Here is a 144,179-nt window from a genome sequence, read left to right as displayed (position 1 = left end):
CCTCTCTCTATCTCCTCTGTCCTATCCTCCTGCTACTACATCATCTAAATGGAGCCATGAAGAGTGGCCCCCATAGCTAACACCCAGCTTTCCAAGGAGGTGGCCACTCCCTGGCCATCGTGGTGATAACTTCCTTGTGATGTAGTCAGGGCACCCCATGCCACCTTCACGCTTCAGTGAGCCCCAAGGGTTTTCCTGTTTCCATCCACCATGGACTGGGGGTACAGACATACATGACCACCCCTAGCTTTTTTACCTGGGATGTGGAGAATGAACTTGGCAAATTCTAGTCTGAGAGGTCCTCACGTTAAAGTGGCAAGCACACTTAATCCATGAGCCATCTCACCATCCCTGATGCTACTTTTCAAGTTTCATTTTGTTTTTCTGTTGATGTGATGCAGAGATAAGGTTAAGTTTGAATATTAATTGTGTTTACAGAAAGCTGGTTAAATTTAGTTTGTCATTATCGTGATGTCTCTGAAAGTTTCTTAGATTTTCTACATTCACAATCTGGTCATCTGGTCACAAGGCTGTTTAACTGCTTTCAACACCATTAGTATCCTCCCTAGAGTCCCTTGCACCAGCCCACCAGCTAGAACCCACCACAGTGAAAAGGGATATAACGCAGCTAAACTTTCTTGCTACACCCCTTTCATCAGTGTGATGTTGAAATTCAGCATTTTGGTTTTGTTTCTGAGCATTATCAACTGAATATATTTCCTTCTGCTATATTTTGTTGCAAGTTTTTAACAGCACACCTATTAATTTTTGCCAACTTTTTTTTTCGTAACTCATTGACATGAACATCTGCTTTATTCTTTATTAATATAGTAGAATATATTAAACAATTGTTTAAATGTCCAACCTATTTATAGCATGACATTATATGAAAATAATCATCCCTGTGTTCATGAAGAATCTTGGTCCATAGAATTGTATGTGTGTGTTTTCTTCTGTAAGGCTTTTGGTTCCTATATTGTTTGTCATTGTTACTACAACAAAATACCTGTGACAATCATGTTAAGAAGATAGAAGGCTCATCTTGGCTTACAGTCCATGGTTCGTTGGTCCTGCTAGTTCAAACTAATGACAAACAGCTCATTGTGGTAAGAACAGGAAAATGCTTTCCACTTGACAGCAGGAAATTGAAAGAAAGGAAAAGACTAGTATCCCACCATCCCCTTGTAAGATATGGCCCCAATAGCTTAAGACATCCCAATGTATCCTCCCTCTTAAAGTTCCCAAACCTCCCAGTCATGCCACCCTGGGGACCAAGCACTGAGATATTGAGAAGCACTTCCGATCCAACCTAGAGCAACCCTCAACTTGTCAGTGAGCTGAGAGGTGCCCAGGCCTGTATTGTATGCAATGTAGTCTTATAACTTGTATTTCTGTCGTTATTTTGAAGCTGGTGTTACAATTCACCAGTGTGATGACATCTTATATGGAATGTTTCTGTATTATTAAGATGTTTACAGGCTGGAGAGATGGCTTAGTGGTTAAGGCTCTTGCCTGAGAAGCCTAAGGACTCATGTTTAACTCTTCAGGTCCCACATAAGCCAGACTCACAGTGATGCAAGTTCAAGGTCACATATGCACAAGGGGGCATATGCATCTGGAGTTTGATTGCAGTAGCTGGAGGTCCTGGCATGCCAATTTTCTCTCTTTATTGCATAAAAAGAAAGGCCGTCTGTTGGGCTTACCTCAACAAAAAAATGTTTACTTGTGAATTCAATTAATTGTTTTAGTAGACACAGGGCTTTTCAAAATTTTTATATCTTCTTGTGTTGGTTTTGTTAATTTTTATCTTTCAATCAACTCACTCATTTCATTTGAATTATATGGCTAATTTTGTTGGCCTAAAGTTCTTTCAAATGTTGCTTTTCTGCCTTACAGTGTACCTTGTCATTTTCCCTGGTAGCCAGGCATGGGACAGGTAGAAGGAGCTGAGATCAGAGGTCCTGTAGTGGTCTGCTGAGGATGGAGTCACTGGCTCTCAGTTCTGTGATTGGTTCTCAGTCTTCCATGAACCCGAGCTCTAGACTCAAGTTCACATATGCCTCTCAGCACCCATTTCCAAGGAGCCAAAGCTCATCAAGTTTTCCTGTGTATCCCGACATGTTTGTTGGGGTGTGTGTCGTGTGTATGTGTGTATTGGTATATGTGTGTGTTGGTGTGTGTGTGTGTATAACCCAGAGGTCAATGTTTGTATTAACTCTCTACCTTTTTCCTGTTTTTTTTTTTTTTTGAGACATTATCTCACTGAACCAACATCACACTGAGGAGCTAACTACCTAGTGAACCCCAGGGACCCCCTTGTCTCTTCCACTGAATGTCAGGATTACAGGTACAGGCCACCATACACAGCATTTATGTGGGAGCTAATGATTTCAATTCAGGTCTTCATGTTTGGACAGCAAGCAGCTAGCCCCAAGGCAATCCTCACAGCTCTTCCTCTGAGATTTTATGGCACAGACACAAACACAGGGAGGCTTCAGCAACTTGACAATTACAGGGTTATTAAATTTATTTATTTGGAAGCAGGAAGATATAGAAGCTGGTGGGGGGCTGTGGTGGAGAATGGTTGTGTCAGGGCATCCAGCCACTGCAAACAAGCTCTAGATGCATGCAACACTGTGCATCTCTCTTATGGTGGGTATTGGGGAATCAAAGCTGAGTCATTAGGCTTTGCAGACAACTGCCTTAACCACTGAGCAATATCTCCAGCCCCTAGAGTTTTTTGTTTTTTTTTTTTAATTCCGCTGCCTTGCCTCTGATTCCTAGAGTAATTCCCATGTCTCTGCTCTCTGCCCAGTTGTTTCTGTTCTGGATGGTGCTGGGATCATTGTGCCCCCTCTACAATTTCTAAGGTAGATCAGCTTTTTCCTTGCCCTGGGGATGGAGGGGCAACTTCCAGCTGATTTCAGGCTGGACTGGAAACCACTGTCATCAGTTCTTTATTTCTCCCTCTTTCCAAGTCCATCTTTGGGTTGACTGATTATGGCTTGGCGTTGTTCCCATCTCAGCCCTGCCTCTGTAAGTGTTTTGTAGGTTTTTGGAGCTTACCATACACATGTGAGCAAATCCTGCCCTGGCTTCAAGTCATACTGTGACACTCTGCATATAATTTAGCAAGCTTACAATATCTTTTTTTTAAAAAAAAAACATTTTTTTAAATTAATTAATTAATTTATTTGAGAGCGACAGACACAGAGAGAAAGACAGATAGAGGGAGAGAGAGAGAATGGGCGCGCCAGGGCTTCCAGCCTCTGCAAACGAACTCCAGACGCGTGCGCCCCCTTGTGCATCTGGCTAACGTGGGACCTGGGGAACCGAGCCTCGAACCGGGGTCCTTAGACATCACAGGCAAGCGCTTAACCGCTACGCCATCTCTCCAGCCCAGCTTACAATATCTTTATATGGCTCCCTCAGATTCTATGTACTAATGCCATATTTTACTTCCATAGAATTCCACAGAAGACTTATTCTTCTCCCTGCCTCTGCTTTTGTTTGTTTGAATGTTTACAGACAAGTTCTCACTCTGTAGCCTGGGATAGCTAGCCTTGAACCTATGATTCAACTGTCTTTGATTCCCTCCCCCTACCACTAATTTCTGAGATTATAGATTTGTACCACTGTACCCAGCCCTGTAGTTTTCTTTCTTTTTTAAAAAAAGTTTTTGTTAATATTTTATTTTTACTTATTTACTTGAGAGAGAAAGAGGGAGGGGGGGAGAGAGAGAGAGGATGAATGGGCACACAAGGGCATCCATCCACTGCCAACAAACCCCAGATGCATGTGCCACCTGTGCATCTGGCCTTAATCCATTGCTCCAGCCCCTCTATAGTTTTCTTTAAATGTGAAATTATCTATTTTGTTGTTGTTGTTGGTTTTTCGAGGTAGGGTCTCACTCTGGTCCAGGCTGACCTGGAATTCACTATGTAGTCTCAGGGTGGCCTTGAACTCATGGTGATCCTCTTACCTCTGCCTCCCAAGTGCTGGGATTAAAGGCATGCACCACCACACCTGGCTTAAATTATCTTTTAAAGTGAGCATAAACACAATTACATTTGTGTATTTTACATATTTACTATTTCTAGTAGTGTTTTCTTACTGCCAGAAAAGGGTGGACATGTCTTGTTGATTCACTGACCAAACCAAAAATCCTCTCACCTTTGGTTATCTTTCCTTCAGTATCCCTTTAATATTCCTTTGTTTTGAAGAATGTATTCGTATGAGTCAAACATTTCATGATAAAATGTTTTTTCTTTCATAATTTTTGTATTTATTTTTATAAATATTTATTATGTGTTTATTTATATGTTGAGAGAAAGGAAGAGAGGAGAAAGAATCTGGGCACCCAAGGGCCTGTTGCTACTGCCAACCATCTTATGATGCATGTGCCACTTTGTACACCTGGCTCTATGTGGGCATTGGGGAATTGAACCTGGGCTGGCAGCCTGTGTAAGCAAGTGTCTTCAACTGCTGAGCCATATCCACAGCCCTGTATTTATCTTGTGAGACAAGGTCTCACACTGTAGCTCCGACTAGCCTGAAGCTCACTATGTAACCCAGGCTTGCCTCAAACTTGTGGCAATCCTCCTGCCTCAGCCTCTTGAGTGCTGACATAATAGCTGTAAACCACAACATTATATTTTTAAGAATGCCATCTTGTTGGCAGGGGAGATGACTCAGTGGTTATAGGGGCTTGCTTACAAAGCCTACCTGTTTGGGTTCAATTTCCAGCACCCTATGTAAGGCTGGTCAGGCATTTATTTACAGCAGGAAAAAGACCCTGGTGCACATGCACACATACACAAGCAAGTAATTAAATGAATATGTACTTCTTTAAAAATTTCCATTTTCTTGCTTGATATTTAGAATGTGTTTTTTGTTTGTTTGTTTGTTTAAGAGAGAAAGAGAGAGAAAATTGGCATGTCAGGGACTCAGCCACTATACCTGAAGTCCAGATGCTTGTGCCACCTAGCACACATGTTCAACCTTGTGCTTGCATCATTTTTTGTGTGTCTGCCTTACCTGGAACCTGGAGAGAGGTTGAACCTGGGTCCTTAGGCTTTACAGGCAAACTCCTTACCCACTAAGCCATCTCTCCAGCCCCTAGAATACCTCTTCATGCTATATCTATAAGAAATCTTATCTTTGGTTTTTATACAAAGCATGCCTTTTCTTCTAATATTTTTCATACTTTTTATCTATTACTTTCATTCAGTAATTATTTAACTGGGTAATGATGTATCAGTGTGGTTTTCTTTACGTTATCTTGACATTTCATTCTGTTGGTTTTTGTTTGGGGGGGTTGTTTATTTTGTTTTTGAGAGAGGATCTTACCCTAGCCCAGGCTGGTTTCAAACTAACAGTGACCCTCCTGTCTCAGCCTCCTGTGTGCTGGTATTATATATGTGAACCACTGTGTTTAGTTCTGATATGATCCCTTAAGCTTCTTGGACTTTTTTTTTTTACTATAGCTGTATCAAATTGGGAGATTATTAGCCATTATTCATTCAAATATATATTGACATTTGTCTATCCTCTGTGTTGGTATCTAGAATAGACCATTTATTTGTCAGACTTTTCACTTTCCTTCTGGACACAGCTAAAAGTTCCATTGAGTGCTTTTTAGAATCCATTTTGATCATTATTTTTACATTTTACTTTAAGATTTTGAATGTCATTGTTACCTGAACATATTTATCCCTATTACTCTTTAAAGACCTTGTCTCTTAAGTCTCTTACCTTTGTGATTTCGGTGACTTGCTCCTATTTAAATAAGTTTTTCTCCAAGGAATTAATTACATTGTTCTTTCCATGTCTAGTAATTATTCCCTTGGTGCTAGACATCATGAACATCATGTGGCTCCATTTGGTTATTCTTCAGAATCCAGTGTGTTTTGCTCTGGCTATTGTTAAATTTCTTGTGGGTTATGATGTAGACTTTCTGTGTTCTTAGTATCTCTGCAATCTAAGCAGCCATTCCATGCTATTAAAAGCAGGACTCTGGTCTTCCCTGAGTATAGCAGGGGTTAAACAACACACCTCCACTCTGCTTGGTCTGAGCACAGGATTCCAGACTTCTCACCTGTGTTCAAAGAATGACTTATCTTTCATCTCCTTGCTGGCTCTTTAGCAAGTGCTATGGACTTACCATCCAGTTATAGCTCCTGAAAACCTTTATGCTGATTCTAGAGTCCCTTTTCCAACATGACCCTCTCCTTATCAGTACTGGACCCCAAAACCTCTGGCCTTTGTTCCCCCTAACTCCCTCCTCAGCTGAACCTTTCCTTGAGGTGACAGCTTCTGTTTACTTGGGCTCCCCTCCCTGCAGGGAGAGTTGTGTGTGTCCCTTCTCTCGGGGACCACAGTCCTGCATTTCAAGCTGTCTGCTGTTCTATCTAATTTTCTAATTTTAGTGATGGAAGTACAGGACTAGGACTGTTTATTCTGCCATGATAGAAGCAGAGATCTACCTCCCTGATGAGGCTGGAGCCAGTAAAGATAGCCAAAGCTTTCATTCACTGTGGAGCCTCCCATCTGTAATTACCTGGAGGACACTTCCTGCCCTGTTATTATCTCTGAGTCACCACGTCCAAAGTGAACTCCATATCTTTGCCATCAGCTCTGCCTTCCAGTCGCTCAGTGTCTGACAAGCTCACATCTTGGTTGCCTTTAAACATCAACGTAATTGTCCATCTGCAATTTTTAATCCATTCAGCTTTGAAGTACGCCCATTCTGCTTCTTTGAAGATCTTTTCAATCTACTTCCTTCTCTCAATTTCTTCTGCAACTCTACTGGGACAAGTTTCCATCAACTGAATAATAGCTTTCTAAATGGGAAAAGGTGGAGGACACTGACCAGTAGCATAGACAAGAACATAGGAATATCTCTCAAGGATGAGCAGGGCTCTGCAAACATGTCTGGTCCACCATACACCCTGTAGCCTCCCCTCACCCCAGCCTTTCTCCCCTCCAAAATCTCAACATACTCCCTCTTCTACTCTCACTTTTTTCTTTCTTTCTGTTTATGTCATGGGAAACTTTTCCCTTGGGGAGATGTGAACACATGTCTTCATCACAAATAAGGCTCAGATAGCAGACAAAAGTACGATTACACTAATACAAGTTCAATGAACAATTGAGTTTATTGGGGTTACTTATAGAACATAGAGAGGGGTTATTTATAGGAATCAGGAGTCTCCAAAGCAACCACTTTAATGGGGATTCCTGCATCAAGATTACTCCTCAGATATTCCTCCCTGAGCCTCGGGATGAAAGCTTGCATAGAGAGCATGAAGACCCCAGAGTAGCCTCACCACAGAGAAGTCTTATCCCACCCTGAATGACGAATTCCCTGTGGGCACTTCCAAAAGCTCCTTGTCCCAGTCAATCAGCATGAGACCCCAAAGCAGCACTTCGATGGGGCTCACTATGTGGGGATTACCCTGCAAATGCTCCTCCCTCAGCCTCAGGGTGGGGGCTTACTTACAGAGCATGAGACTCCAAAGAAGCCATCTTGAAGGAGTCCGTTTTTCCTTGATCTTTTTGCCCTCTATATATTCTTATCCACCCCCCTCCTAGGCCACAGACCCGCAGGGTTATTGTATACAGCTGGCACAGGGGGCACCTCAGACCTCAGGTGGGAGTCTGATGATCCTCCCCATGCCTTCTCCTTGACTTGTCCCAACTGCTTTTGATAAAGCCAACAGCAGCTGTTCATTGCTTTCAATACAGAGGAATTTTACCATAAAACACTTTCTTTTTGTTTTTCAAAATACACACTGTTAAAAAATTTATTTGAGGGAGTGTATGTGTATGGGCAAGCCAAGGCCTCTTGCCACTGAAAACTAACTTCAGATGCATGTGCCACTTTGTGTGTCTGACTTTACTTGGGTAATAGGGAATTCAATTTAACCCTGAGCAATCTCCCCAGGCCTTTCCCCGCCCCTTTTGACATGCATGTGTGCATATTTGTGTGTGTGAGTGCATGCACATGCATGCCATGACACACATGTGATCAGAAGACAATTTGAGTCTTGATCCTTCTCTTCCACCTTGTCTGAGGCTGGGTCTTATCCACGGTTGTGTTTACCAGGTCAGCTGGCCTGTGAGCTCCCAGGAGGATTCTCCTGTGTCTGCCTCACATCTCACATCTCACATCTCATAGTCACGCTGGGATTATAGACACTTGCTACAGCATCCAACTTCCTGTGGGTTCTGAGGATCCAAACTCAGGTACTCACGCTTGTGCAACAAACTCTCGATCCGCTGAGCTTTCTCCCCAGCCCTGACCCAGGTTTCTTACCCTTTGACCATAATCACACTTTGTCTCCAAATCTTTGAGATGAAGCATTGCTTCCTAAAGAAACCCCCCCTCTTCTTATTTTCCACTCATGGGTCTAGGCAGCCTCTCCCATGGTCCTTTCACGTGGAGCACGTCTCCTGTCATGTGACCTGGTAAGTGTCTGCCTCCCGTACTGGATAGACTGTGCTCTGAGCTCTCGTGGTGCTGGTGAAGGCACCACCTCATCAACAGTGCCTGTCACATGCAGGAAGTGGGGATCCATTGGTGTTGACTTGGCCATGCCTGGATGAAGAATGAGGGCAATGTTCACATCAGGTAAACTTGCCACTGGTAGTGGATTCAAAACAGCACCAGAGGCTCATGGGAATTCAGTAAGCATTGAGAAGGGGACAGGGGAGATGGCTCAGCAGGCAAGAGAGCCTGAAGCTCAAGCACAAGAACCTGAGTTCTGCCTCTAGCGCCCACATTACAAGCCAGGAAGATCTCAACATGCCTGTACCCCTAGCATTGAGAAGGGTAGAGATCACTGGGGCTTCCTGGGTAGAGAGTGTATCCAAGAACCAGGTGGCTCTAGGCTAAAGTGAGAGACCTTGTTTCAGGGAAATAAGGAAGAGGAGTTAAAGAGGACAGCCAATGTCCTCCTTCGGTCCCTGTACCTGTGCATAGGGGTTGTGCACATTTGTACACATGCATGCATACACACACCACAGAGAGAGAGAGCTCTGAATTCATTTTTTTTTTTTTTGAGGTAGAGTCTTGCTTTAGCCCAGGCTGACCTAGAATTTACAGTATAGTCTCAGACTGGCCTTAAACTTACAGTGATCCTCCTTCCTCTGTCTCCTGAGTACTGGAATTAAAGGCATGTGCTATGTCTCACAGAGGGAGACAGAGAATTTGTGCTCCAGGGCCTCCAGCTATGGCAAATGAACTCCAGAAACATGTGCCACTTTGTGCATCTGGTTTTATGTGGGTACTGGGGAATGGAACTCTGGTTCAAATTTTGGTTTTTAGGCAACTGCCTTAACCATTGAGCAATTTCAATAGTCTGATTTCAATCTTTTATTTGGTGCAACATCCTCTTGTTGCTTCTTGTGTGCACACAGCTGCTGTGTGGAAGCCACTGACCAGGAACTCACACCAGGACAGCACATTCACCTCTAAAGTGTTTCCTTGCTGAAAGTTACACCAGAATCTTCTTCCAGGTTCCTTCCCTCTGTGAGCCTTGGCCTGGCTTCTGTACGCGTGTAGACAAATGCTTCACACTGAGGGTTGTCAGCATCTGAACACTGCACCCCGAACACCAAAAGCAGCTGCATGTTCAAAGGCAGGTGTCGGGTCTCTTGCTCACACAGATCTTTCAGCACTCCTGGTAGGTAGAGAATGCCTTTGCTCATGACTGTTGTGGAGATGAGGAGACAGAGCTCATGAAGGCAGCTTTCTTAAAAATACAGATGGACACCTAAGGAGCCCAGGTCTTTATGTGGCCCCCACACGAGCACAGAGCACCAGCTGCACCACAGGCCTGCGCACAGCAGCACAAAGTCCCCCAGGAAGGTGGCACTCTAGTGACCTAGGCTTCACAGAAGGGCACAGCTCCCATCACTGGATTGGGTTTCAACACGAGGGTCTGGAAAAGACAAAGACCTCCGACCCACAGCAATGCAGGAGGCTGGGAGAGAAGGGCAGGTAGGGAAGAGTGAGCCTGCCGCTGCGTTTGTGTATGCAGGCGTGCTCGAGCAAGCACATCTGTGCAGGACGCTTTCCTCAAGTGCTCTCTATCTCCATTTTACCTTGTGAGACAAGGTCTCTCACGGAACCTAGAACTGCGCATTTTGTCTAAACTAGCAGCCAGCAAGCCCCAGGAATTCTTCTGTCTCCGCCCCTGCCCCCAGGGCTAGTATTACACACCACTACACACACTGCAGTCTAGGTGATGTTGCTGCTGCCACCCCGAAGACAGTGCCTGGATGTCTGGATTCGTGGGTGCTCCCTGTGCCTTCCTCAGACTGGGAAGCCCTGAAATCTGCTTAGGTCCCATGTGTCTTCACTTGCCAGACCCCATTCATGTCTGCATCTCTTCTTTTTCTCCATGGCCTCCTCCCTGTCAGTCTGAGAGAGGAAGAACTCTGGACTTGAGTCCAGTTGGGCAGAGGGTAAGATCTGAGGCAAGAGTGAGAATGTCTGGGATGATGGGGCTCCAGGAATCGGTTTTTATTTCCCCCATGAACATGCCATAAGAATTTCCCAAAGTGAGAGTAGCATTAATACCATCCATACCCTTATAGTAATGCTACTCTCACTTTGGGTAGGGAATCTTCTCTTTTCAAATGGCAGTGACCTTGGGATGACTCAGAAAGTATCATGGTGCTGGAAAGAAGTGACTGGAGTACTGAATAACATCTCAATCACACCTTCCAAGGCTCAGGGTCTAATGCGGAAGAGGTAGCAGAAAGAATGTAAGAGACAAAGGAAGGATAGGACTCCTTACAACATGCTCCCTCCAGACATAAAATGGCCTGGATATCCAAGACCTCACAGTGCCCAACACTATCTACATAAGACTATCATAAGAGGAGGAAAAGATCATGACATCAAAATGAAAGAAAGACTGATTGAGATGGGGAGGGGATATGATGGAGAATGGAATTTCAAAGGGGAAAGTGGGGGGAGGGAGGGTATTACCATAGGATATTTTTTATAATCATGGAAAATGTTAATAAAAATTGAGAAAAAAATAATTGTAACAGTAATAAAATATAATAATAATAATAATATTAATAAAAAGAATTTCCACTTCTACCCAACCCCCATCCCATCAATGGTACATTTCCACTGGGCCCTGGCACACACTTTTAGCCAGACAACATGTCCCAAAAGAGACATCAGCCTTCCTGGCAAGTCCCACAGGTGGTCATAGAAACAGCCCAGTGTCCCATGTTTCCCTTACTCCTTCTCTCAGCCACCAATATGCTACCAGTGACCTCTTCTCATGGTAGCTGTTTTCTCTCATCTACTCTCCTGACTCTTGTGGGCCCTGGGGTAACTTCCCTTCCCAGGCACTGCCCAAAGATCCCAACATCACAGCCATCTGCTATCTCCCTGGGTCCATTGCCCCCCAAGTCCACATAGGAAAGCCAAATCTCAAAGCCAGCTCCTGAGTCCCTGGAAACACCCCAGCTAGGAGAGAAAGTGTGGCCACAGGGAAGGCGTCAGTGCAGCAGCATGAGGGGTGCTCTGGTCAAAGCCTCCCTAGAACACACAGCAGAATTTTCTGGTCAGGCAGGAATTCTCCACTGAGGAAACAGAACAACTGCTTTCTTGGGGAAAAAAAAATCCCTGGGAAACAGCAAAGGTGAATTAAAAAATATTTTATTTATTTACTTATTTGAGAGGGGGGGCAGATACAGGAAGGGAGAGAGGGAGGGAAGGAAAGAATGGGCTCACCAGGGGCTCCAGCTACTACAAAAGAATTCCAGTTGCATGCGCTACTTTCTGCATCTGGTTTGTGTGGCTAGCGGGGAATCAAAACTGGGTCATTAGGCTTTGCAGTCAAGTGCTTTAACCATTAAGCCATCTCTCCAGCCAAAAGGTGATTTATTGCACCGCCTTAATTCCTTTCTACTCAGTTGGCCTGTCAGTGTAGAAGACCCAGGTCCACATGACCATCTCAAGGAAGCCAGGTCCTGTGTCATCAGTGTGAGTTTCCAGGGACTGTAGGGAGGTGAGCCAGACAACAGACTCAGATCATCCATGTCTGCCTGAAGCCCACAACCAAGCAAGGAAGGCCCCACCTTGGCAATCGTATGTAGTCTCAGGGTGGCCACGAACTCACAGTGATCCTCCTACCTTTGCCTCCCGAGTGCTGGGAGTAAAGGTGTGTACCACCACGCCCGGAAGAGAAGCTTATTTTTTTCAGATGGCAGTGACCATTGGGATGTCCCAAAAGGCAACATAGTGCTGAGAAGGGCCAGAGGAGTGTCCAACACTGAAACATTTCTATCAAACCCTCCAAGGTTCAGGGTCCATTTCGAAAGAGGTGATGGAAAGAATGTCAGAGCCAAAGGAAGGGTACCACTCCTTACAATGCAACTGTCAAGACAGAAATTGGCCTCAATATCCATGACCTTGCAGTGCCTAGCAATACCTTCACAAGACACTAATAATAGGAGAAAAAGATGATGAAATAAAATTAAGAGAGACTAATGGAGAGAAGGAAGGGATATGAGAGAGAACAGAGTTTTGAAGGGGAAAGTGGGGGAGGGGAAGAAAATATCATAGCTTATTGTCTGTAAGAATAGAAGCTGTCTATGTGACATATTTATGTGTGTGTGTGTGTTTGTGTGTCATTTATAGGCACATTGCATAAAAGTGTATTGTTACACTTGTACATTTGAACAAAACCGAACACATTGCATACAAGTGTACACTTTCACATACTTGTACATTTGCACAAAAGTGTGCAGTTTTACACCCTTGTACATTTGCACAAAATGTGTACATTTTTAGCAGAGCATGCTGTTGCACACCTTTACTCCCAGCACTCGGGAGGCAGAGGTAGGAGGATTGCTGTGAGTTCGAAGCCACCCTGAGATACACAGTTAATTCCGGGTCAGCCTGGGCTAGAGTGAGACCCTACCTCAAATAAGTGTACATTTTTCACACAAGTGTACAATTTACATACTTGTACATTTTTACACAAATGCATAATTTATACATTTGTATGTTTGCACACATGTGGATACATTCTACACATTTATGCAGTCATACATTTGCATGCAATTGTACACTTTTACACACTCATAGATTTGCATGAAAATGTAAGATTTTATACACTCTTACACACACACTCATGGACACATTTCACACAATTATATGCTTTTAAACACTCTTAAATTTGCTCACAGCTGTACACATTACACACAAGTTTATAGTCTTACACAGTTGTTCGTTTTCAAGCTCAACATATTGTGCAAAATTGTACTTTTACAGACATATACTTTTGCACACAAGTGTGCACATTACACACATATACATTTGTAAACTTGTGGACGTGATGAAAGAATATATACCTTTGCACACTTTTACATATGCACAGAGCTATACACATTGGCACACAAGTAGAGCAGAGGCTGGACATCACTTCTTCCCACCACAGTTGGTAAAAAGCAGGAAGAGAGTGAGCTAAGTTCTGGCAAGGGGGAGCTGGCTATAACCCCCAAATTCCATCCCAGCAACACACCTCCTCCAGCAAGGCCACCTCCCAAACTACCACCAAATTTGGGTTGAGTATTCAAAACACATGGGAAACATATCACACTCAAGCTACCACACCAATAATAAAAGTCCACCCATAGATGTAATTGTAGCATCACCATCTCTGACATTCTCTGATGATCAAATGATGATTCTGTTTTGTAGAATAAACAGTGGGAGGAAAAGGGGTGGATGAGGTGCCCTGGAGGCCGCTCGAACATATCTGAGAAGGGTTAGGCCTGTTGGGCTGTCATCTCCCATCTTTCTGCTTGGTTCACTTTTATTTCCCATTTACTGGCCATAAGCTTCACCCCATACCGGCCACAGTCCTAGGGACATGACTGGGACCAGTGGGTTGCCTCTGTCACAAGCCCTCCAAGCCACCTTGAACCTGAGTTTCAATGTAGCAGACAGCAGAGCTCAATGTCACTTTCTGCTTCCTGTCTCTCCTAGTACCAGATCCTGCCAAACTGGTTTCCTGTGTCACAAGTTCCAGGATAAGATGTTCATCTCCTCTTTGAAAATAGCATTGGAACCATTGAAACAAGTCTCTATGGCTCAGATAAATCAAAAAGGTGGAATGGGAGCTCAGGGCTATATTTCATTTAGAGACCTACTCTCCTGGAAAGCACCCAGCACTTCCCAATTGAAATACAGCTTCCTCCTTAATTCCATTCCACAAAGCCCTCTGCCCACTGTCAGTTTGACTTAAGTGGCAATTCAATCCAAACATAGATAAAGATTTCAATAGCTCTCATTATTTTTCTGCATAATGTTATCATGTGAAAGGACTTAGGCTGAGGGATGTTCCCATACCAGCCCTTACTCAAAACCTAGCAAGGGTCTAGGCTTAGGTAATCAAGTATCTACTCCCTTTGTGGAGGAATTGTGCCATTTATCCTCCACAGAGAAGAAAGCTTAGCCCAATGCCCACAAAATTGTTTCATTATTGAAGCTCTTCCATGACCCACAGAAACTCCGCACAAGTGCTCCCTTGCTGACTTGAGAGGGAAGCACCATTACGGGTGACTCTAACAAGATAGAGGGGAAGAATTTTTGTAGCCCTTGGTGTGTCTGATGCCCCTGATGTTGGTAAATCCCACGACACAGGCTGAAATTAATGGGACCAGGCCATCAAAGCTGGTTTGTGGCCCTAAGAAGGTCTACTCTGAATCCATGACCAATTTGAGTGTTATTAACAAAATCTCATTGTCTTGTGCATTTTCAGAAGCTATTGTTTGTGCAGAATGGTTCTCAGCAACTGTGCTCTGTGTGACTGTCTATAAGCCTATCAGCAGGATGTCTGCAGATTGGCTCCAAAGAAAAAGAGGGAGCCAAGCCCTGTCTCCAGCACCATGGAGAGCTCTAGCCATGCTCCCGTTGGATGTTGGATTTGAGGCTGTGCAGCTCCACACAGCATGTGCCTCTCCTGAGCCCCGATGTCCCCTTGCCTTTACCTCCAGTTTCAGTACCTTCAGCCCTGCTCCCAGAATTGGCTCATGTCTGGAGAAGCCCAGCCTTGGAGAACAAGGATTCTGATGCTACATTCACCATGTTGAAGAGCTGGGAAACACAAGGAGGGCTTTGGAAGACATGGGATATCAAGAACTAGGTCAGGAGAGATGAGAGGGGCCCCTTTCAAGGCTAGACCCTCCTAGAAAAGGTCAGTGGGTGGATTAAGGCTAGAAAGGGCCCACCATTCCCAGGCGAGCTGCCAAGTGACTCTGCCCTCCAGCTCGGTCTCCTTCCCCCAGCCGGACAGTACACTCTCATTGCAGCAATTTCCATGCTGAGAAGGAAGTAGACAAGAACCATCTCAAATGCATGGACACTTTGGGCAGAAGGGAGTGAGAAATAAGGCTCAAAGCAGCAAATTCTGGGTGATCAAAGGAGGCAGACGTCGATACTTGCAGCTGTTCTCTACAAGAGGTGGAACTCAGCTCCCCTCTGCTGTCCCCGGGTTTCCTTCCAGCTTCTAATGAAGGCTGTGGTGGCCTCACTTCTCTCTGACAATCTGAAATGTAATGAAAGCACCATTCTGAGCATAGTTGCCTCGGAAGAAACTGCTTTCCCTTCCAAAGGCCAGCTGGTTCTCCAACTAGAAAGCCGGCCTCTCTGTAGTTAAGTATGGGGCCATCACCATACCCAGAGTTTCCTGAGCCAGCTTCAGCATGCATGCATGCGGGGGGGGGGGGCATAGCAGTTGCCCTCTCATTTCTGGGACAAAACACCTGACCAGAAGCAGCTGATGGAATAACAGGTTTATTTCCAGCTTACAGTTTTGAGAATAAGTTCCGTCATGGCAAGGGAAACATGGCATAACCAGGAAGCTGGCTCACATCATCAAATATCACCAGGGAGGAAGTGGCATGAGTACTGGGCTTTGCATTTGGCTATATTACCCTAAAGGCCACTCCCAGCAACATACCTCCTCCAACAAGGCTCCACTTCCCAAAGGCTCCACAACTTTCCCAAACTGCCACCAGATAAGGACCAAGTATTCAAAACACATGAGTCTATGAAGGACATTTTTCACCTTCAACCACCACAGGGGAGTTGAAAGGACTTCAGCCCTTTTTTATGGACTCCCCTGTCTTAGTTCTCTCACTTTTTTTTCTAATAAATGGAGAGCAGATAAAGTGAGGGTGAGCTTCAGGGGTACAGGTGACTCTCATTCTCAACACAGTATTCAGGTTAAACTGTATCCCTGACATGTTGAAGTTCTCACCCTGTGCATGATCTTATTTGGAGTTGGATAACTGAAGAGAGAAGTTAAGGTGGAGTTTACTGGAATACCACTGTGTCATGGAAAGAGGAACTTTGGATACAGATGCAAACAAGGGAAGTTTTGTGTGAAGATGAAGGCAGTATCACCACAAGCCAAGAAACCAGAGGTTAGGAGAGAGGCTAGATAAATTCTCCCCAATCTCTCAGGGGTCACCCATCCCTACGGGCACCTGATCTGAGACTTCTAGCTTCCAGAAGGGTGAGGTTGTATAACTGTTGTGCTCCAAGCCACCAAGTGTGTGGTATATGGTCACAGTACCCCCAGTGAAGTAAAAAAAAAAAAAAATACAGGTTCCAGGGCACAATAATACAAGGGGAGTGAGTGGCTTACTCTTCTTGTTTGCTGTGGTAAAACACTTTACAACAACAGTGTAAGGAAGAGTTTCTTTAGGCTGACCATACGTAGTATAGACCATCATGGCAAGAAGGTGATGGCAAGAGAGATTATTAGCTGTGGTAGTGGGAACGTGAGGTAACTGGTCACACTGCATCTATACTCAGGAAGCAGAGATGGATGCTGGTGCTCAGCTAACTTTGCCCTGTTCCCCCTTTAAGTCAGTCTGGGATCCCTTGACCTCAATGGGTTTCTCCCAGGCCATGACCAATGATATTTGGAGCAGTGACATTTCTGAGGTGGGGGCAGTGTTTATGGGAGGGTGCTTCTAAACGGATGCCAAAAGCACCCCTCTGCCCTGTTGTGAAAGGAAGATATCTCCAGATAATGCCCAAGGTCTCTTTGTACAGGGAGAAGGATTCAGAATACAAAGTTGCTCTCAAGGACCTCTGAACTCACTGGCCTGTCACTGAGTCATGGTACCACTTCAGAACCTGGCTTCTTGGCTCTGGAGTTAACACTATCTTTAAGCCTGGGTGATGCTTACCTGCAAAGTGTGCTACAAATGTGGCCAAGCCAGAGGCAGATGGACAGTAAGCACCCATACACCAGCGAGCTCTAGCATTTCAGGCTCTCTCTCGGATCACTACAGACAGGCTCATTGGTCTTTATAACAGGTTCACAGGCATCAGTGACTTCCAACCCATCAAACCACTTTTCCCTGGAGAAGAGGGATGTAGTGACTCCCTCATACCCAGAAGCTATGTTTCTCTGACCTCTGTCTGATTGGCAGGGACACATGCTAACAAGGTAGTGTAATATACCATGTTCCTGAATTCTCAGTCCACTTCCCTTCACCACAGGGAAGTGTCCTGGGCCATGGCCGGGGGCCAGTGTTTACAAAGTGCCTGTCTATTTGGAAGTCCATCACGAGGGATGCTGCCAAGTTTATTCAGCCATATTTGGGCACTGTGTTTATTTTCTTGGCATTAGTTCAAAGGCAAGTGCTCTCCACACTAGCAAATGAATCCTAGAAGCCCAGGCTCCTCTCTCACTGGTGAGCAAATTGAGTTTACTTTAATGGTATCCAGGCTGTTGATTTGTTTAAGTCACTTGAATGACCAGAGTGGTATTGTTTTTTCTGTTTGTTAAAGACAGTTATGCATCGCATCCGTCAATATGTCTGAGGGCATTGAGCCCCACACTGACTCCAGAGAGGCTCCTTGGGGAGCAGTGGTCATTTCGGCCATCTGCCAGCTCGGTCTTATAAACAAATGGGACTCCTGGGTGTGTAGGGGAAGCAAAATGGATGTGCCACTCAAAACCCACAGCCATGGCCACGGAAGCTGGTCAACGGGGCACTTAGGTGCTGGGCAGGGCACCAGGTAGTTTATTCCTCTATTCTGTGGTGGGCTGGGGAGAGTGAGGACTGGGCTGATTACCACTGAGAGGTAACGATGAAGAAGGAACATCATTTGCCAGTCACTTTGGAAGGCTCTAACCTGCTTCCCATGGTCAGTGTAGCTGTATCCTCACGATCAACTCCCTTCCGAGTGTAGATGGATGAAACCTCTCTCTCAGCTCCATGGTCCTCAAGTTTAGACCTTTCCAACACTGCCCATCTGCTCTGCTGCACTGCAGAATTTCTGACCATGGTGTGATGCCCTTCTCCCTACATCTGTCTTCCTGCTGCTGCACCCAGGCCTTGACAATAGCTTTGTTTCAGAAACAAGAGCTGAGAGAGGAGGATTGCAAGTTCAAGGCAGGCTGAGTTACACAAAAACAAAGGTGACCATATGGTGGGAGACACATCTTCAGGATTATGAACCTGAAGCTGGAGTTCTGTGCTTGCTCTGGCATGACACTCCACACCGAGATTCTTCAACAACTTGGGACCTACTTCATGACTTCATCTACCTCATGTGATTTCAAAAGCAAAAAGCTTTAGGGAGAAAAGTCGTCTTGAAAACATAGATACCATGTTCCTATGGTCCTTCTCAGTAATAGCATTAAAAATCAGCAATAGGTCTGGGGAGATGTCTCAGAAGTTAAAGGCACCTGCCAGCCTGGGTTCCATGCCCCAGTATCTATAAAGCCAGACATACAAAGTAGCACATGTGTCTGGAGTTCATTTGCAATGGCTAGAGGCTCTGGCACACCCAATCTCTCTCTCTCTCAATTATAAATTAATAAATAAGCAAGAAAACAGATAACCTTTAAATCAGCTCATGGCTTGAACTCATGGTGATTTTTTCCTTTTTTTTCTCATTATGTTTTTTTTTTTTTTAACTAGGAATGGCAGAGTGAGACATATTCACCAGAAAGTTGACATCTATATGTGTATGTGTGTGCTTTGACTTTACAATGTTGTGCCAAATACATAGTCTTGAAATACAGAAAGAATTTTTTTTTTAAATCGTGAAGAAAATTTACCTGTAAAGAAATGACACCCAGCCACCTGCCCCACCCACTTCCACCTAAATATAGCCTGGTAATTCTATTTATTAACACAACTATAATATGTACTCAAAGAAAAACACAAAATTAAACTCTAATTTAACGTTTCAAGATGATAAGCTATAAATAGGTCTGAAGAAACAGCGTGGTATGGCTTTGCAGGAACATGTAAACACAAGGACTTCGTTATTCTTTCAGAAAAAGAACAAGTGCTCCACATAAAAATATAAATAAACAGTTAACAGTTTATTGTATCAGAAAATAATTTAGGAAAATCAAAATAAACCTGGTTTCGCTATACATAAGGAAGGGGAGGAGGTAAGGTTCCAAGCAGACAACTTAAAACCCTTGAACGAACAGCGCCTGATGCTCATTGCTGCTTCATTCTGCTCTTGTCATTCAGACTCACGGCCTGTGAGGTTCCTGTCCCATGGGCTAGCTGGGAGGTGGAAGTCACGAAATGGATCCTGGTTATGAATGTATATAATGAGACTTGGTGAGCTGAGCTTAAGTGTTATTCAAACTGTCATGAACTGTTCTGCTCCTTAGGGCTCTCATACGAGAACAGACACCCAAGTAAAAATACCCAGCCAGTGGTTTGGATGCTTCTGTGAGCATCCTGTTTATGCCACCTCGATGCTCAGATGTGCCCAATGGCCAGCACTTGATGACAATGTGGAATCCAATCACTCAAGCAATCGGCCTCTGGTCGAATTTGGTCATTGAGACACTGTCATCATCAATACTTGATTTGGTGTGTGGCAGTTAGTATGGCCACTAGACTCTCTTCTGAAAAGAATATGCCTGGGAGCCAGAACCTGTGTACTTACCCAACTGTTAAATCAGAGGATGTTACGTCCCCTCTCCACACACTCAGCACTGCTCCAACAGTTTTTACCAAATGAACCCATAATTGAAAGATTTTGGCAGTTCCTCTGCTACTTGTGTTTTGTTATCTTTTCACAGCAAATATATAATCATTTAAAAAAAACATAAAAGACTTAAAAATAGTATCAAAACAACATCTTCCAACATCTCGTTTAACACGTTCTGGACCTAACAATCAAGGAGACATCCTCCCCATAGCCCAGGTGTGGAGTAATTGGGTATCGACCATCCAGCCATCAGGGATAAGTTAAATAAACTTAATGTACAGCTCACTCAAATCTCTTGGGTTGCTGGTTTACTTTCCTTTTAAATCTTTTGAACCATGGTGCCCAAGGCTCCAACACTCACCATCTTGTTTCCCCAAAGAAGTAAGGTAAGAGAATGAATGATCCCCACAGATTTTACAGAGGAGGAACACCCAAGCCTGGCCACTTTTCCCTAGAATCTCAGCATTTCCCTCCAGAACTTCTCAGGTTTCCACTGGGCTGTTTCAGATGTTACCTGCTGTGGTCTTTGTCTTCCTAACCAACCAGAGGGACACACAGCAGATTCAAGACTCTTGTGGGTTGAGAGAGATCCTTGTTAAGGATCAGAATTACCCATGACTAAACAATTAACTAGCCTCACCAGGGCCCTTTCACTCTCTGGCTTCAGAGAAACAAACACAATGCAAGTGAAAGCAATACCAGCCACCCCACCCCCAAATAACAGAATATGTTTGTGGCAGTTAAATTCAAGAAAGGTGTGACCCAATGCCTCATCTCTCAGTGTTCCTTCCTTATGCCCAAGGCTCATAACTGGGAACTTCAAGCTTTATATCTAGAAGTGAGGTTATTTCTAAGAACACCATTGAGAACATGCCTTCCCAGAACTTTTGAGGGCCTATTGACTTGTGGTATGCTCAAGAGAAAGCACCCGCATTGCTCAGTAGACCTCAAGTTGTAGTTGGTCCCACATCGCACTATCAGACATCCACATGCATGGGAGAGAAATCCTGCAGAGTCAAACTCCCACCTCCTAGAACTGGAGGCAGATGGTGGGCTCAGTCCCTGGGCTGCCATGTGCTAGGAAACCTTGTCAAGCAAGCAATGCCGCTGGCTCGCAGTTCAAGTCTGTGCAGTGGTCAGCAGCTGAGACGTCAGCAGAACTCTGTGAGTCCCCAAAGGTTGGACATCAGGGTTGAGTGCCACATTGATTCAGCATCCTCCCTTTTGACGTGGGTTTTGTGAAGGTGATGGAACCGACAGAGTGATAGTATATGATGCTAGCCCCTGCAGGTCCCTGCATGACTTGCTCTAATTATATTGGGGATCTTCCAGGTGCTACCTATCATGGATGAGTAGTGGCTACATGTCTCCATGGAGCATAATGGTGTCCAAAATACAGAACGTAGGAAAAGCATGGTATTCTTGCCTCCCTCATGGCCAATGGCATCTCTAGTTCTCTGACATCAGTAACTCCCCACTCGGTAAGGCTGGTGTTAACTCACACTTGCCAACCTCAGAGCCTTAGACATCGCCATCAAAGAATTTTATTGTGGAATTTCATGAATCTGACAAAAGTGAATCAGGTGATCAGCTGAGTTACGGCCCCATTAGAAGGATGTTTCCAGGAGCTGTAATTTAGTGTTGCTGATATTCTGAGTGTTGAATTCCACACAGAAATTTGGGTCTCCAGGGGATCCTGTTTTAAGAGAAGGCCCACCTGCAGCAAAACTAATTACCTTTTATAAGAGAGGATTCCTGCTACCCCGTGCTCTCTGCATCCATGCCTGACACCCATATCTCTGTGGATGTCAGGCTATGGAATTCAAGATATTAACAAGAACTAATTCGGTACCACAGGGATGTCTCAACAACTCTCCTGGCTTAGTATATATATTAACCCAATTAATTAAATATTATCTAGGGCTCATGTTTGCTTCTCATTCCAACCCCTAGGAGCAATCATTACCAATTACCTATTCAGCCTCTCCTTCCCCACTATCAGTAGTCTGAACTCTCTCACCCTAAGGGGTGGTTGGCCCTGTTTTCATCCCTTAAGCCATGACTTATATAGAGGGCATTTATCAAGTGGAGAAGGTGATGGGGATACTGGAAGGATTTATTTTCCACTATTAGCACCAACATAGACATATACCCAAACCTAGGGAACTGTTCTCTGTGTGTTTGCAGGTGTGACATGTGGCCCTGTCACCAGCAGCGGGAAGCCCCCCTGCCATGCTGCTTGTGCCTTGCCCACCAGTACCGTGAAAAGCCTGGATGGGCATCACCCCTCTCCCAGCTCCTGCGCATTCTACATAGGGGGCCAAGGTGCACACAGCTTTCTCAAACACCTGCAATCAGAATGAGTATAAAAGAAAGGGTGTCAGAGCTTTCCTGTCCCCGCCTGGTCTAGTGGGGCCCTTCCTATTTCCAGTGGGGGTAGGTGCTCTGGAAACATGCCAGCACTCCTGGTTCCTCGTTACCAAGAGCAGTGAACAGCGAGGCTGATTTAGTCCAGGCTCCCTGGCCACACAGGGTAAACTCAGCAGTCCGGTCACTGCATTCTTGGTAGCTGTGATCGTTTTAGCATGGCGTGAAGACCTGAGCAGTAACCTACCCTTCCAAAGGTTTTGGGATCGAGGTGGTCGATCAGCTGGTGTTTCTCTGCTAAGCTTCTCTCTACTCCCTGCTGGCACCAGAACACATGTTTTAAACTCAGAAATCATACAAAATGCACAGGACTGTGCTTTGTGCTCTGGAAGGAAGGGTTGGTGGGCTGGCGGTATATCCCATGACACCTCAGGATCCCTGAAAACCTCCAAGTAACTGACAAGGGCCAGAGAAAAGCAAGAACATGCCTCCAGTGCAGGCAGCCCATAGATGGAAAGTAAGAGAGACGAGTAATCAGGGATTCTGAGGTGATGACAGTTGAGCCCAGGGAAGTGGGCTGTACTATTTACACTGGCTCACAAACAAACAATCAAAAAACAGCATGGCAGAGGAAGCTGACAAACTGCGCCAAAGAAGCCATTCCCAAATTACATGAATCACGGCATGTTTTGGAATGACAGTTTACATAAAAGCTGATGTTGTGTGAAAAGAAAGGTGCCGAACATGCTCATGTTGGGGTGGGGGATGGTTAGGAATGGCAGCTGCCTTCAGGGACCAGTAAGGAAGGTGCCCTCATCCAGGGGCTGAGTCTCTGTCCTAAGTGCCTTCGTCGCCATCGAACCTGATGGAGGCAGGGTGAGTGTGGGGAGGGGTGAGGACAGAGATGGAGCTCAGGGAAAGAGCGAGTCGGCTGTCAGGATGAGAACACTCTGCAAACCCACCCTTGCTGGATTGAGCGAGTCTAGGGGTGGAAGGGCAGGTGAACTGTTGGTAAAGATTAGGGCATCTTGTCCCAGGCCCAGAATGACCAGAATGACACGTCTACCTAAGAGGAGAAATAAGGCTTGCTTGTACCATTCAACTCAAGACCATCCTCAGTAAGCAAGAAATGGCTTCTCAAGAGATGAAGGATGGCAGGGGAGAGAGATTACACCCATCCTCCCAATTCTCTCCTGTTGCTCTGTTCCATGGTCCCTTCACCCTTAATCTCTCTCTCTCTCTTTCTCTAATTCTGCATGCTCATATGTCAATAATCTGTGTTCACCCACAGCAGAAGGTATGTCCTGCGAAGGCAGGACTATGTCCCTCTTGCTTCTAGCACAATGGCCAACATGCAGAGGCTTGGAAAGTACACGTTGAATGAGCAGATGAGTAAGTGATTGGCCAATCCCAGTGAGGGAGGAAGCATCTTTTCTCTTCTGACTACATATGTGAGTGGTGTCTTAAGGAAGCCATAAGATCTGTCAGGAATGGCTTCAGACATTAGGTGCCTTGGTATCCTTTCCACCATGATCTGAGGGATGTGGCTGTGGAAGAGAAGGAAGGCAGTGCAGTGGACCACCATGGCTGTGCATTGGTAACAGGATGATATGCAGCAGATGGACAAAGCAAAGGTGTATCCTGACACCAGTTTGAAATGACCACTGAGACACTATAGCCTGAATGTGGAAGAGTGGCAACCCTAGCCTCAGCCCTCTCTCCCCATTCTGCCTCCTGAAAGGCAGAGTTGACCTAGCTGCCCTAGCTTTAGAAGATACTGACCACCCAGGAGAAGCAGCAGAAGGATGAAATCTCTCTCTCTCTCATCTAGAGATTGCCCAGCATGGTGTGTTCACTTTCTCATTTGGTGGATGAACTGAGCACTCACGCACAAAATGCCTAAAGGCAGACCACCTACAAGGAGGGCTCTGCTTGACGTCAGAGTGGGGTTGGGAGAGAGCTGTGCATACTTGAGATGAAAGAAAACCATTAGAAGGCAAGATCACAGGGCTGACATCCCAAGGGCCAAGCTTAGAGGTGATGAAGTCTCTAAGTGCAAGTGCTCAGGAAAAGGCAAGGAGGAGCCAGACTCAACAGTGGTAAGGACCAGAATGACAAGGGTGGAACTCAGGACACTCTCCTTTCTCTGCAAAGAGAGCCCTCCAAATGGGAGCACCGATAGCCCTGCCCAGCCAGGTGTTGCCATGTGCCCACAGTGTGCATGGGAACTGCTGATTCAGTTGAGAGTGGGCAGAAGATGCATGGCTGTCTTGGACTTGGTGGAAAGCTGAGCCCAGTGGGAAAGGACCAGTAGGTTTTCTTAGTTGTGTTGGGCAATGTTGTTCATCACGCTCCAAACTCAGAAACAAAACCAATTGCATCCTTGTGTTAGCCATGTAGAACCGATAACAACTGTGCAGAGATTAGAAGTGATTCAGCCTAGAAAAGGACTTGAGTAGACAGCTACATGGCTCCCAAGAGTCAAAGCCAGTTACTTCGAGAGCTCTAAGGGTTGCTCTCTGAGCGATGCACGGTGGGCATGGGGCTTCCTGGGTAGCCTACGACTATGAACAACAAATGCCTGGAGATCTTGCCACCATCTCACTTTCCTTTGAACATTTATTGAGGAAAAATAGCTAGAATCGAATGCTAGGAGCTGAACTTGGGAGACCAGGTATCTTCTAGCGGACTCTCACTTGCAGAGGTGAAGGAACTGGGGGAAGGGCACTTGGGCCTTGCACACGGCTGTCCTCAGACATGCAGAACTCCAGGGCTCCCATCCTCACCCAGGTCCTGAGCTGGCAGCCAGCACTTCCCTGTATCACTTCTTCCACAAATGTGTTTCCCATTGAAGGGTGCAGAGGCAAGTAACCACTTAATAAGACAAAGAATTTCACATTCGGTCTGCCCCTATCACAGCCTTGGTATGTCTGGACAGGCATCCACATGGACCTGACTCTCTGGTTGGACCCCGTGGTCCTGCCCTGAATATATCAAAGGGGTTGCCTTCAGCTGGCAGGGGTTTTGATGTTTGAACTTTCCTTTCCAAGACTCAATGTCTTTGGGACTGAAGAGTTCAGGGCACGCAGATGCAGCCTGTGTTCTGGGAATGGGCCTAGCTGCTGTCAAGATGAGAGTAGATATGTCTTTCCTGACTGGGCTTCTTCTTGAGCTCAGAATGTCGCACAGCAGAGCAGCAGTCCTCAACACCTGCTGGGTGCTATCAGCCCATACCTTGCCTTCATGCTGGGCTGAGCTCACCTAGAGTAAAGGAGGGCCCAGCACCCACCACCAGCTGCAGGTTTGAGGTGATGAGATGGATGAGGGGGGTAATGTAGCATGTACAGTCCAGTGTAGTAGAGGGGAATACCAGGAGCCTGGAGACATCAAATGCCAGTGGCAGATGTTGGTGTTGTCTTGGTAACTGCCAGAGCTTGTGGGGAGGGGTAGGATAAAACAAAGCCTGAGACTATGTAGTGAATTCCAGGTCAGCAAAGAGTAGGGAGAGATCCTACCTCAAGAAACTAAAAGGAGGAAGAGGAGAAAAAAACCTTTTTTGTGTATTTTTTGAGCAATATCATGGGTACACATCTGTACATCTATGTTAGAAAAGCCACCCTCTTCTCTCCCAGCAGTCTCTACTTTCATATGTCCCAGAAAGTGCAAGCAATCAAAATATTTCGTGGGACTCATGAGTGAGTCCCAAGTAGGGATCAGAACGTTGACTGTTCAACCAACAAGTGGGGTGCAAGCTGAGCTGCCTTCCTGGCAATTTCACTCACTTACTTTGTCCTGGTGAAACCAGTCATGCTTGGGCCACTCAGAGGAAACACATTCTTTGGAGAGAGACCCCTACACCTGATCTGAGCTTTGATCTTAACATGAAAGACGGTCAGGCCTTGAAGTGGGTTCCCAGCCCGCTTCCCTCACCCTCCTAACAATCGATGGCAAGCCTGAGGCACAGGAGCTTTGATAAGATGGGCATGGGAGAAGTTGCCCACCTCAGGCATGGTAGTAATTCTATCCCTCCAGGCATGGTAGTAATTCTGTCCCAGAGGGTGAGATGCCGATTCTCTATAACCACACTGCAGTCTAGAACCTTGGGTTCCCTGTAACACTCAACACTGAGCCTTCAGTAGCCAACCAAAGAGCAGCAGCATCCTACAGTTTTTCAAATATCCATGGTCAACCCTGGGCCCAAGAAAGTACATCAGCTGACCAGCAATGTGGATTGAGACAAGCCACCCATGTCAGGAGCCACCTAGGCTGGGCACACACTGAATGAAGGTGATTAGTCTCCAAACATGCTGCAATCCTTGTGCATTCCTGAGTCCTGTCCTGACACAAGCACACACGGTGTAAGGATATAGTTCTTTAATTCTTGGAACTGGAAAATCTCTTTAATTCAGTCTATGCTTGTATAACACAAATGTTTGAGAATTCACCACCCACCCAACCTGGTGCTCAGGCCCACTTGTCACCAGCCAACTACCTAAATGCCCCCATGGCTGGTTGGTAGTCTCTCAGACAATTAAATGAAGAAAGATAACATTTATGTATGTGTGTATACATATGTATAGAAAACCATGGCATTCTTAATTCTGGCCCAAGGTGACAAGTCACACTCTTAGTACCACTCAGCCAATGTCTGGCAAACAAAGGATGGTATTTAAGGACCTCATCATTTGGGTTGAGGTTGTCCCCCTGGGATGAACGGTGATGAAATACCAGGTCACCAGGAAGAATAAAGATTACGCTCATCTGTGGAACTGTATTTCCAATATATTTGTATAAATATGTGTGCGTGATTGTGTGTGTGTGTGTGTGTGTGTGTGTGTGTGCGTGCGTGTGTGTGTGTGTGTGTGTGTGTGGTGAGTTGCCAACGTAGAAAACACCAGTTTATTCTGTTCGTACTAAGCAAGTTAAATAAAGCAGAATTTGTAACTATAACACAATTCTTTTTTTTTAAAAAGGAACATTGAAGATCTTCAAAAATTACTACAGTACAAAAAAAGTGTTTGTGTGCGTGTCTGTTGGTATTTATATATTTATATATTTATATATATATTAACCAGAAATAGTGACTCTACCGGAAGAGATCCCCACCCCTGTTTTCTGTAAGATGTCTCTGCGTGGTTCGCTGGGCTCAGCTCCGGCCGAGCTTCCGGGTCAGTACATGGCACATAATGGTATTATTGGCACAGGTTCAGATTTGTGGTGCAAATCCCAGACGTCGGGAGCGTCCTCCTGTCCTTTCTCTTGGCCTCCTTCGCTCTGTCTCCAGTCCCTTCCTTGCATTTCTTCTTTCTGTTCTCCAAAGAAAACTCGGGGAGAAGGCATCACCCATAGGCGTGAGCAATTTTACAAAAATAGATTTAGCCTAGAGCGTCCTGCTCTGTGAGTTTCCCACCGGCAAACAGAAGTGGCAGGTGCGGGGACCCTCCCCCTTAGATAGTGGAGTTTTAGGGTCTGTAATTTTTGTTTTGTTTTGTTTTTACAGGTTCACCAACGGAATCCTGTGTGGAGAGAAAAGAAAAAAAGGAAATTATGTGGGAGCAGTTTCAGGCACCAGGAGGCTCACATCAGAAACTGAACCAATGCTGGATGCCCCAGGCCCACAGAGAGGGGCTCCATCCGTGATTCACAGTGTGGTTTGCGGGGCTCTGCCTCCTCCGATGAACGAGGACACTGCAAACCAAGCGTGAGTGTGGAAGGCTGATGCACCTACCACGTGCTCACCACTTGCCTTTCTGACCCACAGAGAGCAGAGCTGTGCCTGCCCCGCCCATAATATGGGAAGGGAGGAAGTCCCTTTCATACCCACCCTCAAGCTGGAGGCTACTAAAGCCAGGACTCAGGACACACGTCTTTCCCCACATGAACACACTGGTACATTCATGACTCCCCAGTGGTTACCAATACCCTCACAAGACCTACCCTGTTCTGAGCCCATCAACATTTTGACACAGAGGACAGAGGAAGACAACAAAACAGGAAGGAATATATAAGAAGAAGGCTCCTCAGTGGAAGGGGGGAGGATGGGAAGAAGGACCAAAGAGGACAACAGGCTGAGAATATGATCAGTTTAGTATGTTTATACATTAAAGTTCTTAATAAGAAAAAAATAGCCCCTGACCCCACCCCCCCCAAGAGAGAAATAAGAGGGGGGAGTGCCTGTGTGCAGGTGAGACCGGCAGCCGGGCTAGGAAGGGAGAATCCCAACCCATCTGTGTGTCTGCCTTAGGAAGCAGGAACTCAATCTTATAACCAGGGAGAGACCCAGTAGGTCAGCAGGCCCTGGGATATGGCCAGGACCCCTGGAATCCATCCCTGCTCAGCTGTGATAGGTCTTTCTGTTTACTGCTATGTCTAGGTAATGGGGATGGGGTACCGTTTGTGTGTCGCTCTTGTCACTCAGAGCTCCCACTATCAGCCCCACAACTACAGGCCATTCAGACCCCAAGGACCACACCTGTGGGTGATAGAGAGAGAAAGCGGGAGCCCTGGTGATCCCTGGCTGAAGTTGGTAGGAGTGCTGCCAGTTGCCCTGAAGTCATAGGCCTAGCGAGTGGCTAGAGTGGCTCCACCAGTGCCAAGGTCAGAGCTTTAGGAAACACAACTCTGGGCCACTTCTGGAAACCCAGAAGCACGTTGTCTGGATAGAGCTCAGAACAGGGGTTTTAGAGACCCCCCCCCCCCAGATAAGCTGGGTGATAGCCAGGCTGGAGATGAATGAATATTACTAATTCTCAATAGATGTTCTTTTAAAAAATAGTTATGGGGGCGGGGGAGAGAATGGGCACATCAGGGCCTCCAGCCACTGCAAATGAACTCCAGATACATGTGTCACCTTTTGCATCTGGCTTTATTTTTTTTAATTCACACAAGCACTTTAACCACTGAGAAAACTTTCCAGCCTAGGAGATGTTCTTTCATTTACCCTAGGAAGTAGGGGACAGAGGAGGCAAAAGGCACCTGCAGGCTTCATCTTAGGAGCAGCTGATAGGGCTGGCATAGTCGCTCCTCCACAATGTGTTTTTTTTTTTTTGTTTTTTTTTTTTTTTTGGTCTATGCCAAGAGTCTCTACACATCAATCTAGTAAATAGGGTGGGGGGGGGGGAGAATATGGGAGCTGGTTCCTTCTCTGTAGCCCCAGAATGGACAATGAAAGCCTTCAGCCTCACTCTACCTTTCCTGGCACCTTCCAGGGACACCTGTCTTTAAACTCCCTGAGTCCTTTCCAGACCGTGTTATCCCACCCTCCAATGCATCCGTCTCCCTCCCTCCTCTTGTCAAGTCCATGTGGTGCCCAGATCTTCAATGGTAAAATCCCAAATCCCAGCTCCTCTTGATTTCTGAAGCCAAACTCAGGGAGCCTGTCAGCCACTCTTCTTCCCTACACGTACCTCCATGGGCTTGTATGCACTCAAGACCTAGACCTCGGTGGCATGCAGCTGAGTTCATACTTAATTTCCTGTGCTTGTTCAGTGAGCACTGTTCCTCACTGCACCACCACCCCAGCCCCTAGCATGGTCATGCGGGTGGATGAGGGTTCCCTGCAACGTGCAATGTGACCCCCAGACTTGAGATGGAGGGAGACCTGCCCCTGAGCTCTTGCCAGATCCTGCTGCTCCAACTTCAGCCCACAGCAGAAGGCTGGGGTCTTCTTTTCCAGAGGCTCAGCACAGAAGCCTTTCATCCTGGCAGTATACCAGAGAAAGATCAGGAGTCTAGGCAAGGTGAGGATGATGGAGTGGGTCCTGGATCCCACTGGAAATGAGCAGGTCAAGGCAGGGCGCTAAGTACTGACTGCTCAGCAATCTTGTGCAGAGTGATACGGGATAAATTCTGCCCTCTGCTGGCTAGAAGGAGATGTGTGTTGCACACGACCCTGGCTCCTGGCTTGTTCCTGAGTGTTTGCCTTCCTAAAGCAAAGACAGCAGGCAGCAGTCAGCTAGCAGCCAGATCTCCCAGGCATCACAGATATTAGTTTCTTTGCAGTGTGAGAGGGCGACTATGCTTATCCGCTTCCCTGGCGCTGTACCTCAGAGAGGATTTATAAGGATCTGAATGCTGCTTTGAAAGAAGTGGTCCTTTGAATTACAAAAGCATGATATTTTTTTTTAAAGACAGTGAAATGGCTTGAGTGTGTTTTCTATTGTTTATGTCTGTCTGTCTGTATGTATTTTTAATGTGTGCATGTGGTTGTGTGTTTACATGGGCACATGTACAGACAACTGCATGGTATTTCTCCTTTCTTTCTGCCTTATTTGAAACAAGATCTCCTTTGCTATTTTTAAATAAATTATTTATTTATTTATTTGAGAGAGGGAAAAAAGGTACAGACAGAGAGAGAGAGAGAGAGAGAGAAAGAGAGAGAGAGAGAGAGAGAGAGAGAGAGAGAGAGAGAGAGAGAGAATGGGTGCGCCAGGCTTCCAGCCACTGTAAACAAACTCCAAATGCATGTGCCACCTTGTGCATCTGGTTTATGTGAGTACTGGGGAATTGAACCTCAGTCCTTAGGCTTCGAAGGCAAATGCCTTAACTGCTTAGCCCTCTCTTGCTATTTTTGCTACTGTATGTATGCCAGTCTAGCTGGCCAATAAGCTTCCAGATTCTCCTGGCTCTGCCCCTCCTCCCATTGCCAAAGGCACACTGGGACCACAGACATGTGAGCCCCTTTACCTTTACATGGGTCCTGGGAAATCAATTCACACTGGCAGGCTTGCAAACAAGTGCATTTAACCACTGAGCCATGTCCCCAGCCCCTGCTTCTAATGTTTTATTAGTTACATCTTCAATGTGTTCTGAAAACATTAGCAGTGATTTATCTCTTGCTTGCTCTAGATTGAAGAGCCTTTATGATATTTTTTGAGGCTCCATTCAGAATGAAATGCTCTAGCAAATGAAAGGAACCAAGCTAACTGTAATGAGGTCTCCTGAAGTTTACCTGTTGTGTGAAAAACAGCAGAAAAATTAGCCCATAAGCCAATGACAGGTGAGCCTCTGAGGCCTCCCTCCTTGCAGCAGAGGATGCCAGCTTTATCTGTTGCTCTCCAGAGCTACCTAGCCTCACACCAAGGTGGTCTGAGGCTAGGAAGGATTACCTGGATTTTATGGAGGACAGAAGCAGAGGTATGTCTGCCTAGAAGCCTTGAGCATCACAGACAACCTGTCTGCAGAGAAGGGACTTGGGCATGGTTGCATCCCACTGCTATACACCGGTTAGTGAAGAGACAAGAATGGTGGACTAAGAAACTGCCACATTACCATTAGAAAGTCATTTGGACCATCTTAATGGCTGGGCAAGGAAAAATATCTCTACTAGCTCTTAAACCTTAATTAAATGTTTTTGTAATAATTACTATTTGTTTAAGAGACAATAAGTACCCTAGTAAATCTGAGAGATCTGACTGTCTCTGCTCGCTGCTCATGCCTGAGTGTTAATTGTAAGAAGCGGGAGATTCTTAGAATCCAAGGCTTTCATCCCAGTGAGTGATAAACAGTCTGTCTGGCACATGGTGACAGGATCTTTAAGCATTTATCAAGGACTAACAAGGCTATTCACAGAGCCCTCCCGGTCCATGTCCACAGAAAGTCATAAGAGTGAGCCAGTGGCTGTGTGTATGTTGGTGTGATGGTTGATCAAGTCCCACTAGCTCCTGGCTTTGTTCAACCTAGATAATTTCCACCCTGTGAACAGGGAGAGGTGCAAGGCATCTGTACACAAGGATATGACCTTGTGTAGGTGAAGGTGAAGGTGTTCACAATTCACACCCTGTCAAAGAGTGGTGTGCTGTGAGAAGCCATTAGCACTGTGGAAGCTTCCATACCTGGGGAGCTGGGAAGGAAGAACTAGGTGGAAGAGACAAGAAGGTTTTCTGGGGCAGGGAAGCAAATATAACACTTCTCCCTAATTTTATAATCTCATAAAAGTTACTGCCATGGTGCACAGCAAGAAGACAGCAACACACAGGTTTTTGCAAACTCAGGGATCACCCTGTATCCCACAGTCTAGCTGCCTGCTAGAGATGCCCATGCACCTGGAGATCTTGTTCTTCTCCACAGTCTTCCTTCTGCTTGGGGCCAGGCTGGGGCGGGCAGGGGCCAGGGGCAGAAGTACTTGCCATGCAGGAGTTCTTAGTGCTGGAGCCTGCCAAGGGTCTATCTGCATGGTAGGCAGTGTTCTTCCCCAAAGGTAGACAGCCTAGGGGTGATCGGGCCTCACCGCTGATGAACTAAATGACCCTAACCAAGTCACCTGTCCTCCTTCGGCATCAGTTTCTCCCTTGCAAATGGAGTTACTGGGGGACAGAATGATCTCCAGGTCAATAAATTACAATTTAATATACTTTTTTCTTTCATTTGTTGGATTTTTGAGAGAGGGTCTTATTAACTCTGTAGCACAGGTTGGTCTCAAACTCAGAGCAATCCTCTTGCCTCCGCCTCCCAACTGCTGAAATTACAGGTATGAGCAGCCATGCCCAGCTTTAGTTATACCCTTTAAGTTGTAACTGAAATGCTGGTGCCCACAGGCCCTGGGGACTGCCGAGTTTTGCCAGATGAATGGGCACTCAGCAAGCTGCCCGGCTAGCTGGGTTGGAATGTCCAAAGGGCTGTCTGTAGCCTTAACGACCGAGTCACATAGGCAGACCAAGGCAAGTGCTCTGAGAATGTGGCAGGCTGTGCCCTGCCCACTGGCAGGCTAGGGCAATTGCATCTTCCCTGCCTGTGCCACATGCGCTCACAGAGCCTCTGCAGGCGGCTTGTTTCCAGTCTAACCTAATTACGCTTCCTAGCTCGTTGGCGGAACATGTTGGCTTCAGGACAGGGAGTGAGGGCTGGAGATTTGATTTGGAGCAAACGTGCGATTCATTAGAGCTAGGATTAAGAACTGGCCGATTCATTCCCGTGCCGAGGACAGCGGGCTCCCCGGCAGGCCAAGCACTGCAAGCTGAGCCCTTCGGCCACGCCTGGCCCTCACCTCTCCTGCCTGCACCCTTTCCTCTCGGTCCCCCTGCAGATGGTGGATAACAAGTGAAGGGTAGATACTTGCAAGTTTGGCTGCCCTGTCTAAGAAACAGGGCTACGTGATCTAGGAAGGGACCCGATGCCTTGTTTAGGAGGACGATTTAGGAAGGGGCTCTCTCTGGGGTGACAAAACATGCTGGCACCACAAAGAAGAGCAAATCGCACACAATGCAAACACCCCTGGACTGTGCCCACAGCCTACGTACAGGGGACGCCTGGGCTGCAAAGTCCTGGCCTAGGTCCTCACTCCCTCACATTGTGACGTCCAGAGAGGAAGCCATTTGATGGTTAGCATCCTCGTTAACACCATCAAAAGCAGACCAAATGTTCCTAGCCAACAGAGCGTGGAAAATTCATCCTGTCTTGGTACCGGTCCCCGGCTTCAAATTAGTAAGTGTCTCAACTCTTTCCCTTTCTTTCTTTATCATGTTCTCTCTTATCTCTTATTTTTATATTTCAACACTGTGTTTCCTTTCCGCTGCCCGCCTTCCCCGCTGCAGTTGTGTGCTGGGGCTGCGATCTCTGTCCACTTAGCTGCTGCCCTCGTGGCTTCTGTTAAAGGAAAAGATCACTGTAACTGGAGCTCGTTTCGAGAGGCAATCTCCTGCTGCTCAGGCTCTGCTTGCTCCTCAGGGACCGCACCGCACCGACTGTCAGTCACTGATGATGTTCTGTGGAGATCCGGGGAGTCTATTACTCCTACGCCGGGATGCGCTGGCACTGCTAACAAACACGGCCCAGCCTGTTTTGCATCTACACAGCTGATGCCCTCGGAAACCTATCTGCCTTGGGTAAGAGCCTCTAACTATCCCGAAGCAGAGAAAGGGAAATGGGGATGGGAGGGACTCAGAGTGAAGCGAGCACTTAAGGCTCCGAGAGAGGTACATACCATGAAACAGACACGTGGCGTCTGCCCTGCCCCCAGGAGGTAAAAAAGCCTTCGGCCAGTCAGCAGGAGATTTCAAACCATTTCTCAGACACAAAGGCCACAGGGATGAGATGCCGATCAGCAGAGGAGGATCTGAGGAGAGTCGAGCAAAGGGCTTGTGTGAGCCTTCAGGAATGACTGAACAGGCAAGCTGGTCAGCCTGTAGGGGGAGTCTGGCCTCCTGAGATGGATCCCGGGATGCTGGATGGAGACTTGCTCTGCTTTTGCAGGCAGGGATTTCTCACTCCCTGCAGCTTTAGTTTCTGACACTCCCACCCAGCTTGGGAGGCTGCAGGGTGCAGGCTACATCCCAGGAAGGCTAGTGGCCCGCTCACTGCTCACTTGCGCTGTCTCTGGATGTTGACAGTGGTACAAGCCCAGAGCTTGAGGGTCTATGCCTCTAATGGCAAACGTTTGATACACTTTATTGTGCATGATGGAAAGGGCAGGACCTGGTTTTTAAAATGCCCCCTCATATTTTCTTTCAGCTGAGGTTAGCTTAGGATAACACCATTTTGTTTCTTCACAAGAGCAATTGCTGGCTGATCTTGCCCTTAGACGAGGCCTTACATGACAAGCAAAGAGAATGCCACTCAGGAGCCTCTGACCCAAGCCTCAGCACTTTTCCAAGACAGGCACTATCATTGGGTCACAATTCAAATTTTCTTTCTTTACAATTTTTTTTTTCGTTTTATTTACAAGAGGCAGACGGAGTATGAGTGAGACAGGGCCTATTGCCACTGTAAATGAACTCCCGCTGTTATGCCCCATATTGTGTCTGGCTTTACATGGGTACAAGGGAATCAGACTCAGGCTGGCAGGCATTGCAAGCAAGTGTCTTTAACTGTTGAGCCATCACCTCATCCCATGATTTAAACCTCCAATGAACATTTGAAGCCTTTTTGTCCATTCTTCGTGAGTTCAGCCACTGGTGGGGGTGGGGCCGGGGTGTCCTAGCAAGCTGACCCCATGTCTAGAGTGAAATAAAGATCGAGATAAGCAGTCTGGGGACGTCTGTGCTTAGCTGTCTTCTCTGAAAAGGAAGGCAATGTCTAAGGAGAGAATCCTGGAATCTAATAGGAAGATGTGAAAAGGGTAGAGAGAGTATTTAAGGAATATGACTGATCACGGTCTTCAGCAAGAACAGGGACATGTTAACCATGGACCACTGTAGTGGCCAGCAGCTGTGTATAACCAAACCCCATTCCTGCCTCTGAATAAAGCATCAATCATTTCAAAAAGTGACTCCAAGAGAAGGCTGCTGTCCCAGGTCCCTGGGGGAACCTCTCAGGGACCCCTGCACACCGCCTCTAGACTTCTCAGCCAGCTACCGAATTGGGAGGATAGGGGCATTCAGGACGAGTGTGTGGCCTGCTCTTCTCTTTCTATCATTTCTAAGTTGTTAGGGACCTTTTTTGTTTAATTTAAAAAATGATGCATGAATACATGTTCACTTAAAAAATATCTTATTGACATTTTAATTTAATTCTGGACCAACCTTGCGAAGCTGACTCAGGGCTTTCTTAACCATTCCTAAGGATGGCTGTAGGAATGTGTCTTCTTTGAGGAACCTCACATGAATAATGAAAGAGCACTTCATCATTTCATAAGAGACGCTGGCCCTAGAGTCTGGCTGGTATTTGATATTTTTTTTTTTGAGCTTGCTGCTGACATTTTATTGACGGGGTCTCAGAGACACTGACTCAGAGAGGGACCGGCTGTAATTTGCTGATACTCAGGAGACCGGTAACTACATGACAGGCTTTGAACCCTGGGGCTGGCAGGCAGCCACTTGGCCTCTGGGCACAGCAGTGAGGGGTGGCGAATATGTCTCTCCATCTCTGTCTGAGATTGGGGTTCTGGGAAGGAATTTCATCACTGATGGGGATAGCTACACACCTGTTGATTCCACTTTGCCCGTCCCTCTTGTTTTGACAACTCAGCTGTCTGCATAGTCTGGGCCCTTCAGAGGTTCTATAGGGTGTCTGCACAGCCAGAAGCCCCCATCCCAGCCAGAACTTCAAGGCCTGGGGGTCAAGCCCAGCCGAGGCTTACCGGTTTCCATTAAATGTGGACTTGTACTCCCCAGTAGAGTGTAGCGTCTCATCAGCATACACAGGCATGGACGCCCTGACACACTCGTGTGAACACTGCAGTGTTTCATTGTAGGCCGTGAAGATGTCCACACTGCTGGGCACCCGGGCCGGGGTGAAGTCTGTCAAGTTCTGGCAGCTCTCCTCCTGCTGGTTGATCTTCCGCTGGTGGCTGTTCCTCCGAGTGTTCCCACTTTGGGCACAGCTAGGAGAAAGACAGAGAGAGAGAGTGGTTGGGGTGGGGGTGGGCAGGTACCAGGACCCACAAACACACCTCCCGCACTTCAGCGGCACAGCCTGGCTTCCAGGCATCATTTATATTAGATGGTAATTCCCAGCCTCTCCAGAAAGATCAACCACAATCAAGCAATCAGCTTTCTTTTTTCATATATGAAATCTGAATTTTAAATGTGGCCATTATCGCACAGAGAGCTTTGAAGTAAGTGGTTGGGCTGTGGGGCCTTATTTAGTTAAAGAACATCAGCCAGATAGACAGACTGACTCTGTTTCCCCATAGATTCCCCCACGGTGGAATTCAGTGCAGGAGAGGCCAGTAGGCAGTCGGAAACCTTTGGGGCCAGGTTTGGAGGACAGGTCAGCTGCTTCACTTTGGGGTGGACTATGTAGTTTCCTGAGGCAAGTTGCTAAGTGCGAGAGCCCTATCCTCATTCTAACCAAGGCATGTCTGAAAACGGGAAAGGAAGCCAGCTTGCATGCCTTCACCCCTGCCAGAGTCTAACGAGGGAGTGTTCTCACACCCCTTGAGTCCTGCCTCATATCCCACGTGTTGGGGTCACGGGGGCTTCTGAAGGTCATGGAGGATGAATATCGGGATCACATTCTTATCTGTGATGGAATGGGAGAAAGGCCCTCAGTGAACCCCTGGGTGCCACTTCAGTGGCAAGATCACAAGAAGGAGAAATTGTAACTAGAGAGCGTGGGGAGCTGAGGATGCCCTGCTTGCCCCGTGCTTCACCCCCAGGGCCCCCGTGTTGTGCAGGGAGTGGACCCCATCACCAATAGCTCCCTATCCCTATTTACTAATGTGGGCAATACGATTCCTGTGGTAGAAGCGACCTTCCCCACCCAAGCAAAGGTGAGAAGGAATACTTGGTAGAGAAAGCTGAGCCTTTCAGACTGTCCTCACCCTCACCCTCACCAATCCCTGACTGCTCCTGAGGGAGACTTGGTCCAGCAGAGAAGGGGCCCCAAGTCATCTTCTCCTCCTGAGAAGCTGTTGGGTTGCATCCCTACGCATGCATGTGGTTTCAGGGTGGACGCCCCTTCCCCTGCCAGCTGCTGCTTGAGAAACCCCGAGTGAGCAGCTCTGCTCCCTGTTCCCAGGAGCCTCCTGGCCGTGGGGTCCACTTTGCTGCCTGTCACACGCTGCTTGGGGACCAGTGGAAGGAGGTTGCCCTAGGTTGAGCCATCCCACTATTTTTTCAACTACCACTGGGTCTGCCTTCCCCTCCTACTTCTGGGTGTTTCTGTTACTCCCCTAACCACCCCCCTCATAACCTTGTCTGGCTTCATGTCATTATCCACATCAGCCCAACGCCAGGACCTTGGGGCACACTGCTCAAGGAGGGAGCTGGAGCTTGAAGACAGTGCTGTGCAGAGTGACTTCAGGCAGTGGGGGCACCCAGCAGCTCGCTAGCTCCCTCACAGTGCGTCAGGTGCACACACCCAGCAAGGCAGGCCACTCTCCAGGAGAGAGCGGGGAAGGCGAGCCGCCTGCAGCAAGGCAGCGACCTAGTTCAGCAGCAGAGAGCGGCCGGGAGAGGAAGGAAGGACTCTCAGGCTGCAGGCTGACCGCCTTATCCACGGGGGCAGGGGATCTGGGAGAACGTCCAGGCCCGCTACCACGCTGCCATGGGACGGGCACTGTCCCTGTCTTTCTGGCAAGAATGAACTGGTCTGTGCTTTGGGTGGGTAACACCCGCAGACACATGCGAGTCCATCCAGACAGAATTCGGTGAAAGAAGCAACTCAGCCTCGGAAACTGTCGCAAAAGCGGGGATCTCTGCTTCTTGCACAGGGAGCCACGTTAAAGGTCACCCCACGTAGCAGACTCAGCTACAGTCAGTGTTGGCCAAAGTGCCTGTGGTTGTGGCTGCATGGGACCTCCTGCCCTCAACAGAAAACAATTCGCAGTTTGTCACTCAGGTCTAGTTTAGACAAGGTCTCACGTATCCCAGGCTGGCCTCACCCTCCATATATAGCTAAGGATGACCTTGAACTTCTGATCCTACTTCCTCCATCTCCCAAGAATTGGAATAACAGCTATACACCACTACACTCTGTCTGGGGATCAAACTCAGGGGCTCTGGGCTTTGTGCACGCCAGGAAAGTGCTCTGTGAACTGAACCACCTCTAGCCACCGAGCCTAGATTTAACACTTTGGGGCCTCTTTGTACAAACTTCCCTGGGGAGCCCCACAATGCCCCGTTTGCAAGCCTTACCAATTTTTTAAGACAAGTGTTGTGATGAGCGCAGCGATGACCATGATGAGGGAGACGGTGATGGTGATGATCTGGTGCACAGCCAAACCTGGAGGGGAGGAGACAGCGGTCAAGGTAGACTCGGAGGAAGGGGAGGAGGCAGAAGTCAGGGCTGGTGTGTGCAGGTTGAAGGATATGGGACAGGAGCTTGGGTTTCAGGTAACTGCCTTAACTGCTGAGCCATCTCTCCAGCCCACAGAACTCGGGTTTTCTTTGTCCACCTGCCAGCAGGCTCTAGGGACCCCCAAGGCTGTTCTCACCTGGGTCCAGGAAGGGAGTCTTCAGCCTGTCCTCTCCTTGCACCCCCCTCCCCATCTCCATCTTTAATCATGGTCTGACTCATAGGCAGCTCTGCCTGCCAAGCCCTTCAGCTACTGTCTTTACCTGACTTCAGGCAGCTTTGCTGAGATTCTCAAGGCACTGTTGCCCTTCCTACCTGCCCTCTCATGCTAAGTGAGTTGTGCTGCTCCGATCTGGAGACATGAACATGGGGCGGGGCTGGCCTGAGAGTGGAGCCAGGCTGGCCCAGACAGAATTTGTAGGAAAAGACAGGTATCTCCTCCATGCATGCCCTGGGGCACTTGAAACTACCCAGTGACTCTTCCTGAGAATTTACAGCCTGACATGTTGTTAGGAAGCAAAAGAGCCAGCCCCAGGGGGATTCTGCTTCCCAAAGAACCAGCCATCATCTGGCCATGCAGCCCCGACCCACTCCTCAATGCAGGACAGAAGTGGAAGGGATAGTTGGCAGGACACGGACTGGACAAGCCACTTCAACAGCAGGGTAATCAGAGCCTAACCAGCCTATTTGCTGACCACGCAGCAGATGGCCAAGGGCAGGGACTGCTCCTCAACCCCTGCCAAGACCCCCAGCCAGTGACGTGAGTGGGGAGCCAGGAAGCAAGCTAACCGCTCCTGCTTCGGGTCCTGCCCTAGGAAACATTCCTTCCTGGGAAATGAACACTGCGTGTGTCCCATCTGACTCTATTGACCATTCAGGGTGATCAGGAAGGTTTAAAGCCCTGGTTCTGACCCTTTGTTGTGCTGGAAAGAGCCAGACTGCAGGAGCAGAGGAGCCGCATGATGAGTGTGTGGAACCTGTGGGAGCAGGAAGCACCTGCCTCCCAGGGCTGATCAGGCATATGCTGGAAACATGTGGAAACCCATCTTGTCTTACACCTGACACCTCATCTTCTAACACACACTTTTTGGGGTTCTACCCATCACACCTGACCAGACTGGAAGTGCTGGGGTGAGAGTCTCACAAGTGTGTGTGTTCCCATGTGGCAGACTGCAGAGCGTCCAGAGTTTTCTGGCGGCCTCCCAGAAACAGTCTCATAAACAGATGTTCCCTCCCTACTAAATGTGATCCTCAAGGGGGAATCGTTCATAAATGATTTTAAGTTGGCACAACCGGAACATAAACTCTGTCACCCACCTCCCTCTCTTCTGGAGCTCCTGCCATTTGTCATAAAAGGGTTCCCACCCCAATCAATGGGATGAGCATCGCTGACACACAAATGGCATGGCCATTCATTTTTATCCATCAATACAAGAGTCATTGGTGAGGGTGGGGGGATGGCCCAGCAAATAAAATGCTTGATGCACAAGTGTGAGATCCTGAGTTCAGCTCCTCAGAACCCATGAAAATCCAGACACTGTGGTGGGTTTCAGTAATTCCAGTATGCCTGTGGTGAGATGGGAGGCAGAGAAAGGAGAATCCCCCAGAAGCTCTCAGGACAGATAACCTGGAAAACGTAATAGTCACAATGAGAAACTCTGCCTCAAACAAGGCAGAAGGCAGGGACCAACACCCATAAGAAGCTGGACCCCTTTTACCAAGTTCACACAGAGAGAGAAAAACCACCTGCAGCACTATTAGCTTGGATATAAGTACGGATTTTGTTGTGATAAGAAGGTGGTGGTGATAGTAGTTGTGATGATGACAGCAGTGATGATGATAGCGATTGTGTTCTTGATGAAGGTGTGGTGATGGCAAAAGGAGTGATAATTATGGTGTAGTGGTGAGGAGAAGATGATGACTACGGTGGTAATTTGACGGTGGTGATGTTGATAATAGTGATGGTGGTAGTGATGACAAGGAAGAAGATGATTATGTTAGTAGAGCGGCGGTAACCCTGGTGATGATGACCATGATGGTGGTGGTGGTGGTGATGGTGACGATGAGGAGGACAGTGATGACAATGGTGCCGATGTTGTGTCGTTGGTCATCAGGTGATGGTGATGGCAGTGATGATGATGGAGATAAGGAACATGGTGATAGCTACAAATGTCACCAGAGTCTGAATCACTACCACCATGAGCAGTATCACCCTGTCCTGCCAGTGATCAACATCACTGCTATTACCATCACCATCACCATCATGATAATGGTGACAAGATGAAGAGGAAGGTGAGCTTGATGAGGGTGACAGTGGTGTCTGTAGATACATGCTCGAGAAGAAGTAGTTACAGTCAAGTGTGTTAATCTCACACCTGCTCCTGGCAACAACTCTCAAAGGTAGACTCTCTAATGACAAATTGTGACAGAAAACAAACTATTTAGGGGAAGTTGAATATATTCCTCAGTTCATATAGGATGTTATGGCTCCAAAGTATACACTAAGAACAGTTGTATTATGCAATTTAGAGCTAAGATTTGGTCAAGGGTTAGTTAGCTCGCTGGCCTCGGTCCTCTCCCCTCGACAGCCTGGGGGAGAACATGGTTCTACACTCATGGAGGCTGGTGTTCATACTCCACTACTTCCTTTTTGTAAAGTGTGTACAGGGACTTGATCCATGCCAGAGGCCTTCTAGCCATTGCTTGTCCTGTAATATCTTAATTTCCATTGCAACAACTAGATCTTTGTTTTCTTTTTTTTTGGGGGGGGGAGGATGGATGTGTCACCTTCTAGGCCCAGACTGGAAACTCCACAGCTACAGGGATGGGTGACATAAAAGGGAAGAAGACAGAGGTGAGCAGATAGTAGCAGGGAGATTGAACATGAGAGGTGAGGGCCGAAGGAGGTGTACATAGTCTCCTATGAGATAGAGAATTTTGAGGTCCACTCTCAATTGTCTGCAGGACCAGAGGAGGTCCAGGGAAACACCAGACTTTGACCTTTCATCTTATTACTAAATGTATTCTTATGTTGCACAGACCATTTGCAGGTGCCAGACTTCTCTAAAGGGAAGGTCCAGGACCAGCCATATCTCAGACGTTCCACCCCTCCCTGAAAGTGAAAATGGAAAAACCTATGTTCTACTCTTCTGGTGGGTCAAGTAAACTGAGGTCTGAAGAGGGAAACAGTCTCCTCAGGGGACCAATCCTCAATGATTGCCTCTGAGGACAGAATCCCAACCTTTTGCCCAATTTCTTTATTAGTCTGTGTACCTCTTAAAAACAGCCCATATCTTGACCATCTTTACATCCATAGCCATTCACACATACTGCCTGACACAGTGTCTTGCAATGGAAGCTGCATGTCATAGTTCTAAAATGATTACTGAGAAGTGACAAAGAAACCAGAGAAACTAGAATGAGGTGCCAACACTTCTCTACCGTTTGATTGTCTTGGAGGATCTTCTCCTGACTCCTCTCCTCTGGATTTCCCAAATGAAAATTTAGAAGAAGAAATTTGTGATTAATCACCAGTAAGAAACTCTTCCACCATACTATTGCAGCTAAGCTTCCTTGAGTGATTTATGCTGGGCACCTGGCTAAGTTTACAGATGAGATGGACTTAATTCAATTCCATCCTGAATCTTTTGTGCCTGTCTGACTGACCAGAAGTTGATGCTTAAAGAAGGAAAATGATTTTTCACCTCATTACCTGGCAGAGACAAGGCTCTGGCAATTCTGTTCTCGGTAGACCTCTACAAAAATTCAAATGTATAAACTCAAACCCAGTATATCTTTAACTATGTGTGATCCTGGATTACTTACAGATGCACTTCTTTCTACCACTCATATACTTCATTTGTAAATACAATATCTTTGTGCTTCAGAGCCTGGAACAGTTGTTTGGGTGGACTATTGGCCACATACATAAGAAACCTTGGCTATGAGAAGAACCAACACATCCTATAGCCATGATGGTTGAACTAAGACTGGTCCAAATAATATTTTTTGGGAAACAGTTTAGTATATGGAAACACTACAAAAATGCTCATCTTTCTACTCTTTAGAAGGCGAGAAAGCAGAATGAGATGTGAGAAGTTGGGTAAGGTTTAAGCATCTATATTCAAGCCTTTCCAAATGCTAAGAGTTGGTTCCTCGTCTGTATAAGATCCTTAAGTTTTCATGTGTGCTAAGGTAAGTAAATCTTTTCTCATAGGATATGCAGTAAATATTTCAGGCCTTTCTAGAAGTATGGTCTGTGTATTAGGCAACTTTCCTCACTACAGCCAAATATCTAAGATAGATAACTTCATAAAGAGGAAAGTTTTGTTTAGCTAATACTTTTGGAGGTCCAGAGGCATAGTGCTTGTATCAACCCAGTTATGATGAGGGCTGTGTCACAGCGCAGTGGTTAGGACACAGGCACAAGTAGATGGTTAATTCTAAGCCGGGGTAAGAAAGAGAAAGAGAGAGAGTGGGGCCCCACAAGTCCATCTGAAGGCAAGGCCCCAATGAGCACAGTACCTTCTGTTAGGCTTCAACTTTTTAAAAATATTGTTTGTTTATTTATTTGGAAGCAGAGAGACATGAAGAGAAGAGAGAACATGGGCACACTAGAGCCTCCAGATGCTGCAAATGAACTCCAGACACATGTGCCACTTGGTGCACATGGCTTTATGTGGGTACAGGGGGATTGAACTCAGTCATTAGGCTCTGCAAGCAAGCAACTTAACTGTTGAGCCATCTCTCCAGCCCTGGCTTCAACTCTTAAAGGTGTCATAGCGCTTCCCAATACCACAATCCTGGGACCAAGAGGACCCTTGGGAGCACTGAAACCTCACTCAAGCCATATTGGCCTCTTTCAACAGCCTCATCACTGAGGCACGAAGCAGCCACAGGAAATATGAAACAGGTAGCTGTGCTTGTATTCCAATAAAACCCTACTGGCAATACAGACAGCTGCCATATTTGGTCTATGGACCATGGTTAGCCTAACCCCCATTGAGTGAGTAGCCAGATGAAGTTTTGCTGGTAAGCTAAATAGGACAGCATGCCATAATGAATGATGGGGTAAAACTAAGTCTCCAACTGTAATCCTTTGGTTTTTAAAAACTCAAATCTTCCCACCCCATCGTCAAAAGGGTTGTTGCATGCTAGGAAGTTCACTTGCCACTGCCAAGGTAATGGCAAGGCCAGCTGCAGCGTCTAGCTTGTAGGAGGGGCCTGCATCAGCACCAGCATCCTGCCCTGCTGACTCAGGTCCTTGGAGATCAAAACTCAGAGAAACTACCAACTGAATACCTGTGAGGGCATACAGAAATATTTCAGCCATGTGCCTGTCTCAACTGCATCCAATCCCATTGAAAAGAAATGGCATGTCGTGAAAGATAAAAACTACCCAGCCCATAGACCCACTGTGCCAAGAGACAGACCACATCCCATTGGTCTCTAGAAAGGACCATCTCTGCCATGCATATGGCATCCTCTCAGGAGGAAATCCCCACTCTGCCCTTCTTCACCAGGGTCTCTCTACACTCACAATTGAATATGGCTCCCTGGGGCTAAGTCTCTGGTGGCCATGGAATAATGCATGCAGGAACATCTGTCCCCCAAGCCCCACTGACCCTGGGAAAGGCAATCCTGGAGCAGTTGCCACTCCAGCTGTCAGGCCAGCTGTGGATAAATAGGCTGGCAGTGACATCACTGAGAGGAAACATACCCCACATCTCAAAGGAAAAGGCAACCCCCTCCCTTCCCACAAACTTTGTCCTCTCCGCTTCCAAGGTCAATACTGTATCCCGTTTTCTACCTCTGCCATCCAGACGTGGCCCGGGCACCCTGGAGCATGCTGTAGGGATTCTTGCTTCCCTGTCCTGACAGGTGTTATTGTTTCTGCTAATTTAGGGGCTCTTTCTACTGCTGGTAATTGCCACTGTATACTAATGTGCTAGGAATCAGCTGACATCCAGATAATGAAAAACTATGCCCAGAATAATGGATGGGGACAGATGGATTACCAAGGTCCGCATCAATCAATAGGGCTTTTATGGTTATATTTGTGGTAGTTTGTAATAAGATCAGGCCCCAAAGATTGATGTGAAACTTGGTAATCCATCTCTGGGCCTGAACGAGGCCTTATTAAAAGAAGCCAAATCAAACATGGCCCATTGTCCGTGGCAAAAACAAACCCATCTTTCTAGCATGTGAGGGGGTGTGCAATGCATTTTGCTGTCACACTTGGATGAAGACAGGAGCAATGGCCTTGGAATCAGCCAAGGCAAAATGGATGACACGTCTGAGCTAAGGGATGCTTGTGTGACAGGGTAGGGGCCTCAAGTGTCGTGTTATGGGAGCAAAGGCCACCAGTCACTGGCGCTGCAAGCAAGGCTGTCTTGAAGGGGTGAGTTTGATAGGAGAGAGGTTACACTGGGCACCCAAAAGTGCCAGTTATGGAGTGTTCACAGAAAAACAAGGCCAATGGCTTTGATGACAGGGAAGCAAGGATGTGTGCTGTCTTCTGAGTGACCCTGCAGAGCTGTCCACAGGGCGAGTGTCTTCATCAGGGTTCTTCTAAGGAACAGAGAACATGGGACATGCATAGATAGATTTGTGAGAGGATATTTAAGGGGACTGGCTCATGTGAAGTCCCATAACTTGCTGCCAGTAAGCAGGACAACTGTGACAGAGTAAGGTCCTAGTCCTAAGACAGATAGTGAAAATCGCAGTGTAAGGCTGAAAGCCTACAAACCAGATGGAGGTGGACACAAGTACCAATATTCAAAGACCCAAGTACCAAGAGCTCGGATGTCCAAGGGCAGGAGGAGAGAGACCTTGCTCCTTGCTGTGCTCCGGGTTTACATGTCTATCTGAGTTCTCAGCTGGCTTGGATGGTGGCAGCCCATGATGGTGAGAATGTGTTCTTTCTATGGATGCAAATATTGACCTCTTCTAGGAACACCAACATGAATGAGTGTTAATCTCTGTAGTAAATTGACAGGGTTTGTAATCACCATGAAAACAAGACTCCAGGCATGTCTATGGGGATTTGTTAGATGAAGTTAACTGAAGTGGGAGGACCCACCCTAAATGTAGAGCCCCAGACTTCATAGATAGAAGAGAGTGATCTCAGCACCAACACTCAGCTCTCTCCTTCCTGATCACAGATGCAATGTGACCAGCTGCTTCATGCTCCTGCCGCCATGTCTTCCCCATGATGGACTTTATCCTCTTGAATGGCAAACTAGAAATGAACCTTTTCTGTCTTAGTTAGAAGATCAACTAGTTAACACACTCAGAGAATTTTTTACAGCTACCTTTGCCCAGCCAAGCTGACAAACAGAATCCACTAACACAATGACAGATGGTTCCACATAGGATGCTTCAAGCCAAGAACACAGAGATGGTCTACACTCCCAATAGTGCCTTTGAAACAGGACAGAGCCACATACTCAGGAGAGAGATCCTGGTAATGATGCATGCCAGGGGGCTCAACTTTATCACCACAGCTCAGAGGAAAGGAGGCCTGTAGTGAACCACTCCAAAAGACCACAACACCAAGGACCTTAAACTGGGAACATCCAGCAACATCTCAAGGTGTTTTGGGTGGCCACAACTGGAAAGAGAGAGGTGGTTGTACTGGTAGCTGATAACAAAAGCGGCCAGTGGCTATCCTACAGTGCATAGGATCATCTCACGAGAAAGAAAGAGGTGGCCCATGATGACAATGACATAGAGTCTGGGAAGACACAGATTAGATGGTCAGAATTATCTCATCATCACATGTGTGTGTCCTCAGATGGAAAAAATGTGAGCCACTTTTTGGTCCCTCCCAGTTCTGTTTCACCCTTTACACCTTTCCCCACCAATAACAAAGCAGGACTGGAGGAAGGGACTGACTCCTCACAGCCCTGCTGCATCCCTGCACATGATGAAGGGACCCTCCATTCCTTGTGGCAGAGTGTCAAATCTTGCCCTAGGAGAACCAGTGTGGGCAGAGCTTGCTACAGCACCATGGGAGTTGGGCAAAAGACAGAGAGTCTAAGGGATTTTTATTTTCCACTTTGCACAGTGAGATTTTGGGGTCCTTGACTCAGGTCCAGGAATTCACTAGAAAGATTCACAGAGATAAAAGAAAAAGAAAACAATTTTGTATGTCATCATAACTTATCACAGCCAGAGGATGCAGATGAGAACCAGAGAGGGAGAGGAGGAGCTTGGAGCTGAGTCCAGGTGAGAGCGGGTGTGAGCTTCCAGAGGTCCGAGCTCAGAGCAAGAAGGTAGGCAGCAGTAGCTGCTTCCAGCAGCCGTATGTGAGGGTGTAGCTGGAGAGGCACGTTGCTGGTTATGGGTGCTACCCATGCCCAGCATCTGCAAGATAGACACAGTTGATGGCCGGCATGGCATACTCAGTCTCCAGCCCCTCCAGAGGTTAAGCCAGTGAAGAAGGCATTCATCAAGACAATCTTCTCAGACAGAACATCCCAGGGCTTGGAGCTCCCCTCTCAGGATACTCGTTTGGGCAGGGATAACACACACACACACACACGCACGCACGCACGCACGCACATAGCTAAGACACAGAAGAAATTCAGATTCGAATAGGCACGCTCCAGAGCTCAGCTCCACTATGCCCTCCACAAGCCCTTGAGAAATGGTTGTCTTTTCTCCACATGGGATGGGTCAGGTCGGTGAGCAAGTTCCTCTGATCAGGAATTTCTCGCCCATCTAGCATTGCCCCTGGACTCAAAAATAAGAAGTACCAAACAGGCAAGGAACAGAAAGAGATGGGGACTATGTGTAACCAACATGCTTTTGACCAGAAACACTGGATATCAATCAGCTCCACACCTCAGCAAAAGGCCAAGTTATTTTCAATTCTCAGTGTCATCATGCTGGCCATATTTCAGCTGGCCCTGCTACTAAACCAAGGGGGCAGCACCGTCCTTTGACCATGTATGACTGATGGGCAGGAGAGGCCATGGAACTCACTGGCTTCATAGAGGTTTGCCCTCCACGTTGAAAGGCCTTTGGAGGTCAATGACTAAGGTCAGTATGAAACAAGGAGACCCTGAGGTCTCACCCTGTGTGAAAGACCATCATACACTGGAACCTGACATGGGCCAAGTGCTTCATCATCTTCCAAGATGGAAGGCAGTAGGGTCTGGACGCCAAGTCCCTCGACAGGTAACTTAGCTTCCCTGTGATAGGCTGCATAGTGTCTCCTCTAAAATCCAAGCCACATATAACCTTCAGAATATACCATATTTGGGGCTGGCAAGATGACTCAGTGATTAAAGGTGCTTGCTTACAAAGTCAGCCAGCCCCAGGTTCAGTTCCCCAGTACCCAGTTAAAGCCAAATGCACAAAGTGGCACATGCATCTGGAGTTTATTTGCCAAGGCAAGAGGCCCAGGGAAACCCAGCCCCTCCCCATCCTCACCAATAAATATAGTTTTAAATGAAATGTACTTTGTAGGGAAATAAGGTTGTGGCAGGAATCTTGAGATAAAATCAATCTGCATTTAGTGTGAGCCAGAAATCCTATAGAGGGTGTCCTCACAGAGACAAGAGAAGATGGAGGCAAAGGCCAGAGTGATGGGGCCATGAGCCAAGGATTGTAGAGAATTGCCAAGAAACGCAGCAAAGAGCCGCTCCTCAGAGCTTCTGGAGGAACATGGCTGGCCCGCAGCTGGGGGTCAGACGGGCCTCCAGAACTGGGAGTGAACCTCCAGTGTTTTCCGTCCTGGCTAGTGGCCACTTGTTAGGGGGGGTCCCAGGAAAGCCATGCGCTCCTTTGCTGGATTGTCCTTGCTTGTGAATGTAAAGGGGGACTATCCATGTGGGGGGCAGGCATAGGTTTCTCGTCGTATGCCCAGCATGCAGGTGGCCATAAGCAGCCAGCTGTCTTCCACTGCAGGGCTTTGGAAGTGCTCTCACTGACCTCCACACACAAATCCTCCAATTGGCTTTTTAAGAAAATGTGACTCTTGCCTGAGAAGTTCCCAGAGACCCCAAGCGAAGTGGACACCGTGGTGCCCGCGACCGGGAGAAGGAGGGGCAGTATTCTCTCCCACCATGTGACCACTCATGGCTGTGAAGGACTGGCACAGTTGCCTCTGGAAAACAGAACAGGCTGCAGGTTTCAGATCCAGCTCAGCAGCTGTGGAAATGGGTTACACTGAGAGGTCAGGCCTACCCATCTGCCACTGCCTCTGACTCACACAGACAGCCTCCCAGCAGGTAGGAGGAACCAGAACAGTGGGCCAAGGTAGAGGAGACATACTTCCCATGCCACGCCTCTGACTGCCCATAACTTGGGGAATCAGATGTCTTCCACAGCAGAAGACAAGTTCCTGGGACACACAGAGCCCTCAGAGAGTTGATTATGTTCCAGACTTCCAGTGTTTCAGTCACATGCTCATTTGGACAGCAAGTCAGGTGTTGCTCACTTCACTGGAGAACAGAGATGGCTGACTGGTAGATTTGAACTCCAGAGCAGATATGGAAATGACCCACTTATCTCACTGAACTCAGGCAACATTCAAAGATTTCACAAAAGGCTCTGAGGGCTTGTGCTGGAAAGCTGGCCCTGCTTGGTGTTTAGAATGGGTTAAGGGCCCAAAGGAAACACAGAAAAGGGAACACCAGGAGGAGGGAGGAGACATCACAAGGCATGTGCCTGGCTGGGAAGCCTTATAGCAGGCCAATCAGCATATGAGTCCCAGAGCCCACAAGGCTGGAAAGAGGACTTCCAGACTCCACAGACCAGCTAGACGTCTCTTTTGAACCATGACTAGCAAGATTCCAGCATCCCATCCCAACAGTAAGTACCACCCCATCGCAAAGGCACCACACCCACCCTAGCACTGGTTTCTTCTGCCTCGTAAGACTTGAAACAGAGTAAGGATCCTTCTAAAGCCAGCACACTTCCCTCAGGTCCCTGTCTGAAGCCTTTGGGAGGTGGAGCCTTGCTGGAGGAGGTGTGTCACTGGGGACAAGCATTAGGACTTTATGAACCAGTACTAGCTAGCTCACTCTTGCTACTTCCTCCCTCTCAAAGGCACGATGAGCTGAAGACCAAGTATGAGGCTTAATCACAAACACCTGAGGCTATCAGGGACATTTTACACTGAAGCCACCTCAGACCAGAATTGGGCAAGCCTGGAGGCCTCAGAGAAGGTGCAATCTACTCAGACAGCTGGGCATCACCAATACTGAAGGTGAGGGCAACCAGTACATGGTCTGGAAACATCCACTATATGTAGGGCCACATTATCCTCTAGCCTCACTTGTGACCTGGTCACCACCTCTCTAGTGACCATTCACAGTCTCTGTGTCACACATGAGAATAGACAAGGATGGGGACTGGAACACAGGTTTGGGTTTGTAGAAGAATGAAGAACACAGGGAGGACTGTGAATGGGGAGGACCATAGGAGTTGCAGCCTCCCACGTCCGCCAAGACCATTCTCAGGTTCCCCCAAATCCGAAACTGGGAGTCTTATGTTGAACTTGGAACTAGGTATTCTGCATGGGAAGCCTATCTTCCCCTGGAGGTGTAGCTGGCATGGCTCAGAACCCTCCAGAAATCAGACCTCCATCAAGCTGTTTAATATGCACTTCCAGGTGGCCTGGCTGCTGTACTCTTCTCTCATGGGATGTGTCTGAACTGCAAAAGCAAATTCCCATGAACTTGGCAGGCGCTGCTTAGAATAGAGTGAGCTTCCTGCCACATGGTGGCCCCTCCCTTCCAGCCCCACTTGCTGCCACCCAAGCCCCCTTAAACATTGGGCAAGAAGGCAGGAGAAGCTTGGGAAATATGATGTACAGCTCTAGTTCCCTAGGGATCAACATCACATTCAACAGCAGCCAATATCTTATGCCACCAAGAGAAGTTCTATTAAAAATGGTGAAACAGGAAATTGAAGCAGCCTAGATATCCCTCAACTGATGAGTGGATAATGAGGATGTGGCACATTTATACAATGGAATTCTACTCAGCAATAAAGAAAAATGAAATTATTAAATTTGTAGGCAAATGGATGGATCTGGAAAGGATTATACTTAGTGGGGTAACCCAGACCCAGAAAGCAAACGCCACATGTTCTCTCTCATATGTGGTTCCAAGCTACAAATGATTGGACTTCTATGTTAGTTGGAATAAAACTCAGTAGTAGAGACCAGTGAACTACAAAGGGGATATAAAGAGAATAGAAAGGGGCTGGAGAGATGGCTTAGTGGTTAAGAACATGCCTGTGAAGCCTAAGGACCCTGGTTCAAGGTTCAATTCCCCAGGACCCATGTTAGCCAGATGCACAAGGGGGCACATGTGTTTGGAGTTCATTTGCAGTGGCCGGGGGCCCTGGAGCATCCATCCTCTCTCTCTCCCTCTTTCTCTGTCGTCATTCTCAAATAAATAAAATGAACAAAAATAAAGGGAATAGAAAGGGAGGGAGGTGGGACTCAAGAGGATAATATTGTATATATTTAAGTAGAAGAACAGATTAATGGGGGTGGAAAGGACTAAGTGAGGTCATGGGAAGAGACTGAATAAAGGAAAGGTGGGGGAAGGCTAATCAAAATCTAAGAGGGTATGAAAACCTAGTTTTTGGACAATAGCACAGTCAGAAGGCCTAGATTGCTACTAGAAAATTTTCAGTGCCAGGGACAGAATGCCTGCCACTGAGTTGTTGGCCAGGGAGGACCCTGACACCCCAAAATATTACAGGCCATTGACAAGGCTCTTGGTTTCCCACCAGGAATAGATGGTAAGACCCTACTCCTGAAGACTCCACATACTTGTGTGGCAAGGTCACTGAGAACTCCTGATGGACTTGAGCTGAAAACCTCCTCTGTGTAAACTAGCTGACAGAAAGCTGGAAAAAGCTACACTGTGTGCAGTTCCATGGGAGAGAGATAAATCACCAGAGGAGATAAACAACAGTGGACATTGCAAGCCTTAAGTTTGGCCAGCAAGGCCAAGTGAACAAAGGGTGCAGTAGCATGTCTGTTATGGGGGAAACCAACCACTCTCTAATTGGACTGGAGGCCCGCCTGATACTGAAAATCTATGACAGGAGAAGCCATGAGCCATAGGGGTCTAATGCCTGCTGGTGTCTGGCTAAATGTATAAACTAAGCTCATCAAACTGCCCAATGAGCACTTCTCTTAATGTCCATACTCATGTATTATTGCTACGCTCACTTTTGGTTATAGAAGCTTCTCTTTTCAGATGGTGATGGCTTTGGGATGACTCAGAAGGTATCATGATACTGAGATAAAGTGACAGCTCAACATTGAAATATCTCTGTCACACCCTCCAAGGCTCAGGGTCCATTCCAGAAGAGATGGCAGAAAGAATATAAGAGCCAAAGGAAAATTAGGACTGCTTACAATGCACCCCTCCATACACAAAATGGCCGGATATCCATGACCTCACAGTGACTGGTACTACCTACACAGAACCATCATAATAGGAGGAAAAGATGATGACATCAAATTTTTTTTTAAAAAAAGGCTGATTCAGAAGGGGAGGGGATATGATGGATAGCGGAGTTGCAAAGGCAAAGTGGGGTGGAGGGAATTATGGTTTATTGTCTATAATTATGGAAGCTATCGATAAAATTTTTTAAAATAAAAAGAAATTCCCTTTGGAGGGCACATTCAATCTGTCATGCTCTCTATGTAATGCTTAATAAACTCACCATCAGTTAAAAAAAAATGGTGAACACACATACAGATCATTTGAAAGGTTACAGAATCCTTCCCATTGCCCTTGGCAGTCTCAATGCCTCTTCTCTCTATGATATGGGCAGGCCAGGAGCAGTATGTCCATCTGCAGGGAGGGGCACAGTGGATTCACGGGTCCAACTCTGAGGTTGGCTAGGGAAAGTCTTGTCCAGGCAGAGCAGGTATAATTTCACATCTAGGATCACCTGTGAGGGATTATCTTGATTAGGTTAGTTGAGCTGGGAAAACTCACCCTAGCTGTGGGGGGCACCATTCCATGGACTGGGGTTCTGGACTCTATGGAAAGGAGAGAGCTGACTAAGCACCAGCATTCATTACTTTCCGATTCCTTGCTGTGAACTGAATGTGACCAGCTCTGCTTCAGGCTCCTGTCACCATGCTTTCTCTGCCATGATGAACTGGAATCTGGAACTATGAGCTGACGCAAACCTTTCCTCCCCCGAACTGATTTTTGTCAGGTATTTTCCTCAACAACTAAAGAAAGTTGACAAATGCAGTAATTTCCCTGCATCTTACCCATTGGGGTCATTGTATATCCAACGTGAACAGTCCAGGCAGTGTTAGCTGTGGGCATTGTCCCCACTAAGTCAGGCTCCAGGCCTGTGATGGGGGACAGTAGGAGGAGGGTGGAGGAATAGAAAGTCCAGGGAGGGGGGCTTCTCTTGTAAGAAGACAGCCTGGTAGAAGCTTCTGATTTTTGCTGTGTCCTTTGACATTCTAACCCATGTTTCCCAGAAGCATTTTAGGGCTCAAGGCAGAGACACACTTAGTAAGAACAAGCAGAAACAAAAATCAGAAATCAGAAGCCAGGAATTCCCTGTGAATTTGGGATCTAGAAAAGATGTTGTTTTTCCAACACCAATATGCTAGCTGCATTCCAGGAGACATCCATCCCTGGGCCGCAGAGGCCAAAATGAAGGCTAAAACCTGAGAAGAAAGACGGATCTTGGAGAAAGATAAAAGTTCATGGTTCAGTCCATGCAGTCCCAACCTGGAGGAGGCTTTCCAGGAGAAAAAGCAGTCCTTCTTTAAAGGGAGAGCAAGGGCAGCCTTGGAGATGGGAGTTGGCTAACCTTTTCAGCTAAGCACCAGAATAATTGTTTTGTGGATGGGCTGTCTCTGTGGCAAACACTGAGATGTTGAGGGATAGATGTGGCTAAGCACAGATTCAACATTGCATATGGGCACCAAAATTCCAAGTTCAAATAACGAAACATTATCCCTTTGATTCCTTCAACTGTTGAGATATACAAAAGCCATTCTTAGCTCCCACAGTGGATTGACGTGGAATAGGTGGAATATGGTCCACGGAATATGGTTCACCACACTCTGATCTCCAGCCTCAAAACACTTTTGTAATTCTCTATGCAAAAGTCCAATATTCATCACAGAATTACCAGGCATGCCAGAGACAGAACCAAGTGAACAAAAACCAAGGAGAGTAAAAATAAATACACAAATAGTCCCATAGAATCACTATACATTGGAGTTACCAGGCACTCATTTTAAAATAACTGTGATTAATATATTAAAGGAAACATGACAAGAAGGGGAACTTCAAGAGAGTACTGGCACACATATAAATGCTAATACCATATATATATAATGTGTGTAAATAATTTATTTTTATATGAATAATACATATGAATAGTTTTGAGGAAAGTGGAGTTTATTTCTGTCAATCCCTGTGTAATTGCCCTTGGGCAATGCTTGCTTCCTTTGAGGGCTGATTTTGCCCCCTCTGCAATAAGGGATGGGGGTTCCTCCTCAGCCTTCAAACTGGGGTAGGATCAAGGAGGAAGAATGATGATTCCTGTACTCTCTCCACACAGTACCCTCACTTCAGCCTGTTTTGTATGTGGGGCATGTAAGACTATCTAAGAAGAGCACCACAAGTCTTTGATGAGTGCACAGGGCCCTGGAAGTGTCTATGATGACAATGGATTCTGTTAAAAAAAACAAAGGAGGGGAGTGATTTGTGACAGGCTCTGTCTGACATCTTAGGAGGTAGGCCCAATGCTGAGGAGGAGAGGGCCTTAGAAGAGCACCCCAGTGGTCATGATCAAAAGCAGTGGGTGTGGAAGTCCCATACCAGTCTGGCGGAAGTCTGGAAAGAAAACAACCAGAAGAGGATGTGTCAGGGGAACTCCACAAGGTCTGTCTTTCTCAGAGGACCAGCCTATGCCCCCTTGCCTTGAATTGTACCACTTGCCCTGAATTACATCTGTCCTCTCAGAAGCAAACTCTCCTTGCAAGAGTATGATGTTCAGCCAATGTTGCTGGATGTGGGGTGTGAACAGGTATGAGAGAGGCAGAACTGTTTTTGGTAGCAGCAGGAATGCAGAGAAGCAGGAAGGCCCCTGGTCGTGATGCTGATGGTGGCTTAAAGAATCAAGACAATAGAGGTCAGTCCCCATGGCAGCCTCCAGTATAAGCTGGGGCCAAGACCCTCCTGTTTTCTCAATGCAGGCTCCAAGATGTGCCTTTGCTGTTTGCTCTATACATAGTATGTGCCAGGTGAGCCAGTCCTTCTCATACCCCTGAGTGATGGGTGGCATGGAGCTCAGGGACTGTATGGGCATTCTTCTGGGTCATCCAGGCAGCTTACAGTGCTACAGTTACTATCACTGCACTGAGTCTGCCAAGACATCCTGCCTCCAAGCTCCTCACCTTTGCACTGTCGCCCTGGGAAACTCCAAGTCCCTCGATCACAGAGCAAACGTCAACCTTCTCTGCCCCTCCATCTTGGACAATGCCATATCACCTTCACGTCCTCAGCCTCTTTCCTATTCCTCCTCCTGTTGTCAGCTCTCCCATCCTCTCCTGTTCCTTTTCTTCTCTCTCTCCTCCACTTCTCTTCTGCTCCTCTTGCCTCTCTTGCCTCTCATCCTATTTCTCTTCCTCCTCCTTCTTATCTTCTTCCTCTTCTCTCCCACCTCCTTCTTCCCTATCTTCCCTTTCATGACATGCTGCTTACTACTCCCCTTGCTGGCATATCTGTGACATAGTTTTCCCCATACACATTAGTACTCCGCTTGACACTGTAGCTCACTGCTGTCTCTTTTGGGATAGCACCACCACCGTCCAGAGACACTGATGGCAGTTGGATGGCACAGAGGAACCTGACTGCGTTAGGACTGAAGGGCAGGTATGTGGCCAAGCAGCACCCTATCTCAGTATTAGAATGCTCCTGAGGAGGTATGGGTAGCTTGGTGCCAAGACGCCCTCTTTCTTTGCATAAGGTGGACGGATACTATGCAGACGGTGAAACCCTTGGCTTGTGTTGCAGCTGCTTAGCCATCAGGTCGCTATGAATCCTAGATCAATTGTCCAGGTCCTGGATAAGGTTGCGGAAAGCTATATTACAGACGGAATGTTGATAATCATAAGATGGGCCACACCTAGATTGTTGTGGGTTCTAGAAGGCTCTGTGAATCTTTTATTTCCTCCATATCCCTAGAACAGCATCCACATGGCAAATGTGTGGCAAATGAATAACCAACTATAAAAGGAAGGTGGTCTCTGATCTCATTCCAACCCTCCTCACTTTTCTGAAACCCAGCCTGCCTATGGGCCAGGCCTCCCTCCCCTCTTAGCCTGCTAAGTCAGGGAGCCAGTGCACAGGTCCACCTCATCCCCGTCCAGGAGCTGAGGGCACTCACAGTGCTCAGATGCATCTGTCCTGCATGTGCAGGGGCCGTGCTGGATGAAGCTGCCATCACCTTAGAGACAGAGGGGAGCACCGCTGAGGCAGGCCCGTAGGTAAACCAGGGCGAGGGTGGACACTGGCCTCGGGGCCTCAGATGCTTCAGTTGTGGCCACATAACTACTAGCTAGGTGACCTGCCCAAGAAGGCCCTCTGACCATTGAGCCTCAGAAGCCACACAGATGCCACAGAGCTGACCCCAACCTTCTTCGAGCCAGGTCACAGAGGCCGATGTCAACTTTGCTTCTGGCAGGTCTATCTGACGTGCCCCCACTCCCTAGGACACTGAGGAGTGCTGAGGGACAGAATGACCACACCCACCTCTCCTTTTCCAAGAAGGTCACATCCCTTTTTACTTAGTCCTATCAGACTACAGAGGACCACCTGGTCTTCCCGAGGGAGGGAAGAGAGTGAGGGAAGAGTGGCGTCCTCACATGATGGGGCTGAGAGACTTCCCTGGAGTTCTGAAGCTCTGTGTTCTCACACCCACCATAGCCCATCCTGGCCAGCAGGGAGGATGCCTCTGTCTACAAAGGCAGTTGCTAGGAGCACCTTTCTATAAAGGATGAAAACTCATTTTCAGAACAATAGTGATACATGAGATGGCTTAGCAGGTATAAGCGCTTACTGTAAGTGTTAGGTCCTGAGAGGCTCTGATTCAATTTGAGTTCCATTCCCTGGCGCCTGCATAAACAGCTAGGTATGACCATGTACATCTTTAACCCCAGTTCTGAGAGAAGCAGAGATCAAAGAATCACTGGGGTTTGTGAAAACGGCGGCTCCATAATCAGAGACTCCAACTCTGATGCTAAATACCACCAGATGTTCTCCCCTCGGTTCCACATGACTGTATGCCTGTCTGTACACTTGTGTGCACAAACACACACACACACATCCCACATGCTACACATGACTGTAAGCCTGTCTGCACACTCATGTTCACAAACATACAAACATCCCACATGCTACACACAAGCATACTTTTGAGGCCCTGTGGCCGTGTCCCAGCTTAAGGGAAGCAAAGTAGCCATAGGGCAAAATGTGTGTTAACAGGCTGGAGAGATAGCTTAGCAGTTAAGGCATTTGCCTGCAAAGCCAAAGGACCCAGATTCGATTCCCCAGGACTCATATAAGCCAGATGCACAGGTGGTACCTGCATCTGGAGTTTGGTTACAGCAGCCGAAGGCCCTGGCATGCCCATTCCTTCTCTCTCTCTCTCTCTCTCTCAAATGAATGAATGAATGAATAAATAAATAAAAGTGTGCTCACATTTCTATCATCGTTGGGGGTACATGTGCACACACTGAAATATGCACAAGCACATGTAGACACACATGAACACATAAATGGAGCCATGAATGCAAACAGACATATATATGATTAAATGGACACAGGGCCACAGAGAAACATCTATATATACACAAACATGTACACACACTTCCACATATAGGCATACACACACATGCCTACACTCATACATGCACAAATATAAGCATATACATAAAGACATGTGCAGAAACGTAGGAACACACATGTGCTTTCAGACATGCATGCCCTTCTTGAGACTTCCTCCTGATTAGAAGCCCCCAGAACAGAGTCACTGTACCTCACATGTCTGGGTCCCTGTGTCTGGCTCCTGGATGATGATGGGAAGGGCATATGCATCCAGCAGAATCCACCTTTCTAGGGTTATAAGGCCTCTTGAATGTCTCCTGTCTTTGCTCTTTGTAGATACCCCAAGTGATAATGAGTCAGGAGTCACCTCTATTTGGCAGAGGAGACGGAGGATCCAGGACCATGTGACTTCTTCAATAGGAGGCAGTGAGAGTAAAATGTAGCCATTTGAAGGCAGTGCCAACTCCACACATGGGCCACCTCTTGCCTGAGTCTGGGCTTCCCAGAAGGCATGTGCAAGTCCTATGAAACCTGGGATAGGTATTGCCAGCTGTTTAAGGTCCCCAAAGGTACTTAACAGTTCAGAGAGAAATAAGCATTATTAAGATTGGACAAAGGTCTATGAAGAGCAGGGCAGGGCAGGGGCTTGGATGGGATGGAGTCTGGTAATCGAGTGACTACTGGGATCAGATTCCCCGGGGAAGACAGGACAGAGCCCTGCTGTGGGCTACCTATATGGCCATCATAGAACATCTCTGTCCAGGGGCCTTACAAACAAAAGAAAGGTTACTGCTCGCAATTCTGGAGGTGGTTGTCCAAGGACAAGACATCAACTGACTTAGTGCCTGCTGCTTCCAAGTTGCTACCTTGCTGATGCTGATGATCCTCACTGTGTGGAAACAGCCCAGCAGGACAGGCTCCCCTCCACCTTGTGTTTGTTCTGTTTGTTTGTTTTGTTTTTTGAGGTAGGGTCTCGCTCTAGCCCAGACTGACCTGGGACTCACTATGTAGTCTCAGGGTGGCCTCGAACTCACGGAGATCCTCCTACCTCTGCCTTCCAAGTGCTGGGATTAAAGGTGTGCACTGCCACACCCACCCCTCCACCTCTTGTGAGAATGCACGTCTACAGTGATGACCTTCCTGCTGTTGGGATAAAGCACCTGGCCAGAAGCAGCTTATGGAAGGAAAGGGATCATTTCAGACCTGCATTTTCAAGGGGAAGTTTCATAATGGAGGAAAGCATGGCAGGAGCAGAGAACTGCTTCATATCTTGCCACAAGTCTGTGTGGAAATAGTCTCATTACAGGGCTTGGATCTGGGGTGACAAACCTCAAGGTCTGCCCCCAGTGGCTCCATCTCTCAAGGGCTCTACTAGATGGTAGTTAAGCATGAGGCCTAATCACAAATATGTGAGGCTATGGGGGACACTTTACATCCAAACCTCCACAGCTTCCATGCATAAAGACCACACACATGGGCAGAAACCTATGCAGAGATGAGCATGGTGGTGTGGGTCTTGAATCCCAGAACTTAGAAGGTAGGGGTAGGAGGATAGCTGTGAATTCAAGTACAGCCTGGGACTACAAGCAAGTTCCACCTCAGCCTGGGATAGAGTGAGACTCTATTTTGAAAAAAAAAGAAAAGAAAAGAAAGTTTAAAAAAAAAGAAAGAAAAAGAAGCCTATGTAGTGCTCACTCGGTGAGACTATGCCAAGCAGCTCAGGCATCTCTCACACAACGAGAGAGCACACACAGCAGCCCATAACACCTGCGGGTGTCAGTGAGAGCACACGCAGGACACAGCTAATTGCGGGTGCCACTAATACAGGCTGGGGCCAAGAAAGGGTCTCTATGAATGAAGATAGAGGTCACTGCAGACACTCTAGCTCTGAAGGTCAGCAGAGGGGACAGGCGAGGGTATTGTCAGTGAAATCTTGGTGCTGGGAACGTAAGTGCACACAGTGGGCTGGTCCTGAGCTACAGAGTGAGGAAGGCAGTTTTCACCCAACACCAGTGACCATGGGCTGTGTCTCAGCCTGGCTGTGAGTTCTGTGTTCCACTAAGACACAGACACAAAGATGTTAAGATGTCCCACTTGTCCAGAGTGGGGTCTCATGAGTCAGGGAGAAGAAAGGCAAAGAGGGACAAGAAGATATATAGAGTGATGTGCTTAGGTCAATACATGTGACTGTGATTGGGGTTCACAAGGATGCAGCACAAGTTATCTGGACCAGGGCAACCAAAAATGGAAGAACCACAGACGGAGGTCAGGATGTGGCTTAGGAGAGGAAAGTGAGAGCTCTAGGGGGGGAGGCGTGGCCAGCAGGACGTGGTGAGATGGGGATGACTGGCTGGAGAAAACTTCATCAAAGACGAGGTGGCCCCACAACTGGAAGACGGGAGACAGGGGCTGATGAGAGGCTGGGCCATGGTGTGACGCAGCAAGTGTCAAGGGTGGAGGTAAAGACAAAATGGAAAGCCAAATTGCTGGCAAAGGATGGCTGGCCATGCCCACCAGGAGCAGAGAGACTGAGGGGGAGCTGATCTACCCACAAATCTCCAAGGAGGCGGGTGTGAGAGAAGCACACTTCAGTTCCATGGAGGGGCTTCAAGAGGGGGCAGCATGTGCCGGGCCATGTAAGGAGGAGGATGTATTGGGATGACCAGGGGCCACAGCTCAGGAAGACACGGGGAGGGGCCTAGGATAGGGGAAGGACCAGGCCAAGCTGGGATGTGCACAGGGCTACCACGTGGGAACAAAATCTGATGAGTGTGACACAAAGAGACCTCAGAGATGCCAGAAGCCTGCTATGATAGCCTTCTGGGATAAGATAGGCTTCCTCCCTCCCATCCCCATGGCTGCCTGCCTACACATTTATGTTTTCTCCCTTTTTACTCGGTTGAGAGGATAGGCTTCTAATGGTGGGTCCTATAGGCACAGTCTGGTCTTGCCTGACCACTGAATGAATCTCTTTCTTTTAGTCTAACCCAGTGCATTGACCTTTAGCCCCATACCCGGGACTCACTGTCCCAACAGTGCTGCTATCCATGAACACGATGCCTTCCCACATGGCAGGCAGGGGTCACTCAAGGCATACCATACTTCCCATTTGGGACACCAAGGATTACCGGAAGCCTGTGGACATCCCCAGAGCCCAGCATGTGAGCCCCTATGTCCAGGGAACTCTTTTTTTTAAAAGATTTATTTGTATTTATTTATTTATTTATTTATTTGAGAGAGTCAGGGGTGGGAGGGAGAGAGAGAGGTAGTGAGTGATAATGGCCATGGCAGGGCCTCCAGCCATTGCAAACAAACTCCAGATGCATGTGCCACCATGTGCATCTGGCTTACATGGACCTGGAGAGTCAAACCTGGGTCCTTAGGCTTCGCAGACAAGTGCCTTAACGGCTAAGCCATTTCTCCAGCCCCCAGGCAACTCTTAATGCCCACCCTCACTTAGTAAAATGGAAGTCAACAGAATTCATTTGTGCTGAATGCGTCAAACCTTTATCCTGAGTCGTAAAGCATCTTGTGAGCCACGGCATGGGTCCTTGGGCAGTCTCCTTGGGTTCTCGAGTTCCACATAGCCAAACATACCATTTGTCCTAGTAAGGGGGACTGTGGAAGAGGATGTCAACTCACAGAACAAGTTGCCCGAACCAGGGGTCCCCTGGTAAGACTGCTCCTGCCATCCACTCCTTACCTGCCTGCTTTGTCCAGAGCCAAGGGCCCAGGGAGCCCCACGTCTTTTGGGGGAGGCTTTTCACCTTGCGTGCTCAGGGCTCCATCAGGAGCTCTAGAACTTGGAGGCATGTGTAATTCAGTCCCACGCACCAGGGAGAACATGAGGCCTACTGCTGAATGGCGAATGAGGTGGAGGGGCCTGGTGGAAAGACGAGGAGGAGGAGATGGAGGTTGCCTTCACAGCCTAGGCCCTGAAGAGCTGGGCCTGCTGTGGAGCCTGGAGCGTGTGATCATCACTCCCTAAGGGATGCATTTGCGGGGCTGAGGCTCACAACAGGGAAAGGAAGCAGAATCCTGGGCACAGTCTGTATCCTCCCTGGGCAGAAAGGGAAAGGGAAAGAGTGGGGACCCATTGAGCACATGTGGACTGAGGCCATTGCTTCTCAGCACAGGTTGAGGCTGGAGGGCCTGATACAATTAATTTAGAAAAACTGTCATTGTTCATTCATCAGCAACTGTAGGCCTTGGAGGGTGTCTCTGAAGACCATTTGTTATCGTTACACAGTGTTATTTAGCATGATTGCATGTGATTATTTTGATCATTTCCATTCCAGCTGTAGAGGGAATGGTGGAAGAAAGCCCCTTGATGGGCTCACTCTCTGCTTCCAAGGAGACTCTAAGGTGAAGGGACATGGCCACTGGCCACAGTGAAAATGGGAGGGGCAGTTACCTCTGTACCCTTGGGTCCTTCACATGCTGCCCAGTCTGGCCTCAGGCTCGGTCAGTTGGGAAGCTTATAGCCCGAGTGAGCTGTGTCTTCTGCTTGCATGTCACACCAACTTGTGGCCACTCTCCATGGGCAAACATCAGGCTTGGTCTCACCCTAATAATCCTCTTGGTATGTGCATGGTGTGCATGTGTGTACGCATACCTGTTGCTTGCATGTGAGTTCCTGGATGCATGGGAAAGCACACTGTGCGACATGGCTGGGTGTGAAGGTCTTTGGGTATGAGCAGGCGTATGTTCTGAGCATACACAGGGATGCATCCAAAGACGTGCATGCCTGTGCGTGTGTGAGTGTGAATGCGACTGGGCATGAGGGTGTGTGTATGTGTGTGCTCCCAAGCTTGCGTCTGCACCTGGGCCTCCCTCCCTCTCTGTCGAGCCCAGCTAGGCCTGTGTCCTTCCCCACCAGCCTTTTCCCCGAGGCCACAGCAACACGCGCTAATAGAGTTCCTTAATTGCTCTGCTGATTGACTCACTGACCTTGGACAAATCACTTACGTTCTCAACCCACTCATCTGCCAGAGCACCAATAGGCGCGAGTCCTTGAACAATCGCAGAGTGCCATTCACAGGGAAGGCCTCTGCGTGTAGCTCGTGTGGGGTGTGAGGAACAGCTACTCTTCACATGGGAGGAACTCTGGGCTTCCACATGGGGAAGCAAGGCACCTTATGAGCTCATGTAAGTGGCCTGGGAGATGGATGCAATGGCTCGGACCCTCCACGGCCAGCTTGGCCTTATGCCCCATGTCCCTAGAGATTTCCGTGGAACCTTCAGGGAGCCAAGGTGTTTCTGAACACTGTCTTCGCAAGGTTTTAGCCACCCTGTAGGCCCTGTGCACATGGCTCCTGCCTCTCCATAGATAAAACCACCATGGCTTTCCCTCTACAGCCCAGGCTGTTCTCATCCAGTGTTGGCTGCAGCTCTGCCTCCCCATAATAATATCATCAAGACCCAATCAGCATGCAGATCATTGAAGTGGGAGGCCAATTACTCCTGGATTGATTTCCAACAGGTCAGTGAGGCATCGCTCTTCTCCAGACCTCCTGCAGATGGGGTTGAGCCGCTCTGACCTTCACTTTGCAGTGCCTTACAGAGCACTTAGAGGTTCAAGCTGAGTGCAAAAACACCACTGGCGGGCTGGAGAGATGGCTTAGCGGTTAAGCGCTTGCCTGTGAAGCCTAAGGACGCCAGTTCAAGGCTCGGTTCCCCAGGTCCCACATTAGCCAGATGCACAAGGGGGCGCACGCGTCTGGAGTTCGTTTGCAGAGGCTGGAAGCCCTGGCGCGCCCATTCTCTGTCTCTCCCTCTATCTGTCTTTCTCTCTGTGTCTGTCGCTCTCAAATAAATAAATAAATAATGAACAAAAAATATTAAAAAAAAAAAACAAAACCCACTGGCTGAAGTGTGGGAAGGAGCAGAAACCAGAAAGACCTCGGCTGGCCTGCTCACACAGACTCATAAGACTTTGAATGAATGAACGCACATGCATGAATAAATGAGTCAAAATGCGTGCACTCAAGCAGGCGTGTACACCATGAGCACTGGTCAACAGACAGGGGATACTGGCAGGATCCCCTGAGTTTGTTTGGGTTGTTACTCCACCCACATAGGTGCATCTCCCTTCGACTGTCTACAATCTTGTAATCTTACAGCCTGTCTCCAAGTCCCTTTGATGACCTTATATCCTGTATCCCTGTCCTGCCCTACCCTCATGGGAACTTATGGTTTCCATCCAAGACATGCCCTGGGTGCAGACCATTGCTTTAAGCAGGCTCTGCCACACATCTTGTCTCCTCAGGACCTGACAATGACTCTATGATCTGACCAGAGAGCCAAATGACCCCATGGCTTCTCCAGCAGAAAAAAAAAAAAAAAAAAAAAAAAAAAAAAAAAAAAAAAAAAAAAAGGCTCTGTTTCCAAGCCTGAGGGCAGAGGCTACGGAACACAGTCAGCAATGCAATGACCATGACTGCTGTACGACTTTCCCATGGAGACAGAAACACATGTCACCTCACCCAAGGTAGGTCACTGATGACAGGACCAAAGTCTAACTTGGTGAGCCAATGAGTTTGGGGGAGTTACTTATGGGAGTATGGGTGAGTGCTTACTTAGGGCAGTATGAGTGCCCCCCTCAAATAGCTATATCACTGAAAAGTCTCATCCCAGCATGGGTAACCACCTCCTAAAGCGGTTAAGGTTAATAGGGAGTCTCCCTTCAGTAAACCTTCCACCTCCTATGTGCCATAGCACCTTCCCAGGACCACATGCAGCAATGGCAGAGTTACCTGAAGCTGGGGAGGGATAGGAGGTAGTGAGGTAGTGAGTGGCTGGAGTCTCAGGTAACAATATGATGACTCCTCTTACCCCCTTCCTATGAGGCAACATCAACATGCCTGATCTTGTTGAGGGCCTCCTGTGTGTGCTCACAGCTGCTCTGACTTCAAGGATCCAGCATGATACATAACACGTGTGAATCTTGTTTCTTATTGTCTTTCAGAGCTCCATGACCTCAGGGTTTTTGAAGACTACAAGCCAGTCATTTTGGCCAATGCCCCTCCATCTGGATTTGCCTGATGTCTTCTTGTAACTAGATCAGCTCATGCATTTTTGGGGTGAGGGGATCTTATAAGGCAATGCTGCGTAGGTGTCTCTAGGCTGGGGCATGCCACAAGATTCCTGACATAGTGGGGACAATGAAAGGGTGGGATTCTCCTGTAGTGGTTACCTGGCATTCTGTGGTAAAGAGGGAAACTCCCGCTTTATTTCTTATTCATATTCTTTGGAACAAGTTGGCTGGGCTTTCTCATTTTCCACTAGAAACAGTTTCAGGTGTGGCCAGCAGGAGCCCATCTAGCCTCCTTGCTTCTTCCAGAAATTTCTATAATTTAATTCCCTGAGTGTTGGTCTATTATGTCTCAGAATTAACTTGGTTGCCTGTCCCAGTCCTGAAACCCATAATTTACCCAAGGAGCCTGGGTTTCTTTCCCGGACAATGCTGGAAACAGTGACTGGCCTAAATGTAATGCTCAGAACACCTGGGGCCTAATAACTGAAGACCCATGTGGTTTCCTCAATAAATACCCTTGAAACCGGTTCGTGGAGCTAGTCTCACCCCACTGGACTGAGGATTCCTGACCTCAGTGACCCTTGGAATGTCAAATTTTGGGGAACTAGGGCCTTTAAAGAGTTGGGTCCCAAAGTCAGTGGCCAGTGTCAATGGAGAAATGGAATAGGCAAGTGACGAAAGTACACGGGGAGAAGCTGGGTGGGGACCAAGGAGGAGACTGGAGTGGTGTGGCCACAAGCCAGGGCTCACCTGGAGAAGGCAGAAAAACCCTCACCATGGAGCCTGGAAGGAATGCAGACCTGCACTCATGGTGGTTGGGATTTCCGGTCCTGAGAGCTGTGCGGAAAATACATCTCTGTTTATTATCTGTCATCTGGTGTGGGCTGCTCTGATACAGCAGCCCAGGAAGCTCACACACCAGCCATATCCAGCTCAGCAGCCCTGATGTGCAACCATGCCACCTGTGCATCTCCTGCACCTGCCATGGGAAACCTGTCCCCAGTACCTGCTCCATGCTCTTGACCCCCACGTGAGGCTGGGTGGAGGTCTGCCCAACATCTCTGCAGATGGCTCGTGTCCCCACACTTCCAGCTGAGACTCTTTGGTTACATAGCCCACCATCCTTCCATGCTGGGATCTCCAGGAAGGTCATAGGGTCAGATGCTGTCCATGACAGAGGTTGGAGTCAGATCAGGATGCCCGGTTCCTGCTCTGCAGGGAGCGCTCCCTGCCACATCCTGTTTAAGTGGTTATAGCACACACAGAACATACAAATAGCTACTTCTATGTGCACTTGGCCAGTCCAAGGCAGCAAGCATCACAACCATCCACCTCCAGAACTTTCTGAACTTGAGACCCTGTCCCTCCCCGACTCAACCCGAACTTGCCAGCACCTTCTTCCAGCACCTGGCACCTCCACCTTGCTGTTGGTCTATGTACCTCAGACAATACTAGGACCTCCATATAAGGGGGACCATATGGCACTTGGCCTCATATATACTGTAATAGCCACTGTTCATGTTGCTATGACCAAATATCCTGATAAAAGCAACTGCAGGAGCATGAGCTTACAGTTTGAGGTTACAGTGCACCATGGCGGGGAGGCACGGCAGCAGGGGCTTGATGCGGCTGCTCACGTTCAGTGCACAGTGAGGAAGCAGGGGGAGATTAATGCAGCCACTAAGCTAGCTTTCTCCTTTTCATACAGGCTGGGGCTTCTACCATAGAATGGTTGTCCCCCACAGTTAGGGCAGGTTCTCCCACCTTAATGAAGCTAATCTAGAAATTTCCTCACAGATATGCCCAGAACTTTGTTCCATGGTGATTCTAAATCCTGTCAAGTTGACCATCCTAGGTTAACTATCACATAAGCTAAGCACAGTGTCCGCTTGCCTATGGTTTATGTGTCATAGTCCCCCAAGTCCCCAGTCCTTTGGGAGGCTACACAATACTCCACTGTACAATGGACCCATTCTACTGATGGACATTCATGTCGTTTCTCCCTCTGGGCTTTTGTGGATAATGCTAGGAAGAGTACCATACAGTCAATGTATCTACTTGAGACCGTGCTTTCAATTCGCTAGGCTGCAGACCCTCAAGTTTCTTTTACCAGCTCGTTGAGGTGGGACAGCCCTCTCTGCTTGGGAAGATGAAGGTGGCGAGGGCTTGAGGTTGACTGTTAAGGACACTGATATTAAGGATGCAGAAGAGAGCTTGAACTCATGTAGGAAAACAGAAGAAATGCATGTTTGATCCAACCCACAGTTTGCCAGCAGTGCCAAGGCCATACAACAATGGACAGACAATATGAGCTCTAGAGAAAATGAATAAAACCCAGAATCCAGAATTCCTGCTGCCTTCTTCAGATGGCTCTACTTAAACACACCATACACACACGCACACACACACACACACACACACACACACACACACACACACACCCTCTGCTCTGAGGGTCACATCTGTGCAGTGCGAAAATGAAAGACGTAGGCAGCTCTGGTGAAGTACCAGCCAGGAGACAAGGATGGAGGGTGATGCAAATTGATCGTGGCCTCTGGGGAAGTGGTTTTAGAATCTGTTTAAAATCAAATTAACTTTTTGACTTATTTCCCCAGAAAGCTCCAGAGGCAGCAAGGGGACTTGTGGTTAACACTCTCTGTAAGAAACACAGGCCAGGCTGGGCCATCATGTCACAGATGCACTTCCAATGTAGGCTTTGGGGGGCTGTCACCTGGCCATGGGTGTGGGCAGTGAGAAGCCAGCTATGTCCTGTTGGGCACAGCTTCACACAGCTGGAGATCTTGAAGTCTGGTACATACTGCCCCTGACTTGGCTAGTTCTCTGTGCCATTTAGGTCCAGGTGCCAGTAGTTTTGCTTTGGTGCCAATGGATAATACAAGTTACTAGGGAAAGGAGACAAGATGGCCTTGGTCTGTCTCATAGCCTTCAACCTAAACCTGCCAATCCCAGCTGGGTCTCTCTGAGCCCTGCATCAGGGTCAGTGATGGCCACTCCTGCTGGGAGCCCCATCTTCCAGGACTCCTGGGCTTTCTCACTTTTAGCTTGTTCTTCATGCTGATCCAAGTTGACTCCCAGCCCCTCCCACATGTCCTCACAAAGATCTCCTGAGCTTCTCCCAGGACTCCAGAATCCCTCCAGGTCCCTGAATCCCATCGGAGAGTAGAGTCCAGCTCTCCCTGCTCTCCAGCTCAAACTCTCCAAGTTTGTTTTCAAATACCCCTGAAGTGCTGCCCACAATATGCCAGGCCTGTGTGGCCGGGTCTCCTCAGTCCACCTCTTCTGCTCATGAGCACTCTACTCACGTGACCACTTTCCTGCTGTATCCCAGCCCCAGGCTGCTTTCTCTATAACCAGAGAGCCCTCCCTTCCACTCCTCCTCTCTCCCTTCTTCAGGACCCCCAGTTAAATGACAGTCCTCTTAGGACAAGCTCCTCATGTGAACTTTTTTCTTTGGGCTCAGTTTTCTTTTTTCCTCTCTCCACAGTTGACAAGCTGTATGATGTAGAGTAGCTAGGAAGTTGGTCTGCCTGTCACCTCCATGTAGTCAGTGTACTGGCAGTCAATTAAGAATATGATTAAAATACATCCTTTACATATATGAAAATGTCATATTGAAACCCATTATTGTGTATAATTAACAGATGCTAATAAAATTACTTTGTTAACTTTTTTAAAGATACGTGATATGAAAGAACAAATTTTAGAGTATGCCTGGTGGCCCTGACATTTCTATGCTTAGGGCTGACATCTAAGCCCTGAGCACCTCTAACCCATGCTGATGTGGGCTGCAGGCCTTCGCTCTCTCTCATTGCTCTTCTGGCCCCTTTTCCAGGACCAAGCTGAGCTGTGAGAGCCCTGAGATGAGCAAGTTGAATATGTTCTCAGTGCCAGGAAGCCCTGTGTCCCCAGAAGGCACTTGCACTTTACCCAGAATTCATGAAGTTGAGTTCCCACACCACAACCCACATGACACCACTCCCCTGAAGTCACAGTTCGCTGAGGGGCAGTGAGCACACAGGTGTCTCTTGGCCACTGGGTGAATTAACCAACTTTTATCTCTTTAATTATGCCAAAACTCATGAAAACAGGACTGGAGAAGCCAAGATGAGATATCCCAGCCCTAACCACACAAAGTGCCACCTCTGTTTTCAGAACTCCCCAGCTAGTTTGTCACCATATCTATCCCCTGAGGTAGGCCCCAGAGCCCCCTTCTCAGGAAAATAGCAGATCTCCTCCCACTACTGTTTTACCCCTGATCCATAGTCAGTTCCTTTCCCACTCACCAGCCATGTACCTCAGGTTGGTGGCAAGAAGGGCCGAGGCAGGTGATCTGCAGGGCCAGAAGAAGCCTTGACTATCACCCCACCCACCTGTGCTCAACGTTACTCTGCTCACCACCCTGTGGTGGGGAAGGGAGTCTGCACACAGGGAAACACTTGAATCTACTGCTTAAGAGTCATATGATACTGTGACATGAGTGAGTGAGTGAATGAATGAATGCTGTATGCCCTTTGGCTTTGATCTTCCTCTACTTTGGGGCAGATATCTGAGTGCTATGTCATCCTAACATGTTGAGTGAGGGCCTGAGACATAGAACCCCTCTGCTCTGTTTGCCTTAAACATGGATTTGTTCGCACATGGTCACCCCTCAACAGTGCAGGGTGATGACAGCTCATATGTCATTCCATAGTGTGATTCAACGTGTAAAGCCAAGTGTGCACAGGTTCTCTCTTACACATCTTGTGCATCATGGATTTGGACGTCAGGATCCTAGAGCCAGCACTCCCAGTGACTGTAATACCCTTTCCTCATGCACTTGCGGGCACTCTGTATGTTCAGGGACTTGCTGAGGTTTATCCACCCTTCTTCCCATGACAGCAAACTTCAGTTAGGCCCTTGCTGGACCAGGGCCTAGAGATGAGCCTAGGATAGCCCCCATCCTATAAGATGCGAACTGCTTGGTGAGTCACACTCCATCAGAATGAGGAAGAACTGACACACCACGTATCTTAATGTGCAAGCACCTGTATGTGTCCCAGCCTTCAGGGGTCTGTGAACCTCCTTGACCAATACTCAGCTCTGCATTGCACTCTTCCAGAGTTTGGTGGAAGGAGGGTGTTAGGCTCCTCAGAGAAGCCTGGCCAACATAGTTTAAATGGGAATGCAGGTATCCTCCACTTGCTATGGGCTTGAGTCTCACTAGCCCACCCTGAATGGAAATTAGCACAAGCTGAGATGTCATTGATTACGCTCCCTCTCGCTCAGCCTGGCTTAGCTGCACAGCACACCCAAGTCAGCATGGCACGTCTCTGTGTAACACCACTGCTGCTCAGCCTCACTCGAATCTTGCCGCAGGTCCAGGGGAGACCCAAACTTGGCATTGCAGGTGTAATTTCTACTGAAGGTAATTTGACTTTCACACCTTCATGTGGAAACATTTAAAGTTGAGCTGGAATAGGTGTGCATGGAGATCCAGGAGGGGAATCTGCCCAGGGAGTATGGGTGTTTTCAGTACTTTCCAAGCCCACAGGGAGGATGGCTGAGGGTGTGCCCCAGTCCCAGACCTGAAGCTTGAAAACTGGTGTGAAGGGGGTGGGCGCACACTACAGGGGGCAAGTGGCAGAGTCCACAGCCAGAGTCCTGGGGTCCTGATGCTGAGGCAGAGAGCAAAGGTGATAAGACTCGGGAAGAGGCTAAGACAAGATGTGTGCCTCACCTACCCCTTCCTTCGGCAAGGGCTGCTGGCTCCATGCCCGGGCTGTGCAAGGTTTTCGTAAGGGCCCCATTTCTTCCCACTGCTCACTCCCACTTGGCATCTCTAGCCAGGGTCCCCAAGTACATCCCTTGACCTCGATCCAAAGCAAAGTGTCTCCAGGGTGGGTACAGCCAACCAAGCTCCATCATGCTTTTCAGACGGCGGTGGCAGACACTAGAGGGACACACGCGTGCACACGGAATCCAAAGGAAAAGCACCGTATACCCCACAGGTGTGGTGAGAGCAACTGCGAGCTGTGCACCAGAGGGAGAATGGGGCCGGGTGGGGGGCGGTCAACCGTGCTCTCCACAGCCGTGGAAGCCCAAGCATGCTCCCGGCCTGGTCAGGCCCAAGAGCGCTGCTCATGGCTCTACATCCCCCACCCCTGTGCCTTTCGGGGGGCTGTTCTCTCCTTCCTTCTCTTCATGAACAAGCACCCTAAAGACGACTCACACATTCAGTTCAGCTTTGCCCACCCACCCCACCCGAGTCCAACGTACTCTTGACGTCACACAGCACCCAATCTGCTGTTCATTCACAGACATGAACAGACTCCATCCTCCTGACTTGAAAAATGATTCAAAACTAATACTGCACATGGGCTGTGGGGGTTGGCTCAGTGGGTAAACTGTTGGCTGTACGAGCATGAGAACCTGAGTTGGGACCCCATACGTGTAATTACAAAAATATAACACTGTACACCCCAGAGGACCTTTGAGAGGACTGACTCAAACAGGGCATGGCTAACACAATATAATCATAAGCATATCCTTAGGATTCGAGTTTGACTCCTGACTCCGCCCTGCCAGACCGTGTGGTCTCAGACAGGTCCCTTAACCTCTCTGAGCTTCCTTTGCCACCAATGTTGACTGAGAATCGGAGTGTCTACCTGTCACATCTGATGCAAGCATGCATTACAAGATTTAAGACACACCCTTGGAGTCTGGCTCTCAGGAAGGGCGCCCCGTGTTTGCACTGATGGTGAATATAAGGAAGACATATGAAGGAGACTTCTGAGGAAGTGGGGCATCAGGGCGGAGCCATTCTTTCTCCATGCAGAGCCATCATGCAGGGTTCAAGGCCTTTGTAGTTCTGGATCTGGATCTTACCTGTGGCTGTAAAGACTTAGCAAAATGCTCTCGCTTTTCCTGGACTGAGACAAGTCAATACTCCAATGTGACGGCTTAGCAAATCAGCTAATTGGAGCTCCGGCAAGGACACACGCCACCACGCACTCCTTTCACGTGACCCACTCCACCCCCACCTCCTTTGATCCACATCTCATAAGGGCATCTTGCCCTAGAATTACAAGCTCAGAAATCAGAGCGAGACGCTTCCTTGCTATTTCTGGACTGACACAGACGACGGCAGGTGGGCGGATCCCAACCTCGGGTCTTTGGGAACCAGTACAAGTCACAGTACCGTCCTCCTGCCTGGGACACAGAGGGGATGGCAAGTGCTCGCCCCAGCCACAGCTCCCGAGACTTCCTGGCTTGCCACTGTCCCTGGGGGGCCTAGCGCCCAGGGCAAGTCAGAGCATGTGCTGCGGGCAAATGGTATGCTCCGGTGGGTTACACAAGGGAAGACTGAAAGAGCAAGTGGGAGACCCACGGGCCGTCTCTCCTGCACACGCTGCCGGTGGGGCTGGAAGCCTGCGTTTGGAAACAGACCGAAGTCACTCAGAGGCTAGGGCCAGCACAGACCAGGTTCCTGCTGACATCTAGGTGTATCCGAAGGGTATGCAGTAAGTGTCCACAAACACAACATGAAAAGCAAACCACTTGTAAATCCTAAGCCGGACCCAAGGCTGTGTCCTGCTGCCCACACAGGGCAGTGACAGGGTGTCCCATACTGATTTATGAAATGAAAATAAGGGTTTTAGCAGATTCTTAATTTATTTAATTTTTTTTCATTCAATGCAAACTGATTCTGAAATGCCCCACTGGGCAGAGCCCAGAAACCCCATTTTAGTCTGTCTGTGGGATTTGGACAGGTAAGTCTGCAACCCATAGCTATGAAGTCTCTTTGGAGAAGCAAGTTCTCCAAGGATCCCAGGAGTGTGGGAGGAGAGACTGAGCACCACTGTGCCAACGGATCTTGCCTCCAGTGTCTTGTGGGCCCGACAGGGCATGATAAGGAGGGCAGCTTCCACTCTCTGGTTGTAACCCCCAAGGATCCGGACTTTGACTCATCTACATCCCCCAGAGGGGCCAGAGCTCCCTCCCTCTGTGCCCCACCACCCTGATCTTGCACTGGACGCCATCATCCCCGACAGGGACATACACTGGACAGGAACTTTCACCTTTGACAGGCTGGCTGGCTGCAGATGTCCTGGGCCCTGGGGAATATGTGACAGGCCAAGTGGCATGGGGAGCCCGGGGCAGCCAGCATGTGTACTGATGGCCCAACACCCAGGCAGTTTCTCCTTCTTCCCTCAGGGGGCAGTTCACTTGGACCCCCCAAGCAATGAGAAATCCTGGCATGATGATGACATTAGGGTCCCAGAACCAGCTCAGTTTACACCCAAGGGTGCCTACACCAGCCAGCTCTCTTTTCAGGCTGTTCTGGGGAGAGAGATGGAAGATGGGCTGTGCCAAGACATCATGGTATGAGGCTTTCTGAACAAAAGGGCATGCCCATGGAGAGTTGTGTGTCTCCCAGGGCACACCCAGATACCAAGGGAAACAGGCTTACAGATGCTAGGGTAGGGAAGGCTCACCCCTCACTCTCTGTCCCCAAGAAGCCATGGGCTAGCAAAGAAATAAAGAGAAGAGGTTGGACCCCGGCTGTCTATGGGGGTGTGGGGGGTGAGTGCCAGCCACACAGGAGCCATTTGAACAGTGCACAAGGCAGAGGGAAGTAGCCATTTCTCTGGAAGCCCCTGGGCCCCCAGAAATTGGTGGGGTGGTGAGGGAGCTTGACAAAGCAGCCACACATGCCCTTATGTTCCTAGCCTCAGCTCCTCTGAAGCCAGCTAGGCGCCTCTTGCTGCTCAGGGAAGAAGCTGGTACTTCCTGCCCTTCTGGAGCCCTGTGTACCATGAGCATAGGGATCACGGCGAGCTGTCCTCACTGGGGCTCCGTACATCAGCAGCTCAGTTTTCGGAACACAGACTCTGAGGCGACCTGTCTCTCAAACCCTCCCTGTAACTCTGAAGACATGAGGCTTCCTTGCTAGCAGCTGAGGATGTCTCAAGGCCTGTCTGCGTAGTGTGATGTCCCCAGACCTCTCTCAACTCTCCCAGGACACTTACATGTGCAAAGAGCAGGGCTGCAGCACTATCCAGCCACAACATCACTTACTTATTAAACACACACACACACACACTAAGGGCTGGAGAGATGGATCAGTGGTTAAGGTACTTGTCTGCAAAGCCAAAGGACCTAGGTTCGATTCCCCAGGATCCATGTAAGCCAGATGCACAAGGTGGCTCATGTGTCTGGTGTTCATTTGCAGCAGCTGTTGGCCTTGGCGCACTCATCCTCTGTCAATCTCTCCCCTTCTCTCTCTCTCTCTCTCTCTCCTTCTCTCCCAAATAAACTAAAATAAAAAATCTCTAGAGATGGAAAGATGGCTTAGTGGTTAAGGCACTTTCCTGCAAAGCCTAAGGACCCAGGCTTGAGTCCCCAGAACCCACATATGCCAGATGCACTAGGTGGCACATGTGTCTGGAGTTTTTTGCAGTGGCTAGACGTCCTGGCATGCCTATTCTCTCTCTTTTTCTCCCTCCATCTTCCTCTCTCCCTCCCTCCTTCCCTATCTCTCTCTCTCTTCCTCCCTCAAATAAATAAAAATATTTTAGAACTCTAAATGTTTGTATTTATGCTCACAGAGCAGTGCTGCTCTCACCTTTGGTCACAGGAGCTTCCTCTTGCAGACAGCGGTTACTGCTAGGGAGACTCAAAACCCTTCAAAGTGCTCAGCACTGAATGAGACATCTCTATCACACCCTCCCAGGCTCAGGGAATGTTGTAAAAGTGGGTGGAAGGAAATTAAGAGCCGGGGAGTGAGGAGGGATGCTTTGAAACGCTGTCACCTGGTCATGAAGAGGCTGCGGCACTCATGGCCTTGCAGGGACTGTCACAACCTGCACGGACATGTGTAATATTGGGCCCATCAACACTCTCATGGATAATGAAAGAAGGCAAGAGACAGAGAGAGAGAGAGAGAGAGAGAGAGAGAGAGAGAGACCAGTTGCAAAGAACGGATTCAGTAGAAAGGGGACCAAAGAAGGAAAATGGGAGGAGACTATGATCAAAATACATTAAGGTACACGTGCGAAAACTGTCAATAAAAGTGACATTTTTAAAAAATCAAAGAAACAGAAAAGAGTGGAGAGTTCTCATGGTAAAAGAGAGTCTCAATCTCTTGGTGAAATCAGGGGTTGAGGCTCTGAGAGCGACCAATAGGAGTTCCCAAGAGAGCAACATATTGATTCTTAGGGCAAAGGAGGGCCAGGCAGGGGACGGAAACACACAGTGGAGTACGGGAGGAGGGGTGGGCACAGCATCGCCCTTAATGTCCATTCTTCCCGCATTCCCTGCGTTCCCAATCCCACTGCCCCTGGCTCTGGAAACCCTGATGTGAGCAAGGAGATGGGCTGTGCAGGGTGGGACGGCTACCTGGTGAATAGCAGACTTAGTCGCATGCTTTCCGGGTTCCCATGGGCGCCAACAGCAACGTCAGCAGGAGAAACAGTGGCTTGTCCTTTGCTGTGCTCAAGGTTTGTAGGGAGGAAAGATCAAGAGGGCATTTGGCGTCCACCTGTCCCTTGTCTCCTCTCCAGGACCAGGCTGGGTATTGGCTTGGTAGATGTGGGTTTCTAGACCAGCAGGGCTGTGTCACCCCACTAGCATTTTCTTTTTTTTTTTTTAATTTTTATTAACATTTTCCATGATTATAAAATATATCCCATGGTAATTCCCTCCCTCCCCACCCCCACACTTTCCCGTTTGAAATTCCATTCTCCATCATATTACCTCCCCATTACAATCATTGTAATTACATATATACAATATCAACCTATTACGTATCCTCCTCCCTTCCTTTCTCCACCCTTTATGTCTCCTTTTCAACTTACTGGCCTCTGCTACTAAGTATTTTCATTCTCACGCAGAAGCCCAGTCATCTGTAGCTAGGATCCACATATGAGAGAGAACATGTGGCGCTTGGCTTTCTGGGCCTGGGTTACCTGACTTAGTATAATACTTTCCAGGTCCATCCATTTTTCTGCAAATTTCATAACTTCATTTTTCTTTACCGCTGAGTAGAACTCCATTGTATAAATGTACCACATCTTCATTATCCACTCATCTGTTGAGGGACATCTAGGCTGGTTCCATTTCCCAGCTATTATAAATTGAGCAGCAATAAACATGGTTGAGCATGTACTTCTAAGGAAATGAGATGAGTCCTTTGGATATATGCCTAGGAGCACTATAGCTGGGTCATATGGTAGATCAATCTCTAGCTGTTTTAGGAACCTCCACCAGCATTTTCATCTGGGGTCTTGTGAACAGGTCCCATATCCTCATAAAGCCAAAGTTAATAATTAAGTCACCATTTATAAGATACCTTTGCTATAGATCTAGCAGGCTTGATTTTTCCCTGTCTCTCCCTTGAATAGCATGTTAAATTATTACCTGTGGTTAAGAAAAAGCTTCCAGAAACTTCTGTTCCCAGTAAGTGAAGCGTCTTTAGGTAAAACTCCCAGCAGAATCCCCTCCTTCTGCAACTGTTAACAAGCACCCTGTCTTCTCAAGCTTCCCCCTGCTCAGGTCACACAGGGTCATGGCTCTGAGAAATGTTCTGTGTTGCTTGGCAATCGGTACAGAGTGAAGGGAGTGGCCCATATGGATTGAACTTGGTCCCCAAAAGAAGGCTGAAGCTCTAATGCCCGGTACCTGAGAATGAGATTTTATCTGGAAGAAGTTTCTCACATGGTTAAGTTAGAGAGCTCAAGATGCTGTCATCTAGATGACCAGGATGGCCCCTAAATCTGTGACAAGTGTAGTGAGTCATATGCACCCCCCCACTCCAGGTCTATATGCTATAGTCCTTATTCCCAGAACCTGGGTATGTGGTCTTATCTCAATGAGTTCACCAAGTTAAAATGAAGTCATTTGTGACAATAATGGATGGTGTCTCCAGGAAAAGGACAGCTTTGTATATAGGAACACATAAGACCATGGGAGATGGTTTTCCATAAATCAAGGGAGATCTGAAGTCACTAGAGGCTGGGAAGAGAACAGGAAGTTCATCTCCCTCAGCTGAAGAGGAAACATGCCCTGTCCATCCATTGATCCTGGACCACTGACCTCAAGACTGTGAGAGAATACAGGCTACTGGCTTAGAACCTGCGGTCTCCTTTGTAAGGAACCTGAGTAACCTGCTAGGGCCCACTCAGTCTGCATGAGCACTTCATGGAACAACTGCCCTTCCATAACCGCACAGCTCAAGCAGGACACACTGGTGGCAAGGTTCAAAGCTCAGGAGCCCACCACCAGAGCCAAATAAGAAGAGCCAAGGTATGGGAGTGTTCACACTTCCATCTCTGTGCCCACAGTGCAGGGCAGGTGGAGTGGAGCCCACAGGACACAGACCCCATGCAGTTAGCCCATCCCACTGACCTGCATTCAGTTCCAAGAGGAGAATACATCTATGCCCTGGTCTGAGAAGCTAATTTACTTACTGTAGATGCTGCTTACAGTAAGGGAAGTTGAGTTGGCTATTTATTCCTGACCCCTCTCTTGATGTTACAGTGTAATTTGTTTCAATGGATTTTTTCCCAGAAGGTATTAGACTAATCAGCTCCAAGCTAGCCAGAGCTAGAAGGGACACACTTACAGTGGGGTCATGTCCTCTTTGTGACATAAGGTACAAGGATCACCCTTAGTAGCCAACTAGGGAGTGAAGATAATGAGGTGGACACAGAGTCTCCAGGTAGGGTCAGAGCCATGTGTCCAGAGTTCCTTCAGGAACCTGGGAGCTGAAGATAGAACCTGCTAGACAGACAGAGGAAAGGAGCCAAGGAGCCCCACATGTCTGTGTGGGGAGCCCCAGTAGCTGCACCAAGTGAACGAAAATGCTTCTTTCCTCTGGGAGCCAATGCCCAGGAAAATGCCAACCATGACAGATGTTTCAGCATGGTGAAGAAAAACGTCCCTGGGCTTGGCACTGGGCCCAGGTCTGCTCACCTCACCACACCTTCCCATCAAGCTGCAGGTTTGTGGATCGCTGACCCTTTACTCAGCATCTCCATTGCTTACCAGCCTGGTCCTCAAGTAGCCTGTTGTAGCCATGCCACCTCCCTATAGGATATGGGATGCCAGCTCCCCCAGGACAATAGAAGTAACCCCTTCAGGCCCAGATCAGGAGAGGATGCCAGCCATACAAAGAACCTCAAGAAGGAGGATGTGGCTATGCAATACATCCAAGAAGGACCTGTCACTCTGCCCAGGTCCCTTGGGTCTGTGTTCTCCTCACAAATATACAAGGGCAGCAGCCACATAGGCCAGGCAGGTACAACCATCACACCTGACAGCCTCTCAGGCCAGCTGTTCCCAGCTTCACCCACTCCCACACTCACCCGTTCACTCACAGGCCTCCCTGGGCTCCAATGAGTCATCCACACCCCACCGAGCAGCAGCGGTGAGCACCAATAACCTGTCATTTGCTATGTGTGTCAGATGTCCCTCCAAGGCTGGGGATGGGTCTTTTCTTAGGGGCTCACAGCTATGAAGGGAGGTCAGGGCCCAGCTGCCTGAGGTCGGGCTGAGTCCTTATGGCCTGCTTCTCCAAACTCCTCCCAAGTGGTAGCAAGACCCATTTCATCTGCATGAGGGCAGAGGGTCCAGCTTCTCACCAGCTCTCAGTAAAAGCTTCCTTGTGCCTGCAGACCCCCACCATGAACGCTCTCACAGACCTCTTTGCAGAGTACCCCTGACTCCTACAGAACCACCAGCAGCGCAATTTCCAAGGACTAAGGCAGTTTTGGATGACATCCCCAGCCTGGCCGCCTGCCATCAGCTAGGAATGGGCCATGGCCCCACCCTACAGAGGCAGGAGGGACAGATGGTGAGCCTTTGGGGCTGTCTTCAGTGCTCCTGAAACCAGGCCCGGGGGCAGGTGCAGGGGACATGTGGGGGCTGTGTGGTCTTTCTACTGCCCGGGGGTGAGGATGTGGTTGAAAACAGACAGTTAGGTTGATGACAGTAGTGACCAAATCCTCTAGAGGCCAAGGCATGGTGACCAGGGGACAGATGATTATAAATACTGCCTGCCCACGCCTCAAGGTCCAACAGAATCATGGGTGAAGTGCGGGAGGGAAGGGTGACCAGAGGTGGACTAGAAACTGAGGCAGGGAGGGGACTGTTAGCCATCAGCACATCTCTGGGCTTCAGAGGGGAGCAGAAATGGTGGTGTTCTGAGCTTCCTGGGCTTCCACCCTCTTCTGTTCCCGCTGTAGCTGAGGGATGCCAAGTGCTTCCTCATCTTGCAGTAGTTACCCTCCAGAGCCTGGGAAAGGGCACCTGGTGTGTTGCGAGCTGATGACTCAGCCAGGAACAGATGTCACCCCCATGGTGAAGTGAGCAGCGAGCGGTGCAGGTAGTACTCTGCAGCGGGGCCTGTGCCAAGACCTTCCCTGGGGATTCAATGTCCAGGAAAGGACTTGGGAAAGAAGATGGGGCCCATGGGTGGCTTCTGTTCAAGTCACACCTTGCCTTATGGAGGCCCTTCTCTGTGGTCTGTTTCATGAGGCAGGGGGAGCAGCAATGACAGAGGCCAGGCTGGGCGTTCTGCCAGGCACCCATGGGGCAGTTCAGGTCCCACTGGGCTATAGCAGCTGCTGCTTCCCACCTCCTAAGGCCCATTTTTCTAGACGGGGTTTCTAAATGGAGCTTCCCAGGCTTCCATGAGTCAGGAATCCCGGAGAGTAGGGGCCAAAAAATCCCTTTTAGTCTAAATCCCCAGGGGGTGGTCCCCTCACTCCAGTTAGTGCATGAGGATATAAAAATCCAGGCTGCTTCCTCCTGTCCTGCCCCGCTGGAATCTGCCCCAGGTCCATCCCAGCAGCTTCATGCCCATTGCCAAGCCTGGCAACAGTAGAGCTCCAAGAAGTGGCTCTGTTAATGCACCCAGCGAGAGGCCAGCTCTCTACATAGATGTGTCCCATTAAGAAGGTGCTCTCATCTCAAATATGACATGATGGGACACACACACACACACACACACACACACACACACACACACACACAGCAGCAGCAGCAGCAGCAGCAGCACCAGCAGCACCCACCAAACTCTGGCCACAACCACCTTTTCTGACAGCTTAAGGAGTTCTGATTCCCCAAACCCTCCTCCATGTGTAGGGAAAATGGAACTGAGACCCACCCACAGCCCAAACTCTAAGGCTCAGGAACTCTCTGCTTCATGAGCCAGGAGTCCACTCTCCCAAGTGTCCCAGGACCCTTGGAATGGGAAGATGCCATGGACTGCATTGCAATGTCCACCCCAAAATCTTATGTTGAAGCTCTACCCCCAAGGGGACTATACTCTGACACTGAGTATTCAATGAGGCAGTTAAGGATAAATAAGGCCATAATGGTGGGGTCCTGTTCCAGTAGGCTTGGCGTCTTCAGGAGAAGAGAGACTGAGCAGTACACACAGACAGGGTTCATAGACACCAACAAGAAAGCAGAAAGGGACTGGAGAGGTGGCTTAGCGGTTAAGCGCTTGCCTGTGAAGCCTAAGGACCCCGGTTCGAGGCTCGGTTCCCCAGGTCCCACGTTAGCCAGATGCACAAGGGGGCGCACGCGTCTGGAGTTCGTTTGCAGAGGCTGGAAGCCCTGGCGTGTCCATTCTCTCTCTCTCCTTCTATCTGTCTTTCTGTCTGTGTCTGTCGCTCTCAAAATAAATAAATAAATAAAATTAAAAAAAAAAAAAAAAAAAAGAAAGCAGCAAGCCCAGCCAGGCTGACTCCACCCACATACTGACCTGGGACCTCCAGCTTCTGGGACTAGGTGATAATAAACATTTGTTGCAGAAGCTGCCAACATGGGTACTTGGTTACGACAGTAATAGGTACATGGTGCAGGCTTCAGTCCAGAGAGCTACATGAGCCCTATTCCAAGGAAGCGTCAGGTGGCCCACAGTGCGTCTCACTGTGATGGCTTATGCCTGAGGTCCCTTCGGTCCCTGAGATGTGGTGGCTGCAGCAGAAAGGGCTCGGCCACTTCCTCCTGCTCTGGAGGGTCCTTTCCCTTCCTCCGTCCCACCCCTTCCTGTGCTCTCAGTGCCACACCCATACCGGAGACACTTGTTGCAGCTCCCACATCGATGGCTGGTGCTGTGCTGTGGGTGACATCTGGCTCTGCCACAGTATGAAAGTCCCATAAAGGCCGATGAGCCTTCTGTTATGTTCCAAAACATTCCCAAGGCCAACAGGCCAAGCTGCAGGTCTCCATGTGCAACACAGCTCTTGTCTGCCTGGGTCTCCGCCTAGGGTTATGCCTTTAAGCATAGCCTTTCCATCCCTGCCTTCCCGCTGGTCCTCCCTCCATCACCTTTCTAGTACTAAAGTAAGTACAGATGTTCCGAGGCAGTTGTGCACCTTCACATTTCTCTCAGGCTAGTGGTACTCTTCCCAGGCAGTCTCCACCATCTCTGTGACCATCAACCCATCTACACTCCTGATAGTTCTGGAGTTCTACTCCAGGATCCTCAGTCCCCCAAAGAGGTAGCCTCACAAATTCAGAGGTACCCAGGCATCTACCCTAGGATTCTGCTATGTTTTGAGTCTCACAGGTCCCTCAAAGGTCCAGATATTGTTGAAGGCTTATTCACTGGCTTACTGCTACTTAAAGATGAAGGGCTTTTTAAGAGGTGGGGCCTAGTGGGAGGTTTCAGGTCACTGAGGTGAATTATGGAAGGGGAATGGGACCCTAGCCTCTTCATCTTCCTAGTCTTACACCCAGCCGTGCAAGGAACAAGCCTCTTTTTCTGTCCATATTCCTCACATGATATACTGAGCTGCCACAGGTTCAAAGCAATGGAGCCCATCAGTCATGGACTAAACTGGGAGCCCAAATAACCCTTTTGTTTTTTAAGTTGAATTATCACAGACATTTGTTACAGTAACAGGAAGCTGACTGACTGACAGACTTCAGCAGAACACAATGAGGACCACTGAGCTCCAAGGTGGGGAAAGGCACCCTGTTCAGCTGAAGACAGATGCAGCTCAGATCACAGAATTGGAGACATTTTGAACTGTTCTCTTTTCCTCATTACCCACATGGACTCTTCCTGTCTTGGAAAGGGAATCTTCCTGCGTGCCCACCTCTGCAGGACAGGCTGTCTATGCCTCTTGCTGTTGCTTCTCCCTGGCTCTCCTCATAGCCCATCTACCTCCTGAGACTGTCCTTGCAAGCAACAAGGTGGTCAGAGCTGCTTACACATCACACTCACGATCCCAAGGCACTGAGAATGCATTCCCAAACTCTTACATCTTGTCTCCACCTTTCTTGGCCACCTACCTCCAAGGCACCTTGCCTGCATCTTAGCCATCCTTTCCTCTCCTGCCTGCACTCTCCTGCCTAGCCCATTATTCCCCCTGCCCCATCACTGCTTCCTTCTTGGCTCCAAGGTGTGGCTGCATGGCCAACTCCAAGGAAGGCATCTCATCACACTCTCCTCTCCTCCTTCCCCTTCTCAGTGTTTTCTCTTCCCACTTCTGGAGGGAAGGTGTGTGGGTCAAGGACTGTGTATGGCCCCCATCCTGTGACCACACTGGACAGAATGTAGCAGGTACGTGAGAGCCCATCATAGATAGGTGACAGGTCTGTGGGAGGAAGGCTTACAGGCCCTTTCCATGTGAGTGGATCCTAGTCTTCTCACTGGGGAGCACTAAGGCAGGTCCTGTCTACTCCAGCCCCAGGACTCCCTGGGGGCCTGGGCCAATGCTTGACTCAGGCCCACCTTCCTCTCTAACAGTGGGGGCCTGAGTCATCATGAGGGATGAAAGCAACTTCTACAGCAAAAGCACTTGTACCCCAAACTCATGAGGAGAATAGGTCAGCCACAGCTAGTATGAACCCCTCTGATTGTAGGACCCCTCAAAAATTGATCTCTCCAAGGATTCACTCCTGGCACATGTGGATATGCCCTCGTTTCTTCAAAGTTTCTCTGCAGACACAATGCAGAAGTCTGAGGTGAGATCATTTGGTGTTACCCAGGAGGGCCCCAAATCCCATGACAGAGGCTCTTATAAGACAGAGAGAAAGACTGAGGGATGGTGAACCTGGAAAGAGGGGGGTGGGATCAGAGCCACACAGCCACAGCCAAGATGGCCTGGAGCTCTTGGAGCTGGAGAAGGCAGGGACATTTTCTCCAAAGGTCCTCCTGAGGGAGCATGCTCCGCCCACAGCCCACTCCATCTTCTGCTTCCCCAGTTTGTAAGAGAGTACATATGTTCCAAACTACTAGGTTGTAAGAATATTGGGACAGCTTCAGGACACGGACACACAACACACACACACACACACACACACACACACACACACACACACACACACACAAATGCAGGGCCTCTGGGCATAGGGTGTCAGTGTATCCTCAATGAAAGAAAGGTTGTCTCCTGAGCTAAGGACTGGACTAGGGCACCCAGCCTTTAGAATGCATTTGGCTGTCCTGTGACTGATGTCCGCTGTGCAGGGCAGGAGTGTTGTTTGCCCCACCATACGTGGGACATATGTGCAGACAGGGGCTTTTCTAATCACAACAAAGTATGTAGGGGACAGAGAGGTATCCCGGGACAGGTAGGACCACCACAGAAGGCAGAGGAACAGGACAGCCTTGGGCGAACAGCCATTCATCCTGTCGAGTTTGGGAAGGCCAGAAATATAGGCTGAAATCAGTGGCACTTTGCCCCTTCCAGTGCCAAGAAATCCAAGGACCCTCAGGAAGGGCTTTGAGCACCTCACGCAAAGCCTACCGCTCCACTAGTGCTGCCTGGCTACTCACGGTGGTCAGTGCACACATGGCCAAAGTGCTTTCGGAATGACCTCAAGAGAAGGGACTTCCCAATTGTATAAGCAAAGAAGCCACAGGACCTATGAAGTCACACTGTGCAGGACATGTGGAAAACCAGTGGCCAGGGCCCCAGATCAGTCTCCCATGAGTATCCATGTGTCAAGTCCCAAGTGCCCATGAGCACTTGCCTCGCCAGTACCAGTTTCCTCTCCACAGCCTGCCATTCAGAAGCCTCCATGAACAGATTCTCAGCCTCTATTCCAGTGTACAAACTTGACCTCCCAGCTGCTCAAAGAGAGCTCTGGAAAGGAACCTTTGCTCTCCTGTTATTGCTGGTCATTGCACCCCTGCAGCAAGCTGCCAGGCAGAGTGTTTCAGGCCTCGCAGATCCAATGAGGGCAGAGACTGAAGCCTTGTCTGTGTGTCTGACCATCACCAATTCATCACACATGTAACTGCTGTGATTTTGACTAAGTCTCTGGAACCAGGGATGATGACCGAGAACTTACCTGCTGCAAGACCGTGGGCGATGCACCTCCTGCCAGAGCCTTTCACTCACCCAGCCCCTTTCCTACAGGCAGAATACCACAGAGAAGAGGGTGGAGCAGGGCACACCCAGACACATACCACTTATCACATCAAAACGCATCTCTAGAACACTCCACAGACAATCCAGACAGCCACAAAACATGCCAAACTCTTCAAGAATATCGGTCTGTGGATGTCCAGGCAACCTCCTGCAGTGTTCTCCCTGTGCTAAGGACAAAATGAGGAGGCCACTGCCCTAGCTTTCAGCTGGAGGAACTTTGGGGCCACCAATGAAGGGCAGTTCAGAGCTGGAATACTGACCTTTGGGGTTCGCTTTTCCATCAGCTCCACCAAGGAGAGTCCCAGGGGCTGCCACCTGGCCAGCAGGCTTGCAGAGGCTCCACTGGCTCTTCCCATTGGCCCACTGCTCAGTCACAGGGTCACTGCCAAGCCACTCTTCCCATCGAGCGGGACAAAGCTCTCAGAACCTGACCTGGCCCCTTCGTCTCTGTGATCACTCTTCCCTGGCCCAGCACTGCCAGGATCCTAGGACCACTGATGACATGGAGGTTTCATGGCATTTCAGTCTGTTGTTCTTACCCACTGTTTCCCAAACGAACCTTTAAACCCTTGGAAAGAGGGCACGGGGTCAGGGTTCTCAGTCCCACCCCACTGTCCTGTCCCCACCTCCTGCCAAAGACAGAGCCTTTTAATATCAACTAGACACAGAGTTGATGGTTCCATGCATGAACGGTCAAGAAGCCTGAATTCTAAAGTGGGTGTTTTTACACAGGCAAGCAAACAATTCTAAAAATGGCTTTCTGATGACACCTAAGCTCAACACCCAGGATTGTCCCCCTAAGCAAAAATGAAAGTTGCATATTCAATCCATGTTACCCTGTGGATTTATTACAGATTCAGTATTTAGTGACCTGCACGATGTGAGGGGACAGCTTCTAAACTGTACTCGTGAGCCTCCCCCACATCTGCCTAGCTGGCAGCCCCACTGCCCGAAAGAAGACTGGTTTCCAGGATGAGGGTGCATCGGAACCCCCATTGCTGCACACACCCCTGCGTGAAACACAGACCATCGCCCATGGACCAGTGAAAGCAAGGGCTTTGGAGCTTTGAGCTCAGCAGCTCCCAGGTAGACAGGCTCTGGACAGGGGGAGAGACCGGCCCTTCCTCCTCCACTCCTTTATCACCACGGTATGAACATGGCTCTGCTCAGCAGAAGCAGAGGGAAGACTTGCTCAAATTGCCACCCTGGTCCAGGGAACAGCTGGTCATACTGTGTCCTCACCTGTGATCATGAGTAGAATGCAGGGCACCGTCCAACCCCATGGCTCACAGAAGCAGAAAGTCGTAACTAAGACACTCTATAGACCATCCCCTTGGCTGACAGTTTAGGGTGCCTCACAGTCTCACCCGCTCATTTGTTCTTTGATGTTCTTACCCCAATTAAGCTGCTCAAAACTTTTGAAGTTCATGAGTCATTTGCTTCAAATATCTTTAAATTAAGGAAAGATTCACTTCCCTGGTAGCAAACACCCAGCAACTTAATTAAAAGGGGCTCAGCATTTAAACTGCCACCGTGGCTCTCAAAAGAAAGGGAAGGAGGCAGCTTCCCCTTGATACAGCTGCTTCTCATTTCCTTCCTCTCCAATTTCTGTATTTAGAAAATATTTCACTGTTGCCAGAATCATTCTGAAGGTTGATAGGCATATTTGATTGCCCAGGTCAGCCAGCTATAAGGGTAGAGAGAGAGAAACCATCAGCCTGTCCCTGGTGCTAAAAGGACACACCTAAAGGACACGGAGGGCCCCATGGTAACAAGGACAAAGCCACTTGGAAACCATGCTTGGAAATACGTGAGCAAAACTGCAATGTAAATTACAAGGGAGGATTCAGGTGACGTCAGAGCAATCGCATCCCAGAGCTGCTGGATTCAGGAGAAAGTCACAGATCCAAGTGGAGAGGGACTTTCAGTGGTGATGGGTCCCCCAGGGCTGGCTGCTGTCCTGGGGCTGTGCACCTTCCAAGAGACCCCGATTCCTCAGCAGGGCACAGTGAATCTTCTGGGCAGACTAGAGACTCTTGGGGCAGGTGTCACCCTTCAGGACTGGGAGCCTATCGCCAGTACACAGAGCCCCTGCATGGCAGGCATTCCTGCGGTGGACACATGCAGTAGCCAAACCCCACTGGCTTTAAGCTCCTCACAAGCTCATTTATAAGTTTAAGATCAAAACTCAAGAAAGGGCTTTCTGCCTTTTGCCCAGGGAGTGTGATTCCAGATTCAGAGCCTGGCTGTGAGAGGGCAGAGGGCGGAGGATGGAGCCGCCCGGTGGGAGCCCTCCTTGCTCAAGCTCAGGCGGACTGCTGACCCGCCTGCATGACTTGTCCCTCTGCTGCCGGCACTCGGGTGAGGCTGTAGCTCTGTGCCAGGTGATTTTCCATCCCAAGCAGTTCCTGGCTAGAACTATTTACTTCTGCACATAGCACCAAGGTCAGGGACCGGGCTTTGAAACCTCATTGCGTGACTCCTCAGAGCTGGTAACAGCAAATGAGCTCAATGACAGCAATTGACGTGATCACCACCGCGAACATCATCATCACAGCCCCATCCCCATCCCGGTCATTGCTCCTATCCCCTCCCCCTCCTCATGATCACCGCCGCCACCGCCACTGCTATGACCACCACCACCACCAGCACCATCACCATGATCATCACTCCCAGCATCACCACCGTCGCTATGCTTGTCATCATCTACACCACTCTCACCTCCACGGCCATCATCACCACCGTCACCACCTTTATCACTGTCACTATGAGTACCGCCACCATCATCATCCTTATCGTAACAACAGTAAACAGTAAATGGAGCAGCTGTGAGGGGCCAGGCCCTAAGCACAGGGTGGGCACTGTGTCTTTTCATCTTCCCCACAAGGTTAGGAGACAGTTAGCTCTGTCATTTCCATGGAGGCAAAGAGAAGGCAAGCAGGTTGCCCAAGTTCAGGCAGCTGGTACAAGGGGAAGCCCAGAATTTGAAGGTGGACAATGAGAGTCTCAACCATCACTCGAAAATTTTAGGGATATCGCTCCTTTATGTCACCTGTGGAGTCATTCTTGAAAGAGGGGAATCCCTGGCAATCCTAGCAGCTATTTCACACCATGAGAGATTTAAGAGTACACTAAGTCACTACCAAGTATGCCTGGGTTTCAGTCATGTGAAATGAAAGAGACAAATGAAATCAGCCCCTAAAATCAAAGTTGAAAATTGCCAAACCTGACTCAAAAGACCACCTCCCCCCCTCTGGAAAACAAAATGGACTCCACAAAAGCTTGCTGTGTTTTCTAAAACCTTAATTACAGGTTTCAGGGTACTCTCAGCAGAGGGTGGCTACCTGGCTGAGGTGATAGGTGATGAGACTCTCCAGGCCCTAGTGGCCTCACTCTTGTAGCCGCTGTCTCCAGGTATGAAAACAGCAGCCGTATGTGGGGGGCCTCCTGAGCTGGCGCTTGACTCTGTGCTCAGCGTTGATGGCTGATTCCTCACAGCAGCCATGAGGGACAAAGAGTCTCAAGCTTCATGTTCCCTGAAGAAACGGGTTATCACCAGAGGACACCATGCTCAGGGTCACACAGCCACAGGCAGCAGAGCACCAATTCACACCTGGACCTGCCTTTTCCAAGAACCTGCTTTAGACCACAGCTCTGAGGTTCCCCAAGGCCACCCTCTCTGCCTTTGCTCCTCTCTGAAGCATACGAGAAGGGGTTGACTTGTACAACATCCCAGGAGAACAGTCATGCATCCAACAGAGGCTAAGGGATTCAAACAGGTCAGGCTTCCTTCTCTTCACCAACCCATCTAGGAAATGCACACAGATGGAGCGGTAGTGGCCTGCCCTCAGTCACCCAAGGAAATAGCTCACTTTCTTCACTACTACTTAGTTCTTCCCAATGCCTGACTAGAATTGCCCCCTACTTGGAGATAATGCCAGGTGGGCTATGATAATCCTGCTTAGGGCAGTCCATTCAGCCTTTGTTCCACCCATCCTGGCCTAGAGGCTCAGCATCAATCTGCAGCCCCTACCAAGGACCACTGTGAAGGCATCTCTTGTGCTTCATGCTGGCATGTTTTCCAGAATTTACATTTCTCTACATTAAAAGCAAACACACATATTTCCCCCTTCTAAATTTGTTTTGCTAAACAAATTAATGTAGCACTAGATTATATTATGAAGAGCCATGAATCTTTTCTGAGATAAGCATCTGTCGTACTGGATTAGCCACATCCAATGTACCATGAATTAATTTGCTAAGCCTTATAGTGATGTCCCAGGCGTTTAGCGTTAGGAATAGCAGATGTAATTTGGGACAAATGGGTACTTGTTTCCTCATTCATGTCTATATAGTAAGTGACGTGTTCAGAGGGGGTGACAGTAAGAGCAGAGCCAAATCCCATTATGATCATGGCTTGTGAGTTGGTGGAGGTATAAAAGAAAGCTCTGTAAACTGCTCACAGGCGCCTGGCCTCAAGATGCAGAAACATGGCCCAAGTGCTGTGGATTCCCAAAGAAGGCTGGAAGGATGCTTTTGCAGGCCCCAGCCTCTCCCTTCAGGAGCTCCCAGGCTCAACTCCAGCCTTACTCTTGGCCCTGGCCTTGCTGTGACTAGGGACTCAGGCTCTGCTTTCAGAGATAGCTATTCACTGAAGCTGAGCTCAGAATAAAAGTAGCAGCAGGTTCCCTGCTCCAACAAAAGAAGGAGGAAGGTGTGGAGGGAGGGAAAGAAGGACAGAAGGAAGGAGGTCTAAGACAGTGTGACAAATGCCATCCATCCATGAAAACCTGTCAGGTTTCTGGCCAAGGTCAGAGGAGACAGCACAGCCAGGATGAAGCTTCCACTGACATCAGGCATAGGGACACTGCACCAGCTGCCCACTGGTGACTCTTGAGAGCCATCTTTCTGCCCCTTGATTCTAAAGAGACTCATGTGTCCTACAGAGCCCAGAGTCCTAAGGGTGTGGACAAGGGAGCCCTTGGAAAGAGGAGGTCACTTAGTACCACCAGCCCTTCTTGCCAGAGTCCTAAAATCAGCTCCCCACTTCATGGAGTCAGGAAATCCTGCTGTTTGTCTGGAGCATGTTACCCAGATGCCCGTGTGAACTATCCTATCACTGTGGGCCATGACCATCAAGAGTCAGGGGAAGCTGGAGACAGTGGGAAGGGGGCCTGGCTCAGGGCTTTCTCTCCTCAGGAGGCTGGCACAAGGACAAACCTTGCCTGGAACACTGCCAGGACTACCCCGGTAGAAGCCATTAGAAGATGAGGCAGGCAAGGAAGAAGACAGAGCCACATGGAAGGAGACAACTCAAACCAAGCAGCCACACTGTCCACATCCCAAAGCCTTATGGTCTATATCCTCTCCCTACCCGGCTTACGCCAGGAAAGAGCTGAACCCCCGTCTGCAAAACTTCGGCCAACAACAAACAACTCTTTCCTGGCCTTTGGCCTTTCTTTCTATTCACGGCCAGTCCTAACCTTGGAATTTTACCAAATTGGGCAATTGCCCCTCCCCAAAGGGACAACAGCCTTGGAGGTTTTAAAGACCAACATGGTCTCTTAAACACCATCACGTGAAGTGCCTCCATCACACACGAGGGCTGCTCCCCCGGAGACAAAGTTCTGTGGTTCCAGAAGACGTAGCTCTGTTGGGACAGCTTTGGCCATTCTCACCAGAGGCAAGGCACAGGTGTTCATACCCAAGCACACGCTTCTGCCCTGAAGTTGCCAATATGCTCGGCCGTGCACACTCATGACCCCACAGTAGCCCATTCTCCATTTCCCCTTGCTGTCCATACCCAACCTGGAGGCCCCTTGCCCCTGTTTTGGACTCTGCTCCTGCAAGCATCTCAGTGTCCACATCCAGTGATCACAGTGCGCCCTTCCTTGCCCTGGTCAGGGTGGAACCACATAGAGGCAGCCTACCTGAGGTCTCCCCCAGAATCCGTGGGGGCTGCATGTCTTTCCCATTGTTACTGGGACTTGTGGAAGGCTCTGTTGTGCTCACCCCAACAGGGGTCTTTCTCCAAGGATCCAGGGACTCAGTGACCCCCTTAGTCTGCAGCGTCATGGCGGTGGCCGTGCTGGCCGTGGTGGTGGTAGTGGTGACCACGGTCGTCTTCCGTGTCTGCAAGGTGGAGACGGTGGTAGGGCCGAACACACCAGGGAAAGTGTTGGACTCCAGGGTCTCCTCGTCCCCTGTGGGCCCCCAGGCAATGAATTCGGTCTCTGTTGTGGGTCTGCCACCCCTAAAGTCGAAGTCGTTGAGCATGGTGTCCTGCACATGCCTCCTCCCCCTCCTCAGGAGGCTCTGATGCTCTGGGGCCCCAGTGGCCACAGCAGAGGATGAGGTCGATGCTGAGGAGGCAAGGGAAGGGCTTGATCTGGCAGCAGCTGGGGGCTTGGTGAGGCCCCCTTTGGGTCCAAGTGCAATCACCTGGTCTCGGGGTCTGTGAGTTCGCCGGGCTCGGGGTGTTTGCATCTGTAGAGACCCGTGGGTACGCTCAGAGCGGGTAGCCCTTGGGCTCCAAGCTGGTGTCGGGAGCCGTGTTGGGGGTCCACTTCGTAGACTCCATAGCCGAGGAGGCCGTTGTGGTGGGCGCAGCAGGAGCCGGAACTCAGGCCCAGGGCCCAGAGAGTCACAGGAGGGGAAATCAACCACAAGTTGCAGCATGGCTATCAGTATCCAAGCGTGGCTTCCAAGGGAGCGGCCGGGCCAGCGGATGGACATGGAGCTGTGGAGGGAGAAGAAGGTCAGTGAGTGGCAGGAGAGCTCTGTCTAGGGACATCTCTATCCTCACTGAACAGCACACAGAGAGATCTCATCATCAGAACCTCAGAAGAGACCCTGGAATCCTTCCATAATGTCTCAAAGGCAGTGTGTCCTCATATCCCAGGACAGTGTCCACTGAGTGTCACAGAGAGCTGCCTCCAGCTTCTCAGGCACCTGCTGGATGTTAACCCAAGAGCTTCTGACATGGGAGGAGGAGAAAGACTCAGAAATCTCCCAGTTTCCATCTTGACCAGATGCCCTTAGAGCCCTGTTCATGATGCAAGGGAGACCTCAGGAGCACACAAAATACCTGGAACAGTGGCCTCTGGACCCCATTCTAGGCGCAGGATTTTCTCTACATCACAAGGGAGCCAAGTCCAGAGGGTCAGCTACCTCCTAAGGCCTGGGTAGGACAGAGGCCTCAATCTCTGAAAAGCCACAGTAGGCAGAAGGGGAGGCCCTCACTGAGAGTCCAGGGCCAGCTCTTCCCTTTGTTTGCATGCGCCCCTCCCAGCCTCTGTATTGACTGTGGATATTTTAGAACAGGCTGCTTGCTTTCCACCTGACCCAGGAAAGCAAAGCCTCCCAGGTCTGGCCTCCTCTGGATGTCACCCTGGGAACTAAGATCTGCTTGGGGGAAGCTGGAAGTGTTTGTTCTGTTGACATTTCCCCTCCTCCTGTTTATCTTCTGCACAGGTGCCCTTTAAAACCCTCTTATCCTCCACCTCCTCAGCTGGGGTGGGATGGAGAAAGGCCAGGCCCAGCACAGCCAGGCAGGAGGAGGGGCAGCTCACTGCTCAGCCTGCTTGAGATGGGTGGGGAGGAAACGGTCCTGGTGTGTCTCACAGGCCTGCTGGACCCGTCCCCCACCCAGAGCCCATGACCAGCTACGCCGCAGGGCCTGAGTCGGCGCTACACTGGTGGACGCTGGAGAGTCACGTGAAAACCCCAAGCAGGGTGCAGACCCACGTGGCTGGGCCTGGAGGATGCAGCCCACGCTCCCTCTTCCACCGGTATGGTAATTGAAGACTGATTATAGGTGCCACTCAAAGTCAGCTCTTGTCACCAAGCTGGCATCAGAAAGTTAGAAGGAATCCAAAACTTCCCCAGCTGCTGTGATGGGGGTGGGCAGGTGTGGGGCGTGCACCAAACTGCCAGCCTCTGCAGCTGTGCCCACCAGGCCTGGAAACACATGTGGTGTTGTTTTCATTCAAAGGTGTCATGTGTCTTTAAGACAGACTGAATGGGATAGGGTGTGCTCCATGTGTACATGTGAGGTTTGTTACCATATGTGTGCAAGTTGGGGGTTAAGCATGACCGTGTGTTTGTTGTGTGTGTGTGTGTGTGTGTGTGTGTGTGTTGTGTGTATGAATGACTAAAAATGAGTGTTGAGTCAATATGTGAGTATACATACCAGTGAGTGTGAGACTGAGTGTGTTAGCATATGTGGGTGTGAAAGTGTATCTGTGTGTGTTCTCCTGGGTATGAGAGACAGTGTTCCCGAAAGCACCAACGCATCTATGTGTATGGGTATATTAGTGTACGTACTCCTGTGTGCCTCTGTATTGGTGCCCACAAGCATCTGTGTATCTCCACGGGTCAGCACGCATGAGTGTTGGTCTGTGTTAAGGTGAATGCACAAGTGCGTCTGTATGCCCTTGAGTGTGTGCAACCTGGTGTGTCTGTCCAAGTATGTACGTGAGCCCCTCCTCAGCCCACACTGAGCCCTGAGAAGGACTAGGTTCCCGAGGGTCATTAGGACCCGGATGGTGAGAGAAAGACACTCATATCCCTGAGCCCTAATTATCAAACAGGACCAGTCTCTGAATAATAAGGCCCAGCTTTTTAATCAGAGTGAAAGTGCTTTGCTGCAGAAATTAGGAAACTCATTACGCTAATGCCCTGCACCCGGGCTGCCTTTGAGCAGTCTCTGCACAGGCAGCCAAGCTTGGTAGCGGACCGAGCAGCCATTGCTGCATGGGAAATCTGGGTCAGTGTGAGACTCCCTTGCATGGAACAAGGGTGGCTCCTCGGAGGCTGCTGGTGACCCTGTGAGGACAGGGCATGGTTGAGAATCTTACATTCTCCCCTTGCCCATGTATCTGGATGGGAGTCTAATCCTAGAAAAAATAAGGTGCTTGGAGAAGCTACAAGGTTTCCCTGGGCCCCACTAGGTCACTTTATGCCCCACCAGGCTTCACCAGGCCCCCTTGTCCCTAGACTCCACAAGGCCTTCACAGGTCCCATAAGACCCCACCACGGCTTACCAGGCCCTACTAGACCTCACTAGGCCCCATGGAGTCTTGGCTAGCTGATACCACTTCTGCCTGGCCTTCTGGGTAAGCAGGTTGCCTGCCAGCCCGGATAGTCAGTGCTGGGGTAGTACCAGCAAGCCATTCCAGGACATAGCTAACCCCACCAGGCCTCTCCTGACCCCACCAGGCTCCACTGGGTCCCTCTAGGCCCCTCCATGCCCCAATGGGTCCCTCCAGACATCCCCTAGCCCCAGTGGGAGGGAAAAGTACCAGAAAGCAAGTGTGCTTGCCATCAGTACTTGGAGAAATACTGCCCCAGGAGATTAAAACCATAGCACCTAAGCCTGGACCTGCCTCCCCAGCATAACTTCACACACAGGATATTTCTGTGATTTTTTTTTCACCAATCATGGGCTGTAATTGGTTGCCATAGAAACCCCCTCATTTCCAAGACACCCAGCTGTTATGCAGAAAACCCAGCCATCTCAGTGGGGCTGGGGAGGCGGATGCACCGCTCCTCCATCCAGCTCTTCCTTTTAAAGGATGCAATTGTTCACCGGGGAAGAGGGGTTTGTTCCACCGACGGCAGAGACGCAGGGCTGTGTGGGATACCTGCTCCATAGCAGCAAGACCCACTCTGGTCTGCCCTGGTAGACTTTCACAGCCAACAAAGACCCTAAGTTCTCTGTTCTACCCTGCTCCCTGGGCCCTGCTGGCCCCAATGTTCTATCTAGACTGTTGTGGTCCTGAGACACCCGGGGTTCTCCTGGCATGAGGCTGCATCTTGGCCATAGGAAATTTAAGTTTACTTCTCCAAGGACCCCTGTGTAGCCACAAGAGCACCCTCTCCTCATCCACTGGTCTAAGTCCCAGGGTATCCACTCTGTCCTGCTCAGTACAGAGCCTGAAGTCCCCAGGACCTCTCTCCAAGACCATGAAGAGATTGTGGGAAGGACCCATCCCTGGAAGGTTCCACTGCACTTCCAGCGTTCCATGGAGTAGGAAGCCTGGCAGTGTGGTGACCCACCCCACAACTAACTATCAGGGCTGGCAGGCAACCTGCTTACCCAGAAGGCCAGGCAGAAGTGGTATCAGCTACCCCCAAACTCTAAGATATTAACTAGCCCTTAAGAACATGCTCCATTCCATACACTCAAAATGAGCCACAGCAAAATAAAGTTACACCATACCAAGTGCTTGCAAAGACACTGTGAGCCAGCGGACTCTCCAGTAGCAAAGGTCTTTCCTAGCTTGAACACGGTAACACAGGTACCCTCTTTTAGGAGCAGGTCCCAGGAGTGCTATCACTCACCAGTCTCCAAGGACACTTTTCAAATGAAAAGAGGGCAACACATGGTGGAAATGTGAACAGGACCAACCCAGGTGCCGTGGATCATGGTTGGTGAGTTACCACTGACCTGGTGACTCCACTCTTTTAGGAACACAACACTTTTCCACACAAAAACCTGCATGCCAGCGTCCACGGCAGGACATCACCATAACCCAATGTGCAAACACCCCCTAGTTTCCCTGAGCAGAAAGTCAAATGTGATGCAACTCCACAGACGAGCAGTACTTGGCCCACTGATGGCAGGAGAGACCATCCCTGCCGTGGAGTCAGGAGCCTCAGAAATACCAGGCAAAGGGACAGGAGTCAGGCAGAGGGCCACATACGTATGGAAGACTCAGGACAGGTTCATTCACAGACACAGTCAAGGGAAGGCTGATTGCCAGGAGCTGGGGGAGGGGCTGATGGAGCAACTGCCTTCTGGGTATGAGTTTCTTTTGGTGGTTAATGGAATGTTCTAGAATTGATTAGGATGGTGGCTGAACCTCCTATGAATACTCAAAAACCACTGAGTCATGCACTTGAAAGAGTGAATTTAATGATATGTAGATTGTATCTCAATAACAATAAAAGGGAACAAGACAGAGGAGAGGGTATGCACAAGAGTGCTGGTGTCAGTGGAGAGTGCTCGGTATGACCTCCTAGCAGGAGGCCAGAGCCAACCTTCTGAGCCAAGGGCACTGTACACAAAGACACCGTGGCCATCCAGCGCGCTCACAGTGTGCTTGATGGAGAGCTCCAGGAGCAAGGACCCCTCCTTGCATGAGCATAGTGACCCACGTGCATCCATTTGGGGACAGACCCCAAGGAGTTGTCACCTACCAGTCTCCAAGGACGTTTTGCAAAGGAAAAGCAAAGTCCCTGAGCCACGTGCATCTGTTTGCCTCCAAATGGGACGAACTGCTCCATCTCCCTTTATTTTCTAGTTTGCAGCTTCTTACTTCTCTTCCTTTTAAATTTTTATTGAAATCGCTTTTCCCCAAGAATGGTTTAATAAGATTCAGTGGATTGAGATTCAATTCGCTCCCTTCTGTATAGTTTCTTCACAGGAGAAAAGCGCTGTCAATTAAGGGAGACAAAGACATCTCTCTACCGACAGTCACACCTTCCCGTGGGCTGGGATTTCACAGCATGTGCTTCTGGAAGGTGCTTGTTCCTCACTTGCTGAGGCATGCAGGCAGAGCGAGGCAGGCAAAAGTGGGGTCCTGAGATCGTAAAGCTGGGTGCCATCCTGGAATCTTTGGGTGGGACAGAATGTCAGAACTGCCCAAAATGCAACTGTCCCACCCCTGTTTGGTTATAGATTCCAGTCCAGTGTTGACATTTGTGTTTTGTTTTGTTTTGTTTTTTTCACTTGGGCTCTGGGCCCCTGCGTGGAGGATGCTGTTTGCTTCAGAGGTTGGTCTAAGCCTGGGTTTGTCCCTTTTGCTCTGTGAACAGCCAACCTCTCCCATTTCTCACCGTCATCATGAGATGGTTGGAGGATGTGGGGTCCAGAATCTCCTTCCCTTCTAACAAGACCCAACCTTCCATGATCAGACATGGGCAGGGGTGACTCCAAACATGAGCAGAATAGACCGACATGAATGTTGGAGGGCACAGTTGCTAAGTCAGCTATATGACTATAGCTCTACGTGCCTAATGAGGGTGTTTCTTCACCTGTGGCTCACAGGAGGGTACCCTGCTGGGTCTCTTCCGTCCAACCCCATACCTAACCACTCGCTGTCCGTCCCCCACCTATGTGAGTGCCAAGTACACATTTCATCTCATAACTTTCAGGTTTACACAGCATTGCAGGAGAACAGAGCATTCCCAGTACTCTCTGTACAGTTTCCCCTGATATGACACCACACATTACATCACCAGCTTACACTTGTCATCATCAGTACTGGTGGCTCCACACTTAGTTCAGATCTTGTTAGTTCCTGTTAGGATTCCTTTCTCCTCCCCCAGGATGCCACATTCATTCAAACCCTGGTCTCCCAAGTATCCTCTGGGCTATGATGGTTTCTCAGACTTTTCTAGGCTTTGACAACCCTATTTGTGGAACATGGGTCCCATGTGCTCTAGATGTCCCTAGATTGGGCTTTGATGTTTCCTTTCCCCATGAGGGAGGCAAAGTGCTTCTCGTCCCATCAGCTCCAAGGTCCTGCTCTCCTCGGGGCTCCTAGGTACTGAAGACATGAAGGAAGTCACGCCTACCCAGTGTCAACACTGGAAATCGCTCTGCCCACATGACTTCATCTTAGGAAACTACCAGCACAAGACATTCTTTGTGGTTACACACCTTATAAAAAGATTTTATCTATTTATTTGCAAGCTGAGATAGATAGAAGAGAGACAAGAGTGAGTGTGCCAGGGCCTCCAGCCACTGCAAAAACAAACTCCAGACTTATGTACCGCCATGTGCATCTTGATTAATATAAGTACTGGGGAATTGAACCCAGGTTATTAGACTTTGCAGGCAAGTGCCTTAACTGCAGAGCCATCTCTCCAGCCCTACCCACATTTTTTTAACTTATCAAGAACCAGCCTCTGGCAGTAACTGTGCCCACAGTGAGTCAGGATGACATCTGATTGTCCTTTTGCTTAGAACTTTTATACAACATTCCAGGTGCTTCTGGTCTTGGAACACTGAGCAGGAAAACCCCAGGGAGTCTGAGGTACCTGCAAGCATCCTTAGGTGTTACCTAAGTGTCTCCTCCTAAGGGACAAGAGGAAGCTTGAGAGAGGGGATGATCTGGGCATTCATGCTCAGACCCACCTCCACCCACCTGCTGGAACATAGAAGTAAATTCTGTTCATTGTGAACTGAAGAGACCAAGGGGTGTGGCTATGGAGTCCATTGGACTGGGTGGCCAGGCAAGCCTTCTGTGACTGTGTTAGAGTAGCCTAGCTCAACTCTAACAATGACCAGTCTTGTTGTGGTATGGATCATAAGCCTACCTGAAAGGCCCATGAGTTCTGGGATCAGTCTTCAGCTTCGGACAGGTGGAAGGTAATGGGAATAGGCTGAGTTTAAGGGAAGGTCGTTAGGTCACTGGAGTAAGAATTATCTTAGAAGGGGACTGTGGAGCTTTGATCTCCCTTTGTCTGGCCTCCAAGTGAGCAGTTTTGCTGTGCCATGATGTTCTGCCACAGGCTAATTGATCATAGACCTTTGAACACTTTCTCTCTCTAAGCTTACCATCTCTGGTGTTGTTACTGTGACAGGAAGCTGGAGGGCATAGGCTTTTTCCGCCCCATCCAAAGTCTCTCCTAATGAAACATGTGTTCTCCCAGGAAGAGAAATGCACCTTTGGGAGGACAATGGAAATAGACCATTATCTCCAATTTCTAGTAGAGTCCTTACTGTGGTCTCACTGGGCTTCAGGCACTGAAGGTCCTCCCCACACAAGGGAGCTCCTCTCTACCTGGCTCATGAAGAGGATGCCACCTTTCTTCTGGGAAGCTTGGGCTGGCCCAATCTCCCTAATGAGGGCACATGAAGGGTGAGTCACTGAGCTGGCATTCCTCTTCTGATGTCACTATCATGCTCTGTCACAACCCTACTCAAGCTGCCTCTTGATTTAATATGATTAAAAACTTCCTTCCCTTTAGGAAGAGAGCTAAGTTGCCCCAAAGGTGTTCATCTTTAGTGGTCCTGGGTACTCATGTGACATTTGGCTCCTGCAGAAGCATCATGAGGATGACTCATCATGGGATAGATTTAAGGCACTTGCCTGTGAAGCCTAAGGACCCCTTTTCAACTCTCCAGATCCCACATAAGGTGACGTGAGCATGCAAGGTTGCACATGCACACAAGGTGCTGCACATGTCTGGAGTTCGATTACAATAGCTAAAGACCCTGGCATGCCAATTCTCTCTCTCTCATTAAAAAAATTTTTAAAAATTACAAAATTAAAAGAAAAGAATGACTCACCAGCATTGGAGAAAACCCTCCAGAACCTGGAACAAGATATTTTATTAAACTCTTCTTGAACCCTCCGACTACTCTTCCTCCTCAGCATGGCGGCGGGGGTGGAGGGAGAGGTTCAGACCTGGGATCCTCTCAGCATTGCACATCCACAAGGGTGGGGATCACTTTTTTCCAACCCAAGTTATAGAAAGGAGGTGCTCAGAGGCTTGAGAGGCCAAGAAAGATCTGAGGATGGAACCAGTAGATAGCTCCTTCCACTTCCCAACATGGGCCTCCAATGGAGTCAGCCCTCCTGGGAAAGGTATATTGTTGTGACTTGCTCTTCCTTACCCAGAAGACCCTGGATTTCCAAGGTGGAAGGGACAATGACAACCATCTGAGCTAGCCCACTCAAAAATAGGGTCCTTCCCCTGATATATGGGACAAGCCTTAACCAAATGGTTCCATGGTCAAACTTATAGACCAGGCTGACTCTCTCGGCCTAGAACACTGTGTGGATCAGGATGTCCACTTTGCTAGCCACACATTCATTATCAAACTAGGATCTCATGTCCAGACATCACGCACAGGAGACCCACAAATGAAGTAGTTTGGTTTGGGACAGAAGCACGCTGGCCTCAGATTTAGGTCCAGAGGCAGTGACTGGGGGATCCTAGGACCTATGTGACCAGGAGCCAGTTCCCAGGTTTCCTACACTGGCGTATCAGGCACCTAATAGAGAAAACAAAGTAACCTAAAGTTTCTGGCCCATGACTATGTGAACTTGGCTTCTTGGAAAAATCTGCATAGTGGACTTGCACCCAAAAATTGTCCTGCCTGGAGGTGGGTGATGTCTGAAGATAGGTGGTGTCACTATTCAGAGCTGTCAAAGTCAGATTAGCTGAGGAACACCCTGGAGAGAAAAGCCCCCACCCTGCAGACGCATCCCGCCCACATATCCAAAGGTCTCCCCTGGGGAGCAGAAACACAGGCACTTTGTGTCTTCCTCCACCTGTTCATTTCACCCCCAGGAGGAACAAGGATCCAGAGGACATGACTCTAGAAGCCACTTGGGGTGGTGGCTTCACATCTTGGCACTTTAACCTGTTATTTGTCTGAGCCAATGGAGAAAATAAGCAACTGCTCCGTCCGTGGTTTCTCCAGCTGTAAAACAGGTTGATCATTGGCAGCTCTGTAGGGTCCCAGGTACACCGTGGTGAAAACCGTGGGCCTGACTCTGCAGGTGCTCATGGGCCTCTGTGACTCTTCTGTTCCCCTACTTGAGGCTGAGAAAGTCCAGGGCACTTCTCCTTCCTAGGAGCTCTGAAGAGCGGAGTGTGTAGCAACTTTAGGGCCTGGGAGATGTGGTTTGGCAGTCTTCACAGGTGCTTGAGGGAGACCGAAGGATAGCAACGCGCTGGCGTTCTGGTTGCCTGGGCAACATGCCTGCAAGCATTCCGGAGGAGTGAAGTGGTGACAAGCTGTGGGTGGGCAGGGCAGTGGGTGGCAATGTTCTCAGTCCCAGCAGTGGGGAATCTGGTTCTCTGTCTATGGATAAGCCCTGGCTTCTTTGACTGGGTTCCCCATCCCCCTGCAGCAACCCCATGGTGGATCAGAGGACCCTCAAGAAGTACCCAGAGCCCAACAGAGACTTCTTGGCTCAGCCACTGATCCTCATATTCTATGCCATGCCTGCACTCTCTGTGGGTAGTGCCCTGCTCATCTGCCAGTCACCCTGCTACATGTCCTGGGCCTTCCCCTGCAGATGGGGAGAGAAGTCCAACATAGGTCCTTCAGGATGAGTTGACCAGGGTCAAAATGTCCTTTCACTATCTCCCTGTAAGCACAGAACAGAGGTGGCATAGCCAGCCAGACATGAATTGGGGCTGGACTAGAGTCTGCCACTGAGAACCTCACCTCTGGGAAGCTCAGAGAGTTCAGGGATAGAGATGGTTCCACACATCCCCACAGCAGGGTGCTGAGAGCCAACCAGGTTCTGGAGAGGTTCGCCAGAGGGGAGGTTCCTCATCCCAGAAGAACTCACCACTAAGCTTCTGGGGCCTGCATTGGTATGTCAGGACACTCTCAGAGACGATTTAGGGTGGAGCTCAAAGAGCACCTCGGATTAACCTCACGTTCTAGTCATTCTCAGCTGAAGACACCGCATAGGGATGCTGGCAGCAGAGAGGACCAGAGCAGGGCCTGATGACAAGGAGCAGAGGGGAGGCACAAGAGGGGTAGTGGCAAAACACAGAACAGTTCTGGACACCATGTGATGTGGTTGGTCCCTTCTGGAGCTGAAGGGTCCCACAGCCTAAGCTGTTTAGCCAGAAGACCTTCAGGAAAGTTTCTAGTACACCGTACAAAGATATGAGAACCACAGCACGGGTGCCTCTCTAACAAACAGACTGCAAAGAACCATGTGTAGATAGAAAAGATGGTGGGATCCTAAAATAACCGGCACACGGACTGAGCAGTAGCCACGTGCCAGGCTTGGAGATTGTCATACCCCTCGCCGTGATCTTCTCATGCCGTTCTCAGTAACCAAGGAGAGAAAATGCTGTTACTCTCATCTTGCAGGAAAAAAAAAAAAAACCAAAATAGTAGCTAGGCCTCTCTGTAGGGATATCTCTTAAAAATACAACTGGAAGGAGGTGTTGCGTAAAGAGGTAAACAGTTACATCCTCAGAGACTCGCAGAGACTGCAAGTTCTGGGGCAGCTCCCATCATCCCGGTTAGACTGGGAAGCATGCATTACCTCCAGATTGCAGCTCAGGCCTGAAGCCACGGTTCCTGGGAAGAGCACTGCAGCTCAATATTAATAAGCATCCACTTGCCACCAACTTCCAAGTTGCCCATTGCAGTCCCTATATCTTGACAGGAATTTCTATTTTAATTTGGTTGTGGTTGTTGGGTTTGGCATTTACAAAATTCCATGAGATGGACAGGCACTTGTTTAGCTGGCTTAAGTGGGAGGAACTATATCAGTCCCTGGCCTTTCAGGTCATAGAGGCAGGAATAGAATGTCCCTGATGGGCAGGAATGGCCTGTAGAGACCCCAAGGGCAGGGTAGTTCAGGATAACACTTGGGGGGCATCCACTGGCTTTGAAGTGCCAACTCTGCCACAAGGCGTTCCCAAGCCAAATGGGGGGTGGGGATGAGTCTGTAGGTCTCTCCTGGCACCTGTGAGCGTGACCACAGGCAGAAGTTGGCAGAGCTCCTGCAGATGGCCTAGCTACACGTGCTAGGAATGGGAAGGAGGTCCTAGAGACTGGCCATGGCAGGCTATGGTCCCCAGAGCAGCTGTGAGCACAGTGCTGGGGGGGACAGGCAGCCAAAGCAATGCCAGAGGGGGGGATGGGAGGTCACAGGCATGGTTCTCCTCTGTTCTCCGGGCCACACCTTCTCAGGCTGCTGTGCGGACATCCACCTTAGCCTTCTGAACCTCCTCTTAAGAGAGGCTGGGCCAAGGGCTTCCCTTCCAAGGTCACAGTGAGAAAGGCTTCATGTGGCCAAAGCATCATGGGTGTCACAGATAAGAACAAAGTGTGAAGAAGTCAAAAGCAGGAGTTTAAGAGCCCAGAGGTCCTGTTAGGAGTGCGGGGGTGGGGGAGGTGGAGGGGGGAACTGAAGCTACATCAGGAACCTGGGGATTCTCAGAGCATCCTGGGGATGTGACATTTGACCTTCATATGCAAGGACAGCCACTCACCACTGGTCCTTACAGATCAAACAGTCATAACCAACCCAGGGCCATTTGGGAACCCCAGAATCCCTCAAACATCTTCCTTCTCACCTGCTGCCTACAGGCCACATCCTCAGCCTTTATACTTAAATGCAAATGAGACCTATGCTAAAACCAAAGACCAGAAGACCCATGTATGCAGCCTCTTAGCCCCAGGCTATTTAGCAGCATACCTGATATCCCATTGCCCACAAGGCTGGGAAGTAGGGACAGGGTCCTGATATGGAGGCCTGGGCTCTGTCTTCTACTAGCTACGGAAAATTCTGGTTTCCCCTTAGGAGGAAATGGAATGAAACAAGACACTGCTACCTGCTTGGAGATGCCACTCTGACCCCGGTCCACAGAGCCAACTCTTCCTGCCAGCCTCATCCATGAAATGCCAAGCAAGAGTCTTGCTGGAAAAAAGCACAAAGTGTATACCCCAATGGTCCCCTTGACTCTTATTTCTGGCTATTGAAATGTTTCCCTGAGGATGTGCCCCTGGGCCAGGCAGGGCTAGTCAGAGTCCATCAGTGATTGTCACCAGGGTCCCTGGGAGCCCACTTGCAGCAGCAGTGAGGAGACCAGTGAAGGGCAAGGCAGGGGAGTTAGCGCAGAGGTACAGGAGGTAAGCCTGCCACCCACAGGCAAGAGGATCAAAGCAGACATTCTACTCCAGCAAGCATGAGCATTCGGTTCCTGGCCACTGTTTAAACTCTAATGATGGCAGAGCCATGACAGATGGTGACTTAGAAAAGCCTTCCTATGTGAAGCTATCAATACTTCCTTGAGATTTCTGTCCCCCAATTCCAGACACCTGGGACTCATCTCAGCCCTGTGTGCTATCCTATCCTTACATCGCACTGTGCCCCAACATACTTGTGTTCACACCCAGAGAAACTAGCAGAAACACACACAGATAGCAGAACATGCATACATACACAAACACAGGTGCACAGACACACACGCACACAGAGATGTACCTAAGCACACACATGTACAGAACATGCACATGTTCACACATCATATCAACATCCCCTGGAGGCCCAAACATGAGAAGCTTCATCTTGGCCACCTCCGCCCAGCACCCTGCCTCTGAGGTCTCCCACTGCACCCAGCACCCTGCCTGAGTTTCCGCATTGTACCTAGTGCTCTGCTTCTCAAGCATCACAGTGGAGTGTCCAGAGCTCAGCAGCAAAGGCAGTGTGGCATACAGCTGTGATGACGGCAGTCAGCTGGCATGGGGACAAGATGTCTAGGTTGGGCAATTCCTCCCCAAATGAGTATAGTGGAGCTGGGCCAGCCACACAGCTCAAAAGCAGGTGCTCCCCTGGGACGAGAACTGCCAGGCTCCTGGTGACACTGTCTTAGTGTTCCTGGGAGGTAGGTGTCATGAGACTCTAGCTGAGTATCGGGGATTCTCAACAGTTTCTAGGAAAGCCTAGGCTTCTGGGCTCAGATATGAAGCAGAGGCTTTGCTACGTGCTAGGAAGCTGTCGGCTGGCTGACCAGGGGCCAACAGGACACAACCCCAGAAGTCCCCCCTCCGCACCCACACCACACAACCAAGTTTCCAGCATTAACACAGGTGGACAGCTTCAACAGTGGCTGGTTCCAAGCCTCTCCTTGGCCTCCTCTGGCTCCCACAATGAGCTGGGTTCAGGCACCCTGAATTCTCTCCTTCAGTGAGTCTAACACCATCACGCAGAATAATTCCAGTGGGAGGGAATGGACTGCACTGATGGAGCCACTGTGGCTGAAGCACGTCCAACCCTCCTGCCATTAAAAGTGGTCATCCACAGGAGCTGGTGGGTGACCCCACGTATGGCCCCATCACAGTCCAGAAGTCTGATACAATATCACAGGACATGACCCCGACTGTAAAGCTAGTCCCCGAATAAGAGAGGAGCCAAGGCCCCTCACGAAGGCCCTGGTCAGGCTAAGTTTCCTGTGAGGGCAGGAAAAGCAAAGCAATTACCCCAGATGCTGAATCCCTTCCAGTCTTCATGCTGCATGCTAGGCTGAATTCTCGTGAGAGCATCGCCCCTGGCTTGAAGCAAGTATCAACACCCAAGCCCAGAGGTCAGGGATCATCTGTCATTGTGGGACATGGTGTGCATTCTTCCCTTAAAGGGCCCTTCATCCCAACTGCTGCCTCCCCATCTCAATTTCTTCTATCCCACTGTGCTCTATCCCCCAACTCTCTGCTAGGTAAAAACCAAAACAGGTCTCTTGTCACCAGATGTGGGCTCTGCAAGCAGGTGAGGTTGTCCCTCAAGTTGTAGCCTCCTCCCTCCTAAGGCTCTGTTATGGTTTAGTTGTGTCTCTCCCAAGTATGGGTGGTTCCTATCCCAGAGGATGCCAGGATCTGACTGCTTTTGAAGACAGGCTGTTAATAGAAAGAAGTGAGAGAGGGGTCAGCAGGATTGTTGCAGTTGGGTTCGTAATGCTGACAGAAATCATCTGACCAAGAGCAGCTTTTTTGGGGGGGGGAAAGGGTCTATTTTGGCTTACAGGCTCAAGGAGAAGCTCCATTGTGGCAGCAGAAAATGATGGTATGACCAGAGGGTGGACATCACCCCCTGCCCAGCATAGCGACAGGAGAGTGTGCTAAACATTGGCAAGGGGAAACTGGCTAGAATACCCATAAGCCCACCCACAACAACACACTGCCTCCAGTTAAATTGCCAAATCTCCATCAGCTGGGAACCTAGCATTCAGAACACCTGAGATTATGGGGGACACCTGAATCAAACCACCACAAGGGTGGACCATAATCCAAATTCACTCATGTCCTTAGGACACTGATACCTACGGACCCATCTGGGAATACTCTGGGAAAAGGCATCACTACGTGTCCAGGAGAGAGGTCCAGGGAAGACCCATCCCTGTGACACATAGACACTGGACTTCCAGCCTTTGGACCTTGCAGAAGCCCATACCTGCTTCTTAATGCACATGGTCAATGTGCTGAGGGGATCCCAGGCTCCTCCCCTTGCTGCTCCCACCTCCACTCCACAGGCAGACTGAAGGCTCTGTCTTCTTTGTCTCTTTGAGCACTGGTTTCCAGCATCGACCTCCCAGGTAAGGCCCAGCCTGGAAGCCCAGGCCTATGTTCCTCATGCTGATTCACAGAGGAGACTCAGCGTGGCCTCACCTGCTTCAATGTGACGCGTCCATGCTCAGCAGGGAACACAACCCAAAGCTGACAATTATCTGACTTCCCCCTGTCCTTCCCTGTCCCTCCCAAGTTCATGGTCAACAGCACCTTCCCATCTTTTCTCCCCATTGGGCCCCCAAGTCTCTGCACAATGGTCTTCATTGTGGTACGACATTCTTTGGATGACAGCCATCCTGAGTACTGGAGGGCCCCTCTCTATACCTACCCAGAGATACCAATAGCACTCATCCACAAGATATGGCAGCTACAAATGTCCCCTGATATTGCCACGCATTCCACCAGGAGCTGGTCCTCCTCTAGAAACCATGGCTCCAATCACTTCTCTTCCCTTCCCCAAACCACTACCTTGCCTAGTCCAGACCACCTCCTGCTCCCCCTCTCTGCTTCCATCCTGACTCCCCATAATCCACTGGCCACGCAGCTCCTCACTAAGGGGAAGCTGCTCAGCGTCCTTCTACACATGTCTTCACTCTCAGACCTATCACTGATCTCTGGATGCACTTCACCCTTTGAGCTCCTGTCCCATGGTGTGGCCCCTCAGGCCACATCTACCATGTAGCCCCTAGGCCACATTTCCCAGTGTGTCCATCCCACTGTAGCAATACTGAAAACCACCTTCACCAGAAGCACACCCTTTCTGTTCTTTGCCTAGCATTTCACAAGGTCTAGCATCCTGCTACCCTCAGCCTTCCCTGTCCACCTGAAGAAACAACTGGTCAGCCAGGAGCTCACTGGCCTGTCATTTTGGTTTTTGTTTGTTTTTGTGATAGCCTTATGTAACCCAGGGTGACCTTGAACATGCTATGTAGCTGAGGAGGACCTTGAACTTCTGATCCTCATGCCTCCACCTCCTGAGTGCTAGATGGTATCACTGCAGGCATGTACCACTGCGGGGATGAACCCAGGGCTCCATGCATGCAAGGCGAGCCGTCTACTGAATGAGCTCCATCCCCAGCCCTTCCATTCTGACTGCTCTCTTCCCAGTGCTATTTTCCATCTGTGACCACCAGTCTGTGTTGCACCTAGCCTCCTCAGCAGGACTCCCCAGGGAGTATGGACCCCACAACACTTGTCCAGAGACTGATTTCATGTGGTGGGTGAGGACTAGGACTTTGTACTCATGCCAGGGACCTGAAAGGAAGATCACTAAGTAGGTAGAAGGGGGCTTCCTGAGATGGACCCTACTGTCCTCTCTCTGCCATCACCTGACTCTAGAAACGAGGCTGTTTCCTTGGTATTAATCATTCCTTACATAAGCCAGCATCACTTTCCCTAGGTCCCTTGGAACCCAACATGCAGCCGCCCCCAGGGAAGAAGGGCCGTGCTGCAGACAGCTGGAGTTTGAGTTCTGCTGCCTCCAAGGAGGATTTAGAGCCCCAAGTGTTGTCTGGGAGCCCCTATCTGACCCTCCCTTCCCATGCTTCTGGGAAGCCATCTGTGACCGCTTCCATGTCCAGCAGACCTGCTCTGGCATCTATGATTGCCAGCTGCTACTCACTTCAACTAGTGGTCCAGTCAGTCAGCGTCACCTGGGCATGTGGCTTTCATAGCACTGGCCATCGTGAGGATTTTGCTGAGCTCTCCTCAGCGTTGTGCCCATAAAATGGGAGAGAAGCCAGGAGAGAGGCAGCTACATCAATGCACTGAGAAGAAGGTGGGTGTTTGGAAAGCTCGGTTCTTACTTAATATTAGTTATGCTTTGATATGGATGCAAACTGCGCTCATTACTCTTTAGTTGATGAGATCATTCAGCAGCCACTCACAAAGCACCCACTGTGCCGAGCAGGTTCTAAAACTGAGCTGCCATGCACCTTCCTCTCCCGTCAAGCACACACCCAGGCATCGATCATCTAGGGATGGATGGATGGATGGTTCAGTGGATGCGTGGATGAATCAATGGGTGGGCCAGTGGGTGGACAGAGGATGGACAGATGGTGATGGGTGGGTAATGGGTGGATATGTGGATGGGTGGATGGGAGGGTGTGTGGATGAAGAATGGATGGATGGAAAGGTGAGTGAATGGGTGCACAAATCGGCAAGTTGATGGTGGATGAATAGGTCCAAGCATCACAAGCATTGAAAAAACCTGGGGAGGGCACTTCCCTTCCTGTGTACTATGTGGCCTTGCAGCTGTTTAAACTCCTCATTTAGAAGTGGTCACGACAACGCCAACCTTCTGCCATCACAGAGAGAGTGGGGTGAAAGGACCCCGCCCAAGTCTCAGGGCTCGAGCCTCACAGGGTCTTGAGAAGCAAAAGACAGCCACATCTCTCTTGGACTAGGACAGTGTGCCACAGCAAGCCAGCCACTCAGGACTTCATCTCCCTAGAATTCTGCTTTCCAGTTAACCACTTGTCTTCAAGGACTTCCAGCTGAAGTGTTTTCTCGAAGTGAGATGGCATTTGAGTGCCAAGATGTTCCTGCTTCTCCCAGGTGTCATTTCACCTGAAGGCCTTAGCCTCTCCACCTTGTCTTCTTCATACCCCTCCATCCCTCTCCTCTCCCTTCCTATATTCCCTTTCTTTTCTCTCCACTCCTCAGTTTGCCTTGGGCCAACACACACAGGGCAGACCTTCTCCTTATATGGTCCTTGCTCCAAGCTCTGGCCTTAAGAGATACAAGCCCACCCCCAGGATGAGAGATGGCCATGCCAGGGCAGTAAGAGGCCAGGATGTGTCTTGAGAGACCCAAGCAGACAAGGTGTCATCAGATGGTTTGGGGTGATGTCTACCAGGGTGCTGAGAGTGAAGGAGCCAGCCTCAGCTAAGTAGCAGCTCTAGAACCACAGACCCCTGTGTCACGGAAGTACGTCACCCTCCTTAAATCCATCTCCTATCAGCCTGCCCATCCAAGACTACAAGGGTCTCAGAGCTTCCACCTGTCCAGGCTCACCTAGCATCCAGCTCAGCACAGCCTGCCCCTGTCTTCTGTCCGTGGCCTCGTCCTCAGGCTCTAGGGAATAGTCTTCCTCTAAAGCCTTCCTGTTTCTAAAGATAGCTCATGGGTGCCCACTGAGATGGTGACCCAAACTTTAACTGTGTGGGTGTGGTGTCCCCTGGGGCTTAGGGTCTCAGTACATTTTTGTGTCTTCGGTTTTATACATAGCAGTCTGGGAATGAACAAGGCCAAGGGATAGATGGATGAATGATGGGTGGATGGATGGATGGATGAATGGATGGAGCAGATGAGTGCTTGCAGGACCGTGCCTTCCCTTATCGAGACACCCTCCTGCACCAGGCCTGCATGGCACTTTCTGCCTTCTCACGTTGACAGGGACATGCTCCTTGTGAATCAGCTTAGTATTGTTCAGCCATGGCTCCAGTGGCTACATCCAGACAAGAACATTCTGTAAGAGTCTGTGTGTCCCCAAGGAACCAACCACAACACATGGATGCACTTGGCCCATTCTCTACCTTGATAACCTGATACACCGTGGGTCATTGGGGCATTTTCGTGTCTGTAGAATTGAGTCCTTTGTCCTCAAAGAGATCAAAGGCTCCTGCACCCCCCTCTCTCTCGTTCCCCTCTCCTGTCAGCTGAGAATCATGGGAATCAGTACAGTGAGGCTGATGAAGGGTAAGCAGGTGTTTCTATACCTTTCATGCTCAGCTTAAGGAAAACTCTTCTCTGAATATCAGCTGAGACAGATAGTTAGGGGAGATTGCAAAACTGATCCGTGGCTTCCCAAAATAAACTCTCCCAGGATCCTGCTAAGCAGCAGGCACTTGTGGCGGGTTTCAAGGAGTTTCAGGTCCTCGAAGCAACATTCTCACTGTGCTCATAGTTTTAAGCATTTAATAATTTTTCCTGTTTCTGTAATGGAGTCTGGAGAGCAGAGAAGAGAGACAGAGATTGAGTCACGTGGTTCTTAAGAGGACACAGCCAAGGCAAAAGGCCAAGGGAGGGACCAGCCTGGCCCCTGTCCCGATCTGATCAGCAGGGTTGGGTATGCTCAGCAGCTGCTTGATGGGGCAGCTCTGATCAGATAGCAGGTGAAAGTGGGCAGCAAAGGCACCAATTAATTCCCACGGGTGCTCTATCCTGAGCCTTTGCAGGGGTGGAGACATCCCCTTGTTTGCAGGATGACATCCAAAAGCACAGCTGACACTAGATCCAGGGAGTGAGAGGCCATGGTATCAGTGATGGCTGTAATGGGAGAAGAGATGACAGCAGGATCCCTTGGCCTGAGCTGCCATCCCAGCCATGGCCACAGAGCGAAGGCAGCACTGTCCGTGTGATCATCCCATGTCCTCCTCTTTTCTAACTCAAGATGCTGAGGACAGTGGCTAGCAGAGAGGAAGTGCACTCCTAATACACACCTTCTACTTGGAAACAAACAACTCTGAGAGACAGAGAATTTGGCCTGAGACACGGCTTAACCCCTGGATCCCCGCTACCTGATGGCCTATCAGGGAATCTGCACCTTGTGGCCTGAGGAGTCATTGTGGGAGAGGACGGATGGTGCTGCCCACAGGGACATTCACAAGCAGTATGCAGGACGGGCAGAGTAAGGACTCCGAGCGACAGAGTCATTGCAGAAGACTGCATGGACATCTTCTAAAAGACCTGCATTTCCCCAATCCCCATACAAAAACGACCATGAGAAGCTTGGCACACAGAAGACAGCATGTGAAGTCAGGCAGTGTGCCAGGGAGTGGGGGCATACTGCCACAAGCCAAAGATAAGTGGAGCCGCCAGGAACTGAAAAAGCAGGAGGGAGACTCCCCCCCCCACACACAGAGCCTTTGGAGGGATCATGGCCCTAATGACACTCACCATGTACTTGTGGCTTTCAGAATAGTCACAGAAAGAACTTCCGCTGTCATAAGGCACTAGATTTGTGGAAACTTATTATGACAGTCCCTGTACAGTAACATAGTTGTGGTGATGTGACAAAGAGTTGCTGCAGAGGGGACCCTGGGGACTTCAATGAAGGAGACGGAGGGTGGCCAACTGGTCTCACCAGCTCAGCAAACACCAGCTGTCAGCTGCCTCCTGTAGACATCAGCCACCCACAGAGGTGCATTTTAGCTAAACCCAGAGGATACAGAAGGCCAATCCTATAAGAAAGGGTCCTCTCAGACTTCAGGTGCATTCCATTGGATCCCTGAATCACCTGATACTTCCCACCATTCCTGAGACTCCAGGCTGCAGCGCCCAACCCAACAGATTCCAGCCCCACGTCTCAAGGTAACTTGATGGTAACCAATGGCATCTATGGGTAGGATGGGCTGGACACCTGAGTACAGGCAAAGTACCTGAAATGAGCTAAACACCTAGGCAAAGGGGAAACTCCAGGGGGCAGGATGCCTGGGTAGAAGGGAAGACCCAGAGTATATGCCAAAAGCCACCAGCAAACATTCTTCATTGAACCAGTCTGCCCTCTCCTGGGTAGGGTCAACAGCTGGGACAGGTTCCTGGTGACAGCCCTGGGAAGAGATTCCACTGCCTGTAGCAGCTTAGAGAGAGACACCGTGTGAGCTGATCCATTAGCACTGTTCATTTGGACTGTGGCTGTGCCAAGCTCAACAACTTGTGCCATGCACATTGGTAGCAGCTTGCAAATAAACCATCACCATGAGGCATTAAAAGACCCCTAAATAAGTATCCTCAGGAAGGTAGTGATGCAGGGCCTTGTTTATATCCTTTCTGCTCTACACTTGTTCCATCAAAGAGAAGCTGTAGCTGTCCCCGCGGAGTGGCTGCATGGGCAGCATTTAAAATGCAAAGATCTGCTGACTTTTCATAGGGAATTATACAAACGGAACCGCTCTTCCATCTCATGATTGAATTAGGCAACATACCGGCGGTTCAGAAAGAACCAAGGTTACGTCCTTGTTTGCCGTGATTTATGGACTTGGAGTCTTTCATATCTCCTGGTACTGGACACATTCATGCTAAGGACGTGCTCAGGAAAGCAGGCTGTCACAGGAGCTGAATGCTGGACAGATGGGGGGATGGGGCCAGACTATTGTCAGCCTCTCCAGGGAAGCTCTGCTGGGGAGAAAGTCGGTGGCTCAGGTTGGCTTAGGTAGTCTATCTGTCTTCCTCCTGCCACAAATATTCATGGTAACAAAGGCAGAGAGCAATGGCCTGGGATTGTGTCTGTAACTCCATTCACTGAGGCCACCACTAGGCCCTACGGTCCAAGGGAAGAGAGTTCCTTTAGCAAAGCCAGTAGACAGGGCAAGTCACAACCGAGGCCCAGGCCAGGTGAGCCCAGTGAATGGTCTCATCCCATCTTGGTCTCCCAATCTTGGGGTTACCTACTTAAACATCTCTGGGCCCCAGGGCTACACTCTCAGGGACAAGGGAGGCTTGTCTGTCTAAAAGGTGAAGCTGCTTGGAGCCAGAGATGCTGCAGAAACCTCTCATCCCAGGATCCCACAGGAAGGATGGTGGTGGGACTCTCTGGCCCTGGAGAGTCCAGGCCTGCTCCTTCCCATCCAGTGTGAACTCTTGGGGCTGGAGAAATGCTGAGCCAAGAGCAGTGGAAGTCAACGGTGTCCAGGTGGGCCCTCACTGACTCACACACAGCTGGCATCCCAATGATCAACAGTTGGGGTACATTCTTAACCCTGCACAGTCCACCAATAGTCGCTGCCACATTTTTCAACTTGTGCCCTACAGCAAGTAATAACTTACTCAAGTCCCTGGGAACCACCCAGAAACCTCCCAGGGCACCACCTCCAGACCCTCTCCCCTTCCGATCTTCATCGTACTCCTTCTTTGATGGGCTCCAGCCCTGGGCAGCCATTGACTTTAATATTCTCACACTGCCCTAAGTCACACTGGGCACCAAGGTGGCATGCTCTAAAAGGACAGAAGAAGTCCTTGGAGAATTGCCAAATTCTAGACAATACCCCAGGGAAACAATGGAATGCCCAGATGGGCAACAACCTTCCTACAATCACCCTGAAGCAGCTGACCCCTGGCTCCTGACTGCCCTGAGAAGGAGACATGACAGCTAGTTACACACCTCAAACCTGAGAAGACCAGTGGGTGCCAAGGTCCTTAAGAAAGGCTCACCTGTACCTCCACATATGACATGGTGGGCTGGGCCTAGGAACTGGACTTCAGAGCTCCTTGAGCAGAATGCGAGACCCTGACACATGTGTAAGCCTGTGGGCTGGCGCTGCGGGAGGCCTCCATGACACTAATCAATGCCACCTGTACTGCACTCCTGAAGGACAGGATTGAGACACAGAGGAGGCGAGCTATGTTCTCAGGTTCATAAGGCAGGTGACCCTGAGCCCTGGGTAACTGATGCTTGTCACTGGAAGACCTGGAGCTCTGACAACTGGTCAATCACAGCTGGGGGGCAGACACCAAGCACCTAGTCTCTGGGAGTGGGGTGTAGAGTGAGTCTAGGCCAACACAGGTGAGCTAGGTAAGAACCCGACATTACCATCACCATTGTCTCCATGTCAGAAACCCTTTAAAGGGGTCTGCATGGCTCTGGGTGCCAGTGAGGTAGGGAGAGGGTCAATCCACAATTCAGGCTTGGGGTTGAGCCACCACTCATGACTATCATGAAGCCAGATGACTCTTCAGGTGCCAAGGGATGCAGGTGGAGCCATGGAAAGCCAGAGCCAATAGGAGGATCAGTAGGACCAAGGCTGAGGGCAGGGGAAGACTTGTCAGATGCAGATACAGGTGAGATGGGGCCTGGTTGGAATTGGGGAAATGGAGGAAGCTAGAAGGAGGCCAAGCTCAACTGGGAGCTTTGAAAGTCTCAGAAAGCCAAAAGCAGGGCGAAGCAACAACTTTAGTGACAATTTCAGCAACTGCACTTGTTCGATAGTGCCACAATCTAACTGTCTCTATTTCCAAGGTCTTTTGATCCATTTTGCCCTTCATTAAACATCTCTACAGTTGGGAAACCCAGGGAGTATGGCTGATCCCCACCATGTCAATGGGCTATGGTAGAATCGGTAGTCTCTGATCAGGGCAATGGTAGTTCCCTCCTGTGTGAATAGGTCTAGTTTCCTCATCTTAAAATGCAGATTTCCCCAGAGTTCCTGGCCAACTGATCAGCTAATTGATCACTCAAGAGTGGTGTCTAGAATGGTCAGTCCTGAGAGCAGATGTCTGTGACTGGGGTCACATCCCTCATTTTTCAGGTGGGGAAACTTGAGGCAAGGAATAGAAGTCAGTTGCACAGGATCATGCAGCCATTTCTGTTGTGCTCTCAGATCCTCCAGAGTGCAGATGTAGGGTCTCCTGTCCTCTAGAGAGAACAGGAGCAGCATGTACATCAGGACACACAGTTCCTAGGGAGGTCTCACTATAATCTTGCCAGCGGTGAGCACCGTGCTCTGATAGAAGGAGAGGTATTCTCTCCCTAGACCCAGCTTTGGTCTGAGCATGTGCTGCTGTGAAGGCTGGCTTGTCTGGGTATGGTAGGCAGAAATGCCTAGAATACAGACATGACCCAGCCCTCCTGAGGCCAGACTATCAACACCAACAGAGGCATGAAAATCACCCACTGGCCTCTCCTCAGAGCCTCTGGCTGTCGTGTGGCTCTTCGCAGACGTCTGTACTCCGGACGGGTGTGTCCAGCCTCCAGCCTCACTTCATTGGCTTGGGGCTGGCAGCGAGGACATTGACAGTGTGGCCCACTTGGCACTCTGCCCCGTCGCAGTCTGTGGCAATTTTGCCCACTGTCCGTGCTGCTGCAAACACGGGCTTCCGAGGGGCTTTAGGAAACACTGTGGGCATTTAGCTGGCTGCGGGTTAACAGTGGGGCATTTGATCAAACCGTCTGAAGTAACACTCGGTGTTTGTCCAGTCTAGACAAAGGGATTTTGTATGAGTTTGGCTGTTTAATCTAAAACCTGCACCTGTCTCTTTGATTTATTTAACTCTTCCCCCCCAGGATTTTAAACCAATATTGGGTGCTAGAGAACACTTCATTTCAAACAGAACTTACTCAGAAGTTTATTTTTACTATATTTCCAAACCCACCCAGATTCTAATGCCAAAGGTCCATTATTTAGCTCATATATTGCACAAGTTATAAGACACTAAAATGTAATCCTGCAGAGAAATGGGCCATTTCCACTCCCTCCAGCCATAAGTCCATATAAAAACACTGCTCAAAAGACGCTGGCAATGGAATCAAGGTGCCTAAAGAGCGACGCTACATTGAGCTTCACCATTTTTACTGGGATAGAAGCAGATTTTATAAGTCTACATAAAACCCCCAGTGCACCTGAAAATGCAGCTATTAATCCTCCTTACCCACCAGAACCAGACTCAAGGGTGGCTTGGCAAAAGACAGACAAGGACATTGGTGGTCTGGATGGTGGCCAAAGATAAGGCCAATGGCTCCACCAACAGTTACGTGCAAAACGTCCTCAAGGTGCGGTGCTGGGCAACCCAGATGTGAAGTGATATGGAGAAGGAATAGACAGAGACACGTTCCCAAGCCCCCCCCCCCCCAGTCTCTGCCTCCCATGGGGGAGCACTGGACTGAACACCTACCCTTCCAAAAATCTCACGTTTGGCTGGGACCAGGACATGTGTATGTAAAGATGAGGTCATGTCATATGCTTAGGAGGCCCATGCCAGGGTTAGCAGTGTGTTGACTTGACTGAGCCACAGTTGTCCAATATTTGATAAAAAACAACACTCTAGGGGTTCTGATAGGCATTTCTTAGCGAGATAAACATTTGAGTTCACAGACAAGTAAAACCAATGCCTTACTGTACAATCGGTGCCAGGGCTGAGCGGAACAGGGCAAGCAGCAGGGAGTTCTTTTCGCTGCTGACTTCCAGCTGGGACGTCAATCTTTCCTGCCCTTGGACAGGAACCACACTATCAACTCCACTCCATCTCCAGCCGATGGCTGCAGAGCGTGGGGTTTCTCAGCCTCCAAAGTCAAGAGAGGCAAGCCCTTGTAAATCTCTCTCCTCTGCCCTCCTCTTCCTTTCCCGCTTTCTCCTCCCTACCCCCCACAGGGTTTGACCTGGTAAACACATTATAAGTGGAAAATACTGTAAGTAAAAAAATACACTGAAGACACTCTACCTACTGAATGTCCTCACTTGGCAACATGACACGGTAGAGTGACCACTGCTGCTCACAGCCTCCAGAGACCCATTAGACAGCTCACCACCAGGCCAAGAAAAGATTACAGTTCGAAACCCAATGTACAGTTGCTCCTGAAGACATGTCAACTCATGTCACTCGAAAGTTAAAACATTACAGCCAACTGCCATACCACCACAAGCCTTGGCTGCACATGCATGCACACACGTCCTGGAGTCCCCATTAACACAATGTGTGTCTTTATAGACAGAGATGAGGAGCCACACAGATAACAGAAAGTCTCATAAAGCTAGACAGAGACTGAGTGGTAGAGCTACATACTAGGGAGCACCCAGGACAGCCAGTGACCACAACAGCACCTTACAGTTCACTGCCCACCCTGTATGTCCATGTGCATGTGAATGTGCAACTCAACCTGGGCTTGCATACCTCGTCTGGCAGGAAGCCCATGTCCTCACTGGACATCTCTACTGATGGCATCACTGTTTACTCCGCACTGATCCTAGCTTCTGTGTGACCACTGCTCACACTTCTCGGTCAGTCTTAGGATCTGCACAAGTGTCCAGACAGCCCTCCGACCTGTCAGGACTGTTTGCATGGCCTTGGCCTTCTCCACCCCTGGCTTTCCCAAGCCCCCTCCCATCACGGATAAATACATAGCTCCAAGGTATCCACAGGTCATCCTCTCTGTCACCTGTCCTACACCCATAGGGTCATCACATCCTATCTGGGTATCTATAGGGAACTGGAAGGCATGGCCAGTCACTGGAACTCCTGGAAGGAGACCTGTGATTTAATCTTTCGCCCTCTTGGATCATCTATCCCAGTGAGAGGAGCCAGGAGCCAGCAAGTCACCAGAAGACCTGAGGGTGACACAAAGTATCCTACAGGCAAGAATGGCACATGAGAAGCAGTAGGCCCCATGGGGTGGGATAGCCAGAGTCACCTATTGGAAGAGAGACCTTCAGGGCGAGAACCAACCAGCCATGAAAGGTGATGTGCACCCAGCACTCCAAGCAACTATTCCTACTTCCAGAATGTTCTCTCTGTAGTTTTTGGCAAGACCAACATGGTCTGGTCATTTTTTCCTAAGGAACAGCAGGGAGGTTAGCAGGTGTGGGGCAGGACCTTCAGACTTCTCTGCAGCCTGCCCTTGGGCCATCCTACAAGCTCATCCCATCCTGGCTGTCGGCAAACCATGACGTATGGCTGCCCTCCCAGCTTGAGATGAAGCCACCTGGCCCTAAAGAACAGGAGAGGTGGGGAAGTGTGGGAAAGTGGGTGAGAGAAAGTCCCATGAAGAAGCCAAGAGGATGCAAGCACGGGAAGATGACTTGCTCAGCCTTTCTAGCCTTCTGCTTGGCCACGCCCCTCAGCGGGAAAGCCCTTGGCAGAATCCCCACCCACTCCTCTCTTGAAAGTGACACAGAACATCTGTGGCCTTTTGATTCAGCTTTTGTCTTTTCTCTTTTTCTTTTTTCCCCTAACTTCTGCAGCAAATACCATTGCATTTGTTCTTCCTGCTTTGGGCAAATTCAGTGACACAGCGCCCCCTTATGGCCTGGAGGCCACAAACCGCCCACTGTGTTTTCTATCCACCTGGTCTTCTCCCCCCAGACTTGTCTGAAGATCTCGTTGAGGGACGTGTCCTGAAGCCAGAGGACGGACACTTGTCAACCCTGTGCTCTTTATACTCCCATCCCTCCTCAACCCAGTACTTGCTGGGCGGAATGTCCCAAGAAGCAATGTCACCTATATAGCTTTGCACCATCTGAGGGTGACTGCAGAATCCCTTCAGTGGCTTGATATCTCAAAGTGATGGTTCCCTGGCCAGCATCTGGCCCCAGGAGGGACAGAGCCAGGCCAGAGCTTCCCTGAGCCAGCTGGACCGGAAACTTTGCACTCAGTGACGCACCGAGCGTCTCAGCAGCCAGCGGCCTCTTCTGGGTTTCTTTGCCAAAGTTTGGATTTTACTGATTTGTCGTAAATAAACTCAATTTTCACTCCCTTCACACAAATCATCTTTTTTTGGAACTGCTTAAAAAAAAAACGAGCAAATGCATCGGAGATGAGGAAGTTGGAGGAGCGTGACTAACACAGAGGCACGAAAATGAAATAAGAAGGCAGCGCCCGGTCGCCGTCGCTGCGGCAACGGGAACCAGCCAGGCACGGAGCTGCTCCAATGGCTACTGAATGCTGGGCGTCAGGAGGTGCAAAATGGGCAGTGAGTGGCCTATGCAGTGGCCATCACCACGTAGGGACATGCTGTGGCCACAGCAGGGCTTCATCTCAGGCTCAAAGTGTCCGACCCTGAGAGAAGCTAGAGCCGGCCAGCAGTGTCCTGCTGACAGAGCAGCCACTTAATGGCCTTGTTGCCTGCAATCTGGCTGGCGTGGGCTGCCCACTGTCAGCTAGGAGGTGCAGAGACGCCTGGCCCCTGGAGTAACGTGTGCTGCACGGTGGGGAATTTAAGTGCCACTGCAGAGGGCTTTGCCCTGAGCTTAAAGGTGCATCTGGGACTATGGACTGTCCTATCTACTATAAATGTTTGCACTTACACTAGGGCCATGGCCACTGGACAGTCCGGCGATGTGATTTAGGAGGGGCCTTTCTGTCACATGCTATCTACTCCTGCTCTCAGGGAGTGGAGTCTGAGGTGGCCATGAGGCAGTCAGCCACATCTGTGTGGCTGAGCCCAAGAAATCCTCTACACACCAACACCTGAGGCATTTCCCTGGCTGATAGTGGCCTGAGCACTTGTGTCACTGTTACCAAGAAAGCAGTGTGACCCAACTGCACAGAGAGGGGACAACAGGGCCCTCGAGACCCCTGCCACATGTGGTTTAACCTTCTTGCCCCTGCTTGTCTTGGATCTGTGTCCCCTCTCTGTGTTTGACATCCCCTGCCAGTCTTGGGCACGAATGATGGAGTCTGAGGGTCCCAGCATCACAGAAGCTACAGTGTGGCTCACTTCTGGCACTGGCCCAGGACAGAGAGGAGGGAGAGAGCTGCCGTGGGTCACACCCCTCCATCCCCCATCACAGGGATTGCACTCCCCAGCCTGCTGGAAGATGCTCTGGATTGCGCCCGAGACTTCTCCTCCATGGCCACATGGCAACGTGACTCATGCTGGATCTGTGCAGAATCTGTGTTTGAAAACGCTGAATGTCAAAAAGGAAGAGCAGAGGCAGGCAGTGTGACAGAAATAGGCGCTGGGAGTTGAAGCGAGCCTTTCGTTTGCTTGGAACTTTCTGCCAGATCTCCTAAAACATGGGCGGGCAGAAGAAGAAGGCGAAGGTTGCCCAACGACAAAAGCTTTTCGCTGCCCCAAAGCCCCCAGGAAGGGGTCTGGACACCTGCAGTGGAGAGCCCAAGCTGGGTCGCACACAGGCCACTCTGGGCCTCAGGCTTCACAGAAACAGGGGACCCTTGAGCCTGTGATGGTTCATCTCTGGTTATCAACTTGACAGGATTTAGGATTATCATGGAAACAAGTCTCGGGTCAAGTCTGTGATAGATATTCTAGATTAAATTAGTTGAGATGGGAAGACCTGCTCTAACTGTGGGTGGCACCCTTCACAAACTGGGTTCCCGGACTGTGTGAAAAGGAGAGAGCTAGCCACGCATTCAACATTCAGATTTCTCTAACTCCAGCAATGTGACGCCAGCTTCCTCTTCCTGCAACGCTTTCTGTGCCATAATATATTCGTACTCTCTGGAACTGTAGGCTGAAAGAAACTCTTTTCCTTCCCTAAGCTGCCTTCCAGTCAGGTATTTTGTCCCAGCAATGAGAAAGCTTTTGGCTTCACATCAAGCTCCAAGTGTCCAGGAAAGATAGGGTCTGCAGGAAGCCCATAATTTTGCACAGTTCATCAAACAGGGACACATACTGGAAATGCTCCCCAGATGACTTGATCCCCTACTGAAGAGTCTCCTCCCTGAATTATTGGGGAGTCCTCACAGCAGTCTTCTGGAACCCCAGATCAGGAGAGTTCTGGTTGAGCTTGAAGCAAATACAGAAAGAGGAAAATATCTTCTACGTGGGCAAGGCCCCTGCAAGAGCAACATCTCCAGCCCCAAGACTGGGCACCCATTCCTGTGTAGGATCTTACTCCATGCCCATGGCCCACTAGGGTTACGGGTCATGACCTCCTTCGTATTGGAATGACTTTGGGTCCAGAAGCTTCAGTGAGATCTGGTGGAAATAAAGTCCATGGCGGAGGCCCAAGTGACCAGGAGTGCTCCTTCCACCCCGGTACCACTTCCTGTCACTGCTAGTGTGCACTCTGTGGGGACCAGCCTCTGAGTGTCAGGGGTTCAGGGGGAATGGAATCGGATGCTGCCTGAGCAGGTGTCAGGGCCGTGGGTGCCCTGCACTGGCTCTGATCCGCTCAGGCTCCGGAATGAGCAGCATGGGGGGAGGGGTATGTGCTCATTCAACAGGTGAGACAAGCCGTTCTAAGCAGTCTCAGCAGAATGCTGTGTTCCCATTAATTACCTTCCATGCTCATCCAGGGATTCAATTTTGCTCAGTCTCTGGATTGATAAAAGTGGGGGAAATAAGCGACTGATAGCTTTTAGATTAGAAGCAGGGCTAACAAGGGTTCCACGTTTGCATGTCAGCATCCTTTGATGAATGAGGATGTGACGGGGACACCGAACTGTGAGGGACACTGGGGAAGGACTGCAGGAACTAAGTAGGCTTGACACTGACACGTGGGGAAGGAAGACTGAGGAAGAGGACGGGCCTACAGTGTGGGTTACAGTGCAAATGCCCATATGCCCATGAGCTGCCACTGTTATTTAGGAAGATTGTCACCACGAAGGTAGGATTACTGTCAGTCTACTTTGAACCACGGCTCCTTCTATAAGAGGCCCACCCCACTCTCAGCTCCACCCCGTGAAGAAAGACAGCGGCTATGCCTGGAAAGCATCGAGAGAACTCTAGCAGAGTCGTATGTGTCCTATCTCGGTCTCTGAAGAAATAGGAGACAGGATATGGACTCAACTGCTTTATATGCTGAGATGATGTCTCTAAGAAGGGTGTTTCTTTTGAAAACTTAAGTTCCCCTATGGCTGGAAAGATGCCTCGGAGGTTAAATGACTTCCTGTGCAAGCATGAGAACCTGAGAGGGCCTGAGACTGCCGGACTTCGAATCTCCAGATCCCTCCCACTGCACCTATAAACCCAGTCCCATAGGGGGCAGAGACCTGAGAATCGTTGGAGCCCCACGAGCTCCAGTATCAGTAAGAAACTCAGGTTCAAAACAAGACCCAACAGAAGAGTTATGGCACAGGACACTCCAGCCACCACAGCTGAACGTCCCTGCTGCAGGCGAGCATTTGGAATGCCACATCCCACCGTGAGCGCACACACGTGCTGTGCCTCAGCATGCATGCCGCTTGAGCGCACACAAAAGAAAACTAAATCCCCAATATCAACCATGTGTTTACACGGGCTTCTCCCCACCTCCAAAAGAGAGAATGTCGACATCCCGGAACATTCTGTAACATTCCAGGACTTATCCGGAAAGCCTGTTCTAGTTCCTTTGGATTTGCTCTTGAACTCTCACTTCTCCTGAACAGACTGTTTGGTGGGTTCTTTGGAATCGGACCCTACGTATGGGTGGGGCTGGGAGGAGAGTCCTCCATCTGTTCTCTGCTCAGCGACCTGGGCACCTATGTGGAGGGTGGACAGCGTACGAGGAGATTGGTTCAGGCAGTGTGGTTTAGAGAGAGCAAGAATGCCTCTCTAGATAAGAAGTGACAGCTTCCCGAGCCAGGGTTTCACTCGGGAAGCACCACGATCGTGGTGTGAGGCTGGGTCACAAGATTCTTGTTAACACAGGTCCAAGCTGGTGTCAAACTAAAACGCCTAAGCTGCTTTTCAGTAAACCACACAGCTCAGTTCTAAAGGCCTGGGACAAGGGGACAGCAAAAGTCACCAAGAGTAAGATTCATCCCAAGGGCAATTGCATTAATCCACTCCCCAAATGGCTCATAATCCCTGCTTAGCTCTGAGCTTATAAAAGTGCCTCTTCCCTCTTGCCTGAGCCTCCTCCCCAGGGAACGGCTAGGCATAATGCTGGACAGAAGGGCTGCTCCATGGCCAGCACTCCAGCACAGGTGCTGAGGCGGCCAGTGCCTTTCTGTTCTCAGTGATGGGGAAGCACAAGGGCCTGGACTGGCCCGAACTGCCATCGAGTAGTCCCCATGTCTCCAGGCAGTCACCATCCTCCCAGCCCCGTGAAGCATGCTGACACAGTCATCCTCCACGTAGGGAAGGGGAGGCTCAGAGGGACCATGGAAACAGCCCACATGTGCTGCAGCAGTGCCCTGACATGGCAAAGGGGGCAAGTCAGCCCTGAAACATTGGTACCATGTACGTCCCCTGCTATGCCAAGGTTCTGTAGTGTCCCCCACAGGCTTGTGCTCTATGTTTTGAAGGCTGTGGAGCCTTTAGAAGGTGGGCATGACTGGCAGAAGTATGTCACTAGGGGAAGCTCTGGTCCCTGCTTCCTGGTGAGCCATGATGGGAGAGCCTCTGTCATATGCTCTTGCCATAAACTGAGGTGCTCTGCCACGCCTCACGTGCCATGGTGAATTCCCTCTGAAACCATGAGCACCCTCCCCTTCCTTCCTTAAGCTATTTTTGTCACATACTTGGTCATAGTGATGAGATGGGAAGATACATTCCTCAAAACATTGAGAACAGGGGGCCGGAGAAATAGCTCAGCAGTTAAATCTTTGCCTGCAAAGCCTAACAACCACGGTCGGATTCCCCAGTATTCACATAGAGCCAGGTGCACAAAGAGGCACATGTATACGGCATTCATTTGCGGCTGGAAGCCCTGGTCCATTCTGTCTGTCTTCTCTCTATCCACTTGCAAATAAATAAATAAAATATATTTTTAAATGACAACAGAGACACAGATATATGCAAATGTATGTTCACAGTTGCATTCACAATGGCCTATAAGCAGAACAGTCCCATGTTCCTCAAAGAACAAATTGACAAGCATGTGGCAGGGTCTTACACTGGTATCATACTCAGACATAAATGAGACACTGATTTTTGCTATAATGTGAGTGACTATCACAAACACCATGTCAAGCAAAATAAGTCAGGCTAAAAGGTCACCTATCGTAAGATTATATTTATAGGGAATGCCAAGAAGTGATCAATCCATAGAGACATGAAGTATACAAGCTAAACAGTTACCAGTAAGGTAGAAAGTAACAGAGTTTCCTCCCAGGGTGACAGAAAAGTTGCGGATCTAGAGAGTTGTGATGGTTGACAGTGGCTACATGCCACTGTAGGGGTATATTTTCAATAGTTGACATTATATTAAAAAAAATAAACTAAACACATGGGTTAGAGAGATGGCTCAGAGGTTAAGGCACTTGCCTACAAAACCTAATTGACCTGGGTTTGATTCCCCAGTACCCATGTAAAGCCAGATGACAAGGTGCAGCATGCATCTGGAGTTCATTGGCAGTTGGCTGGATTCCCTGGTGCCCCCATTTCTCTCTCATTCTGTGTCTGTTTCTCTTCTCTCTGTCTCTCTCTGCTTTCACATAAAATAAAATAAATATTATAAAACATTAAAACAAAAACCTAAAATGTTGGCTTACTCTGGGCCCTCTTTTTGACTGAGTGAGTCTCTCCTCCTAGAGGCTGAGATTGAGTCCTTTCAAGTGGCTGAATCAGAGTTCCTCTTTTGACTGGATCAGAGTTCCTATTGGTTGAACCTCAGATCCTGCAGGTGACTGAATCAGAGTTCCTATTGGTTGAACCTCAGATCCTCCAGATGACTGGATCAGAGTTCCTATTGGCTGAACCTCAGATCCTCCAGGTGACTGAATTTGAGTCCCTTCAGTTGACAGAGCCTGAGTTCCCCTCTGTGAAATTCAAACATGGCCTCGGTCCTTAACAACTTCCACCCAGTTGTGACTCAGAGCCGTGGCATTCCTACTAAGACAGCTTAGAACAATGGAAGGGCTAGAGGGATGATGAAGGATGCATGAAGCCCACCTTTTCCACCATCCAAAAGAAAACACACTCGACTCCATCAGGGACTAAGTAAGGGATAACAAAAGGCAGGCAGGCAGGGCCCAGAGACCTCCACTAGGACAGGCTCTGACCCACGGGGCTCAGCTCTGGACACGAGCAGCCTGTAGAAGAGACGACAGGCCCTCACTCCCCGCCCCCTCTCCCAGAGGCGGAAGCAGAGGAAAGTATCTGCTAGGAGTTCTCGGGCACCACTCTGCTGACTTCGCAGGACCTTAGAAAATTGCTTAGCTCCACTCTGCCTCAGTTTACCCATCTGTGAAGTAAGGCTAATGATATTTCCTGACCTCAGAACACTGCTGAGGGATCCTGTTAATTAAGTATTTGAACTTCTTGGCAGCACAGATGGAAAGGGCGGAGGGGACTAACTGGTAATTTTCAAGTTCACTGACGCTTTGCACCCCCACACTCCCACAGCATACACACAGGCACACACATCCGATGAACCCACACATGCACACATGCCTCCACGTATACAGACACCCACAGCATACACACACATACTTCACACACTTACACAAATGTACCTGCACAGACACTTACAGCATGCACACGTATACATACACATACATCAGACATACACCAACAAGAATGCACCTGTCTGCAGTCACCCACGGCATGCACACACATCACACCTACACCTACATGTCTGCACGCAGACACCTACAGCATGCATACACATACACATGCTTTTTTTAAAAATTTATGTGGCTTTTATTAGTTTGCTTAGAGAAAAAAAAATTAAATTTTAACTTTCATCTTTGGGTACAGTGGAGATAAACTGCAGCTATTTGAGAGAAGATACCTACATGATGATTAAGAATCTTGGAAATCAAATCTTTAAATTTATGTTTTGAGGGAAAGAGATTTTTTAAGTAACAGAAGGTATGGGGTAAATTTTAATGAAACATACACATACTTTTACACACAGCAAATACACACCAACACATAAACACATGCCTGTAGACATCCACCGTGTGTGTGTGCACATGCGCCCTCTCTCTCTCTCTTGTGCACACACACACACACACACACACACACAGCAGTCCTGTGAGCTGCCTTATGGGGCTTTTAGTGTTACTACTACTCAGGGTCAGCCGCGCACAGGGACCACAGAAGTTGCCCCCTCTCATGACACTCTCCTCTTCTACACTGACTCCTTCTGGTGGCTTATACTCTCGCAGCTCCAAGCTTGTCTCCAAGTTCAGTGGTGCACTTAGACCAACGAAGGCTGAGTGTATGAGGTGGAGGGAGCCAGGCCTTCCCCAGAGGGCAGGTAAGAGCTCCAGCAGGGGGTGTCTTCTGGGGGTGGGTTATGCAACCGGGAACCCAAAGGGGAGTGTCAGAGCTGGCCAAACTGCTCCCTCACCCCCAGGGCTTGGTCAGCTTTCTCCCAGCAGACTGAGAACTAGGTTGGGGTTATAGCATTACTTTCCCGCCAGCTAGGCTGTAGTGTCCACTCCCCCTCCTCCTCTGGGACTCACTCTTGTCAGGCTCATTTCTGGATAGTTCCTCGGGCCACGCTGGCCAGCAGGATACTAGGCTCTGCCCACAGCTCGCTTAGCTCTGCCTGCTCCAACTCCCTGCCACCCCCTCTTTCCCCAGGTGTGCCTTTCCTTTTCCCTGGGCATGAAGATCCTGCTTCCCAGGACCCTGTGTTGCCCCCAGGCTCCAGACTGAAGCTGGAGGCCAGGGCTCCGTCTCTGCAGGCCTCTTCAAACCAGATGCACTCCCACATTCTCTGGGGACTCCTGGGCAAGTGACTCCACCCTACTTGCCCCACCTCCCATTCTTGCACATCCTTCCCATCACCACTCTTCCTTATTCTGTTCCTTCCTTCTCCTCTATCTCTCATCCTCTTGCCCTCTTCTTCTGTTCCTTCCTTCTCCCCTGCCTTTCCTCCTCTTGCCCGCTTCTTCCCCATCCTCCAGGGCCCCACCCCAGCTTCAAAAACTTGACTTCCAAGATTCAGACCTTTCCCACTGCTCTCCCCCAGGGAGTTTCCCCATACTGGTCCAAACAGAGTGTCTGTCTTTGTCCAGTTCTCTGGCCTCTACATTTACATTCTTTTCCCTGGACCTCAAGAGGCAGGACCACTCCTTTGCCCAACATGACACCCAGCCCCGAAGACTCTCCCGACCCACACACCACTGCTGGTGAAAGCTAAGGCATCAAGCCCACAGCCAGCACAACTCATGGCCCACCCAGCTACTGAACTGCCTGCAGACCTCCAGAACCAGCAGGCTTGATGGTATCCCCAGGTGGCTGGTCCAGCTCTGTCCTCCCAAGGACACCAAGGTAAAGCCCTGAGGACCAAAGGCCAGTTAAGGAGCAAGGCCTGAGCTTAGGCTTCCATGGAGATAACCAGAGCAGCCTGGGAGGTACTGTTCACCATGCCTCCAGGATTCAGCTGAGAGCCAATGAATCCACTAGACTAGGCCAGGGCTGTAGCAGGAACACAGAGAAGGCCTTGAAAGCTTATGGGAACAATGCCATAGCATTGAGGGGGAGAGGGGTAATGGGGCCATTCCATTAACAGTTCCCGGGATTTTGAAATGTGACATCATAAAAATAAGCCTGCTTATTCTTGTCTTGAGTAACTGGCTCTTTAAAGAGTCCCTGCATTCCGAGCCACCGTGTCCCTCACAGGAAGCAAACTCCCTTCACCTCCGGGTGCAAGCTTGACCTTCTCCATACACAGCAAAGGGAGCAGAGTGGGGACAGAGCCCTGGTGAAAGGGAAATGTTCTTTCTCATGGTGACATGTCCCTTCTAGCCTGGGCGAGCATGGTCCTCAGCGGTCCTGAGGCCAAGACTCATGCTTTCGGGAGGGCCTTTGCTAAGACATGTAGAGTGACTTGAAAAAATTCACCCCAAAATACCCTGGTGAGGCATTAGAGATGGCTCAGCAGTTAAGGTGCCTCCTGCCTGGAAAGCCTAATAACCCAAGTTCAATTCCCCAGTGCCCACATAAGCCAGATGTACAAAGTGGTGCATATGGAGTCCATTTGCAGTGGCTAGAGGCCCTAGCACACCCATTTATTCTTTCTTCCTTCCTTCATTCCTCCCTTTCTCTTTCTCTTTTTCTCTGTCTCTCCACATGCAAATAAATAAATAAATAAGATATTTTTTTAAAAAACACTCAGGCACATGCCCAAGATTATCCTTGCCATCAGTGATCAGATCAGACCTTGCCTGGCCTAAGAGGGTTCTTGGTGACAACTGAAGAGTGGGTCTCATGGCAAGTGTCCTCTCTTCCCTCTGGGGTCAGCTGGTTCTGCATGCTGCTGTCCAAGGTGAGTCCTGTGTAAGCAAATCTGAATCCAGAGACACTTCACCCAAGGTTGGGACCAGCAAACAGAAGAGGCTGGGCTCATCTGCAAAATCACCTGCTTTTTCACAGAGCTACTCCTGACCTGGGCAGGGATAACATTCCTTTCAGACTCACTCTGCAGGAGAGCACACTGCAAAGGGGAGAAGTCCTCTGGCCATGTATAGAAAAGAGCAGCTGGGACAGAAAAGCTGGATGTTGGTCTCTGGTCCAGATCAGGCTTCCTTCAGACATTGGCCCCGAGCATGTCAATAGGCTCTCTGGTCACAAGGGTGCTATATAGCCAATGTCTTTCCTACCAGACTCGAGACACTAGAAGTGTCATTTTCATCCCTGTGTCTTGGCACCCATGTGTGATGCACATGAAATGAGGCAGAAAGACAATTGATCTTGGATACTGGGCTCAAATCCTATTTTCATCAGCCTGCTTTAGTCTGTTGGACATCATATTCCTTGCATGGTCTCAAATCCAATGAGCCATCTTTTTTATGTATTTATTTATTTATTTATTTATTTTATTTTATTTTTTTAATTTTTTTTGTTCATTTTTTATTTATTTATTTGAGAGCAACAGACATAGAGAGAAAGACAGATGGAGGGAGAGAGAGAGAATGGGCGCGCCAGGGCTTCCAGCCACTGCAAACAAACTCCAGACACGTGCGCCCCCTTGTGCATCTGGCTAACGTGGGACCTGGGGAACTGAGCCTCGAACCGAGGTCCTTAGGCTTCACAGGCAAGCGCTTAACCGCTAAGCCATCTCTCCAGCCCAATGAGCCATCTTTTAACATAGGAAGGACAAGATGTCACAGCTCAGAGGACAAAGGCCTACCTCCTGGGGTTAAGCCCCTGCTCTAGGTATTAGTATGTGGCCTGGGATAAATCACTCAGCTTCTCTGTACCCACTTGGATAAGGAAGGTAAGTAAAGCACCCACAGGACAGCCTCGCTGTCAGGACCAGTGGCAGTGCATTCAAGGCGAGGATTCCAAGTGTGGTGGCTCAGTGCCAGCCATGCATTCACCAGCATGCCCTACAGACAGATGGACACCTCCACAGAGGGTTTCAGCCCAGGATTACAGCAACAAAGACCCTCCTGGGCTGGCTGGAAACAAACCCATGTCTGCACAGCAGGACCAGCCTTGAAAGGCCGCCACCCGAGCTGACACCGCTCACTCCCCACAGCTCCAGAGCTGATGATCAGAGCACTTGGCAGCCATGCAGGAACAGCGAAGGTCCACTTGCCTCACCCTTTCAGGAAACTGGGTCGTTTAGCTCCCGGCTCCAATGGGAAAAATCCCATCTTGGAATTCCATGCCCTCTGTTAAATGATAGTGTAGCAGAGCAGCAGAGCCCTGTGTCTCCCCAGGGTTCTCCCCGAGTTCTATCCTCCACGCTCCTGGCCCAGCAGGAGCCTAATGACAACCCACAGCCAGGGCTATGACATGCTCCACGTGAGGGACAGCCCCAGAGGCTCCTTGGAAGAAGACACATGACCTGTGACACTCTCTTGCTGGGCCCGAGTCCCATGCCACCCGAGTACAGGAAGAGAGGTGGAACCCTTTGGGCCCCTGGTGCCATCTGTCCTCCAGCTGAAGACAGTCAACTGGCCTGGAGCCCTTCTGCTAATGAGCCAAAATGGCTCTGCTCCCTACATCCCTGTAACAAGGGGAATGGCAAATGCTGCCTCAGGCTTCATCACACCATGGCTGTACATAGTGGACACCCAGAGAACGTTTATGGAAGGATAAGCAAACAAGTAAACAACAGTCTCTATGTAGCAAGCATGCCTCATTAGGGCACCAGAAGGAGAAAAATTTGCCCGAGGTAGGCACGAGAGGGCATTCCCTCATCGATCTGATCACACACAAGGAGCTTCCTGGGTGCCCACAGCATCATGTCTGCAGTTATAAAGTGCAGTGGAGGCAAGTGAGACGGGAAGAGCATCCACACAGAGGGACACATGAACCCAACAGCAGTGCTCTCTGGACCAGTGGAAGCAACCCAAGAGTTCATTCAGAGATGAATGGATGCACACTGGTATGTCCAGAAAACGGAATACTACTGAGGGATAAAAGGAATGAAAGCCACATGCTTCCATACAAACAACCCTCAAGACCCAAAAGATCACATATCACCTACTGCACATGCCCAAGACAGGCATACCTGGAGTAGCCAAGCCAACAGCAGAGGCTTCAGAGGAGGGGAGGCAATGCACTTTTGCTGGACACAGCCAGAGGGAGCTTGCTGAGGCTGGAAATGCTTGATGGGTGCCTAACTCTGTGAGCTGAGGAAAGTCCATCCAATGCTTCACTTAAGATGACTGGATTTCCTGTTAGGCAAACTACTTCAAAAGCCATACCACTTAGGTGCCAGGAGGGAGGGCTGACCTCTCCCTCCCATGCTGCATGTGCCAAGCCCAGCACTCTTGGCATGACCATGTCTCATGTCATGAGCACCAACCAGAGTGGTGTACTTGATTTGCTGATGTAGGTTTGTTTTTTTTTTTTAATTATTTGTTTTAGAGAAAGAGAGAGTATGGGCACACAAGAGCCTCTTGCTGCTGCAAGTGAACTCCAGATGCATGTGCCACTTTGTGTGTCTGGCTTTAGGTGGGCACTGGCGAATCAAGCCCAGGCTGTCAAGTTTTGCAAGCAAGTGCCTTTAACCAATGAGCCATCTTTCAGCCCCAGTCATTTCCATTTACTGCATTTATTAAATAGAAAAGTCAGTAACATAGGAATGCCTCCTCCACCCCCATGACATTCCATTAATGCCTGACTACCAAATCATCTCCCATTCTGACCGAGAACCTGTGGGTGCTGGAGAGACTGATTTCAGAGTGAATGGAACACACATAAAATTTACAAAGCCCTGACTACTCTGTTGTCATCTCAGCAGAGGCCTTTACTTGGTTTATTTTTTATCATTTTTAAAAATTTGTTTAATTTTTCCCAGAAGGCCAGTATGTAACTTTATACAGGAGACTGAGAAAGAAATTTTATATAAAACACCAAAGCCATAGGGGATGGTAGGAAGAGCATAAATAGGCCTTGGGATCCTTGAAGCCTGGTTTCAAACCCCAGCTCTCCCACTAGCCAGCTGTGCAAACCTGAGCAATTGCTTCACCTTTCTGAGCTTTGGTTTCCTCCCAGGGAAGAATGAGGACAGGGCATGACCACTGTGAGGATGGGTTGAGAGGACATAGATCAGGTGGATGGCTCGGGGGGCAGCTGGCCAGCTGGAGCCAAGGCATCAGTATGAAAGGCCAAGAGGTAGATCGGTTTCCACACCTTACCAGGAGGAGCTCGTGAGGCATCAGAAACTCACAGCCAAGTATAAGACAGAGCTTCCCATGTGTCACTGAACTTCAATGACTCAGTACTGGAGGGGCCCCACTCTCACCCCCATTCCTCTCATATTAGAACCAAAAGATAGTAATACTAACAAAGTCACCAGGGCCTCTGTCTGAGTGTGCCTGCCACTCCCATCCCAACTCACTGAACCAGAAAGAAGACACTGGGTGCTTTTGTGTTTTACTTCAAGTCTCCCGAGTCTGGTCATGGAGCCACCCTGGCGCTGACAAAAGAAAGTGGGGCTGACCCCAAAAAGGCTGCTCTATTTTCAGAGCTGACCTGGTTTACGTAAGGTCCTGGACAGCTCTTCTGACCCCATAATTATGCAGCAGGTCATTTATTATTGTCTCTGAGGATAGATCTCAGAGCTAGCAGCGTAGCTCACATGCTCCTACCAAAAGACACAGGCAGGGCTCCATCATACCTCATGTTTGCAACCCACACTGCAGAAAGAGAAGCACACTCACCTTCACGTTGTCCACCTGAAGAGGACACACAAACACAATGTACACCATACATACTACACATGCCTTAAACACCAAAACAAAATCACTGGTCTCCCATAAATGAGTAGATGATCTGTGATATAAGTTTGCATTTCTTAAATAAATGTCAAGATGTGTGAGTGTGTGTGTGTGTGTGTGTGTGTGTGTGTGTGTACAGGCCAGATAATAAACTCTGGTATCCTTCCTCAGGCACTGGCCACCTTTTTCAAGATAAAGTCTCTCACTGGTCTGGAGCTCAGCAGTTAAGCTAGACCAGCAAGCTGGGGAGCCCCAGGGACCCTCCTGTCCCTGCTTTCCCAGCCCTGGGGTCACAAGCCTTGCTCCTGTAAGCTCAGCTTTTTACATGGACTCTGGGACTCAGACTCATGCTTGAAGGCAAGCACTTCATTGACTGAGCTATCTTCCCAGGTCCTAAACATCTGGTTGCAAATTAACTGCACCCTTAACATCCATCGTCTCATGAGGTGCTCATGTGATATCTCACGTATCCTTTACGCAGCTGCCCTCGTGATGACATCTTGCAAAGTTGCAGAAACTGAAATAATCAGAATACTGACATCGATCAAGATGAAGTGTTCCCACCACCAAGATCCCACCCATTGCCTCATGTGACCGCCTCCTCCTCCCACTCCTCACCCCTTCTCAGCCCCCAGAAAGTATGACTCCACTCATCACTGTTACTGCCTTGTCTCTGGGATGACTCCATCGTCACTGTTACCACCTTGTCACTGCGACGCTCTGGCTTACTTGCTGTGTGCAGCTTCTTGCACATGGCTGTTACCCCATGAGGCCCACTGGGCATGTTAGGAAATTTTCCATACTTACGCTGAGCACTGTTCTGCGCATGGATGTGCCTGACTAACTGTCCACTCACTACAAGATCCAGCCATAGGGATTGCCCCCAGTTTGGGGCTACTGTACACAAGGCTTCTATGAGCACTCACATGTGGGTCTGCACACGAATATGCACGCCTGCACTTCTCTTGTGCAAGTTCTAAGAGGTGTGTGTCTAGGTTCAGAAGAGCCTGTGAAGAACTTCTCGAATGACTGTGGCACTCACCTCTCATCACCTCTTTAAGGGTGACCCAGCTTCTCCACATCCCTGCCTAGTGGTGATTTTGTCCCTCACAGCTTCCAATGGTAACATCTTCTGGTGCTTAATTTCTGGGTTTATATTTTTTTTTAATGTGTGTGTGTCTGTGTGTGTGTGTGACCTCCATCAGTCCCTTCTCACCATATTTCTTGAGACATGATCTCTCACTGAGCTTAGAGCTCACCAATTCTGCTAGACAAGCCAGCCAGTAAGCTCAGGGGTCCACCTGTCTCCCTAGCCATGGAGATACCAGTAAGTACCACCATACCCAGCCTTCACATGGGTGCTGGGTACCTGAACTCAGATCCCCATGCTATCATGGGCAGCGCTTTACTCACTGAGCTGGCTCATCAGCCCCTTCCAGTGCTTTTCTGCCATCTAAGCATGGTGTCTGTGAAGGGCGCCACCCAGCTGTCTCTGATGGGCAGCTGAGGCCTGGAGTTCCTCTGCAGCTTTAGACATCAATTCTTTGTCAGATGCCAGTGGGTAGCCCTCACCTTCTGCTCTGTGCTGTGTATGTTCCATCCCAGACAGCTTTTCCTGGGACAAGATTTACAATTCTGATGAGGTCCAATTTGTCAACTTTTCTTTTAATGGGCCACATTTTTTGTGTCATCTACAGACCCTTTTCTTGAAGATCTTCTCCTGTGTTTCTAAAAGTATATTATTTTACTTTTGGACCTTCATTCCGTGATACAATTTAATTGATTGGTTTAATAAGGCCCCATAGTTAAGCTGAGGTTCATTATGAGTGACTGTGCCAACCCTGCTCTTGGGTAAGGCTGTGTGTGTCCTCCACTCAATCGGCTCCATGTCAAAAACCAGCTGTGGGGGCTGGGGACACGGAAGAGTTGGTAAAGTGCTTGCCACACATACATGAGGACCACAGTTCAGATCCTCAGTACCCATGTAAATGGCAAACCAAAAACATAATAATAATAAGGTGGAGAGCAACTGAGGAAGACACGCAACACTGTTCTCTGTCCCCCACATGCACACACACATACATACACATACATACACATGCAAAAAAAGTATGTATGGGCACTACTATGAGTTAGTTCTGTTGTACTGGTTGACACGCCCATGTCTTCACATGTTTGTCACCTCCTTGCACACTGCAGCTATGTTGTAAATATTATAACTGGCTAGTCTACTTCCCCTGGTTTTACATGCACATTTTAGGATATCCTTATGCTATACACATACAGTTCTTGCTAAGATTTTGGTGTGAATAGTACTAAACTGTATTACTTAAGAGGAAAATTGATGTCTTCAATGCGTTGTCTTACAACTAATAACAATGGTATCCCTTCCATTTATTTGTATCTTCTTAGATTACTTAAACCAATACCATATAGTTTTTAGCATACAAGATGTGATCATTATACTTCTTTATATATATGTGTGTATGTATGTATGTGTTTCATGTAAGTAACTGTGAAGGTACTTGATATAGTTTGAATCTAGAATGTCCTCCAAGGCCCATGTGTGGAAGGCTTTGTCAGCAGCCCATGGCACTACTGGGGAAGTGGGGAGACCTTTAAGAGGTGGGGCCCAGTAGAAGGCATTAAGGCCATTTACAGTATGCCCTGAAGGGGGATATTGGGAGCCCAGCCATTTTCCAGCAACCATGATGCAGGCTGATGAGTCCTCTGCTTTCTATGGAACAGCACATCCAAACCATCAGATTCATGTGAAACTGCGAAAACTATGAGCTGAAATAACCCTTTTTCCCCTTTTAGTTTGATATTCTCAGCATTGGTTACACTAAGGGAAACCTGACTAACACAACATTGCATTTCTAATTTCAGTTTTGACATGTTCATTGCTAGTTAATAGAGATATAATTGCCTTTTGTGTGTTTATCTCGCTTTCTATGACTTTGCTCAACTCATAAGTTCTAGGGAGTTAGTTTTTTAAAAAATAAATCACAATCATATTGCAAAGAGGCTATTTTTTTTCCATTTTTTCTGTTTACCTTCCATTTCATTTTCACCCTGAATTGCACTGGATATAGCTTCTGCCCCTATGTGGAATAAGAGGGTTGAGAGTGGCCATCTTTCATTTACTCGAAGCCTCAGAGGAAATGTAGCCAGTTTCTCACCATGAAGAATGATGTTATTTGCAGGTCTGCATAGAGGTTCTTCAAGTTGAGGACTCATCTTTCTGTTTCTATTCCACTGAAAGATGATGTGAGTGTATGTCATGCTTCATCAAATATACTTTCTGCATCAATTCGTAATTCCATAATTTTTTTAAATTTTTATTTTTATTTTTATTTATTTATTTGAGAGTGACAGACAGAGAAAGAGGCAGAGAAACAGAGGAATGGATGTGCCAGGGCCTCCAGACACTACAAATGAACTCCAGATGCATGTGCCCCTTTATGCATCTGGCTAACGTGGGTCCTGGATAATCGAGCCTTGAACCAGGGTCCTTAGGCTTCACAGGCAAGTGCTTAACTGCTAAGCAATCTCTCAAGCACTGCATAATGATGGTAGAATGGAATTTCAAAGGGGAAAGGGGGGGGAGGGTATTACCATGGGATTTTTTATAATCATGGAAAATGTTACTAAAAATTAAATTAAAAAAAATAAAAAGAAAAAAATAAGAGAAATAATGAGAAAAAAAATAAATAAATTTTCTTTAGCTTTTTAATATGGCAGCTTGCAGAGTGATTGTCAGATATTGAACCATCCTTGCATTCACAGAATAAACACTACTGATTATGGTGTGCACTTTCTTTGCTTATTACTGAATTCCATTTATGAAGGTTTTTTTTATAACAGTTTATAAATTTCCATGAATAATTGGCCTATAGGTGTGTATGTGTGTGCATTTTGTTCAGCTGTGATTTCAAAGTAATAGCAGTTTTATAAAATGAATTGATAACATATAATTTTCAATGGCTCTTTCCTGATATCAGACTTTTTCCACTGGAATCTTCTTTCTCTCTACCCTATATTATTTTAAAGTTAAGGCATCCCAAGATAAAGAATCATGAAAATACTCTACATAGCCCAGCTATACTGTGGCCCACCAGTCAATATTGAGCCCCTTCCTGGACACTCCACTCTTGTAGGCCCTGGGCTCTGACTGCTTTCTGTCTTCATGCTAGAAAAATAGTGAAGAGAGGCCACACATCAGTGAGATGAGAATGTAGTGTTAGATTTGCCTAGGTGAAGGCTTTCAATCTGCTGTTCTATCACCCCCAAAGTCTCACAGATTTGAATTCAGGGTCTTTAAAGAGAATCTGTGTCCTGCTTAACAACATCATAACATTTAGAATAATTTAAGCAATATCAATATAGGAAACTGCCTCAAAATTCAGAGTGCACTGTCTGATTTGGACATAGCTCCAAACTGCAGACCAATGCTGCATCCTAAATCTTTCATTTGAATACCTGAGGAAGTATGTCACCAAGGACCACAGGATATAGCTGAGTCATCATACTCTGGGCACTAGACACATTTCTTGATTCTCAATTATGGACAAAACTCTACCTCCTGGAAGCCAGGGCTGGCAGTGAGCCTCACTCTTAATGGTACTCCCGTAGTCAAGAGCCACTCCTCCAAATCACCACACAAGCCACCACCAGCAGCCCAGCTCCAAAAGCAGCCAACAGTACCCCTAGGGGGCCAGTGCCCCTCTGTCCTCAGCAGCATCCAGGCAGACTGTAGGTTATGCCACAACATCTCTTTCACTTGGTTCCAAGATGGCTCCAGTCTCCTTTGGAGATGGATATGAGGCTAAAAACTGGTTCTTCACCCAGTGATGGAGCCACTACATGCCCAGATACGCAATGACCACAAAACCTCCTGATGCACATGCACCACACAAAATGCAGACCCCCACCCCCGTCTACCCCCCCACACACACAGCCACACATACATTGTGGTGCAATGTTCCTGAGAATTGTTATTTATTCCAAGACTTGGCCTTGTCCATGAAGCCCCCGGGTAGCATCTGTGTTGGGTACCACATGACAGGACAAGACAAGGCAAGTCCTCACAGGTGCAGCTCACAAGAAGCAGTCGGGGATACTGTGCCTCCCCGCAGAGCTACACGGTCCAGTCTGGTATTATTTGGGCACATCAGGGAAGATTCCTGGAAAAGTCTCTTGCAGTAGGTCAGCTCTGCCTTTCTTGGATGACCTACACCTTTTATGCATTGTGCTAGGAATGAGCTTGTTGAATAATACCTCCTATTTTCTTGGAGGTAATAGGATCCGAGGAAATAACTTTCCTCTTGTTGGTGATTTGGTAGGAAATGTCCATAAGGAACAGATGTTCAGTATAATGGCCACAAACCCTACATGGTCACCAGGCACTTAGTACGTGCATTGTGTCCTAAGAATGATGGACACGCCTGCCTGACTCTCGTACAATCACAAAGCAAAGTCAGTGCATTGATGTTATTATATGTTGACTCATATTGAAATGATATTATTCAGATAGATTAAGTGAAATAAAACATCAAAGTGGCTTCTACCTGCATTTCAGTGTGGCTACTGGAAATACCCCGGGGTGGCTCATATTCTATGTGAATAGAACAGTGCTGTCTGGAGTTCGTTTGCAGTGGCTAGAGGCCCTGGCACGCCCATTCTCAATCTCTCTGTGTGTCTGCCTCTTTCTCTCTCTGTCTGTCGCTCTCAAAAATAAACAATAAACTTAAAAACAAAAAAGGAGTCAGGTAGGAGTAGGATGGGTGGGAGTGGAGATGGGCACCTCCCTTTGCAGGAGGCATCCTCATCCAGTGATAGAGCCTCTTAAGAACATTATGCCAGACTGTGTGTATGGGCACGTGTGGAGTGTTTGGGGGCCAGTGTGTGTCACTGCATTGATCACTAGGGCCTTGTCCAGGTACCATGCAGTTCTTTCCTTCACACTCGGCACAACAGCAGGGCACTTGGAGTGGGTACTGGCTGTAGCTCATTAACTGAACCCTTCGGCCTCCTCTACACCCATAGGTACATGCACTGGCTAGAGATCGCTCCTCAAAATGAGAAACCCATCCTAGGGTCGACTTTCCCTAGGAGGCAGATAAACCCTCAGCCCCCACAAAAGCTGAGGGCTGCAGAGATATAGTCAGACTGCAAAGCCAGACACACCTTCACCAGCTGTGACCCTTGGGGGAGGCAGAGCCCCCTGTTCAGTTTTTTTTTTTTTTTTTTTTTTATTTGAAGGCGACAGACACAGAGAGAAAGACAGATAGAAGGGAAGAGAGAGAATGGGCGCGCCAGGGCTTCCAGCCTCTGCAAACGAACTCCAGACGCCCCCTTGTGCATCTGGCTAACGTGGGACCTGGGGAACCGAGCCTCGAACCGGGGTCCTTAGGCTTCACAGGCAAGCGCTTAACCGCTAAGCCATCTCTCCAGCCCCCCTGTCCAGTTTTGATACCTTCTCTCTATCCATTGCCAAACACACACTGCCTTCATGTCCCTTCCCATCCACATGTACCCTTTCTCCCAGGTTGTTAAAAATTGATGTTTTGTGTCGTACCAAACAGCTCATGATTGAAAGAGACTGATGGAATTATTTTCCTAAGCATGTCTGTATTCTAATCATTAAAAAAAAATTAATCTTCAGATCAATGAAACTCATCTCTACTAGTGGACACTCATGGTGGAATTCAACCCCAGTAAGCTGGGTTGAAGAAGCCATGTCTATTTGGGGCAGGAGAATGTCAAAAGCTTAAGGCTAGAAACTCTTTCCCAGATTTAAGCGCGGAGCCTGTGAGGAGCACAAAAGTGGGACTTGATGAAACAGGGGCACTGTGCCACGCCGACACACTCACGCACACACAGGCACTTCCTGCGCTTCTACTGTGCGCTATGCCAGCAGCCTTCCCCGGAGGTGATGAGTCCATGGGGGCAGTCAGTCCATGGACCCTGGGTTCCTCCCCAGCACAATGCAGGAAGCTCACCTGTATGCAGCCGAGCATCCCCAGAGACACCCTTGCATCCCCACGGCCAGGTCCAAGCTCCTGACACTGTCTCTGCCCCTTGCCAGCAGTCCCTGAGGTCGTGCTCATGCCGGGCTCAGAAGCAAGGCAACAGCCCAGGGACAGTATGCAGCCAAGCCCAGCGATGCTGCCACCCAATAAACCACCAGAGGAAGGCAACAAAAGGTGGAGGATGCAGCTGGTCACACAGGCTGAAGTCCCAGTGAGCTGACAGCGGGAGCACCATCAAGCCAAGTGGGGAAAGTGGAGGTGACAGGTGACATGAGCTGAGGTGCAAATGAGTCCAGCTCTGTGACCATCATTTTCAAAGAGTAGCGGGGGTGGGGCACGGGGTAGATCAAAAGCGAAGTCTCCCAGGCCTATGTGCAGACTGTAGGCATCACATCACTGTCAAAGACAGGAGTCTGAGCCCCTCCCTCCTTTTGCCCCAGGATACAGGAGGATGGAAAGTAGAATGGTGGGGGGGGGGGTGATAAAAGAGGAGAGATGGGGTTAGGAGGTAGGAAGTAGGAGGAAAGCATGAGGAAGGAGGTGGGGAGAGGGGCAGCAGAGGACTGGAAGAGGTGGGAAAGGAGGGCAGAGAGTGAGACAGGAGACCTGTCCCCTTTCAAATTTCAAATGCACGACGTCCAATTCTGCTAACCCTCCATTCTAGCCTCTTGTGGTCCTCACCACCCCGGTCTCCTCAAACCCATGATGGAGTTTTGTCTCCTCACCATCTGAAGAGCTTTTTGCAAAGAGAGAAGCCAGGATGCCATCACCCTATGCCTGTCTGTCCCAGTTAACTCAGGTCACCTGCCCACAGGTCCACACTTCAGCAGTGCCACACTGCCCCAGTGGCAGTAGGGAACTATCCTTAGTTCAGGCCTGCCCTGGAAAAGCATCTGGCACTCCTGGCTGATCACAGCTGGGCAGTAACTGCCCCAAGGCGCAGCGCCAGCCACCAGGCCAGCTTCCCTGGCTAGTCGGACTCTTGACCTGACATGGATGAAAGCTAGGCTTTCTGATGCCCCCAGGCTTTGGTAGGGGCACACTCCGGCTTCACTTGCTATTTGAGACAGCTTAGCTGAGTTAATCTGAATTATGTAACTACCACTCCTCACTCATAGCCTCACGAGTCACCAGCCGCTGTGAATTCCTGGAAGTGGTCTCAGAGCTTCGAAGAAGCAGGGTCTGCTGTACCCGCTTGTGGGCTCTGGTTCCAACCCCCCCCCCCCACTCCATCCATCCTCTCCCTAGGTCTGCCAGGCGGGAGCCAGGCGAAACTCTTTCCAGTCAGACTTCAAACACAGAAATCTAGATCAAGGATATATTTGGCTCTCCAACCTAATCTTTACATCAATTTGGTCTCCACTGACTTGTAACCCTTTGAAGAAAACCTGTCAGGTCCATGTTGAAAGCTCATGACTCCCACGTAACCCTCAGAGAGGAGACCACAGCTCAGGAGGCTGTGCAACCCACCCTCCCCGGCCCTGCTTGGGGTTGTGTGTTTGTCGGCTCTACAAGAACCAAGGGTTTTCCCCACAAAATCCTCAGGGTGAAGTCTGCCACTTTGCTTATGTCAAAGCCAAAGGAGCTAGGTAGGTGCAATTATCCAAGTGACCCCAGCAAGACAGAAGCAAGCTGTTCCCTCTCCAGGGACAAGGAGGGATATGGAGTTGTCTCAACTTGCTTGTGAGCTGCAAGCCAGCTCCCCTCTATGGGCACAGAAATGAGAAGGAAGCAGAGGGCTTAAATAAATGAACAAAGGCAGACTCGGGGTGGGGGTGAGCACGATGGGGTGCGCCAGTGTTACTGGAAGCTCAGTACTGCCTCCTAAATTCGCAGTTTTTTCAAGCATTATCGCCCCCAAAGAATATCACCCACCTCTGACACTAGATGGATTCCAGTTGCAATCAATTTAGCAGCAGCAGCTGGAAATCAGAGGGAGCCGGCATTCACCCCGTGCCCAGTGTTTGCAAAGGGAGCACTGACTCAACTCCTTCCTCTGAAGCCTGGCTGTGCAGCTTCAGCCTCTGGGGGACTTTACAACAGAGGTGGTGACAGCCAGCTCTATGGATCCCTGCAGGGAGGCCCAAACACAGTACAGCTCACACTGGGAATGCTGGAGAAACTATGAATGACATCCTCAAAGCACATTCAGGTCCTCCCCACCTGAAAGTGTGTTGGAACCTCAGGGTGGGAGCAAAGGAGAAGTGACTTTAGGGGACATGGCCAGGAGTGAGCCTATGGCTGTCTGTCTGGTCTTGAATACCACCCATCAAAAGTCAAAAGCCATGGGTGGCTCCTCTGAGCTCCTGAGGAGGGCGTGATCCCCACAGGCTGCAGGCTCAGAAACTACGGGGCAAGCTGCATGCTGCGTAAGCACGCCCTCCAAGCCGCCCAGCATCCGCCAGTCCCTGGGCTTCTCTGGTCCCTGGCCTCCCTCAAGGACTTCTTTCTTCATGCAGGGGCAAGTTGTTCAGGAACACTAATGCAACTCCCACCCAAAAAGGAAACAAAAAGGGGGAGGAAAGAAAGATGAGAGAGACATAAAAGCAGAAGGGCAGGACTCAGACTGCGCCAGCCTCCCAAAGCGTCCAGGATCGGTGTGCAGCTCCATTCAGACACAGAGTCACCAAGCCGGGCTCAGTCTGGGAGCTGCGAAGCCCCTCCCTCAGGCTGCACGCAGGAACCTCCTCCCTGTAGAGCAAGTGCGGCCTTCTGTCACCTCGGCTGGAGGCTCCATGTCTACCTGTCTAACCAGCCTCCAAGCTTGGCAGCAAGATGCCCAGAGCTCACCTGGGGAGCCAGCAGTGCAGCACAGAGCAAGCAGAGGGCTGTCTGGAAAGCAGAATGACACTTCGTATCTTAAGTAAGCAGCCTTCAGCTCCCAGTCTGTGTGCCCACCGACCATGATGAAAAAAACAAACCACAAACCATGAGGCACAGGCCTGGTTCGCGCTCCCCCCCCCCCAGCCTTGAGAGGTAAGACACTAACAGACAGAACCCCACTCTCCCATCAGGATATCTAAAGGTGACAGCTTTTCCTCTGGGCGCATTTAAAGAAAATTTCCTGTGCTGAGACCAGAGGGAGGAAAAAAAAATAGAAAAAAAAACTAAAGGTCAAACTTCAAAATCACCAACAGAACTATTTCTGAAAGCAAAATCTCATGATCTTGCACGGGGTCACTTTACAGGAGCTGTTGGTTGAGTTCTGGGCCAGAAGAGGTTTCTTTCCTGGCGGTTAGTTCTCCTTTCCCTCGTCAAAGCGCTCTAATCTTTCAATCTAACAACTTAGCAATTAAAAAACAAAATCTGTTCACATAGGTTGCTACCAGTAAGCAAGTGCCAGACAGCCACTGAGGAGGCAGTTAGGAGCTGTGAGGGGCTGCGCTGCGGCACAGGATTGGGACCCACTGGATCATTCGCGAGGCCCCAGACACACGCATGAGATAGGGCAGAAGAGCAGACAGCAGGCGGGCAGGGCACCTGAATCAGGGTCATCCCAGAAAAGCCGTCCTTGCTCCCCTGTTGTCAACACCCCTGAATGGCAGAGCATACACCTTATCTTAGGCTGAGCGATTCAGATCCAGCCAACACCTCCCACCCAGTAGAGTTAACCTCTCAAAGTCCACAGTGAAAACAAGCCAGGCCACCACAAGCAGCAGGAAGGAACGAACGAACAGGCAGGCAGTAACAACGTTTGACAAGTCTCAGTAGATGCGCTGAAGAGCATTTATCCCTGGGCGCCAAATCTTCTCATAAATCAAGGGCAGTCACAAACACTCGCATGCCAGTCCTCCTCCGATTTTTCAAAATCAGGACGCGCTCTTGGTCCTCCCTTCCTTGGCCCCATCCCCACCCCCTCCAGCTTCATACGGGTGGGGGTGGCTGAGGTAGCTTCTTCCAGCAACTACCGACCCCTTTTGTCCCCAACACGGGAGCGCAGTGCATCCCAGTGGACAAACTCAAGAACCGCAAGCAGGCTTTCCCTCCACCTACGTTGCTCCTCCAGGATTCTAACCCACCGACCCAAGCGCGCCAGCTCTGCCAGGGAGACCCTTAGCAAAGAAAACAAAGCTAGGGGAGGAGGGACAGTCTGCTTGGCCAAAGGAATAACGGTGCCTTGAGGGGCCACAGGCCGGTCCGAGGCAAGATCTAGAAAAGCCAGAGACACCGACGGGTGGGCAAAGTTTGAGAAGGGTTTTCCTGAGCAGCCCCACCATTGAAACTGGGCATGAGTTCCAGCTGGCCTGGGAGTCCCGGGAAACACAGAAGCCCCGGAGCGCTCCCGCGCATCCTGGGTGTGAGCGTGGATGGTCCTGGGGGTGCCTGTTAGCGCTCCCCAGAACCAAAGCTTTTCAGACCCAGCTGCCCAACAGCTGTGGAGGACCATCCGTCCCCGGAGGTCACCAAAACCCAGCTGGGTCCGCAGCTGGGAGCCTACCAGACTCCTGTTCCGCCCTGGGGCCTCCAGGAAAGGGACGAAGGGAGGGCGGGCCGAGGTGCTGTGGGCTTCTGACTTCCTCCAATTCTGCCTTCAAAGCTGTCGCGGGGAGCCTGGAGGTAGCTACGGCCCCCGCGCCCGCCGCGCCCAGCAGCCCGCGACTCTCCCAGGGCTCCTGGGAGGAGGCGCGCCGGGGCGGCTGGCCAGGACACTGCGCTGCTGGAGCCCCGAGCCGCCAGCGAGTGCGTCCGGCCGGCCCCGGGGCCGGGTTGCCGGGACAAGCGCTCGGGCTCCCGGACCCCAGACGCGCGGACCAGGGGGGAAACAACCTTTCCCTGAGGAATCTCCGGGCTCTGGGGCGCAGGCGGCCATGTACGCCGTTCCCCGTGCAACCCGGGGCCAGCTGTCAGGCAGCAAGTGGGGGGGGGGGTCCCTTGATTTGCAACACTGAGCGAAGGAAGCGCGGCTCCAGCTCAACCCAGCACCCATGCACCCCCACGCACCATGTCGCCAGCTGCCCGGTCGCTCACCTGAGTCCTAAAAGCTGTTGGATCCACATGGTCACGTTTCGGGGAGCTGAGCCTCAGACCTAGCTCGCCCGGGCCATCTGCGCGGCGCCCGCTCGCTCCCGTCCCGTGGCGCGGGTCTCGGGTCTCGGGTTTCGCTCCGCCGCCGCCCGCCGCCCGCCGGCCGCGGGGCGCACAGCGAGTCAGAGCGCGGCCGCGCGGGGCTCCATGCCGGCCGGCGCGCCACCGCCGTTGGGGTGCATGGCTCAGGCGGGCCGGCTCGCGGGGGCGCACATCTTCCGGCCGGGACACGGGGCTCGTGGTCCCCTCGGCGGGCGACACGGCGCGGGCAGCGGCGAGGCCGGGCGCACTCCGCGATCCGGGCCACGGGGTCCTCCGGGGAGGGCGCGGTGTCGCCTTCCTGGGCGGCGGAGAGCGAGGCCGGCGGCGCAGTGCACGGTGAGAGTCTCGCCAGAGCCCGGAACTGAGGAGTCGGCGTCGCTGTGGGATTTAGACAATTGCCCCTGGGGAGGACGCGAGAGCCCTCCACGCTCCGTCGGGATGAAGGGGCTCTGTCCGGGACTCCGCCACCGATCGGCGCCGCTCAAGTTGCCCGTGAGCTCCGTCTGAGCGCTTGCTCCGCAGACCGCGGGTGCCGGTGCTGGTGCCGAAGCCTTTGCAGGAGGCGAGGGGCGAAGGCGCTGTGGAGCGCGGGGCGTGGGGACGCGCGGCGGCGGTGCCGCGCCGAGGAGGCGCGCGGGGATCCCGGGCCCCGCCGCCCGCGCCCACCGCGCCCTCCGCAGAGCCGGCCGCGCCGCTCTGCCGCCTCCCTCCGCGCGTCTGCCTTTCGGCGCGCTCGCCCCCGCCTCCCAGAGCGGGTCCCAACTCCGCCTGCCTGGCCCGGCTCACGTCACCCGCCTTCCCCGCCCCTCGATCGGGAGCTGGAGCCCCCAACCCGGCCGGCCCGCTCCCTCTCGCCGCTCCTGCTCTCAGTGGCTGGGCTCGTCTAGGGGGTCTGTGATGGACCTGCGCCGTGCAGTAGGCAGGGGCCTGGTCCGCCCCTTCCCGGTCCACTCGTCCTGGTCCCCACCTTAGGGAAAGCTCCAGAGAGGCCGCAGGCTCCGATTGGACCGCCGGGCGCCGCCGGATGGTGTTGCCACGGTAACCGGATGGCATGCGAAGCAGTTAGAGGTTCCGACCCGGTTCCAAGTGCGCCCAGTGGACTCCGAGGACTGATTTGGGGCGGGGATGCTCCCGAGAGAAGACTAGCGGGGCGCAGGGTGTGGGTGGGGGCTTTGTGGAAACTTTCCACCTGCTGGTGCTTCACAGCGTGGGCTGCGCGGGGGAGG

At 49.5% G+C, this 144,179-nt stretch overlaps 1 protein-coding gene across 1 annotated transcript; it reads right to left on the bottom strand.

Annotated features, from left to right (window-relative positions):
- Nucleotides 1-26,749: 26,749 nt before the first annotated feature.
- Nucleotides 26,750-142,960, bottom strand: Ajap1 (adherens junctions associated protein 1). The gene is made up of 6 exons (XM_004657701.2): nt 142,855-142,960; nt 90,270-91,078; nt 38,905-38,992; nt 36,405-36,647; nt 34,311-34,442; nt 26,750-27,906 (listed from the first exon to the last, which is right to left on the bottom strand). The coding sequence occupies exons 1-5, from the start codon at nt 142,881-142,883 to the stop codon at nt 34,370-34,372; spliced, it is 1,242 nt and encodes a 413-aa protein (XP_004657758.1). The 5' UTR covers nt 142,884-142,960; the 3' UTR covers nt 26,750-27,906; nt 34,311-34,369.
- Nucleotides 142,961-144,179: the final 1,219 nt, after the last annotated feature.

Source organism: Jaculus jaculus, chromosome 5 (genome assembly GCF_020740685.1).
Source record: "Jaculus jaculus isolate mJacJac1 chromosome 5, mJacJac1.mat.Y.cur, whole genome shotgun sequence".
Classification (NCBI taxonomy): domain Eukaryota; kingdom Metazoa; phylum Chordata; class Mammalia; order Rodentia; family Dipodidae; genus Jaculus; species Jaculus jaculus.
Note: the sequence above shows the minus strand (reverse complement) of the source record. Positions and strands in the feature narration are given on the sequence as shown.

What these genes read in the sequence shown, in the direction of transcription:
- Ajap1 (XM_004657701.2), bottom strand. Translation starts at nt 142,883, where the DNA reads ATGTGGATCCAACAGCTTTTAGGACTCAG. An exon ending in CAACAGCTTTTAGGACTCAG is followed by an intron (nt 91,079 to 142,854) that starts GTGAGCGACCGG and finishes CTCCCTCCACAG; the next exon opens with CTCCATGTCCATCCGCTGGC. An exon ending in TCCACATTTAATGGAAACCG is followed by an intron (nt 34,443 to 36,404) that starts GTAAGCCTCGGC and finishes GACTCTCCTCAG; the next exon opens with ATCCTCCTCTGCTGATCGGC.